Raw genomic sequence first — 137,908 nt, forward strand, 5'->3', positions numbered from 1 at the left:
CAAAGGCTGAGCTAGCTGAATGTGATGCCTACCCCAGGCCCTAAGGCAAAGTCTTTCCATTTCCCCCAAGCCTTTTAGACTTATCAGTTTTAGCAATTATTCATGTTTTATTAGCCCGTGTTTTTAATATGAACGGCTGTTCCCATACGACGGGGTTTCTGAGCTGATTGCTGTCTTTATGCTATATAGGATATTTTGTTGACGGTTGTTGTTTTTCCAGGGGGAAATTTTATTTATTGTGTTTGGCATATTGGATGTTGCATATTTGTTCTTAAACTGTAAATTGCCTAGAGGCGTTTTTGCTGTTGCTTCTCCCCCCCCCCTTTTTTTTTTTTTGCATAAGGCATAAATGAAATAATAACAGTATGTCAAAACTCAAGCAGTAAAGCTGAATCCACATGCACCGAAAATAGATGGTGCAGGTTGTTCTGTGGAATGCATTGTGCCTCTTGGGGGCTGCAGCCCTATACCCACGTATCTGGAAGTAAACTCCATTGAACTCAACGGGACTCATCCTGAGTGGATATGCAGAGCATTGCACTGCAAACCTCCAGTATAAGATCTGTACTGGAGGGTTAGGGAACCTGTGTCACTCCAGATGTTGGACTCCAACTCAACAGGGATGATGGAAGTTGTAGTCCAACAACATCTGTAGGGCCAGAGGCTCCGCACCCCTGCTCAGTGTCCTAAAATTAGATATCTAGAAAAACAGAATTATCTGGGGACAACCAGTCTCCCAGCACCCCACCCAACTGCTGGATCCAGGATTTCATGGGCCCCTGGGCACACAGCACCCTCAGGGGCCAACATAGAACAAGCAGGATTTACAAACTGAGAATTATCTTTGGCTGTTCATATGTGGTGGGAATGTAAAGAATTTTTTTTAAAAAATTGGGAAATGATATATAATGAATTGAAGAAAATGTTTAAAATGACATTTGTAAAAAAAACACAGAAGCATTTTTGTTAGGGATTGTAGGACAAGACCTGCAAAGGAAAATAAGGAACTTGTTTATGTATGCTACAACAGTGGCAAGAGTCTTGATAGCACAAGGATGGAAGAATGAGGAAACCCTGACAAAAGAACAGTGGCAAGAGAAATTGATGAACTATGCAGAACTGGCTAAATTGACATACAAACTGCGAGACAAGGACAACTGTGACTTTAAGGAGGAATGGGAACTTTACACAAATTATTTTAAAACACAACAAAATGAACTTGACTCCTTGGCAGGTTTTGAATAAACATACACAAATTTATTGTTGATAACGTGAAGGAAAGATATGTAAGGATATATACAATTTTATAATATGCAGAGAAAATATGTGCAGCGAAACCAGGGAGAGGAGCTAAGGGAAGTCCATAGTGGGGAGGGGGGGGGAATTATATAGGTGATTACCGTATATGGTTTGATAATTTCTTATGTGGAAATATTTTTTTAAAAAAGAGAATTATCTTTGGCTGCATCTGAGACTCTGTGCAAGGTGGAAACAGCAGCATTCTCACTGCAATGGGCCCTCTGCTGCTCTTGAAGCTCCCATGAATGTCCAGTCATGCCACCCTCTGAAGCTAGCCTTGCAAGTTCCTCTAGCACTTTTCCTAAATAGAACTGTGTTGATGCTGTGAGGATATCCTTGGAATGCAGAACATAATCTCTATTTTAGAAGCTAGTCCCCACCCAGGGCAATAGAACATATTCTCCAGTTAGCTTTCCGTAAGCAGTTCAGTGACTTACACACACACACACACACACACACACACACACACACACAGTGTGTAATATTTAATCTCAAACAACTCTCACAGTGGCTTGAATCAATGGGAACTGTTTCAGCTCTGGACATAGGAACTGGATCTTTTCATATTAGCCAAGGACTGATTTACATTTGACTTCCAGCTTGGCTGGAATAGAGTGTCTCTGAGCATGTGAAAAGCATCTTCCTCTTACCATAGCTGGGGTTAGGGACGGCACTTCCAGATAGGCATGGTTCTCTGCACCACCCATTCAATACGTTAAATATTATGTGCTGCGTCAGAATATTGGGCCACTGGGTTTTCTGTAACGCAGCTGCTGGTGTTTCAGATCTGCTATGCAAACAATAGCGGGGGGATCTGCTGAGAGCACTGTAGAGGTCCTCAATGAGTGGGAGGAAATTGTTGGATTCATTGGGTAGCCATAAGAAATGCAAAACTAGAAAAGAAATGTATTTTTACCCCTTTCTGTTGGTGTATGAACACGTAAGCTTTAGAGTTACAATCTTTAACTGGGTGGAATGAAAATACACCTGATACTCAGCTATGTCAGAAGCAGTTTAGGTCGCCAAAACAAATATTTGCCATTTGCAACTTAATCACATTCCCCCACCCCCACCCCCAGTTTAAATGTTGGCAAGTAGGGTGCTGTAATTATCCAAGAAGCTGCGATCTGTATTCTTGGTTTCCATTTTGCCATGATAAATAGTTCTGTGGTGCTTAAAAGCTCATCCGCTTCTGATCACACACATACACAAATTGTCCCAAGTTGCATGAGTGAAGGCTGGTTTGCACACTGACAGGTTCCAGAGCTGAGATTTGACACAGAAAATAGGTTCAGGTGGCCTCTGACCCTACAAAACCCTTCAGCTAGTGGACAGACACAGAGGCCCTTAAACGCACTTTGAAGCCCTTAGGTTTCAAAATTGGAAACAGGTGGCCTCTAAAACGATGGGCACCTCTCTCTTCTAAGAAATAAAAGAAACAGAAACAACATCTCCCTTTAGTTTTGGAACATAAAGAAATATGTGAAGAGCCTCTGACATATGCAGGCCACATTTAACGTAACTACTGCTAATCTCAGCAGTCTGGAATTCTCCCAGCGGAGGGGAGACAAATTGATGTTTCCTGGCACCCAGGCTGCTGATAACTACAGGTTTTCTGTTTTCTTTTTAATTGCATTACAGTTAGATACACTTCTATGTCTAACCATAAAACTTTTGAGAGTAATATACACTGAGAGGAAACTCCTTCAGCAATAAAACGGCTAGCACATTTGCAAAGCTAAACAGGATCTGGTTATGGTTCCAAACTGGATGGGGGACTGTGTGCTGAGATCCCTGCATTGCAGGAGATAAGACTAGCTGACCTTGGGATCTGTTCCAACTCTACAATTCCAGGGTCCCCCTGCCCACCTGTATTTCACTGATCTGGGCACAAGAGAGCCAGTGGGCAGCCTCTTTCTGAAGCCCAACAATTCCACTGGCTCTTTGTATCAGGAGTGAATGGACTGACTGATTATTTGATTTCTATACTGCTTAATATTTTGAAACTACAGTGGTACCTCGGGTTAAGTACTTAATTCGTTCCAGAGGTCCGTACTTAACCTGAAACTGTTCTTAGCCTGAAGCACCACTTTAGCTAATGGGGCCTCCTGCTGCTGCTGCGCCGCCAGAGCAAGATTTCTGTTCTCAACCTGAAGCAAAGTTCTTAACCTGAAGCACTATTTCTGGGTTAGCGGAGTATATAACCTGAAGCGTATGTAACCTGAGGTACCACTGTATATCTGAATTGGACTCAGTGCTGTGGAAGCTGGGGTGTGTGTGTGTGTGTGTGTGTGTGTGTGTGATAGGAGCCAACTCCTAGGGGCTGAGGACCCTTCGGACCCCCTAATAAAATATTTGAAGCCCCTCCCCCCAAGTTGATGGGCATTGCCATTCAGATGGTGCGCTTGTGCCGTGACCAATTATGCAGGGCGGAGCTTGCATCCCCTCCAACATTCCTCCAATGAGAATCAGGGCGTCCTAAGGAAAAGTGGCACATTCCAGGATCAAATCAGAAAAGTCTGGGACTGTCCCTGGATAAGAGGGACATTTGTAGAGTCTGAGCTTGCCTGCTTCCCCTCTCCCCAAATATTTTATTCAAGATGGCACTCCTGATCAGTGCCGGATTAACATATAAGCTAAACAAGCTATAGCTCAGGACCCCACTCTCTTGGGAGCCCCCAAAAAATTTAAAGGGGGGGAAAAAGTGGATGTACATTTCCAAAATATAAGATAAAAAACATATAAAATAAAACCTACATACAGCAAGAGTGTTTTGTGTCGTGTAGGCTCCTATGATGTAAGCAGGTCTGCTAGCCTGCTCCCTAAAATATCACTGCTTTGCTCATTTCTATATATAGGGGGCCTACATTCTGCATGGACTTTGCATTCTGCGTGGACTTTTCAACAACTACTTTGATAAAATACATATTTTGTTATGTGCAAATGGCTTTAGATACCTATTAGGTCCATAGATTACCATATAGCATATATTCAACCCAAAAATCAGCGACAATTTGTTGTTGACAAAGGACAGCTGGACATAGAAAGGGCCCCACTACCTTCAGTAACTTAGGGCCTCATCAAATCTAAATCTAAATCCTGATGCGTGGTGAGAAACAGAAAAAAAGCTGATGGGGAGGAGGAGGAAATCCAGAACGCAAACTCACGCAGAGACGCGGCGGGAGCTGCTTTGCCGCCGCCGCCGCCTCTATCCGGGCGCTTCCTCCTTAGCGCCCCCTGCCGGCCGCTCCGGGCCGCCGCCGCCGGCAGGAGGCGCTGCGCGGCCGAGGGCGCCAGCAAGGCGGAACCCGCGCCTCTTACGGGCGGCGGCGGCGGCGGCGGCGCTGAGGAAGCGGCAACAAAGGGAGGCTCGCCGTGCGTGCGAAGGGCCGTGCGGGCCTGTGCTTGTGTCTGCCGCGCTTCTCGCTCCGAGCGGGCGGGCAGGCAGACCGGGCCGGGCAGGGCAGGGCCGGAGCTGGCTGCCAGCTGGCAGGCGCCCCGGGCCAGGGAGGCGGCGGCGGCGCTGCTTTCGCTGCAGCTGTTTTTAGTGCCCTGCTGCTAATTCCGCCGCAGGAACAAACTTTTCCTCTCGCCTCGCGCTGCTATTTCGGCGATGGAGGAGTCACAAGGCGCCGGGCGTCCCCTTCTAGAGTTTAATCCCGCTTTACTCCTTCTTTTCCTCCTTCCCTCCTTCCTCAGGCAGGCGGCCGACCCCGCCCTGCGGCTAAATATACCCGCTTCGCTCGCTCTTTCCCTCCGGCCGGCTCCCCGGAGTTGACTTTCCCAGCTGGCCGGGGGCAAAAAGGGAGGGGACGACTTAGCCCGTCTATGGGGCAGCCCCACACAAAGAAAGCCCTCTCTTCCTCTTTGCTCTGTAAGTCTCTTTTTCTCTCTCTCTTCTCCTCTGCACCCTCAGCTCTGTCTTCTTATTTTTTTGGGGAGGGGGGAGTGTTGCATGTGGGGCAGAACATTTTGCATAATAGATCCAGACGTTGCATGCCTCTGATTCTTGGACCCAACACCAAATGGGGTGATCACGAACTCCCCAATTATTATGATTTGGGGGGGGGGACCAAGGAGGATGTAGAACAACAGTCTTGAATACAGGTAGAAGTGGGTGGATAGGGGAGAGTCTTTGTTTTTAAACCCCCCCCCCTTGAAAAAAGGCTTAAACCTAAGGACATTTATAAATCAAATTCTATGATTCTAAATGGTGCTCAGAAGGTCTTTGAAAACAACAACCACTGAATCATAAAATGTGTTGCATCATTATGAAAGCAGAAGAGTGACTTAAACCCCCCCCCCCGCCAGAAACTTATAATTGATAGAAGTTGATATTACAGATTTGGGGTGTGTGCTTTAAACTGTATTGGAAAGAGCAGGTCTTCTCAAAAGGCTCAAGGCCCCAGGATGGAAATTTTTGCCTTTTAAATATTAACTTTTGCCTATCAGGGGCTACAGTTCTCAAAAGTTCTCCCTCCCTCCCTCCTTCCCCGTGGGATACAGTTCAGCTGCATCAAAAACTTTGGTCCATGTGTGGATGTTGGAATCACAAGGGAGCCATTTTAAACCCGGATTGCCGGTCCTTGCGAATATTGCGGTCCTTGCGAATATTGCTTTAACAGCATGCATAGGGAACCAGTTTCAGTGTAAAAAAACAAAACCTGACCGAAACCTCATCTGCAGTAGACTTGTGGAAGATGAAGGTTTTAAAAAAGAGAGGCATGTAAGCATCACTTCTGACAGGGCCTTTTAATGAAAGCCTGAATTCCTAGGTTCCGTATTTTAGCCGAGCCAAAAAAGAAGGCTTGTTTATTTTGAATTCATCTAGATTTATTTCTCACTGTACCATATTAGAGGGACTCCGTGAGTTACAATATATATATATAATCCTGTGCGTCTGATAAAACTGTGTGAGGTATGCAAGGTTGAGTAACTGAAGGCCACCCAGTGAGCTGTGTGAACGGAGTACATATTTGAAACAAACTCTTCCATTGACCTCTGTGACTTACTTCTGAGTAGACCTGCATAGGGAGGTCAGAATGCAATTCTCCCACAGCAGAAGGGGGCACCCCTTATTCCCATCTCCCTTAAGGCAAGAGGGTGTTGTTAGAAACAAACAGGCGTGCATTCATCATCTCTGTTCACTGTGTCTGCCTCAGTCTCCCCACCTGTGCTGGCTTGGACACCCCCAATTTGCTAAGACTCTGGATGTAGTCAAAATTTGCCAGTGTGTGTACTGGTTATATTTCTGAGATGCCTGGAGGTGTTTTCACGTGTAGAGGAAAGCAGATTTGACAGTTTGCCTCTAAACAAGGGAGCTAAACAATTGGGCTGAATATTAATTACTACTGAATTATCAGTGATTTGTTAATTGCCTTCCAAACAACTGCCTGGGGGTGATTTAACACACAAGATTAAAAACAGCAAATACAGTTAAAACAGGACTAAAACCCTAACAAAGTAGATGCATTTTAAATGATATACCTAGGGAACTCTAGTATCATGAGGTTGATTGTAAGCTCCTTGGGACAGAGACCTGTCCTATTGCATGCTATAAACTGCCATGCACTGGTGCTATATAATAATGATGATGATGATGATGTCACAATGAAAAGGGTCTTAATTTATGCTGGGACTGAGCCCCAGAGCATGCTAAATATCCAGAATCTACCCTGTAACATGACAAGTGTGTTTCTGAGCATATCCCACCTGCCTTTCCCTCACTACCGAGTAACCCCGGGCAACCCACACACATGTCGGATTAGGGAACAGGCTCTGTGGGTCAGCGGGGCACGTCTTTTGGACAGGCTTAAAGCCGAGCGGGTCAAAATTTCTGCCTTCGAAATTAACCTCAGCCTAGCAGGGGCTACAATTGCAAAAGCTTTTTGGGTGGGGTGGGGTGAAGTGGGGAGGCTGGCTCCCTCCCCCCCCCCCGACAGTGGGGTGAGGGTTCCACTCCGTTATTTCCACGGGAGTTTAAATGAAAAGGATGCGGTCTGCGCCATGGAGCCTTTTGCTCCAGAGTAATGGAGGGATCCGGTTGCTCGATTTGTCCCTCTAGCAGGAGGGACGGGCCCCACGAGGAAGGAGTGTAAATTAGGAAGACTGGCGTAAGGGAGGCAGGAGGGTGCCGGCCTGTACAGCCGTGTAATACGCCAGTCCGGCCGCAAACTTCCCACCCGATAATTATAGAGGGAATAATGCTGCATTATTTATAACGCCGGCTATTTATAGCCGGGCCCCAGAAAATGTGGCACCAGACCTCTCAGCTGCTGCCTGCTCCCTGGGCTTGTGACCCTCCCCACCCTCCTTGCCTCGCGCCCTCCCTTCACCCAGAGGGAGTCCCAAGGACAGCGCAGGGCAAAGGGTGGCGGGGGGGGGGGAGCCGGGTAGAAATTGCATCTGCAAAGGGGTCTTTTCTGGGAGGTGCAATGGGAGACTGAAAAAGAAAGTAAAAAAAAAAAAAAAAGGAATTGGGAGATCGGGATTTGTGCGGTGGGGGGCAGGGTGGATGCAAGGGCTATTCAGCCCGCCCCCTCACCCCATCTCCAGCCCCCCCTCTGCTGTGGGTCCTTGTATAGCCTCTCCCCCCCCCCCTCATTCCATTCCCCCAAGCTGTCAGTTTTCATGCCTGGGGAGATTGTTCCCATATTTTGGCCTGGTTCCCCAGTAGCCTGGTCGCCAGGGGTCAGCGGCAGGGGTCAAGACCGGAAAATTCCCACATGTCTCTTTAAACAGGTGTCAGGCCTCAAGCTCCTCGGGTTAACCCCTTGTATTCCGGGCCCTAGTGGGATCTGTCCTCCTTCCACTGGTTTTTGAATTTGTCTTCCACACCCACTGAGAAGTACAGTGGTACCTCAGGTTACATACGCTTCAGGTTACATACGCTTCAGGTTACAGACTCCGCTAACCCAGAAATAGTGCTTCAGGTTAAGAACATTGCTTCAGGATAATAACAGAAATCGTGCTTTGGTGGCGTGGCGGCAGCAGGAGGCCCCATTAGCTAAAGTGGTGCTTCAGGTTAAGAAGAGTTTCAGGTTAAGAATGGACCTCTGGAACAAATTAAATACTTAACCCGAGGTACCACGGTACTGGTAGCCGGCACATCTTTTCCTTCATGGCCTTCATTATTTGGTTCTGTTTCTTAATTGCCTTTCACCCTAAATGCCAGTTACATCCAGGAAAGATAATGCAATAGATTGGATCGAAAATGACCCCACCCCAAAATTGGAAATGAAAATTGGATCGAAAATGACCCCACCCCAAAATGCCATGTAGTGCATATCGGCTGGACAATGGGCATTCAATAATAAGAGGCCAGCCCTCATTGACCGCTTAAAGCTTGGCAAGGATGGTGCCCAACACACCTCTGCTGGGAGCCAACACCGAGAAGGTCTGATTTAAAACTGCAAGGCCACTTTACTCTTGGACCCTGAATTATTTACTTTTAAGAGTATGTAGGACTAAAAAGCAACTTGCCCTCCAAAGAGCTCAAAACCACCAACCAAGCCATGTGGTTTAGTGGTTAGAGTGTTGGACTAGGACCTGGGAGACCCGAGTTCGAATCCTGGATGAAGCTCACTGAGCAACCATGAGCCAATCACAGTTTCTCGGCCTAACCTACTTCACAGGGTTGTTGTAAAAAGAGAACCACGTGACCACTCTGAGCTTGGAGGAAAGGCGGGATAAAAATTTGATAAATAAATAAATCTGCATGACTTGCAGAGTACGTCTTCTTCTGAAGGCAGGCAGTCTTTGCCTGTGTCATGGTTTGGGGAACCTGTGGCCCTCCAGGGTTTGGGCTACAAAATTCCCATCCTCCCTAACCATTGGCAATGCTGGCCGCAGCTGGTGGAAGTCCAGAAACATCTGGAGGCTCCCCACTCACCTCTGTCCTTTCCAGATATGGGGCAGGATTACCTGGGCAGTGTCTCATCCAGAAACACAACAAACACCGTTCTCTCTTAATAGGTTACTTTGGGCTCCCCAAAACTTTTCATTATTAAGTTCTCCCCACCCACTGTGGACGCATTAGTGTGGCAATGTTTGCTCCGTATGCACCCACTTGGAAGTTTATTTTCTAACAAAGGAGGGGGACTTGCGGAGTTTTACTGGAAGAAGCGCCTCTGAGCAATATCGTGTCATACGCAGGCTGCCTTCTCCGATGCTTCCGACATAGATCGAGACAGCTTCCTTTCTGCTGGTAATATCCCTCAGTTGCTTTACATTTCATTCCTATTTAAGAATCATGCATTCCTACACAGAGCCTTTCAAAGTGCTGTGAATGCACAGGCTCAGCAATCGTTACAACAGCCTTATAATGTAGACTACTGCTACCGCTCTGGAAATCATAATTGTCCGTATAATAATATGCATGGGAGGCGTTGGGGGGGGGAATATGCATAAGACCAGCTACTGAATTTCTGGTAGACATGAAATTTTAACTTGGAACTTCTGGGCTCACACATTAAACCCTTGTCAAGTGTTTAGAAGTGGCACCGGGCTGCAAACTCACACAACCTTTTGGGACCCCAAAACTCCACCTTCTGAGTCCTCCCTTTCCCCTCTACCGATGTGACATTCTGGTGTTTTCTGTTGTAGTTAATGCAGGAAAAGTTTAAACATTAATTTGATGTCACTGTAAGCGAGGTCTGGATTCGAAACCCCACTCCGCAATGCAGCTCGCTGGGCGACCTTGGGACCATCGCAATCTCTGAACCTAATCAACCTCGCAGGGTTGTTGTCAGGATAAAACGGGGAGTGGGAGGACCCATGTACACTACGCTGAGCTCCCAGGAGGAAGGGCAGATCTCATAATAAACTAGAAACAAAAACCTGTTGCCCTGCAAATTTTCAAACTACAACTAAGATCAGCTTCCGCCTGCATTGCCCAGGGTATTTTGGGAGCTGTAACACAGCAGCAACTACAAAGGCTGTTAAAGGCTACTATCTGTAGTCACTCTGATCCTGATGTAGATACTTCTTCCTCCCTTGTTCCTGAGGTTGATCTTTACTCACCCCTTCTTCCCTGGCAGGGGTGAACAGACGCCATTTTGTGGTTCCCCTCAGGTGCCCAAATGTCATGGGCTGGCCATGGTACAAGCCGTATATTCAAAGCAACCCCAGCCCAAAGAATCCTGGGAACTGTAGTTTGATAAATGTGCTGAGAATGGTAGGTATGTTGGGAGTAAACTACAGTTCCCAGGATTGGCCATAATGTGCTTTAAATGCATGGCATGTACACAGCCAGTCTTTGGTCCGTTAATTTTCGTTTGGGCTTGGAGCAGTGAGGTGTCCTCTTTGGTCCTCGACATCTTTAAGCCAGATTCTCTTGGCAGAGATTCTACCCCCCTCACCAAAAAAACCACACACACACTTTTTGTGCTGGTATCCTAACCCTCTGCTCTGTTTGCACAGCCATCCTCTCGCCAAAGTCGAATGTATTGCAGATGTCGATCTCCAGCGAGCAAACAAAATGGCACTGCAGACTGGAGGCAAGGTACGGTAAGCCTCACAACCCTTCGCTCTCCCTCTCATTCTCATGCCCGCCTACTAGGCTCCACTTCCTCCGACCAACTGGCTATGTACGCACCCTTCATTTAAAGCACACCTCCCCACCCCCCATAGAATCATGGGAACTGTAGTTTTCCCCTCACACAGCAACATTTCCAAGCTGTCTCAGAAACTACAGTTCCCAGGATTCTTTTCTCTATTTTTTCTTTAAATGTATGAGATATACACTGTGTGTGTGTGTGTGTGTTCATGTTCCAGGCCACCTCAGGTGTTTCTAACACCATAATTAATAAAGTTAGGGATAATTTGGGCCTGTTCCCCTGGCCACAAAGTCCTCCCTCGCTTCCACCCATAGTTACGGCACTTCTAATTTTAGTCGTGGCTGTCTCAGAAGAGTCCATTTCTAGGGATTTTCCAGGCCTCACTTTCTCATAGCCCTAAGATGTAGGGGTTGCGGGGGGATACAGATGGAAGGCGCCCCCTTCAGAAAATTCATGTGGGTCAAAAGGGTGTGTTCCCCCAGCCAATTTTGGAGTCTTCCCCCTTAGCGACAAATGACAGAGGCGCATCTCCCCCTAGATAAGAGGGGAGTGGGCCCCATCTTTCCCTCTCTGAGTGTTCAGCTGTTGCATCAGACAGGCAGATATAGATATATAGACACACACACATGCACATGCAAGGCGGGTTCTGCGCTGAGCAAAAGCCACTTGTGTCTAAATGAGGCAATCAAAAACAAACACCTTTATAATTACCCCCTTGGGCAACGGCAGGCAGCCCAGAGACCTGGAGAAGAGAGGGGCGTCCCCACGGGAGATTTCGGTTGTGTGAGGCATTGGTGTCTGCGCACACGCAACATATACACAAGCTTAGTGCACCAAGGAGAGGATTATATTTTGATCTGGGAGAGCAGAGTTCTAATCCCACTTTTGCTACGGCAGTTCACGGGGCAGCCTTGGAGCCAGTCATAATCTCGCAGCGGCACCTCCCCGGCAGATTAGTAGCTCAAGGCTCCGGAGAGCCGAAAGAGAGAAGTATTTCATATACAACGTGCAATTAACTTGTGGAATTCACCGCCACTGGATATATTTATGGCCGCTAGCTAAGAGGGCTTAAAAGAAGAAGCAAGCAGGCATATTTGCGGAGGATAACCAGTCTTCCAGCACCTATTAGCCAGGAGAGCTAGATGGAAACTCCTACATTTCAGGGGGTTGGACTAGATGACCGTTGGAGGTCCCTTGCAACTCTATGATTCTGTGAACCAGAGGGCAATATGCCTGTGTGAATACAAGACGCTGAGGGCAATCAGCTTGGAAGGGATGTTGCCTTTGTGCTCTTCTTGGAAGCTTCCAGCTAGTTCCTGTTAGAAACAAGACACTGGTTTTAATGTTGAGATCCTTTAATTTGAGCATGGAGAACCTATGGCCCTCCAGATGTTGTTGGAATTATGGGAGTTGGAGTCCAGCAGCCAGGAATTATGGGAGGTGGAGTCCAGCAGCACCTGGTGGCCACAGGTTCTCCACCTCTACTTTAACTAGTGATGCCTAGAGTTGAACATTGCCCGTAAGAACAAGCCTAGCTGTACACTATTATCTTGATAGCCCTTAGAGGACATAACTAGCTTAGGTTCATTGATTTCAGTTGTTCTACTCTAAGTAGAACTTAATTGGCTAAGACCCTTATTGTTACATATGAACCATGCCCAGCAACTTAACTATGGTTTGTTTCCCATTAACAAAGAATGATCTGAAGCTATTTGGCTTATGAAACTTGGTTTCCTGGTCTCATGTGTGAACTCAGCACCCTTCCTTGATTTTTTGATTTTTTTTACTGACCCCATCCTGGATGGTCACCAAACTGCAAAGTCTTGAGGCGAGAGCAGCTGGAAAACAAACCGAGCTTTGGGGAAACAAACCATAGCTTGTTTGATTGTCTGAGGGTGGGAATCTGCCAGAAGATAACTTCAAAGGCTCCTTGCAGCATAAAATGTAGTCGGATGACATACACTGGGATAAAACAAATTTGCTCCTGGATAAATGTAGCAGCAGCAATTCTATCCCGTAGATTAGCAAGAAGGCCAGCTTTTCTTTGCTTTCTCCACAAACATCCTAATGCTGCTTTGGGTTATCCACTCTCAAACTATTGACCATGTGCACCCATAAATGCATTTAGATGTACTCAGATTTTTATTTTTTTAAGTTGTCATGGCTTAAAATGGCCGCTAAAACAAACACTGGAGGCTACAACCTGAAACAGTCAGGCAGGTTAGGAACCTGTTAGATTGCAATCTTAAACCCATCACCCAAACCCCTTGTTTAAACAGAAGGAGGCACGCATGCTCAGAGACCTGGGGAGACAGGGCATGCAATTCAGCATCATTCCCTGTGAATTGTGCCCTCGGAGGTAGGATCTTGACAGAATTAGAGCCCAAAAGGGGCTGCTGGAAATTGAGAGGACGTGCTTAGGTAAATCCCAAGTTATGTAGAAGCAAGGGAATCACAAAATGTTGAGTGTCATTTGGAAAGGGAAAACAAAAAAATCGGGCAGGGGGAGTGAACTGCTTGAGCCCTTGACAGCTTCTTGACATAGGACATGGTTGACTGGAACCCTGAAGCATTATCAGGTGTTAGGGTATAATGGAGGAGTAGGGGAACCTTTGCTGTCCCCTCTCCCGATGTTGCTAAACTCCCATCATCCCTGGTCATTGGCTATGCTTGCTGAAGCAGATGGGAGTTGTCGTTCGGCAGCATCTTGAGGGCCAGAAGTGTCCCACACTTGGTGCGCCGCAACATTTTACTGCAGATCTCACTTGTTATATATTCCACTTGATCGTGCATAGATGATACAGGTCTCTCCCGTGCATGCTTTGGGCACAAATGGACGCAAGAACCGACTTGCTGAATCTGAGGAAGCCCCAGTGTGGTGTAGTGGTTAAGAGCGGTAGTCTTGTAATCTGGGGAACCGGGTTCGCGTCTTTGCTCCTCCACATGCAGCTGCTGGGTGACCTTGGGCTAGTCACACTTCTCTGAAGTCTCTCAGCCCCACTCACCTCACAGAGTGTTTGTTGTGGGGGTGGAAGGGAAAGGAGAATGTTAGCCGCTTTGAGACTCCTGAAGGGGAGTGAAAGGCGGGATATCAAATCCAAATCCATCTAGCCCCTCCTCTTTCCAGTAACGATCAGGTATTGATGCCTTTGGAAGCTCACCAGTAGATCACAAAAGCAATGGCTTGTCAATTCTCCTTGGGGTGTGTTGCAACAACAGCAATATAATGTTACCCGATGACAAATAATAAAGACTTGACAGAAAGATGCTGAAACCGTTAGCTAGATCAGCAGCAGAGCTGGAAAAAGTTGCTCCCAGTTTTTTTGGAGCCGATTCTCTGTTTTTAGGAAGGAGCACAAACCTGGGGGGGGGGACCCTCCCCTCTTGGAGCACCTGGGTGAGCACACAGAGCACATTCGCCCAAGCCCTGCTTTTCTGTTGAGACAATGCTGAGGTTTAAAAGATGGCTTTGAAACAGATTATCCAAGTAGTGGATAACAGCTTTCAGAGAATGAGAGAGGGCTGTTGTCAAATAAGATTGCCCTGAATTTTTGGATTAAACTCTATGTGTTAAACCGGCGGCTTTTAAAACTTTCCGCTCTCGAGGAACCCTTTCCGAGTTCACATTCTGCCATGTGCCCTGTGAATGCCTACCGTAGAAGCCCTGCATGGTGCAAGGGATTCTGGGGGCTTGTTCTAAGGCATCTTTGTGCTAGGTAAACTCCTGAGAGCATCCTAGACCTTTTAATATAGGCACAGGGTCCCCCCACAATTGTGTAATATAATAATTTATTATTTATACCCCGCCCATCTGGCTGAGTTTCTCCAGCCACTCTGGGCAGCTCCCAATCGAGTGTTAGAAACAATACAGCATTAAATATTAAAAACTTCCCTAAACAGGGCTGCCTTCAGATGTCTTTTAAAAATAAGATAGCTGCTTATTTCCTTGACATCTGATGGGAGGGCGTTCCACGGAGCGGGTGCCACTACTGAGAAGGCCCTCTGTCTGGTTCCCTGTAACCTCACTTCTCGCAATGAGGGAACCACCAGAAGGCCCTCGGCGCTGGACTTCAGTGTCCAGGCTGAATGATGGGGGTGGAGACGCTCCTTCAGGTATACAGGACGGAGGCTGTTTAGGGCTTTAAAGGTCAGCATCAACACTTTGAATTGTGCTCGGAAACGTACTGGGAGCCAATGCAGATCTCTCAGGACTGGTGTTATCTGGTCCCGGCGGCTACTCCTAGTCACCAGTCTAGCTGCCGCATTCTGGATTAATTGCAGTTTCCGGGTCACCTTCAAAGGTAGCCCCATGTAGAGTGCATTGCAGTAGTTCAAGCGGAAGATAACTAGAGCATGCACCACTCTGGCGAGACAGTCCATGGGCAGGTAGGGTCTCAGCCTGCATACCAGGTGTATGCTGAAGGACTGGTGGGCAAGCAATCTTTCGCTGAAATCTGCCCTCTTTTATTCACCTTCCCACTGGAGAAATCCTGATCAGCTTCAAACAGCCATCCAGGGTCGCCAGATCTAGCTGGCATGGCAAATCTAAACCTCATGTGGTATTGGAATTCACCACCCCAAGACATGGTGGTGATGATGGCCACACATTTCAACCGCTTTAAAAGTGCATCAGGGGTATGGCTAACCTGATCCAAAACACCCACCCACCTCACTCACACACGAAAACAAAGATCACCACAGCCAATCACAAGCAAACAATCACACCCTAAGCCAACCCCAACCTCTCTCACCACCAAAGGAACACAAGTGAACAACACAAGCAACGCTGACACCAAACTCTACATACATTAAACATAATAGAAACACCGCCACCCGACCCCACCCCCATCCATCCTCCCTCTCCCCACCCCCCCTTTCTTTTTTCTTTCTGTTTTCTTCTCCCCCTAATGCCTCAACAAATGAAACGGATTTGTAAAAACGTTACATGGAAGAAGAAGAAGAAGAAAAAACAACAACGAGGCACTACACTTCTGTAAAACAAGAAAATCCTTAATAAAAAAAAAAAAGTGCATCAGGGAGAACTCACGGCAGAGAGCTCTACGTAACTGGCCACTAACCATCACAATGGCAGCATGGAAACTCCAGGGGCAGAAGCGCTATGCCTCAGAATGCAATTTGCAGGGAGGCAACAGCAGAGGGGGCTGCTGTGTTCATTACTTGCTTGTAAGGCTTCCCGGAAGGGACGCGGGTGGCGCTGTGGGTAAAACCTCAGTGCCTAGGACTTGCTAATCGTAAGGTCGGCGGTTCGAATCCCCGCGACGGGGTGAGCTCCCGTCGTTCGGTCCCAGCTCCTGCCAACCTAGCAGTTCGAAAGCACCCCTAAGTGCAAGTAGATAAATAGGGACCGCTTTATAGCGGGAAGGTAAACGGCGTTTCCGTGTGTGGCGCTGGTGCTGGCTCGCCAGCTGCAGCTTCGTCACGCTGGCCACGTGACCCGGAAGTGTCTTCAGACAGCGCTGGCTCCCGGCCTCTTGAGCGAAATGAGCGCGCAACCCTAGAGTCGGTCATGACTGGCCCTAATGGGCAGGGGTACCTTTACCTTTAAGGCTTCCCAGAGGCAGGGGGCTGGCTGCTGAGGGGAGATGAACCTTGGCTCAGATCTGGCAGGCCTCTCCTGGCATTCCCACATTTTAGAATCAGAGAATTGTAGAGTTGGAATGGACCACCAGGGTCCTGTAATCCAGCCCCTCTCTTGCCCAACATAGGGCTTGAACCCATGAACCTGAGATTAAGAGTCTCATGCTCTACCACAGGGGTCGGCAAGGTTTATCTTGCCTGGGCTGGATCGGTCCTGTGGAGATCCCTCTGTGGGCTGGATCGCGCCCGCCCGTGATTTTTGGCATCTGCATCTGCGCAGACACAATTTCCCGCGCTGTGCCAGTTTAGCACAGCGCGAGAGCAGGCAGCTCAGTTTGGGGGTGGTTTGGGGCCAGTCAAACAACCTCCACGGGCCGCTTCTGGCCCATGGGTTTTAGGCTGGTGACCCCTGCTCTACCGACTGAGCTACCCAGCAGCATCCAATCCTTTAGCAACTGTGACTTTAGCAATTCTGTTTTCCCACTTCAGCACCAGTATTTATTTATTTACTTGTGTGTGTTGCACCCTGCTCTTCAACCCCCCCCCAAAAGGGGGGGGGCTTCCCAGAGTGTCTTGAAACCATCAGTCCCTGAACCCAGGCTTCCAAAAGACATGACACAAAAGGAAAAGCTTTTGGGAGGGAGGAGGGGAAAAAGCAAACCCAGGCACTAGTTCTTAGTTGTAAGCTGTTATTTCTTCTGGCAGGGAAAGAAGAAGCAAGCTCCCTGCACTGCTCCTTTTCTGGTCAACAGATGGGGCCAAGCTAGTCTCTTCCTTGCCATGATATTTTCCCCAGCAAGCAGGGGGAGCAGCCAATAGATTGCAATGAAATCCCACCCCTTTCGAGTTTGGTGGGCAGGATCCAAGTTTCAATACATTGTCTGGCAACATGTAGTGTCTGACTGAAAGGAGCTTGACACTGTGTTGCTATCAGATGTTCATCTATTTGTTGAATTTGTGCCCAGCTCTTGCTCCTGCAGAGGGGTGTATTGTCATTCTACAACAGACATGCCGGGTGTGTCCTGTACTCAGTATTGGCTCCAGGATTTTGGAAGAAGTAGGACATGCAGCCCGGTAATTATTTGTGTGCTGTACCCTTGGCCAGTCTTGAGGACCCAGCAAATGCAAATGGATCCCTGTCTCTCTTCCTGGTTCTTCTTCCTAGAATGCCTTGCTCATAAACTCTCTTTTCCTATCCCTTCACACACACACACACACATCACCTTTGCAACATCTGTCTTCCCAGACAGGCCCAAGGATTCTTCTAGGATGGCCCATTAGGACATGTTAATAGATTTGCTCTTCCTTAGGCCAGCCAGGCTGTTTTGCATAAGCCAGGCCAGGGATTCCCTTTCTGGCACAGTCCTGCAGCTTGTATTTTCATCCATATCCCAGTTAATCAAAATACTACTTTGGCCACCTCATGAGAAGAGACGACTCCCTGGAAAAGACCCTGATGTTGGGAAAGATTGAGGGTACAAGAAGGGGGCGACAGAGAATGGGATGGTTGGACAGTGTTCTCAAAGCTACCAGCATGAGTTTGACCAAGCTGCGGGAGGCAGTGGAAGACAGGAGTGCCTGGCGTGCTCTGGTCCATGGGTTCACGAAGAGTCGGACACGACTAAACAACTAAACAACAACTACCATTTATTAATTTCTAGGGATTTTTTGGGGGGGGATCCCCTCAAATCTATAACAATATGGTTCCAAAAAGTGCTTTCCTATCCAGACAGCTTACAGGGCCAGGGACTCACCTATCTGCCAATGGACGGATCTGTCCTGTTCCCAAACAGCATGCACTGGAAAACAGTTCCTTACGGCCAATCCTGTAGCACAGCCTCATTTACGGCTTGTTTTGCAGATGACTTTTTCAAACCACATCCTGATATTTATATAAAAAAGCAAGCCCTTAGAGGTCCATGGCCTGCCCATCAACACAGCCAGATCTTGAGAAAGTTTGTACAGTGGCACCTCAGGTTACAGACGCTTCAGGTTACAGACTCCGCTAACCCAGAAATAGTACCTCAGGTTAAGAACTTTGCTTCAGGATGAGAACAGAAATCGTGCGGCGGCAGCAGGAGGCCCCATGAGCTAAAGTGGTGCTTCAGGTTAAGAACATTTTCAGGTTAAGAACAGACCTCCAGAACGAATTAAGTTCTTAACCCGAGGTACCACTGTACTGTATATGGTGCAAGGAGGTCTGTGTTCGCGACCATTTGCTCCTAATTTATAGCCTTAATAACAGCACAATCCTGTGTGTGTTTACTTAGGAACAAGCCCTACTGTGCCCAATGGGGTTTGCTTCCTGGGCTGCTTAGGACTGCAGCCTGAAACTTTCAAAGACTTGCCTTGCCTTCCTACTCTCAGGGATAGAAGAAGACCTCAATATATTCCTTGCTGATATTCCTATCATCTGGCTTTTTAGAGCTTTTTTGCATAACCTTTCTCTCTGTCCAGTTCGCCTTCCTCCCCACCCCTCTGCAAGCCAACACCCTGTGGGCCCCTCTGAGACTTCGCTGCTTGCGAGGGAAAACCCTCCTCTTTACAATATTGCATGCCATTACTATTTACTCTTGGGAGGGTGGGGCGGTGGCGGGGGGGGGAACCCTTAAGTTAAGATGCCATTAAATTAAAGACCCTTTGGCGATGAGCTTTCAAGAAGGCTTCAGAGGTTTTTCCAGGTGTTGCACGCAACAGGATTAAAATAAATAAATATTGAAATTTTAACTCCGACACCTTAAAGGCCCAAAAGCTTGCTCTTCTCTGTCTTTCTCTCTTTCCCCACCTTCTCTCTCTGTTTTCTTTCTTTTTTTAAAGTGGAACCTGAGAACCTCAGAATGCTGAATTCTGCAACCTTTTTACTGAATAAATGCAGCCTTGCTAAACATCTCTTTGGGGCTGGAAGCAGGGGCATAGCACATCCCTCCGGCCTGCTGCCTCTTCCCATTGTGCCTTGCATCCCCTCTCGCTTGGGCCTGCACATCTTCCCATAGTACTCTTCCCCAGTGTGAATGCCCCTTTCACCACATATATACCGTATTTTTCGCACCATAGGACACACCGGACAATAGGACGCACCTTGTTTTAGAGGGGGGAGAACAAGAAAAAAAAAATTCTCCCCCTCTCTGCCCAGTGCCCCAGTGCAGGAGGCGCTGCGCGGAGAGGGGGAGAATTTCCCCCCTCTTGCTTTCCCACTCTAAAACAAGGTGCCGTTCCTGGAGGAAGCTTCAGGTTCCTTTCGACCTGCTCTTTGGGACTGGCGGGGGAAGCCCACCACCAGCCCCAAAGAGCAGGTCAGGGAGCAGCGGAAAGGTGCAGCGGAGAGGCTGCTGCCATAGCCGCGCGTCACCTCTCCAGCCGGGAAAGGGTCGCGGGGCTATGGCGTCTTCGCTCCATAGGACGCACACACATTTCCCCTTCATACCCCTTCATACGGTAACTCAGGTTCGTGGGCTTCCCTTCTCCTTCTCGCCCTTGGGCCACCCTTTCTCAGCGGCATCAGGCAGCAGCATACTAGATAGACTAGATGGGCACTTCATCCGTCAGGAACAGGCGAAACCGCCTTGTACACTGAATCAGGCCAGTAGTCCACCTTTCTCAGCCTTGCCTACACGGACTAGCAGCAACTCCTCCCAGGATTTGGGGTAAGAGTCTCTCCCAGCCCAAACTGGATATACAGTGGTACCTCGGGTTACATACGCTTCAGGTTACATACGCTTCAGGTTACAGACTCCGCTAACCCAGAAATAGTACCTCGGGTTAAGAACTTTGCTTCAGGATGAGAACAGAGATCGTGCTCTGGCAGCGCGGCGGCAGCAGGAGGCCCCATTAGCTAAAGTGGTGCTTCAGGTTAAGAACAGTTTCAGGTTAAGAACGGACCTCTGGAACGAATTAAGTACTTAACCCGAGGTACCACTGTACTGCGGATTGAAACTGGGACCTCTGCACCTGAGCTACACCCTCCCCCCCACCCCCACAAAAAAGCGAGGCTGACCCAGCAAGACTTTTTTTATGCACTCATATTTTTGTATGCTCTGCAGTCCACGTACCCCTAGATTACATGGAGCAAAAACTGCATTGCACATCCTGTTTTAAACACAGAGCTTTAATATCTACTTTGGGGAAACTTGTGTTTTCTGTAGTGCTTGGTCCCCCCCCCCTTTTTTTGTTATTTTAATACTGTACTGTGTATCCCACCTTCCTTGAGAAACCGGGGTTTATTTGCAGACCAATTGAAGGCAGGCAACAACAGTTGTTCAGAATATTTGCGATACTTGGCTGTCACTCACTGACAGGCCACATGCGTTACATGCAGAAGGTTCCAGGTCCAATCCTGGGCATCTCAAGGCTGAGAGAGGCCCACCTTAAACCCAGAGAGCCTCTGCCAATCAGTGTAGTCCATACTGAACTAGATGGACCGGTGCTGTGGCTCGGTATGTTCCTATCTTCCTAGGAATGCCGCTGTAAGTGTCTTCTTAACCAAGGACATATAGGTTAAGAAGACAACTACGTAGATCCACACCAAACATTTAAAGGACACAGCTTCCCCCCAGAGAATGATGGGAACTGTAGTTTGTTGATGTAATGCAGGGGGGTCAACAAACTTTTTCAGCAGGGTCCACTGTCCCTCAGACTTTGTGGGGGACCAGACTATATTGGGGGGGGGGGGAATGAATGAATTTCTATGCCCCACAAATAACCCAGAGATTGCATTTTAAATAAAAGCACACATTCTACTCATGTAAAAACACCAGGCAGGCCCCACAAATAACCCAGAGATGCATTTAAGACTGGAAAAACGGGAAGTGGAGAAAATCAAAATCGACCCCTACATGGAAATAGGTTCCATTAAACCATGGGTAGACAAACAAAGGCCAGGGGCCCAGATCCGGCCCAATCGCCTTCTAAATCCGGCCCGCAGATGGTCCAGGAATCGGCGTGTTTTTATATGAGTAGAATGTGTCCTTTTATTTAAAATGCATCTCTGGGTTATTTGTGGGGCATAGGCATTCGTTCATTTTTTTTCCAAAATAAAGTCCGGCCCCCCACAAGGTCTGCTGAAAAAGTTTGCTGACCGCTGATGTAATGGGAATCAGAGCTTCGTGTAAATCCCCAGGATTCCAACCCTCCAACATTTCTCCGATGAAAACAGGGCTGTCCTATTCCGTAACAATATTGCCTGCCTGCCTGGGTTGTCCCAGCCACTCTGGGCAGCTTCCAACATATATAGAAACATAATTAAACATTAAATGTTAAAAACAAAACTACCCTATACAGTCAAACCTCGGGTTACAGACGGTTTAGGTTGCATGTTTTTGGGTTGCGCACTGTGCTGAACCTGGAAGTACCGGAACAGGTTACTTCTGGGTTTCGGCGCATGCGCAGAAGACCCAATCGCAACCCGTGCGTGTGCACATGCAGCGCTGCAGGTTGCGAACGTGCCTCCTGCAACCCGAGCGTCCACTGTACAAGGCTGCATTCAGATGTCTTCTAAAGGTTGTGGAATTTCTTATGTCCTTGCCTCAGGATTCACATAACTCCATAGCCTCCAACATTTCTCCAGTGAAAATAGGGATGTCCTAAGGAAAAGCAGGACATTCCGGGATCAAATCAGAAACCGGGATGGCTTCTGTAAATCCGGGACTGTCTCTGGAAAATAGGGAAATTTGGAGGGTTGGGATTCTTTGGGAGAAGCTGTGTACTTTAAATATCCGTTGAATGTGCTTTACACATGGGTTGTGTACAACGTAAATACCAGTGTCCTAATGCAGCTTGGCGCTGTGTCCTAGTGGCCGCCTTGATACCGTTGCTTCTTTGCGCCATGCAAGGAAGTTGGGAGCTAGCAAGCCTATTCCCCCACCGCCCAGATCCCCAGATCTGCACTCTGCAAGTCCTGCAAAATTGGCTTTTGCAGAGAGGCGGAGTCTTCATGGCACTCTCCATGGACATGAACGGAAAGTGGTCTGTGCCTGTAGACCTCAGGGGGGCTTCCTGATCAGCGCTTCCCTCCCTGCAGCCAGGCCCCGGTCGCTTGGTCTCTGCCTCTCCCCACCCTTGCCTGTCTGCTTGGAGGATGGAATCTTCTGAGCTCCCCAACATGCCCAGACAGGGATCCCTCCCCGCTCACATTCTTTCAGATCTGCTGCTGCCTGTTCCCTGTGTGCCCCGTGGCCCAGGAACGAGAGTGAGTTGCCGTTCCCACCCCTGATCCTTCACTTTTGTGCTAGCACCTTCTCAGCTGAACTCCTTCCCCCTGGAGTGTCTGCTGATGCTACCCGTGCTTTGCGGCAATCACCTCGCCCAACCTCACAGTAGCACTGAGCAGCCAGATCATTAATATTCCTGCTTTACAGATGGGGAGATGAGACGGTGACAGACTGTTTGTGAGCCCAGGAATACCCCTGGCTAGGCAGGAATCTGGACAAGGAGCTTCACGTCTCACGAGGCCAGGCTCAAACCTGTTTACACAAAGGCCTTGCTTCTGTTTCAAACTTCTGTCGGCCCCAAACTTTCCTTCGTCAGCAGCGTAGCAACCCCCCCAGCTCCTGAGGCACAGCTTTTTTTAGGAGACCCCCAAAAAAGTTGTTGAGCTTTTTTAGAAAAGTTGAGAAAACGCACTGTAAATTGTAGGTGCTGTTTTCTTTCTCGTTTCACCTTTCCTATCTAAGTATATGCATCTCAAGGACCTCTGGGTTTGCTTCCTTTCCATTTTTTTTGCACGTAGAAACCTGTAGAGCAGTGGTTTTCACTCAGCCTTTGGGAGTCCATGGCTCCCTTGACCAACCACATTCTTTCTGCGGCTCCCCTGTGGGAGACACTTACATAAGACATACGACTTGGGGTCACGACCTTCCTTTGTGCGGGGCTCCAGCTTGGCACAGGAACGTAAGGAGAGAACTGCAGGATCAGGCCAGTGGCCTATCTAGTTCACCATCCTGTTCTCACAGTGGCCAACCAATTGCCTATGAGAAGCCTATGAGGACCTAAGTCAGGGAAGCCCAAACTTTTTCTGCAAAGAGGGCCAGATTTGATGAGGTGAACATGCGTGAGGGCCCACCAAAGTTATTGACCTTTATTTAAGATTGAAGTTGTTGAGCTTAGCCTAGGACTTGCCGATCAGAAGGTCGGCGGTTCGAATCCCCGCGACGGGGTGAGCTCCCATTGCTCGGTCCCTGCTCCTGCCAACCTAGCAGTTGAAAGCACATCAAAGTGCAAGTAGATAAATAGGTACCGCTCTGGCAGGAAGGTAAACGGCGTTTCCGTGCGCTGCTCTGGTTCACCAGAAGCGGCTTAGTCATGCTGCGGTTGAAATCCCTGCAACAGGGTGAGCTCCTGTCTGCTCCTGCCCACCTAGCAGTTCAAAAGCACGTCAAAGTGCAAGTAGATAAATAGGTACCACTCCAGCGGGAAGGGGAACGGCGTTTCCGTGCGCTGCTCTGGTTCGCCAGAAGCGGCTTTGTCACGCTGGCCACATGACCCGGAAGCTGTACGCCGGCTCCCTCAGCCAATAAAGCAAGATGAGCGCCGCAACCCCAGAGTCGGCCACGACTGGACCTAATGGTCAGGGGTCCCTTTACCTTTACCTTATCTCGGAAATAAACTGCCACAGGGACTGGATTAAATCGACCGGCAGGCCGGATTAGGCCACCGGAACGGACTTTGGACATGCATGACCTAAGTGCTCCAGCCGTCTCCCCTGGCATGCTAAGTTACAAACTGCCTTTCTGACTGAGCCAGCCCTGGTTATTCAGTCTCCCCTCTAAGCAACTGGCCAGGTTGGAGACCTGCTTAGCTTTAACAAATATACCTTAATAGCATCATGTGCCATCAGACCATTGTCTGGACCTTCTCCCCCACCCTCCTCCTCCTCTTATCTGCACTGTATCCTTTCCCTGTTCCTCCAGGCTATTCACAGAATGTTTTGAAGTTCTTTCCTCTTCCCCGGATTCACTCTTGCTCTTTGTTTTTGATCCTGTGCAAATTGCTGGCTGGCCTCCCCCCCCCCCTTGTTTTGGCCTATTCCAAAGTCTTAGGAGTCAGTGGCGTAGCGTGGGGGGTGCAGGGGGGCCGGCTGCACCGGGCGCAACATCTGGGGGTTAGGGTTAGGGGGCGCAAATCCATGGGTTAGGGGGCGCAAATCCACGGGTTAGGGGGCGCAAATTACTTGCCTTGCCCCGGGTGCTGACAACCCACGCTACGCCACTGTTAGGAGTTGTTGGATTCTGAGCCCTTTTTCCAGATTCTGTAAGGCAAAGGTGGTGGACTTAATTTTATTTATGTATTTACTAATTACATTTATCACCCACATCCCCCCCCCAAGGGAGCTCATGGTTCCCCCTCTCCCCATTTTATTCTCACAACAACACTGTGAGGTAGGTTAGGCTGAGAGACAATGGCTGGCCCATGGTTGTCCCAGTAATCCACGTTTTGGACCCTGTCTTCCGTAACTCTGGTTCTTGGATGCTGAAAGGCTCTTTTATTAAAAAAACACACTCTGGAACTCAGTATGGTTGTTCCTCATATTAATATTAATTAAATTTGCATACTGCCCTTCAGTAGCAGATCTCAGGGTGGTGCACAACTTAAAAATGCATCATAAAACGAGAAAAAAACACACACACAAACCAACTCCACAAAGCACATTTTAAAGCCCTTTTTTAAAAAACCCCGGTGAGATCACTAAAATTGGGGGAATGGAGTATACCTGAAGGAGCGTCTCCACCCCCATCGTTCTGCCTGGACACTGAGGTCCAGCGCCGAGGGCCTTCTGGCGGTTCCCTCATTGCGAGAAGCAAAGCTACAGGGAACCGGGCAGAGGGCCTTCTCAGTAGTGGTGCCCACCCTGTGGAACGCCCTCCCATTAGATGTCAAAGAGAACAACAACTACCTGACATTCAGAAGACATCTGAAGGCAGCCCTGTTCAGGGAAGTTTTTAATCTGTGATATTTTAGTGTATTTTTGGTTTCTATGGAAGCCGCCCAGAGTGGCTGGGGAAACCCAGCCAGATGGGCGGGGTACAAATAATAATAATAATTAATAATAATAATTATTATTATTATTCCTTACCAATTTATTTATATATTACATTTGTAGCCTGTCTTTCCTCCCAAGGGACCCCAGGGTCTGTCTGTCTGTCTGTCTGTCTGTCTATCTATCTATCTATCTATCTATCTATCACCTTTCTTTCTTTCTTTCTTTCTTTCTTTCTTTCTTTCTTTCTTTCTAAAAGAACTCTAGAGTCCCCCCCCCATAAAAGCCTGTCCCCCCACCCCTGCATGGATGGGGCTCCTCAGTACTCACTGAGTACTGAGCATAGTGTAATTTCACCACAAAATGTCCAGCCCTTCAAAATGTTTTAGGTATTGTAAAATCTCTGAAGTCGGGTGGAGCTCACAAGCAGGACTTCCAGTTGAGTGCCTCGCACGGCTCTTTCTAGACTTTCTCTATGACTAGGCAAAGTAGGGTAAAACCCAGTGTGCCACTCCCCATTCCCTACCCCCCCCCAAAAAAAACAAAGAGCAGGGCCTTCTCAGTGGTAGTGCCAGAATCATGGACTAATTTTGACCAGGTGCAGCCTTTGTATAGGCCTTTCATGGTCTTGGCCTTTCCCCTGTGGTGCTCTCGGGGCAGGACTTTGCCAAAGGACTTCATCCGGAAGAATGAGCTGTAAAAAGCAAGCAAAGCAGCACACAATACTATCTTTAAAACCCACAAAAGACTCTGAGGTCCAGAGCCTAAAATTATCTAACTGCTTCACTTCTCTCCAAATTTCTCCACACATATGTCTCAATGCAGTCCTGCCTATGAACTTTGGTCCTCAGTCTCAGATTCCTTACGTGACTCCCTTTCAGAACACCTGTATGATACCTACTGTCGTTCTTTCCCTTCCATACTCTCTCCTTGCAGCGCAACTTTTTCGAACCCTTGGCTAGCTCCTTAGAGCACAGTCTTATTATCCAATAAGAACGTAAGGATAGCCTGCTGGATTAGGGCAACGGCCCCTCTTGTTCAACATCCTGTTTTAAACTGGCCAACCCTATGTCTGTGGGAAACCCACAAGCAGAAGCCAAGCACAAGTAATAATAATAATAATAATAATAATAATAATAATAATAATTTATTTATACCCCGCCCATCTGGCTGGGTTTCCCCAGCCACTCTGGGCGGCTCACAACAGAATATTAAAAACACAATACAGCATTAAACATTAAAAACTTCCCTGAACAGGGCTGCCTTCAGATGTCTTCTAAAAGCCAGATAGTTGTTTATTTCCCTGACATCTGGTGGGAGGGCGTTCCACAGAGCGGGCGCCACTACCGAGAAGGCCCTCTGCCTGGTTCCCTGTAACCTCACTTCTCGCAGTGAGGGAACCGCCAGAAGGCCCTTGGCGCTGGACCTCAGTGTCCGGGCAGAACGATGAGGGTGGAGACCCTCCTTCAGGCATACAGGGCCAAGGCTGTTTAGGACTTTAAAGGTCAGCACCAACACTTTGAAGTGTGCTCAGAAACATACTCTTCCCTCCTGCAACTGGTATTCAGAAACATTATCGCCCCCAACCAACCATCGCCATCATAGCTAGTAGCCATTATGGCTTTATGCTCCATGAATTGGTCCAGTCCTCTTAAAAGTTACCCAAGTTGGTGGTCATCGCTGTCTCCAGTGGGAGTGAGTTCCCTAGTTTAACGTGTCCATGTCTACTTAAATCCCATTTCATTTAGTGGGGCTTTCTCCCTGGTAAGCAGGTTTAAGATTTCAGCCAGAGCCCTCATGTCTTATTAAACATAAGTAGAGTGGTACCTTGGTTTTTGAACATCTAAGAAGTCGAACGTTTAGGTTTTCAAAACCCAAAAACCAGGAAGTAACTCTTTTGGTTTCTGAATGCTTTTCAGAAGTTGAACGTGCCAAGTAGCTTCCATATTGAGTTTTCCATAAGTAAATGCATCAATTTTTGGACATTTTGGGAGTTGAACGGTCTTCAGAACGGATTACGTTCAAAAACCGAGGTACTACTGTACTGAAGTTTCATTTCTTTTATCCCTTAACTCTCCCTTCCATCTTCTTGTTGCCTTTCGGGACAGTGACCTGTTTTCTTGAGCACTCTAAAGTGCTCTGTACATTGACAGTACTGTAAAAATAAAATCATAGTGTGTGTTTCTAGGTTAAGACTTCTAAAAATGTTTTATTTATTCAGTGTCTAAGAATGGTTAACTCTGATATTATAGTCAAAGAGAGTTTGCTTTAGTTGTGTTTACTATTGTATTAGTTTTTATATAGGTTTTTAATATTTAAGGAGCTTTTAAGGAAAGGCTGTTATGTAATTTTATAAATAAGGTACCCTGTCTTGTACAGCATCTTTTACTTTCCTTTTTTTGGCACTTAAAATGATGAGCCCTGTTGTATCAGACTACTAAATCTACAATCCTATACACACTTAGTGGGAAGCAGGGCTGGACGATATATTGATATATCATTCAAAACTGGTTTGACCTCTATATTGTGAGGTTTCATAATTTTTCACCTGGTAATAGATAATGAATCATGATGTGTGTGTGCACGCTATGGAAAAATCACAAAGTGGGGGAAACCTTGAATTCAGCCAATGCCCCTACATAACTCCATCTTTATTTCAGACATTTTGATATATCATTATATCGCAAAGTTTAGCTGGTGATATATCGTGATGTTGCAAACCAAATATTGCCCGGCCCTAGAGGTGTAAGCCCTGAGATTTATGGATGAAGGGCAGTGTGCAGATTTTATTTTTGTTATTATCATTATTAAATGCAACAGGATTTAATTCTGAGTGAATAGGATTGGGCTGAGCATGCTCTTTACAACACTAGCCCACAAAAAGGGCATGGATGCAATCACCTTCCTCTGCAACCAGTATTGATAAGACACATTTCCTATGAAAGTGGAAATTCATTTTAGGTATCATGGCTGATAGCTGTTGATGGACCTCTCCTCTCTGGATTTGCCTGACCCGCTTTCAAAGTCATTTTAACCAGCAGCCATCACTGCTGAGTCTTGCAGCAGTAATTCCTCAAGTTAACAATTAGACCTACAATATAAAAAAGTGGGGGAAACAAATCCAATAGGTGCACACTGGCTAATTTTCAGCATGCAGTAATTTACATAGGTTCTACCTTGTAAATAAATAAATATAAATAAATATATCGTGTAAATAAATATAAATAAAATAAAATAAAGCCTAGCTTTTTTCGGCAGAAAATTAGGCTTCCAATAGGTCAGGAAAATTCCTTATATGTCCTGGTTTTTGGGTGTAAAAATGGCATCGGGGAATTTTGCTAAATTGGCAAAATGTCAGGGAACACCCAAATGTATGGCAGTGCAATAGGAAAAGCAGCTCAAAAAGCTTTAAAATCACTATTTTCGGGGTAGGTTTTCCCAAAAATCTCAACACTTTGGGTTCTTTGCCAAAAAAAAGCTTTACAATTTTGGTGTGTTTCTTAAAGATAATCTCAGCAATTTTGGTGGTTTCCAAAAAAAAAATCTCAACAATTTTGCGGGTGTCAGGAATTTTACTTTTTGAAATATGGCAACCCTAACAAAATCTTCCTGGCACTCCTGCTACTAAACATTTGTTATTACAGAAAGGGTGGGGGGAGGCTTGTAGATGCGTGCCTCAACTCCCTCCCAGACTCCCACCCACCCATCTTCCAATTGCCTCCCCCCTTAACTTCCCAAGCGCCCAACTTTCTATCCCACTCCGGCCCGCGGCTCCTCTCCGCGCGGCCCCTTTAACTTCCCCCTCTCTCCCCGAGCTCTGTGGGCGGAGCCGAGCCAGGCTGGGGCGGAGGGGCGGGCTCAGCGTGTCCATGGCGACGCGGCGGTGACGTGCGAGAGGGGGGCGTGGGCGTCCCGGCTCCATATGAGGCGGAGGGGGGGAAAGCGAGGGGGGCCAGAGCCCGAGTCCAACCCGGCGGCTGCAGCGCGAGGAGCCATGAAGACCCCGGCGGACGCAGGTGGGGACCGCGGGAAGGTCCCAAGCTTGGGTGGGGAGATGGGGGTCCCCCGGTGGGGGAGGAGTAAAAGGGGGGGGTGTCGTCTAGGGAGGGGGGGGGTCGGCCGCGGCACGTGGGCTTGGAAAGTTGGAAAGATGCGGGGAAGTTTTCCCAGCAAAACGACCCCGGGAGAGTTCGGACTTTGGGGGTCCCGGAGGGGTAAAGGGGTGCTTGTGCGTTATCTGCGCGAGAGAGATTCCTGGGTGAACCGGGAGGGACGGATCCTGCTCCGGGGGAGGGGAAGGAGGAAGGGGAGACGTTTCTATGCAATCCTGCAAGGAGAGGCAGGGATCCACCGGGGAGCGAGGGAGGGAGTCGAGGCAAGATCCGCAGCGGGCTCCGGCTCCGGTGCTTGGAGTGAAGCTGCAATGGAGGTTCCTGCAGGGAAGGGAATGGTGTGCAAGCAAGTTTTTTTTTTTTCCTCCCCTTCCCGCCCCCTCCTCCTCCTCCTCCCCCTCCCGGAGTCCATCTCTGGCAGCTAATGGAGGCTACTTAACTCTTGTTTCCTGTCCATCGAGCCTCTCGGGGGAGATCCTTTCGCAGGGAGGCGGGCGAGGAGCGGGAGGCAGCCCACCCCTCTCTTCTCCGGGCTCCGCCGGAGTTTGCGAGCAGGAGCGGCGCAGGGACCTGTTGCGTTTCCCTGCCCGGCTCCGTTTCGCGCGTGGCGGTGCCCGCTTGGCCTCGGGACGGAGCGCTCTGGCCGGGAGTTTCCGCTGCTGTCCTGGAATGGAGGGGGTGGGGGGCGTGAGCGGAGTTATGGGGGCGACTTTGGGGCGGTGGGGGGGGGTCGGGGGCGCCCTGGGTGCTTCTCTCCCGCCCCCCTCCGACCCGCTTGTTCTGCAGTGGGTGCTCCTGGCAGAGTGAGGGGGCAGGGAAATGAATGGGGGGGGGGTGACTGAGGCTGTGTGGGCCCTGATTTGTGGGGGTGGAATCTGCGTGTGTGGCAATTGTGGAGGCCTCGGGCTATGTGTGTTTCTCTCCCTTTTTTCCGCTCTCTACTTCCCACCCCCAACCGTCCCACTGCCGTGGGGTTGTGGGAGTTTTTGAAACCGGATTAGCTTCGGTTTCGGATAGACTGAATCCCGGTGGGTTTTCTTTGGGGGGCTGTGGGGTGGGGTGGGGAGATGTTGGAGAGACGTTACTCAACGCCACGTTGCCGAAACCGGATTAGACATCCATAGCCGAATTGGGGGGGGGGGCGATGTTTGCGTTCGCTTTGGGGAAAGGGGTCACTTCGGATCTGGGGAAGTGGCCTCCCGTCCCATTGTCACCTTGGAAGCGATTAAAAGTGATAACACGGTAAAAAGACAAACGAGGCATGTGATTTCCTTTTCCCTGGTTACGGTGTGTGTGTTATATTCCCCCGCAAAAAAAATTAAAAAAAATCAAATCTGGAGAATATTGTTGGCAAGTGGAAACGGTTCACGGCGCATCGCGGCGTGTGTGTATGTAAATACGGAGCGAGGGGAGCCCGTGAAACGGAGAAAAAGTTGCAAAGCGTTCCGAACTGGAAATTCTGCGTTCGAAAAAGGAACTTTTGTTTCCGACAAACAACGTGGTGTTAAGGTGGCCTGGCGGGGATGGTCAGTGGCAGCGCGGCGGTGTGGTGGGTGGCCTTGTAAGTTGTGCATTAGTTGGTTTGGGGGTGGGGTGGGGGTCTCATGCCTCCTTTATCACCCTCCCCACCACCTCAAACATAAGCAAGCCAGGTACATGGCGGGCGGGGCCCTCTTTTACACCAGCTGGCAAACGCTACCTTAAATGTAGCTTGTCTTCTTGTAGCGGTTTTGGGGGGGGGAGGTTAATCTCCAACCTCAAATTCTGGACTTTAACCTCTTTATAAGGAAGGGGGTGTCTGTAGAAGAATGCCCTCCCCTCCCCGCTTCTCGAAATAAAAACATAAAAAAACCAAGATTCAAAATCCGGCCTGAGTTCAATTCACTGGATTGGCGAGGGGGGGGGGAGGAATTGCTTGCCCACCTTTAAACGGGGTACACTTGTGTGTGGGAGTGTTGCCGGATCACTTTTACTAAGCTGGGCTCTTGCGGGGGGGGGGGGGTTGCCGTCTTAAAAATGGCCTTGCAGCGGTTTCCGTTTGAGGGCAAGTGGTTGGTGGACTTTGCTCCTTGAAAGGAGTTTGCGCGGGGGGGGGGGAGGCGGATACGAAATAAAGCTGAGGTTGCATTAGGAGGTGGAGAAACAATTTGTTTGAAAGGGGCTTAAAAAAATCTTTTTGCATTGTGTGTGTGTGTGGACAGACACGAGTTCCTTTAAATTTTATTTTTATTTTTATTTGGCAGAGGCTCTGGGGAGGGGTCAGATTCTTTCCTCTGTTCTCTTCTCTCTCACCCCCCCTCTCCTTCCTCTCTCTCACTCTCTGGTTTTGTTCAGAGCTTCCACCCCATCCCCCCCTGGCGCCACCCTCCCCCCTCCCTTCCGAGCCCGATTGTCTGTCTCCTGGAATCTTGTGTGTCTTTTTTTTTTTGAAGTGCTTCTGTTCGGACTTGTCTTTCCCTCACACCTCCTCTTTTGCAGTAATCGAGGCCACTGAAAACTCTTCTCTCCCCCCCCCTTCCCCTTAAACTCTGGGAAAGTTCTTTTCTTTGGGCGTCTGTTTAAAAAAAGAAGAAAAAAAAGAAACCCTAATAATAATTCCTGGGCCTCGCCCAAGCCGCTAGGAAAATAAAATCTTGCAGCGTTAACCCCCATGTTGGAATCTTTTCTCACACACACACAGCGAAGGCAGATCCCAGATCTGAAAGCATTCAGATCCCAGTTGCAAGGCGCTTAGTTTTTCCACCGTCTGAAAAACGCTTAAAAAAAAAAAACACCCCATCAACTTTGTTTTTGGCGCGGGAGTGGGGGGGGGAGGAAAGAGGTGTCTGGCTTCGTCTTTATTGCCACCCCTCGCTGGCATGCTTCATGCAGACGGCCTCTGATGTGGCTTCTACTAGCTGAGCGTGGGCCCCCCTCCCTCCTCCCCCCTCACCCCGCTTGCTTTGCTGAAAGCCAGAGAATGGTAGACTTGTGCATGTGGCTTTAAGAAAGCTGTTAGTATTGGGGAGTGATGTAATATTAAGGGTCCCCCCCCGCTTCTGAAGCCGGGATTGAATTCCAGCCCTTTTAGCTTCTGGCTCCGGGGATTAGTCACAGGGGTGGTGTGGTTTGGAGTGTGTAAAAGGGGGGGGGGTGTGATTTAAAGAGATATCAACTTAATTTCCAGTTTTCTTCTCGTCTCCCTCCCCCCCTCCCACTTTTTCTTCTTCTTTGCTGTCTTCCAGGAAATCCCTGAGCAAATAACCATAGAGCCCCTTCTTCAAAACAGACCATAGTTCCTTGGAGGGGAGGGGAGGGAGGAGGGTCTCTGTGTGGCTAGCCTTGAGTTAGTCAACCAGACAAAAGGAGGTAAAGTGTTTTTAAGATGGAGTCCCCTTTCAGCTGAGCTTTGAAATAAAACACACACACACACACACACACACACAAAAACACGAACTCTGGCAAGCAGGAGCAGTTTCACCCCCCCCCATACACACACTTTCTCTCTCTCTCTTAGGAAGCAGTGGAAAATAGGAAGGGGGGCGTGGAGGGCTTGGCTTGGCCAGAGGAGCCTTAAGCCAAGCCTGGGGTTGCGAACACTGTGTGCATTGTGTGTACGTTTTTCGTGCGCCTTGCTGCTCTCTCGCTGTCAGGGAAAAGACCCCTAATTGCCTTCAGTTCCCCCATCTGGGGCATGTGCATGGGTCAAAGGTGTTCTCCCCCTGCCTGCCTGCCCTCTCTGGGACAGAGCTGTGGCTCCGGACTGCCCTCCTGCCACGCATGGGTTTGTGTGGCATGGCTGGTAGCCCTCACTCCCTGCCTTGGAGCCCTGCAGAGATTGGGAAATGGGGTGGGCTTCATTTGATGAGAGAGATCTCTTGCCAGTGGGGCATCTGGGACCCATAAAAGACTGGGAGAGGTGGCTGGAAAGGGTTCGGCGGTGATGACAAACACTCTCTCGCTCTCTCTCCCTCCTTAGTATGGCTTGGGTGGGTGGCAACAGACCTGCCACGAGCTCTGTGGTAGGGACGGCTGGTGTCTCGTCTTCCCCCACCCAGCCAGCCAGTCCCTTGGCACAGGCCTGCCTCTGGTTCGTGCCAGAGCTGGGGGCACTGCCAGCCAACAGACGGTGGTTTTTGCCGCCAACCTCCCCGTGGGTTGGCAAAGGAGGTGGCTGAGTTGGTGGAGACATGGCGGCAACAGCCATGGGCGCAGGGTGGGTGGCAGCAGAGGACTTGTTGAAACGGTCTTGTGCCTCTTCCACTTTGGAATAATGGCGGGGAGGGGGGAGAAAACCCTCTTGGCTGTGGCGTGTTGTGGTAGGACTTGGAAGGCAAGGATAATAGGGTGGGTGTGATCCTGGGTTCCTCGGTTTGGGTGCAAATGGGACTTTTGTGAATAAAGAAGGAAGTGTGTGTCTGCATAACTACTTCTTTATTTTAGTAGAGGAGATAGCAACCTAAACCCTTTCCCTGGAAGATTAAATCTCTGCAGCCTGATCATTGAGAGGGAGCTTCTGGGTGGGTGTAAAATGATAAGAGGATTGTGTCTTTGAGCAGTGGGGCAATGCAACAAGCACCATCCTCCTTTCTCCCTTCTTCTCTCTCTCTCTCCCTTTTCTCCCGGCCATAGGAACAGGAATGTGCCTGGTGCGTTCCTGGGAGGGTGTTAGTTGGTGAGAATCTAAACAGCAGGACAGGGTCTGCAGGATAGGCAACTGGAGGGGAGGGGGGGGGGGTCGGAAGAGCTTGCCCTTTTAACCGGCTGTCAGCTCTGCCAGGCTCTTCCTCTTCCTCCCCTTCTCCTGCCATAGGATCTTCCAGTTGGCTTGCCCCCATAGCAGGCACCCCACAGAGGAGAGCAAAGTTTTGCAAGAGGCCTTGCCTCTTTAGCTGACAGGACTCTATACCCCCTTCCCTCCAACCGCCCTGATCAAAATGATTGCACCAGCTTGGAGGTCAAGTCCAACTGCAGGATTGCCCTGCAGAGAAGAGAAGAGCGGGGTGGACCAGGAAGCCAAATTTCCTCTCCTCCCCAACCACCACCGCTCACCTGAGGCCTGATGTACACAGGTGAGTTGGTTCCAGCGTGCAATATCATTGGAACACACACCATTCTTTGTGCATCATTTAGCACACCAGCAGGGCCCTGCAGGGGCGTCTGGGATCCCAGCTTACATTGGATGGAGGTTTACAGTCCATTTGGAAGGCCACATGTTCCCTATCCCAGACTTTTTACTTTAGGGGCTGTGCAAATGTTCGCTAGCATCACTGAGGGCCAGCCTGCATCTCGCAGCATCAGGTGCATGAGCTTGCAGTTGGGTACCACTCTACACATACACAATTTTTGTCTTGACAACATGAACACTGCCATTTTTCTATTTCTTTTTTTAAAAGGGTGTGGAGGTATAGCCCTCTCCCACAGATAAGGCCTTCTGCAGACACACAGGCTATCCTGGTACACGAGGTTTCTGCTTCTTTTAATGTGTGGTGTCCATGTCTGGAAAAGCAATCCTATGCAAAGACATTTCGGGGGAAGTTTGCATTGCTGGGAGAAATGCCCTGATTGTCATAATCATGTGAAGGGCCCCCACCCGCCTTAAACTCCACGACAGAGGGGAGGGGGTTGCTCCTCCGGCTCTGTTACACCCCGGGAGGACTCCGCTGGTGGGGGTGGCGGGGGGGGGAGTGTATCTGGTAGCACCAGCCGGAGAACAGTAGCCCATTCAGCACACTGTGTTTAGTTCTCTGCAGGCGGCTGATGTCACGGCCTTCCCCCCCCCTTTTTCCTCCACCGCCTTCCTAATTAGTGAGAACAGGACTGTGTGTGTGTAAGAGAGAGTTGGGGCTGACTCACATGCTGCAGCCGGGGGAGGCGAGGGGAGCAGGGCTGGTTTGTTTCTTCCCCGGCCCCCTCTTTTTCTCTCGCCCCCCCCCCTTCCACCCTCTTCAAACTCACAGGAACTTTCCACTGCTGGTGGAAAACAATTGGGGGGCCTGGATGGGATGCGAAACCAGGAGTCAAGCGGGGCATATAGGGGAACCTAAGATGTACCTGGAAATGGCTTCTCCCCCCCCCCTTCCACCAGCCCCAAACAGGTGCTACTGAGCTTGATGCTTCACAATGCCCTCCTTTTGTGAAGAAGAGGGAGCAACTTGCTCCAAACTTTCTCCTCTCCCCCCCCCAAATGTGGCTGATATTGGGGAGAAGGGACCCCGCTGCTTTTCGAACCAAGAGTCTTGCATGGGCACCTGCTGTATCTGAAGCTGCTTTTGCGCCGGGCATCGGGGTGGGGGGTTGTTGTGCCTCCCCATGCCGCCAGTGCGTAGTTGTGGGGTGCCTGTGGCTGCCTCTCCTTGGGGTGCTGCCCAGTTCACGCTGTGCCTTTTCTCCCTTCCTCCCCGTTTATTTTTAGCCTCTTGTCTCCCTTGCTGTTGCCTGTTGCTTGGAGACTGGTACTTTGTGGGGGGGGGGAGCGGGGTGGTTTCTGTTTGTAAAAGGCCCTTGTGGTGCCAGGGAGCAAGGCAGCGAGGAAGATGCTCAGCTGAAATTGTGGTTCGGGGGGGGGCACTGCACAACTCTGCTTCCCCATCCCTGCCTGGACCGCACTTTAGCCCTGCCCTTTTGCCTGTTGGAGAATTCATGGGTGCTGGGGCTGTTGGGACACACACACAACACGGAATAGCTTTGGAGCGCCCCCCCCCCAAGGCATGCATCTATGGGACCCACCTCTAGCCCTCCCACCCCCCCTCTCCTCTCCGGATGACATCACCACCCTAATGGCTTGGTCTGTGCGCCGAGATGCCCTTGAGCCGGCGCCCGCCCGCGTCCCCAGCCTCCATTACAGGGCCCTGAATTATTGATGGGCTCAGAGCGCCTGGGGTTTGGGAAATGGGAAACCACAGTGCCCCCCTCCTCCCCCCCCCCCGGCAAAGCTCAGACACCCCCCTCCCCCAAGGCATTGGGCATAGGCTCAGCAATTTCAAGCCAAGGAGATCATGATGGGTTTGGTGGGGGGGGCGGAGTTCAACTGCTTTCTCTGTGTGTATTTGGTGTGCCAGCCATGCCCTACTGACCCATACACAAGAGAGTGGCATTGCCCTTGGGCTGAGGCTGCTGGACCCAGGACCTGGGAGACCCGGATTCAAATCCCCCACCCAGTCTGTTCGCTGTAACTCTGCCTGAGCTACTTCACAGGGCTGTTGGGAGGGTTTACATACAACCCTGTGAGCCTTGTTGACGAAAGATGGGATGTAAATAAGTTTTAAACCAAACGGTGGGTTCGTGTGGCACTGGGTTTGTGAGGCGCGCCGAGGCTGGAGCGTGTCCAAACTGGAAGGACCCCCAGGATCCTTTAGGGAGAGCTCCCCCCCCAAAATCGCTTTAACTTGTGGGTGATGGGTGCACCCCTTCTGTTCCTCGGGCCTAGTGGGAGGCCCCATTCCCTGCAGGGCCAGCATGGAAACAGCCCTATTGTTTTCCCTTCCGACTTCCTGTTTATGAGAGAGCAGCTAAAATTTGGTGAGGTGGGTGGGAACAGACGTGTTATCCCCCCCCCCCCATCCCAGGATGTGTCAGAAACAAGTCTGTGGGGTGTTTGGGGACCTTTGCCTGCATCCCACCCTCCTCAAAAAAGTTTTGACCCTTGGTGCTGCCAACACAGGCCTACTACGCACGGGGTAGTCTTAGGCCTTGGGTGTGCTTCTGACGTCCTCTTGTGTTTTCCAGGCGCGCCCCCCCCCCCTTGCAGCAGCAGCCCCACAGCCACCCCCCTCCCCAGGAATGCTCTGGGGCTGGGCTAGGCTGCTGCCTCGTGGCTGGAAAAAAGGGCCCCTTGTCTGGGAGCTGCTGACCTCAGCCACTAACCATCCCCCCCTTGCCCAGTGAGAACATGGCACAAAGAGCCTTCCTTCCCCCCTTTCTCCTCCCCCCCCTTTAAACATGTTGATGCTTCCCTCTCTCTCTGTGCCATAATGGGGCTGATTCTTCCCAGAGTTGCTGAGCTGCACCCCTTAGGTTTCCTCACACCCCCCCCCCTTTGCTCAGTGTGTGTTTTGCTCTCGGGGTGGAGATTGTTGTACAGGTATGGGTCCCCGGGGCAGGACTCTGTAAGTTTGCTGATGGAGGCCGCCAGCTCTGGCTTCTTCACGCCCCCCTCCTCCCTCCCAGGTAGAGGGAGGCTTAACATCAAGAGGCAAGCCTGGGCTGTTCCTCCCTCCCACCCACGCTTGGAGGAGGATCTGGTTGGGACCCAGCCTGGAAGTCGCAAGGCGGCTTGGCCGGCCTCCCAGCCTCCTGGCTGCACAAGAGGAGAGGCGGCTGCCGCCGGTTTCCTGTTTTTCCCCTCCCTGTGTGTGTGCTGGGGGGGGTGGCAGGGAGGGGAGAGAAATCCATGCGCCTTGTAGTTTCATCCTGCGGGGAGATGGGCCGACGGAGTCCTCAACTTCCAGCCCTCCCTTGGCTGTAACCACTGTGCCCTACTGCCAGCACTTAACGATGGGATGCGGGAAGCGGATCAGAGTATGGGAAATGGCAGTACCTTTGTTCCAAGTCTCCCCCTCCTCCTTTTTTTTTAACAGGAAAATTATTTGCTTCTCTCTCTCTCCCCCCCCCCCCCCCCGCAACCTGGCTGCTGCCTCCTCCATCCCGAGCTGGCTAACTCTACTTTTCTCATTGCCAGGGTTCGCCTTCCCAGACTGGGCCTACAAGCCAGAGTCGAGCCCCGGCTCGCGCCAAATCCAGCTGTGGCATTTCATCCTGGAGCTTCTGCGCAAAGAGGAATATCATGATGTCATCGCCTGGCAGGGGGACTACGGCGAGTTTGTCATCAAGGACCCGGACGAGGTGGCTCGCCTCTGGGGGGTGCGGAAGTGCAAGCCCCAGATGAACTACGACAAGCTGAGCCGGGCCCTGAGGTGAGTCTGAGGGGTGGGAGCTGGCAGAAAAGGGAAACCCCCGAGAGTCTGCTTCCCTTGTCCCTGCCCTCCTGGGCTGTTCGAACATGGCTGTGTTTTCCATGCCTGTGCAACTGCTGTGTAAACCCTGGGAACCAATATATGGAGTGGAAACCTGTATCCTGAGACTGCAGCCTTTTTTATTTTCAAAACATTGCATGGTGTTAGTCCTTAACGGCTCCAGAAACAGCTTGGCAGCACCTGGTGAAATCCAGAAACAGGGATGAGTGAACAGAGGGGGAGACTCCAGAGTTCATTGCCTGCCTCCCACTTCGTTTGTGAACACTCTTCTCTGCTTAATCCTTTCCCCCTGTCTGACCACACACACAGATACACTATTTTCTGAATCTTCAGAGCAGAATGAATTGTGGAAGCCGTCAAATGTTGCCTACTTCATTCTGAGTTTATATTTTGCTTTTGTTGGTGCATAATACATAATTTTTAAGAAATCATATAACTGTAGGGTTGGAAAAGGGACCATGAGGGTCATTTAGCCCAACTCCCTGCAGTGCAGGAATCTCTCATTCATCTTGGGGCACAAACGCATGACCCTAGTGCTAATCACGCAAGCTCCCAGTTCTCTGCTTTGTTTTGTTCCGCTCATCTTCGCAAAAGAGGCTCGCCTCAAAATGTGTGGCATGCATGTGAAACCGCACCAGCCCATTGTGACTGGCCATAGTACTGCTTTTGGAACGGTGCCTCACAACGGTCCTGTGAGGTAGGCTTCTCTTCCTCCTCCTTGAGAGACGGGTCATCCCATCACCCCAAATCCACAGGTTCAGGTTTGCACTGGTTCTGTGTATCTAAATGGAAGACCTCTGGCTTTGTAATGCAGCTTTGGGGAACCTTTGGCCCTCCAGATTTTGCTGAGCCCCAATGCTTGTCACCCCCTGGCCGTTGACTGTGCTTGCTATGGCTGATGGGAATTGTAGTTCAGGAACATCTGGCAGGCCAAAGCTTCCCCATGCCCGATAACAGTGATTTCCATATAGTCCTGCCGGGAAGTTCCATCACTTTTGAAAGGGATGGCTGCAGAGCAGAGGGTGCTGGATTCAGTCTGATTCGGAAGCAGGTGGTGAGGAAAGACCTCTGCTGGAGAACAGCTGCCGTTCAGAGCAGGTTGTGCTGGGCAAGATGGCCAAAGTCCAACATGGCACAAGGGCAGCTCTTTGGGTTTCATCAGGCCATTTTGGAGTCTATACAGAGTTTGTAGCCGGAAAGGCACATTCACACCATATACAGTGGTACCTCGGGTTGCATACGTCAGGTTACATAGGCTTCAGGTTACAGACTCTTCTAACCCAGAAATAGTACCTTGGATTAAGAACCTTGCTTCAGGATGAAAACAGAAATTGTGCTCCGGCGGTGCAGCAGCAGTGGGAAGGCCCCATTAGCTAAAGTGGTGCTTCAGGTTAAGAACAGATCTCCAGAACGAATTAAGTACTTAACCCGAGGTACCACTGTATTTAAAACTATGATACCACTTCCTGCAAAGAATTCTGGGAGGTGTAGTTGGTTAAGGATGCTGAGAGTGGCCAGGATACTCTCTGTTCCCCTCCCAGTACTACAATTCCCAGAGTTCCCTGTGAAGAGAGATTGACTGATAAAGCATTCTTGAATTGTAGCAGCGTAGCTGTGTGTGTGTTTGCGCGCATGCACGTGTATGTGGTGGGGGAGGTTGATAAATCACTGTCTCCCCACCTCCGGTACCCACCTATGCAATGGGGAACATAACCTCACAGCAGGAAATAATATGTGCATGCTTGTGGGAGCTGATAACTCCAAAGAAACAAATAGAACAGAGGTTTCACTCTTGAGCTGGCAGCAAGTAAGGGGCTTAAATCTGTTTCCGCCTCCTGTGAGATGGTGAAAATGAATGTTCTCTAGCCATCACCTGGAGGAGATGGGTAACCCAGGCATCCAAGCAAGTGATAAATTTCTTGTTCCACCATGAGGTCTAGAAACTTTTCTGTTGTTAACAGGTTGTGCTTAATAGGTGCCCAGGCTGCAAAAAAACCTCAAATCTGCTCTGAGTGTGGAGGAACCACAGAACCGCCCACCAAGCATTCAGAGTCGGAAGAGTTTCTGTAGTGGGTGTTCAACGGGGCTTGTGAGTCACTGACCTTCCTCTTCTCCTCCTGCGCCTTGTCCTCCTTCAGGTACTACTACAACAAGCGGATCCTACACAAGACCAAGGGCAAACGTTTCACCTACAAGTTCAACTTCAACAAGTTGGTGCTGGTCAACTATCCATTCATTGACATGGGCATGGCAGGTGAGTTGGGGGGGGGCAAAGAAACCAAAAGTTTAAACCAGGTGTGGGGAGCCTTTGGCCTTCCAGATGTTGTTGAGCTACAGCTCCCATCAGCCCCAGCCATCGGGAGTCCATGGGCCAAGGATAATGTTGAGAGTTGTAGTTTGGCACCATCTGGAGGGCCCAAAGGTTCCTTTCACCTGGCTCGAGCGAAGGATTTCATTAGAGGAATGCGCATGTCAACTTGCAGAAGTGGTGAAAGTGATGTGGGGTTGTTGTTTTTTTGCAAAGATGGGGGGTGCCGACTTGGTGTACGAACAAAGCACCCCTCCCCTAAATTGTGGTGGCTACACATAGAAAGGCATAATGTAGAATCAAAATCTGGAATCCAAGTGCCTGCTCTTCCCTGTGCATAGGGCCAGGGTCAAAGTCACCTGTTACAGGGATGCATGCGTTCTGTACATGAGGTTCGGTCCCTGATGTTCATACCCAAAAGGTTTTTGGGGCTGTGCTACAGCTGATAGAAATTGAAGCCCGAAACATCAGTGGATGTGCAGTGAAGAAGCCAGAATGAATTGCGCGACTTTTGGGGGCTGCCACCAAGAAGACCCTCTCCTGGGCCACCACTATCACCCAAACTTCTGAGGGAGGTGGAAGATTGGCTGATCTAAAAGTCCAGGAGGGCATGGAGGGAGGGAGGGAGGTCGTCTTTCAGGTACTGTACTAAGATAGCTCAGTTGGTTAGAGCAGGGTGCTGATGACTCCAAGGTTGCAGGTTCGATCCCTGTATGGGGCAGCTGAATTGCAGGGGGTTCAGATCAGCAGGGTCCTTTCCAATTCTACAATTCTATAAGTCAATCAAGGCTTTATACACGAATGGTGGGCACCTTGAATTAGGCCTGGAAACGGAACAGCTAGCCGATACTGGATATGTACATGCTCGAATTTTATGTTGTCAACTGCCCTGAGATCTATGGAAGAAGGGTGGTATGCAAATTTAATTTAATAATAATAATAGAATTTTGGAGGGATGTGATAGAAGACAGAAGGAAAGTGGGGATAGGACTGGGTCAATTTGGTCTACTTCCTCCTTCCTCCTGTATGTTGGATCTCCCTAATGTCTCTTTGTTTCCGCAGGCGGGGCTGTGCCCCAGAGCGCCCCTCCCGTGCCATCCGGCGGCTCCCACTTCCGCTTCCCCCCCTCAACACCGTCCGACGTGCTGTCTCCCGCTGAAGACCTGCGCTCGCCGGGCGTCTTCTCGGCCGTGGCGCGCCGCCTGGCGCGGGGCTCGGTCAGCGACTGCAGTGACGGCACCTCTGCCAACTCGGAGGTGGAGGAGTCCCTGGCTGAGGAGCAGCGTCGCGGTGGTGGGGAGCCCGGAAGCTTCCGGGGCCCCCCGGTGCCCGGCCACGCCCGCTTGACCCATGACGGCCTCTTCCGGGTCTATCCGCGCCCACGGGTCCCTGAGCCCCTCAGCCCTTTTCCCGTGTCTCCTATGGCCGGGCCTGCGGGCCTCCTGCCCCCTCAGCTGTCCCCGGCTCTCCCCCTCACGCCCACGCACATGAACTACACCCCTTCGCCCACCCTCAGCCCCATGTACCCCGGCGGCTCCCACTTCTCCTTCAACCCAGAGGACATGAAGCGCTATCTCCAGGCCCACACTCAGAGTGTGTACAACTACCACCTCAGCCCCAGGGCCTTCCTCCATTACCCAAACATCGTCATCCCACAGCCCCAGCGCCTCGAGAAACCGCCCCTGCCACCACCACCGCCACCACAGGCCGAAGAGCCGCCTTCCCCTTTCAAGTTCAAGCTGCAGCCGCCGCCGTTGGGGCGCCGCAACCGCGACAAGCAGCAGCCCCCCGGCTTGCCCCCGGGAGAGTCCAGCAGCGGCATGCCATCCTCCTCTTCTTCTTCCTCCTCTGCCTCTACATCTGGGGCGGAGCCGCCTCTGCTGCCCCAGATCAAAGTGGAGCCCATTTCGGAGGGCGAGTCGGAGGAGGACCTGACCGTCGAGGTGACCGACATCAGCGAAGATGACGAGGACGTCTTCAAGGCTCCTCTCGTGCCTCTGGAAAAGCTGGAAGAGGAGGAGGAGACCCCGGCGGCCGCAATGGCGGCCGCGCTCCCCGCCTCCCGCACCGGGGAAAGCAGCAAATGCATCCCTCTCAAGCTGCGCTTCAAGCGCCGCTGGAGCGAGGACCAGAGGCTGGAAGCGGGCGCGGGGGCCGAAGAAACGGATGACAAGAAGGTGAAGGGGGAAGACGACGCCAGCAGCCACGGGGACGGGGTGGGTGGCCGGCGGATCAGCACTGAGCTGCAGCGGGCCACGGCCGAGCTGACCCTGGAGAACCGGGATTCCTAGAGCTGGGATGCGCAGCCCCCCCCCCCCACAGCTCCCTTCCCAGGACAGACGGACAAAATGGGCAGGAGGGGGAAGAAGGGGGGGCTGGTTTTGCTGCCTTAACTCAGAGATTATCTTTTTACCTTTTGTCAGTTTCCCTTCTCTCCACCCCTCCGCCCCCTGTTTATTCCGGAAACTCTGTAAATTTTATTATTGTTTCTTATCTGGAAGCCAGACGAAAAGGAAAAAAAAAGCAGGAAAGAAAAAGAATTAGGGGACGGGGCGGAAAAAAATATTGAACAGTTTTTACGTGTCTATATACATATATAAATATATATATATAAACTCTTTGCGGGGAGGGGGGATTTCTAAAAAATTAATATGCTGGGACGACTTTTAAGGGTTCTCTTTATTCCTGTTCAACCCCCTTTCCCTTAAAATCCTTTAAGGTTATATAGTCCAAGGCCTTTTTAAAAAAAAGAAAACCCCGCAGGAATGAGTAGGGTTTTTTATTTTTTAAAAGAACGAAAGCTCATAATTTTGGTTTTGCCTTCACGGGGTTTTTTAAGGGGTGGTCTTATTAAAAGAACCCACCTCCCCGATATTTTCCTTCTCTTCCTCCCCCCCCCCCCCTTGCGATTGGCAAGTTTAAAGCACAATACACTTTTTAATCCTCCAGGGGATTGAGAAGAGAATTAGCCATATTTTTCATGCATCTCACTCCATTTTAATAGCGCCCAAAAAGTGGGGTGTGGGGTAATTAATATCCCCTTCTAACTCATATTATGTAGAAGCGATGTACCTTTTAAAAAATAAAATGCACCCCCCACAACCATGCTCTTCCCCTGCCCCACCAAAAAAACACAGAAACCAACCTCATTTGCTAGAGGTTCCTAGGGCAGAGAGTCTCGCTCCAGAGCATCATCTTAATCTCTTCCCCCAGCCCATCTCTCCTCTCCTATAAATAGTAAGTTGGTATATTTGTGAAACTTTGGGATCCAGAATAATGACAGAAGAGGGATTTCCACCCACCCACCCAATCCTCCAAAGAAACTCCTTCATAATCCATTGCTTTATGTAACCAAAAATGAACTAGTGGGCTTGGTCACAGTGTGCCCCCCTCTCTGCCTATCCCACTGTGGTCGTGGGTGGGTGGGTGGGTGGGTTTTCAAAGGGGTTTTTAAGTGCCTGTTGCAAGTGCTTTTTCCAAGAGAGTTGGCACTCCTATTTCTCTTTTTTTTCTCCCAACCCTACTTTTCCAATACTATTTGTCCCACGAAACCCCCATTCCTTCCTCTCTCCATGCCTCTTTCCCCACCCCCAAATTAAGGCACTGTTTCGCCACATCACTGAATAAATCCCTCCTCGAGATGGAGGGCCGGAAGCTGCCCCATCTTCCCCTTTCTGTCAAAAAGGGAGATTTGGAGCCAGGGGGTGACTGCAGGATGACAGTGCCTTGCAAAAAAACAAACAAAACAACAACAACAAAGCAGGGATCTTTCCCCCCAAACAAATACTTGTGTACCTCCTAATTGCGCCCCAAACCCAGGCAGGCCTTTGTTTTCGGCTACCCCACATTCAAGCAGGAAAGATACTTTTTCCATGTCCCAGCAGGAGAGAGAAATGTCTGTTGTTTTTTCTGCATCCAGACGAAAAAACAAAACAACCACTCAAAATGGGTTTTGGAAGGGTGCTGTTAGCCTGGAAGGCTAGGTCTTCGATCATAACCTGCTGTTTGTTGGGTGAACATAACGAGGCATCATGCTAAAGGGTTTTTTTTTATACAGCCTTATTCAGATTCTTGTACATATCGAGGAAATGGGGGTGTCTCATTTTAAGAATGTAAAAACAAAAACAAAAAACACACCAATAAAAGGGTTTTGAGATTTCATAACTTTGTGCTCCCTTAGAAAAAGAAAACAGCTTCGTGCATCTTGGAAAGTTTAATGCATTGCTCTTGATTTGAATGAGTTGCTATAACGTTTCCCGAAAAAGTGGTTCTGCATTGACTGCAAGTTCTCTACCAAGAACATCTGAATTCTGCCACATGAAGCTTAATAGTGGAGGCTTATTTCTCCACCTCTAGCTTCTAAGAGTGTGGATTTACAAGCAGAGTGTGGTAGACATATTCGAGATGATAAAAGCTGAGATTCTTGAAAAGGTAAAATTCCAGACTATGCTGCTATAGATGCATATAGGTAAAGGGACCCCTGACCATTAGGTCCAGTCGTGACCGACTCTGGGGTTGCGGCGCTCATCTCGCTTTATTGGACGAGGGAGCCGGCATACAGCTTCCGGGTCATGTGGCCAGCATGACTAAGCCGCTTCTGGCGAACCAGAGCAGCGCACGGAAACGCCAGTTACCTTCCCACTGGAGCGGTACCTATTTATCTGCTTGCACTTTGACGTGCTTTCAAACTGCTAGGTTGGCAGGAGCAGGGACCGAGCAACGGGAGGGATTCGAACCGCCGACCTTCTGATCGACAAGTCCTAGGCTCTGTGGTTTAACCAACAGCGCCACCCGTCCCTTACAGATGCATATGTGACTCCGCTTATAACATGGTAGGGGTGAGGATTCTGTGGTCCTCCAGACATTGTTGGACTCCCAACACCCATCAGCCTGAGCAAGGATGGTCAATATTTGGAAAGCCACAGGTTCTCCAAAGAGGCCTTGCTTCTGATTAAAGATAATGCATAGAATTTCTAGGATGAGATTTCTCCTTCCCTCAAACTCTTCAAGGCTGATGAAAAACTTCTTTTTCACATTTTCCTTTCCTATCTTAACCTGAATATCGAACGTGCTTTGCAAGGAGCCCTGGGCTTGCTTGCTAGCCGCCCCACATTTCCATTCTGCAAGTGGAAACCTGTGGAGAATCATTTTAAAGGATCCCTTCTAGGGTTGTGCCTAGTGTTCCAAGGCCGCAAAATTGCAGATAATCCCGTTGCAAAGAGCTAATCTTGAGGGGTATGTTTTGCGGCTATATATTTCCCACAGAGACACTGCTGATCAACAGGAGCAGCCCTGTTATAGCCTAGTCAATGCTGATTGAATATGCACGCTTGGAAAATGCTCAATGCTGTGACAAGTGGCATGGGGATCATCCTATACTCTAGAGTTATAAACAGGGATGCTGGCAAGGCCAGCAGACCTTACTGTAGCTCTGGATGAATCCAAGTGGTCCCTGGGACAGTCCCCTTGTGACAGTCCTTTGCGGTAGAAGACAGGACAGTACTGTAGTGAGCAAGCTGTCCGTCAAAGAACCATGGGCAGTATCTAAGACACGGATTCCATTAGCACAAGGGACCCAAATTTGCTCCAGAGGATTGAGGGAACCCTAGAACAGTACAAGAGGAAAAGGGAGGAGGTTCTGTTGCACAAGTGTAAATCCTTGCATTAATGGAACGTAGTGCTACATTGGGTGCAATCCTCCTTTGCCATTCTTGATTATTCTCACTGAGGAACCTCTTAATACAGTACCTTATTTTAAAAGCTGCTGAGTCCTGAAGGCAGGCCTGTTGAAGACTGTTCATGGAGCAAGTGGAAGTGAGCTGTGTTCTGACCTGAAGGAAGGAGTGAGGGTGGCCTAGGGCAGGGTTAGGCCGACTTCAGGTATTCTCCCCCCCCCCCCAATTATTATTTGGACATGAAGATACCCCAACCAGAGCCAGATGTAAAATAATGGCGGAGATTGCTCCAGTACACTTCAGATGAAGAGCACAGTGACTCCTAGGCACAGGAATTTGCTTTCGGGATCAGAACTGGTTTCACAATCCTCACGCGAGCCCACTTAACGAGATGTTTTTCCCCTGTGCCTTGCACCTAGAGAACCTTCAGATGTTGTTAATCCGAACTATAGGCTACACCAGCTGAACCTGATGGGAACTGGAGTCTTGACTGCATCTAAAGCTTCACAGGGTGCCCATCTCTGCTGATCAGTTAGCAATGGTTGGATGGATGTGTTTCCTAGTTCCATGTCAGTTCTGCATGTGTTCAATAGGCTTCCTGTTGATGTGGATTTAAAAACAAAGCTCTAGTTGCATTTAAATCGTACGTATTTTTATGTGCAGCTCTGCATCAAAATGCAGAAGCGTGCAGTTGATAACTGCATTCTGAGCCACAAGCGAATCTTGGGACTGCAAATCAAGCTGGCTTGTTTTAAAGCAGACCAGATAGAATTATTAAAACAGCACAGCACGACAAGGCAGTTTCACTGCCCTCTTTGTCCCTCCATTATTCGTTCTCCCACCCACTTGTCAGGGACCACTGGTCATCCCTGACCCACTGGTCTTGCAAGCTAGGGATGGTGGGAGTTCAAAAACAGCTGGAGACCAGAGTTTGGGGAGACCCTGATCTAGGCCATTGGCATTGCCTGCGAATACCAGTTACTTGCAACTGCAAGCAGGGAAGAGTGCTGCTGTTGCACTTGTGAGCTTCCCACAAGCATCTGGTTCACCACCTTGAGAACAGGATTCAGGAGCAGATGGACCACTGGCCTGATCCAGTAGACTCTTCGAGTTCTTAAGCAGTTGCACAGTTCAGGGGCACCAACCACACAGAAGCAGCTGGAGGCAGTACATGCATCTGTTTGGTCACTATGAGATACTGGACTAGATGAGCTACTGGTCTAATGCAAAAAGGCCCTCCTAATGTCCTTAGAGGGACGCAGGTGGTTGCTGTGGGTTAAACCACAGAGCCTAGGGTTTGCCAATCAGAAGGTCAGTGGTTCGAATCCCCACGACGGGGTGAACTCTCGTTGCTCTGTCTCTGCTCCTGCCCACCTAGCAGTTCGAAAGCACGTCAAAGTACAAGTAGATAAATGGGTACCACTCCGGCAGGAAGATAAACGGCGTTTCCGTGCGTTGTTCTGGTTCACCGGAAGCGGCTTAGTCATGCTGACCACTTGACCCGGAAGCTGTACACCGGCTCCCTCTGCCAGTAAAGCGAGATGAGCGCCGCAACCCCAGGGTCGGCCATGACTGGACCTAATGGTCCCTTTACCTTTACTTTAATGTCCTTAAGGGGCCATTTTTATGGATGTGTTTTTTCCCCTCTGCAGATTTTTCATAATTTTGGGGCATCCCAGAAGTATGCACAGTCTGCTGGTAAGTCTCTCGTAGTTTTTGGCTAGATAACCACAAGCAGAGGAAGACTGATCTCTGTTGATGCACAGATGCTTTTCCAAGACTGCTTTGGAAATGCTGCTTTCTTTCCCCATTGCCACAATCTCCATTACTGTGGAAGTTTTGAGAAAGGGCTGCTTCACCTCTATGGTGCAACTTTGTGAAAGTGCGGTATGGACTACAGAATTCATTTTTTGGAAACTCCGCTTGCACGTATGTTGCGTTTTTTGTTTTTTGTTTAAAGGAACAAAGGCGTTGGGGCAAAGCAGTTTCTAGTATGGTACTTGATAGCTGCAAATACACACATTGAAAATGAAGAGTGAAGCTTTCTGGAAATCTCAGAAGCCAGCAGCAATGGGGTAGGGAAGTAAACTAAGATCAGGATGCAATAGGACTTCTTTGCAACCAGAAAACACATGGAAGTAAATTGTGCAAGTTTGTCTAACTTGTGCAAGCGTGAAAATCTGTCATGTCTAGAAGCAGGAGCTTAATTTCTTTTCGGTACGAAATAAACCCAGGCCAGTTGTTGAAGTCCTTTTCTAGAAACTGCCCTCCATGTTTGTGGTTGTTTGGGGCTGTTATCTCTTAAGGTCTGAGGAGATGCTTGTGGAATTAATAGCCTCCTTTTGCCCCTGTTTGCTTTTAGAGGGTGGGGCTTAAAGGATATTAAGACCCCAGAGCAGGCCTGAAAAGGACTGCACTCATTCACCTCTCTTAATACCTACGGAAGCAGCCTCCAGCATCATGCCTGCCAGAAAGACCGGTTTGTGCTGCACAAGACGGGGGGGTGGCAGGGAAGAGAGACGGCGCACATCTCAGGTCCTACCCTGGGGCAAGCCCTGTCTGCAGAACTCGCTTCCTCTTCCACCTAGGCTGCAACCTAGCCAAGCACCCTTGGGTGCAAAAGGAGGTGGAACAGAGTTATGGACCCTCAAACGCAGCACCAAGGTCTCTTAGCATTTTCAGTGTCCGTCCGAGCGTTCATTATTACTTTGCTTAATACTCCCCAAACAGCTTGTAAGTAACAGGAGAAGGATGGAGTGCAAACTAGATTTTGCTCAACTTTTCACATTGGTTTCAATGGGAGTTAAGGAGTGAAGTGAAGTTTCATTGATTTCCATGGGAATGAGCAGCTGACTTAAATTACGATCCGGCAGAATCCAATGTTTGGTTTCATTTTGTTAAGTGGGCCGTATCACTTAAGGCAATAAATTCGTGACGTTTGTGCGGGGTTCTGGGGAGGAAAAAAATGTGTTTGCTCTTAATAGTTACCCAGAGCATTTAAAAATATTAACAGGAGCCCGCACATGTAAAATAACCCATCCCTAAATACTTTTCCAAAAAATAAAGGCCTGCTATTCTGCAGAAGGCAATTGAGGAATGAGCAAGACCAGTGTCTCTGGGGGGGGGGGGGGAGAGAATGCCGCAGTTCAGGGTCAGCAAACCTCTGTATGGTGTTGGGTTTTTTTTGACTACAACTCCCATCATCCCTGATCGTTGGCTGGGGCCATGATGTTCCCCAGGGCTGCTGTAGTTTCATCGCAGAAGAGGCCCTGTTTCTTTCAGCTATCCGTCACAATCTCTGAAACAGCAATATGTGGAGCTGGGCAAGTAGGGTTTCATGGAAGTGCTGTAGCACGGTCTGTACTTTTTAATATTATTGTCAATTTATTACCATGAGACTGGAAATGATGTACGCAAGCAATCCAATTTCTGCAGATTTGCAAAAAAAGAAAAAGAGGCTGTCAAGGATGCTGATGCCTCATCCCGTGTCAGTGAAAATCCTACCAATATTTCTTGCTTGAGATTTTAGTAGGCGTTGTCCTACCCTCCAACATTTCTCCAATGAAAATAGGGACATCCTATTTCATAATAATGATAATTATTTTATTATTTTTACCCTGCCCATCTGACTGGGTTGCCCGAGCCACTCTGAGCGGCTTCCAACATTTCTCTGATGAAAATAGGGACTGTGATAAGGAAAAGCAGGACATTCCAGGCTCAAATCAGAAACCGGGATGGCTTCTATAAATCCAGGACTGTCCCTGGAAAATAGGGACACCTGGAGTGTTTGCATCGTTCTATCTTCAAACGTAATTATCCTGAGGTCTCCTAGATGCTCATTCATGCGCTCTCCTATCCCTATTTGCAGGGACGCGGGTGGCGCTGTGGGTTAAACCAGAGCCTAGGACTTGCCGATCAGAAGGTCGGCGGTTTGAATCCCCGTGACGGGGTGAGCTTCCGTTGTTCAGGTTCCTGCTCCTGCCAACCTAGCAGTTCAAAAGCATGTCAAAGTGCAAGTAGATTAATAGGTACCGCTCTGGCGGGAAGGTAAACGGCGTTTCCGTGCGCTGCTCTGGTTCGCCAGAAGCGGCTTAGTCATGCTGGCCACATGACCCGGAAGCTGTACGCCGGCTCCCTTGGCCAATAAAGCGAGATGAGCGCCGCAACCCCAGAGTCGGTCACGACTGGACCTAATGGTCAGGGGTCCCTTTACCTTTACTATCCCTATTTGTGACCTTCATTCCGTATTACTGGGCAGCGTTTTAGGCTGTTTCCTACACTCGGTTTTAGTATTTCTACACTTGTTTTCTACCTTGCATTGAGTCCCCCTTTCTGGACAAAAAACACCACACATCGTTAATAAGTTCTCCCAATCAGGCACCCACTAATCCCTTCAACTGCCTTGTTTCCCTTTGCTGCCTGCTTCCCAAAATGCCAATGTGACGTGTTTTCCATGAAGCTTTGGGTCTAATTCTATATAAATTTCTGCAATTTTCTGAAACCAAATACATTTCCCCCTCTTACTACCATCTTATTTTTCTCCCCCGGTTGCTTCTCTGGTGTCAGGTTTTTTAGAATGTAAGCTCTGTAGAACAGGGACTTCTTCCCACCCCTTAAAATATAGTCTTAAGAGGCTCGCCCCTCCTCCATTGACTGTGGTTCTATAAATGATACAAACCATGGCTCACGTTCTGACAGTTAGCTGGTCTCAAGGGCAGCCAGCTCCTTCTACGGTTGCAAACGTTGCTCCTCTGAAAGTCCCATTGCACCCTTGTTGAAGCGAGTAATTAGTGGAAGGAAATGTGGGGCAGCTGTGGGTGCCGGAATATCTCGTCCTTCCTGTTCTTGCCATGGCCTGCAGTGCGATGAAATAATCTGCCCACCCAGCAGAAATCAGGGCTCCGTCATTCTGGAGACAGCAGACTTCCTAAGCGAAAAGAGGAAGGTTGTCGGTTGCCTGTTGGCCAAAACCTGCAGGTGCCCCAGAGCAGGACTCTGTGCCATATATGTAGCAAAATGGCTTGTGCCACTTCTGGCATCTTAACACAGGATAACTCATGTCTGAGGTAGGGGAAGCATGGGCCACCCAGATGGCCCATTCATTCATTCAATTTATACACCAATAGAAAGCATGTGAACAAAATAATCTTAATAACAACCCCTCCCCCCCAACAGCACATTCAATAGGCCATACCAGGCTGAAGGCCTGGGTAAAGAGGAGTGTTTTTGCCTGGTGCCTAAAGACATGTAATGATGGCACCAGGCGAGCCTCTCTGAGGAAAGCATTCCACAGACGGGGAGCCACCACAGAAAAGGCCCGTTTTCATGTTGCCACCGTCCGAGCCTCTCTGGGAATGGGGACATAGCGCAGGGTTTGATGACAAGTGCAGGGTCCGGGTTGGTTCGTATGAGGAAAGGCAGTCCTTAAGGTATTGAGGTCCTGAGCTGTGTAAGGCTGCATAGCACTTTGATTTGGGCCCGGAAATGAATTGTTCCGGGGAGCAATCTGGCTGTTGAGTTCTGACTATGCTACCCATCATTCCTAACATTTGACTGTCCTGCCTGGGGCTGATGGGAGTTGGAGTCCAGCAACCTCTGCAGGGCCGCAGGTTTCCCGCCGTAGATTCTGTGCTCACAAGTACTGTAGATGCTCTCCAGGGTTTCATAGAGGGTGTCTCTCCTGGGCCTACCTGGCAACTGAACCTGGGACCTTCTGGTGCAAAGCAGAGTCTCTTGTCCAAAGGGACGGCAGCAAAAGCCGGCAGTGTCTCTCGGAGCGAAACAGGGACATTTCACCGTACCTTAAACGTACCTCATAGCTCTGATGGCTGCCTGCGTACCTGGCTTGCACGGCCCGAAAGGCAAAGAGGGTGTTGTTCAGTTCAAGAAATATGGCTCTGGGGTGGGTGTTTGTACAGGGAACACAATTGTTCTAGAACGGATCATCAAATGAGTGAAAGGAACCTTGCCAGCTATGGCAACAAACACACTATGGTGTAGCCTGAGCATTTGTGCGCGTGCATTTTTGTGCAGCGGTGACAGGTTTGGTACACAACTCCCTCAATTTCTTAAGATCTGGGGAGCGCGGGAGAGAAGGAAGGTGACATGCTAAGGACATTTTTTAACATGCATCTGTCGAAGCAGAGATAGTGGTTTGCCTGGGATGGGCATCAGAAAAGGCCCTGAAAAAAAACACACAGTTGGAACGCACTTTTGGGGCTATCTATGAATCGCCCTTTTCTTCGCGGAGCGCAGGGCTATGTGGCGGTTCCCTGCCCTTCCACTGTATCCTCACTACAACCCTGTGAGTAGGTTAGGCTGAGCAAGAGGGCCCCTGGCCAACGACTACCCCAGTGACTGTTGGTAGAGCATGAGACTCTCAATCCCAAGGTCATGGGTTTGAAACCCACCTTGGGCAAAAAGATTGGCCTCGATGACCCTTGCGGTCCCTTCCGAACCGACAGTTCTGTGACCTTCAAGCCCCACTGTCCTGGTGCGGATCCTAATAATTAAACACATCCCTCGAATCTTATTTCCAGGCAGGTAACATAGCTTTGTGGGGCCTTCCACAAAGGCCTATCATAGGGCGAGAGCTGGGCCAGGAGAAGGCGGCACCCGCCACCTATTGCCAGGAGGGAGGGAGGCTGGGGAGGTCAATCCACCTGCCACCCCTTCTGAGGTCTCGGAAGACGGGGGAAGAGCCGCGGGTGCGGCCTCTTGCTGGCTCTGCTATTTTGGGAAGCAAGGCCTGAACCAAAAGACTTGGTTGTCTCTTAGCAACAGCGATGCCTCCCCTACGGAGCAGCGATGTGAGGGCCCGGCAGCATTAGAGAGGATGCTGGATGCATGCATCACTATAAAACGGCCGGCTGCCCGCACCTGAGCTTCGTCCCGATTTTGCTCCCCCCCCCCCCAGGCATGCAACTCTGTTGACGTGAGCTGGCAGGAGTGTGCTCGAGTGCCGTCATCCCCTAATTGAATTAATCTTGCCTGCTCCCGGTGGGAGGCTCTTTGCTTCTTACCCTTGACTTACTCAATAATTCATTAACCTCTCCATCTCCCCCCTCCCCCCCCCACGCTGAAGCTTTAACCCTTTGGGTCGTGCACATTCCTGAGTAGAGATCTGGGGAGGGCGGGCAGGAATCCCCGCCAGCGTTTACGGGGCCGTGGACTCGTGCCCGTCTACTGCTGGGCCGAGCGACAAAGGTCCTTGCTTTCGGCACACGCCAAAAATATTCTTGCAGTAAGGCATAGGCCGCAATGGGTCAGCCACATTAATCGGGTTTAACGACAGCTTAGCTTCCGAGGGGGCTCTGCCTTCGTCAGTGGCAGGCCACTGAGTAGCTCAGAAGATGATGGAAGTTTCCTTGCCCAGGAAGAGTATGGCTGCTGGAGGTGGACCAAGAAATATCCTCTCCCCACAGTGGCCAACAGGAAGCCCGCAAGCAGCAGCTGAGGTCAACAGCTGATCCCCGGCAGCTGGCATTTGGGTACATGCCGTCCCTGACCCCTGGGCATAGTACACAGCCATTGTGGCTAGCAGCCACTGAACGCCTTGCACTCTATTGATTGATTCCCTCCCATGTTTCTCCGATGAAAATAGGGACGTCCTATTCCGTTATTATAATAATTTTATTATTTGCACCCCGCCCATTTGGCTGGGTTGCCCCAGCCACTCTGGGTGGCTTCCAACATTTAAAAACAACAACAAAAAATTTACTGTAAAAACGTCCCCACACAGCGCTGCCTTCAGATGTCTTCTAAAGGTTGTATGGCTACTTATCTCCTTGGCTCAGGGGTTGCATAACTGCATACCCTCCAACATTTTATCCGATGAAGATAGGGACGTCCTAAGGAAAAGCGGGACATTCCTGGATCAAATTGGAAACTGGGATGGCTTCTGTAAATCTGGGACTGTCCCTGGAAAACAGGGACACTTGGAGGGTTTTTTTTATTTGTCTCCAATGTGTTAACTATGTGTTTTGTGAGGAAGTACTTTATTTTATAGACTGGCGGGTGGCACTGTGGGTTAAACCACAGAGCCTAGGGCTTGCCGATCAGAAGGTCGGCGGTTCGAATCCCCGCAACGGGGTGAGCTCCTGTTGCTCGGTCCCAGCTCCTGGGAATTCAAAAGCACGTCGAAGTACAAGTAGATAAATAGGTACCACTCTGGAGAGAAGGTAAACAGTGTTTCCGTGTGCTGCTCTGGTTCGCCAGAAGCGGCTTAGTCATGCTGGCCACATGACCCAGAAGCTGTACACCGGCTCCCTCGTCCAATAAAGCAAGATGAGCGCCACAACCCCAGAGTCGGTCACGACTGGACCTAATGGTCAGGGGTCCCTTTACCTTTACTTCCTTTTATAACTTCTGATAAACTCCTCCTGGATGTGAAGGTTTTATATAGCTGTTGCAGCCTAATACCTCTCCCATCAAGCTGTCTAAGCCTTTTTTCCAACAGCCATTGCATTTCTTTGGGAACAAGAATCTGATGTAATTGCTTGCAAAGCTGTAGGGCAAGTGTTTATCATGTGCCGATTCTAGAGGCAGAGGCTTTGGGGATGGGCCACAGCTCAGCATCTGCTTTGCATGCCAGTCTCAGGTTCAATCCCTGGCATCTTGAGGGAGGTCTGGGAGCGACTCCCTGCCCCTGGCTGATACCTGGGACATGTACCTGTCATGAACCAACTGGATGCAGGGGTCGGGGGTGGGAGACACCAGCTGAGGAACCCCCAAGGGAAGCTGGCTCAGAGTTTGGGGAGTGGTGGTGGGATGACGATGAGCGGTCAGAGGAAGAAGACTGAGAGGAGGAGGTGTCTGAAGCTGAAGAGGTAACAGGGTTTAGTGAGCAGGGAGAGTATGTGGCAGAGAGAAGTGCAGAATCTGAATCAGAAACTGAAGCAGAAGAGGAGGGAGGTCAAGAGGCAGATATGAGTCAGGCTGGTGAAGAAACCAGGGTGTCTCTCCCTCCTGCTGCAACAAGCTCCCTTCCCTTCTAGTCTCCCAGGACCAGAAGTGGTATGAAGCGAGAGTAGCAAAGGCAGGTGCCCCGGCGTAGTCTCAGATTGCTTGGGAAGGATCAGTGGAGGAGACATAGGCAGCTGTGGGAAGGCAGGGACCTTCAGCCTCCACAACAGCCTCATAGGGGCAAGACCTACAAAGAGTTGCTGTGCTCATTAAGCCTGACACTCCTGAGCAGACCTTGTTTCTTCTAATAGTTGACTTCACTTTATCTGAGTGATTTACTGCTGACCCACCCCTGACAGCTGACTAGTGTAGACAATGATGAACTGGATGGACCAATTGTGTGACTCGATCTAAGGCAGCATCCTATGTTCCTTATGAGGTTGAGAGGCTGGTTAGAAAAGAAAGCTGGCTCCTTTCCTCTGGGTAAAGATACTTAGGATCAGGCTGCTAGTGTGGCAGGCTTTGTAGCACGGAGCAAAATTAATTGGTGTGTAGCTCAAGTGCTCAGTGTTGCCTTGGAGTGAATGAGTGTGTGTCTTTCCACTGGCACTCTCCATGGAGGCTAATATCTGCCCTCAGATCTCCTTTGAGGTCCCTTGGCTTCTGATCTTCCAAGGTACTTCAGGCAAAACGGTGTGTTTGTATGTGAATTCTCCACCGTGGTAGCAGTCCTAGGTTACGATTTGCTCTTCCCAGCCACAACCAACGGGAGGCTGACCACAAGTGCCTGGTCTTACATGAAAAGAAATTTGTTTATTACAGAACAGTGGTTACTCTCCAAAAGGGCTGCCATTTCAATCATGCAAGGACTCTGCTCCTAACCCCAGGTTCATTTGGGGTGGGGAGAGGAGTAGGCTATCGCTTTCCCCTTGGGTGGAGTTAGATGCATTTTACACATGCTCAGAAGCACTCCTCACTTCATTAAGTGGATTGCAATAAATCAATAAAAATTGTCAATAAAACAGGAAGTTGAAAACAGGAATAATGAAAAAAAATAATCAAAATATAATTAAAATCAACATTTACGCTAGAAAGAGATTACAAACACATGTCAGTTTTTTAAACGCCCGGCTAAGCTTGCCTGAAGAAAGCTGTTTTTAGCAGGCACTGAAAAGAGCACATCGAAGGCTCTTGCCAGGTGTCAATCAGCAGGGAATTCCACAAGTGTTGCACGTTCCAGGAACTGGAGGGGAAACCAAGCAAAGGTGGTTTCTGAAGGCTGAGACTTGGCTCAGGTGAAGCTGTACTGCTCCACAGCAAAACTTGTTTTAACAAGCAAAGGATCTCTTGGTCTCATTATGGATTCTCTCTCTCCCACCCCACTCCATAATTATACAAGAAGCTGGATTCACCCGGCGAAGCTGATCAACAATTATAGCTCAGGACTTCTTCGCACAACATGAAATCAGGGTGCAGCATTCCCTGCCACAGGCTTGTAATGGCAGCCACCAACTCCGACAGCTTCAAGAAAGAATGAACTCTCCACCTCCATCAATTTGCCTTATCAGCAGCTGGAAGGCATGATAATTAAGTGAAACCTCCATAGCCAAGAGGCTGTATATCAATAATTAGCTTAGATCTGCAAAACTGGGACCTTTACAGGTGTTGCATAATATCATTATTTGCTTGTAAGAAATCAATCTCTCAGGGAGGCAGCTCCAACACTTGTGGAACTCCCTGCTGATTGACACCTGGCAAGTGGCTTCAATGTGCTCTTTTCAGTGCCTGCTAAAAACAGCTTTCTTCAGGCAAGCCTAGCCGGGCGTTTAAAAACTGACATGTGTTTGTAATCTGTTTCTAGCGTAAATGTTGATTTTAATTATATTTTGGGTTTTTTTTCAGAATTCCTGTTTTCAACTTCCTGTTTTATTGACAATTTTTATTTATTTATTGCAATCCACCTAGAGATTCTATTTACACAATCAAGCAGGATATAATTTTTGATGTAACCACTGCCCCTTGTGCATTTTTCTAATCTATGGGTTCTGCTGAAGAAGATTCCAGCGAAACAGTCAGGTTATCCAGGATCACTGTCCTACGTTGTTATTCACTTAGCATCTATTACTTTGTTTCAACCATAGACTCATTATACTTCTACGGACTTTGAAAGATTGACAGACGTGTGTTCATTTGTTTTCAGATATATCAGAGAATTTACAAGTGTACATATTTTGTTTTTGTTGTACAGTGGTACCTCAGGTTAAGTACTTAATTCATACCGGAGGTCCGTTCTTAACCTGAAATTGTTCTTAATCTGAAGCGCCACTTTAGCTAATGGGGCCTCCCGCTGCCGCCGGGCTGCCGGAGCACGATTTCTGTTCTCCTCCTGAAGCAAAGTTCTTAACCTGAAGCACTATTTCTGGGTTAGCGGAGTCTGTAACCTGAAGCGTATGTAACCTGAAGCGTATGTAACCCGAGGTACCACTGTACTAAATCATGTACATTATGCAATAAGAACTACAGTGCTATCTAGTATACTGGTCTTCGTGTTGCTTGTGTTGTTTGTTGTGTTAAGTTTGCAACACAGGGGTTTATTGTTTATTTTGTCGCCATGCAAAAAGCCAGGCAAGGGCTTCTACTAACATGCACACACAAGCAAGCGAGAGACATCATCCCAGCTCGTCTGCCCTTACCAGTTAGGCAACAGCATTTCAGGAGCAGAACCACTAAGAGGTTGTAGTCTGGGGAAGAGTCCCGGGGTCCAGGCAGCTGAACACAGAATTCCTAAATTAGTACAGGCCTTGGCCTGCTCTATTGCTTTGGCTGACTCTGGTTTGGACACTTAATCCACCCAGGAGATCACTCCTGGTTGTGTGCATTCTTTAAATTCACGATGTCCACCTATAATTACCACAAGGATCGTCGCCCTTGCAGGATGTAGAGGGGGTGGGGGGGCTCTTTGTAGCTGCTCACCTGCAGGGCAGGTTTGGCCTTCTAAAGACACCTAGCAGATTTGTGCACATATATATTTCAAAACTCCCTTTAGGTCAGATCTATACTGCTGGAGTGGAAACAGTCCTCTTCCCTGTAGGAACACAATGCTCCAAGTGCCCCCTTGTGGCGACTGAATTCCATTGCATGGCTTCAACTTGGGCTGTATATGCCTTTAAGGCACATTGAAAGAACAAACACCGCTCTTGCCTCCCTCGAAGAATTCTGGGTACTGTAGTTTGTTAAGGGTTACTGGGCGCTGTAACTCTGAGATGGGTAAACTACAGCGCCCAGAATTCTTTGAGGCAGGGGTGTGTGTTTTAGAGGTGCAATGTACAAGCAGCCCTTCTCTGCTTCATATATCTCTCTCGGCTTGGACTCATGATAGCTGTGGTCAGCAACTGATTTGGTTGGAGGTCGCTGAAGCCACAATCCTTAACCACCCTGATTATGTGCCTTGACTGGCTGCATGATCCTCGGAAATGCCAAGAATTGAATCTGGGACGGTCTGAATGCAAAAGCATTACACTCCACACACACACAAAAAACCTCCTTTCCAAACCCCGAAAAACCCGAGAGCTTCTAAAAGAGCTCACCTGCTGACTAGCAGCCCAATTCTATTCATGGGCATTTAGAAATAAGTCCCATTGGGTTCAATGGGAGGTTATTATCAAGTAACTCTGGACAGGATTTCTGCATCAGGAAATGGGATGGCTCATAATAGTTTGTGTTATTATGCAGTCCATTTTTTATCTCACTCAGGACAGCCTCCAAGCCCATTTTATCCCCACATCAATCCTGTGAGGTGGATTAAGCCTTTTTCAAATACCTGAAGGGCTGTCACATGTGGCAAGCTTGTTTTCTGCTGCTCCAGAGGGTAGGGCCCAAACCAATAGTCGCAGCTGGTTAGAGTGTGGTGCTGATAATGCCAAGGTCGTGGGTTCGATCCCCTTACAGGCCTGTTGCATATCCCTGCAATGCAAGGCTTTTGACTGCATGATCCTCAGAGTCCCTTCCAACTCTACAATTCTATGATTCTGTTAGGGATAACTTTCTGACGGTAAGACAGTGGACTGCACTCCTTCGGAAGATGGCGGACTCTCCTTCACTGGAAGGTTTTTAAACAAAGGTTGGATGGCCATCTGTCAGGGATTATTCAGCTGTGATTCCAGCATTGCAGGGGCTTGGAGTAGATGGCCCTTGCGATTCCTTCCATGATTCTAAGTCGTCTTGTTGCAGCCATTGTTCTCCCTAAACTTCTTTCATTTCTGAGATGGTAATCTGAGCCTTAAGGCTTAATAGCTGCTAGACCTCTTTTGTACATAATACTGCTTACAGGGGTTGCGGTGGAGAAAGAGAGAGCACTGGCATTTCATGGCAAGATTTATCTTGGAACTATGACTCTAGGGTGAATGTTCCTTAAAACAACTCACACTGCAATTCTAGGCATGCCTACTTAGAAGTTCCCCTATTGCAACCTTAAGCTCTCCTTTTATAAAAAGCCTCGAGGCTAGAAAGGTGTGTGGCTATTATGCTGCCATGCCCTGATAGTTAAAACATATCCATCCAGAAACCAATTGCTGGCAAAGAAAGAGCAGCCTCCAGGGCATGGGATAAATATATTTTTTGATCTAACTCTTGTGTTGTTTCAAGGTGCATGCAAGTTTCATCTCTCTCTCTATATATATAAGACTCATAAATCACAGAATCATATCTTCTACATTAAGAGAAGCTGGCAGAGGTGGGAGGGTGGGAAGTAGGGAGGTCCTGGCCCAGAAATGCCATGGGGTGCTTGGCACTGATTCTGAAATCACCTATTCCCATCAGCTCCAGCCAGCATGGCCAGTGGTTAACCCTCAATGAACCACAGAATTGTAGAGTTGGAAGGGACCAGGAGGGTCATCTATTCTAGTCCAACCCCTTGCAATGCTGGAATCTTTTGCCCAATGGGGGGTTTGACCTCAAACCCACAACCCAGAGATTCTCATTCTCTACCAACTGAGCTATCCCAAGTTATAGTCAACCAACATCCTGGAGGGCCACTCATGGGTATACTGGGGATGGGGCAAGGGCAGCTGCCCCCTCCCATATCAATAAAAATACATAGCTAACTGTGGTTCTGTCCCCTCCCCAACAAAAGGCCTGCCCCACTGAAATATACTCAGAGTCGCCAAGTGATTTCTTTATTCAGCTCTTTATTCAGCTCATAGTGGTGAGGAGGAATGAATGAAAGTCCCCTCAAAGTATCTGCTTTATATACATTATTTACACAATGGGCTGCACATGATTGGCTAATTCTGGAATTCTACTGTAAGCCAATCAGGTTGTGGATTCACTTCTATCTGGAGCATGATTGGGTGGTTCCTGCCAACCAATCATACTGCTGCATTGTTCTAGGACCAATCAGACTGCTGCATTCTGAATCCTATTGTTCTAGGACCAATCAGACTGCTGCATTCTGAATCCTATTGTTCTAGGACCAATCAGACTGCTGCCTTTTGGATCCTATTGTTCTAGGACCAATCAGACTGCTGCAGTTTGGATCCTATTCGACTCGGTACATAACACCCACCCCCCAAGAAAAATCCTGGTTATGCCCATGGGGCCCCTGGTCATTATTTATAAATTTGAAACTCCACATGTAAATGTGCATATGCAAAACAAAAAAATTCCTTCCAGTAGCACCTTAAAGACCAACTAAGTCAGTTCTTGGTATGAGCTTTCGTGTGCATGCACACTTCTTCAGATACACTGAAACAGAAGTTTCCAGACCTTTCTATATAGTGAGAAGGTGGGGAGGGGTATTACTCAGAAGGGTGGTAGGAATGGGTGATTGGCAGATAGCTGTGATGAGCCTGTTGACGACTCTTAACGACTGCAATAGGTCTTACAGGAGGAAGCAAGGGGTGAAAAGGTGAAAAATGGCTTTGTCATGTATAATGAGATAAGAATCCTAGGTCTTTGTTCAGGCCAGGTTTTTCCATTGTTTTAAGTTTGGTGATAAGTTGTAATTCAGCAGCTTCTCTTTCCAGTCTATTTCTGAAATTCCTTTGTAGTAAAACAGCTACTTTGAGATCTTGTATAGAATGTCCTGGGAGATTGAAGTGTTCTCCTACTGGTTTCTCTGTCTTGTGATTCCTGATGTCCGATTTATGTCCGTTTATTCTTTGGCGTAAGGTCTGGCCTGTTTGTCCAATATAGAGAGCTGAAGGACACTGTTGGCATTTTATGGCATACACAATGTTAGACGATGAGCAATTAAATAGTCCCGAAATGGTATGTGTGATGTTGTTGGGGCCAGTAATGGTGTTGTCCGGGTGTATGTGGCAGCAAAGTTGGCATCTGGGTTTATTACAGGCTCTGGTGCCAGTGTCTGTGTTAGGTCTGGTTGTAGTATTATTGTGGGTTAGGAGTTGTTTAAGACTGGGTGGCTGTCTGTAGGCAATGAAAGGTCTTCCTCCCAGAGCTTGAGAAAGAGAACTGTCATTGTCCAGGAGAGGTTGTAGATCTCTGATGATGCGTTGTACTGTTTTAACTTGGGAGCTGTATGTGATGACTAGAGGTGTTCTGTTATTTTCTTTTTTGGGTCTGTCTTGCAGCAAGTTCTCTCTGGGTATCAGTCTGGCTCTGTTGATCTGTTGTCTAACTTCATCTGTTGGGTATTTTAGTTCTAAAAAGGTTTGCTGTAGATCCCTTAGGTGAGAGTCTCTGTCAGTAGAATTGGAACAGATGCGGCTGTAACGTAGTGCCTGGCTATATACAATGGACTGTTTGGTATGTTTGGGATGGTAGCTAGAGGCATGTAGATATGTTTGTCGGTCAGTTGGTTTACGGTATAAGGTGGTGTCTATGTGCCCATCCTGTATTTTTATAGTAGTGTCCAGAAAATGTATTTCTTGCATAGATTGATTCATTGTTAGGTTGATTGTGGGGTGAAAATCATTGAATTTCTGGTGGAAGGTGTTCAGGGTCTGTTGACCATGTGTCCAGATGATAAAAATATCGTCAATGTATCGCAGGTATAAGAGAGGTTTGAGTGGGTAAGAGTTTAGGAAACGTTGTTCTAAATCTGCCATGAAGATGTTGGCGTACTGTGGGGCCATGCGGGTGCCCATTGCTGTGCCGCTGATCTGAAGGAACAGGTCATCACCGAATTTGAAGTTGTTGTGGGTAAGGACAAATTGGCAGAGTTTGGTGGCAAAGTCCGCTGTGGTTTTATCTGAAATGGTGTTCCTTATAGCTTGTAAACCATCGTTGTGTGGGATATTGGTATACAGGGATTCCACATCCATAGTAGCTAGTATAGTATTGTTGGGAAGATTATTTAAAGATTGTATTTTCCTCAGAAAATCTGTGGTGTCACGTACATAGCTGGGAGCACTGATGGCATATGGTTTCAGAACAGAGTCCATATAACCGGAGACACCCACTGTAATAGTGCCAATACCTGAAATGATGGGGCGTCCTGGATTTCCTGGTTTGTGTATTTTAGGTAGAAGATAGAAAGTTCCTGGTCGAGGTTCTGTTGGTGTGTTAGTGAGGATCTGTTCTTGGATGTGTGGGGGTAGCTCCTTAACAATCTTGTTCAGTTCTTTTTTGTATTCTTGTGTGGGGTCTGAATCCAATTTTATGTAAAAGGCGGTATTGGAAAGTTGTCTGTGAGCCTCCTGGATGTAGTCAGTTTTGTTCATGATGACGACAGCTCCACCTTTGTCCGCTTCTTTAATTATGATGTCTGGGTTGTTTCTGAGATTATCTATGGCTCTCCTTTCAGCATGGTTTAGATTTTGTTGTAAGCGATGGTGTTTTCTGGTCACATCTGTTTGGATTCTGTGGCGGAAGCAGTCAATGTACAAGTCCAGTGTGGTATTGCGTCCATCAGGAGGGGTCCATGTGGAGTCCCTTTTACATACCTTTTACATATTTATGTACAGCCTTTTACATAAAATTGGATTCAGACCCCACACAAGAATACAAAAAAGAACTGAACAAGATTGTTAAGGAGCTACCCCCACACATCCAAGAACAGATCCTCACTAACACACCAACAGAACCTCGACCAGGAACTTTCTATCTTCTACCTAAAATACACAAACCAGGAAATCCAGGACGCCCCATCATTTCAGGTATTGGCACTATTACAGTGGGTGTCTCCGGTTATATGGACTCTGTTCTGAAACCATATGCCATCAGTGCTCCCAGCTATGTACGTGACACCACAGATTTTCTGAGGAAAATACAATCTTTAAATAATCTTCCCAACAATACTATACTAGCTACTATGGATGTGGAATCCCTGTATACCAATATCCCACACAACGATGGTTTACAAGCTATAAGGAACACCATTTCAGATAAAACCACAGCGGACTTTGCCACCAAACTCTGCCAATTTGTCCTTACCCACAACAACTTCAAATTCGGTGATGACCTGTTCCTTCAGATCAGCGGCACAGCAATGGGCACCCGCATGGCCCCACAGTACGCCAACATCTTCATGGCAGATTTAGAACAACGTTTCCTAAACTCTTACCCACTCAAACCTCTCTTATACCTGCGATACATTGACGATATTTTTATCATCTGGACACATGGTCAACAGACCCTGAACACCTTCCACCAGAAATTCAATGATTTTCACCCCACAATCAACCTAACAATGAATCAATCTATGCAAGAAATACATTTTCTGGACACTACTATAAAAATACAGGATGGGCACATAGACACCACCTTATACCGTAAACCAACTGACCGACAAACATATCTACATGCCTCTAGCTACCATCCCAAACATACCAAACAGTCCATTGTATATAGCCAGGCACTACGTTACAGCCGCATCTGTTCCAATTCTACTGACAGAGACTCTCACCTAAGGGATCTACAGCAAACCTTTTTAGAACTAAAATACCCAACAGATGAAGTTAGACAACAGATCAACAGAGCCAGACTGATACCCAGAGAGAACTTGCTGCAAGACAGACCCAAAAAAGAAAATAACAGAACACCTCTAGTCATCACATACAGCTCCCAAGTTAAAACAGTACAACGCATCATCAGAGATCTACAACCTCTCCTGGACAATGACAGTTCTCTTTCTCAAGCTCTGGGAGGAAGACCTTTCATTGCCTACAGACAGCCACCCAGTCTTAAACAACTCCTAACCCACAATAATACTACAACCAGACCTAACACAGACACTGGCACCAGAGCCTGTAATAAACCCAGATGCCAACTTTGCTGCCACATACACCCGGACAACACCATTACTGGCCCCAACAACATCACACATACCATTTCGGGACTATTTAATTGCTCATCGTCTAACATTGTGTATGCCATAAAATGCCAACAGTGTCCTTCAGCTCTCTATATTGGACAAACAGGCCAGACCTTACGCCAAAGAATAAACGGACATAAATCGGACATCAGGAATCACAAGACAGAGAAACCAGTAGGAGAACACTTCAATCTCCCAGGACATTCTATACAAGATCTCAAAGTAGCTGTTTTACTACAAAGGAATTTCAGAAATAGACTGGAAAGAGAAGCTGCTGAATTACAACTTATCACCAAACTTAAAACAATGGAAAAACCTGGCCTGAACAAAGACCTAGGATTCTTATCTCATTATACATGACAAAGCCATTTTTCACCTTTTCACCCCTTGCTTCCTCCTGTAAGACCTATTGCAGTCGTTAAGAGTCGTCAACAGGCTCATCACAGCTATCTGCCAATCACCCATTCCTACCACCCTTCTGAGTAATACCCCTCCCCACCTTCTCACTATATAGAAAGGTCTGGAAACTTCTGTTTCAGTGTATCTGAAGAAGTGTGCATGCACACGAAAGCTCATACCAAGAACTGACTTAGTTGGTCTTTAAGGTGCTACTGGAAGGAATTTTTTTGTTTTGACTATGGCAGACCAACACGGCTACCTATCTGTAACTGCATATGCAAAGTTTATGAAAAACTGTACAACAGCAGCGCGCAAGTGGTCACTCTATTTGTTCTTGCCTTCATTAGCTTTGCAGGTGTCCAGTGGGAGAAATATAACATAGCCTGCAACCTGTTTAAATAATTATTTAGGGGACAAGGGCTCAACAAGAAAGACCTGGTTATGTTTAGAATGATACCGCACAGAAAAATGCTTCCTGATACCAAGATGAGGGATTCCTTTGGATTGCAGATAGAGAGAATTGATAAGAATAATGATCTGTTGTGAACTTGACGGAAGTGTACAATAGATGAACTTTCCTGTTTTGGCTCATCTTCCTTTTTCTTTTTTTTCTTTCCCATAGTTGCTTATGTTCTGTGTCATGTATTTTGATATTTTTTGTAGTCCCCCCCCCATTTTTATTATTATTACTATTAAGGAATTTTCTTTTGTAATTTCAGTTGTCTATATTTATATGTATTTGTTTAAAGCAAAATAAAAGTATTTAATAATAATAATAATAAAGCCTGCAACCTACACACGGGTTACGTTCCAGGGATTGTGCCTAAAGTCAAAATCATAAAACTGTAGAGGATCCAAGGGTCATCTAGTCCAACCCTCTGCTATGCAGGAATCCTGCCCTGGGTGGGCTCTAACCACCAACCTTCTGGTTCACAGCCGGATGCACTGATGCCTTGCCGAAACCTACTGGGTCCACTGCTCGGTGGGACTGCCAAAGTCATTTTTTCCAGAACCATGCACCCATTCTGCTCCCTTTTATTTCTTTAGACACCTGCAAAAAAAGCTGAATGTGCGTAAGTTAAAGGCATGTTAAGTTATGGGCTTACTTACTGAGCTGTAACTAGCATTTTCCCAGAGTCCCTGTCAGGGTGGAAAAGGCAGTGTATGAATGAATAATATAATTCGTTCCTGTGTTTTCCTCCTTGCAAATAACGGTAGAGAAGAGACCCACTCCATTTGCTCTCTGGAAATGCCGAGAAAACTACATCTCCCACAAACCCCCTACGGGAGACGCGCAGTGCACGCCGGGAGCCACGCCGCTGCCCCAGTGTGGCGCCGCATGACGGGAGCCCTAATGCCAAGGAACCACTACACCAAGCGAGAATGGACCGCCCCACCACATAACGCGCCGGCCTTACAAGTGTGGCGGGCCTGAAGGGCCTCGCGGGCCGTTCCCGAGCCACAGCGGCCTCCCATTGCCAATCGCGGCCCTTCTCGTCGCGGTGCACGATGGGAAGTGTAGTCCGCTAATTGTTGGAAGGACGGGGCGCCCGCGCTGAGCGTATTGGGAAAGCGGCGGCGGGCCGCACCGACGCCGTCTCCCATCGTGCACCGCGTCGCGGCCTGATGAGGCCTCGTTCCGGCTCCATTGGGCTTTGAGGCAATAATGGATATCAGAGCGAGATGGGCGCAAGGTTAAGTCTCTCTTGGTTTTCTGGTGGCCGAGCGGCGTCTGCGACGCTCCCCGCCCTGCGGCTCTGTGTGACCCTCTTGGCTTCCCGTACGGCTTCCTTCCCAGCCTCCCTCTTCGCCTCACAAGAGGGTCGTTTTGCTCGCGTCTCCGGATAGGTCAGCCGTCCTCGCGCGGGGGACGCTGGGAAACGCAGTCCATCCCTTGCCCTCTGCGCTTGGGGAGTCTGGCCGGGCTGTGCGCCGGGTGACTCCATCTCCCGTCCTTCCTCGCGGCGGCCGGCTAGCGGTGCGCTCGGCATCCTGGGACTCGTAGTCCCCTGCCTCTAGCGGGCTGCGGGGCGTTTCGGTGCCTGGGGACTCCATGTCCCAGCATGACCTTCGGCAGGAGGCCGAGCGGCCCGCCTCCGCGGCGCCGCTTGTGGGAAATGGAGTCCTGCCTCCGTTAGCGGGTAGCGAGGCGGATGGTGGCCGGGACTCCATTTCCCATCCGCTCCCGCGACAGGGCCGGGCTGGGCCGGCTCCCGAGCCGCCTCAGACGGAGCCAGCCAGCCAGCGCGGCCCCCCTTCCCTTTTCCCTGGTCCCGGCCTCACCATGAGCAGCGGCAGCGCCGGCTCTTCCCGGCCCCGGACGAGCTCCTTCGCAGACCCGTCAGGCGGGGCTCCCGCCACGGCGCCCGCCGCGCCAGGCCCCACCTCGGGGGCAGCGCCGGGGGGGAAGCCCGGGGGGGCTGCCGGGCCTGGGCCGGGGGGAGGCGGGACCAGCACGGCAGTCGGCTCCTTCCCGGGGCTCAAGCTGGGCCGTAAGTACCGCCTGGGTCGGGGGTGGCGGGCCTGGGGAAGGGGGAGGGGGGGGACAAAGAAGGGGTGGGGGAGGGGAAGGGGTGGCTTGAATGAAATCGACCAGAGGAAGAGGAGAAGGGCTGGGGGCTGGGGGGGGGAGTTGGGAAAGGGCGAAAGAAAAGAGGGGTGCTAGGGAAGTGGGGGGATGGGCGAGAGCTTGGGAGGCGGGGACAAAGGAGGGGGAGATGTGGGGAGAAATGGGACGAGGGGGAGTATCTGAGGGTGCTCAGCCTTTGGGGTGGCTGGCATAGGGTGGTAGGGAGCAGTCTCCGAGAGCCACACCTGCTCTTGAGGGTGGTGCCAGTTTTGGGGGCTCCGGAGGTTTAGGCAAAGGGAAGCGGGGTGGGGGGACGGGGGTCCTACTTGCCTCCCTGGGCTCCTTTGAGAGGAAGGGTGGGATATAAGCCTAACCAATGAATGAATAATCGAGGAGGGGACAGGTTGGAAATGTGCCCCTTAGGTTTGAGGAGGTGTGTGTTTATTTTGGAGGGGTTTGCTACCGGGCACCAGTGCAGGAGAGAGCTGGGTTACTTGGCACCTCAGGGTGGTGGTGCAGAAAAGAAAAGTTGGCCTAGGTCGGTGCAGGGAGACTCTGCAAGGGCTTGAGGTTCTCAGCTGGTGGGACCAGGGCTCTGGGAAAAAGGCTATTTGAGGTCAGCAGCTGGACGAGTGGTCCAGAATTATACTGGTGACGTCAGGATGAAATCATTGAAGCCGGGAGGTTAGTAAGGGTAGCCAGGGGTGTTCATTTCCATGGGGTTGAAGGAGGCAGCCTGTGACGGCTGCTGGAATTGTCTAAGCTTTCCTTGGTGCCAATCTGGTGCTGAGATGAGCTAGTTTGCGTAGGAATGACACAGTGCCCTCCAGGAGGGGGTTGCAATGAAAGATGGGCTGGACCATGAAGGGGAGGGAGAACAACTAGCAGGGTCTGGTTGCCTGGTAACAGGCAGTTCAGAATGGGCGTGGCAGTGGCAGCACAGGTAAGGCAGTGCAGGTGTGTGGTTGAAAGATAGTGAGGGGCGGAGGTGTTGGGTGGAAGGAGGCTGAGACTCGGCTGGACACTGAGAAGGGAAGCAATGTGCAGCATGAAAATTTAGGCTTTTAGGGGGCACAATCATAATCCCATCAATTAGCAATGGCACTTTGAGAAGAGTGGGTGTAGACCAAGACCCTCTAAGCCTCCTAATCTCAAAGGATATTTTATGAGTGTTGCTGTCCACCCCCTTTGGATTACCAGTTGGGAAAAGGACAACCACCCCACCTAAAAATCAGGTTTTGGGTATGCAGTTGCTGGTCCCTATTACCAAGTGCTTTGTAAGGTTTAGCTGTAGCGTAGGGAGTTACGATGTGACATTTTTTTGGTTACTCATTTGGGTTGCCTTAGGAATGTTGTGTGTTCGGCACCAGCTGTTGGGTACAGGTGTGTAGGCCATTGGACTCAGTGATGAAGCAGCTTGGGGGTGCTGAGGGTCACCTAATGGTGTCCTATTTGGAGCATGTTGACATTGTGTTGTGTTGGGGAGGGTGTGGATATGTGTTTGGGGAGCGGAAGTCAAGTGGTGCTTGAGATTTCCGCAGCATCTGGAACTCTCACCCCGTTTCTCAAACATTCCCCTTCTTCCAGGAGATAGCGGCAAGGTGACCACTGTGGTGGCCACGCCAGGTCAGGGCCCCGACCGCCCCCAAGAAGTTTCATATTCTGATATCAAGGTCATCGGCAATGGGTCATTTGGGGTTGTCTACCAGGCCCGACTAGCAGATTCCGGGGAGCTGGTTGCTATCAAGAAGGTGCTGCAAGATAAACGCTTCAAGGTGAGTTGAAAGGGAAAGTCTGTCAATGCGTCTTGCTGATTTCGCCACTTGGGATTCTGTAGCTCACCTCGATCTTCTTGCTTTCAGAACCGAGAGCTGCAGATCATGAGGAAGCTAGATCACTGCAACATCGTTCGCCTGCGGTATTTCTTCTACTCGAGTGGGGAGAAGGTACGGACAGGGGAAGAAATGGAAAATGGTTTGTTCAGAATGTCTGGCAACATTGGTTCCTGTCCATTGGCCACTCTTGCTGGGACTGATGGGAGTTGGGGGCTCCAGCAACATCTAGAGGGCTGCAGATTCCTCACTCCTGAGTTAGGCTGAGAGAGCAGCTGTGCTAAGGCAGCCTTTGCCTAACTGGTTCCCTCCAGATGTTTTGGGCTACAAGTCCCATCAGTCCAAAGGGGAACAAAGACTATGCTAAGGTCATTCATTCAGCTCTATGACCAAATGGGAATTTAAAGCTGGGTGTCCTCAGTCCTAGTCTATTTGCTATGCCCTTCCATTCTGGCTCTTTTATACCAAAGAGTCCACTGGGGAAAGGTTTCCGGCGAATTTGGATGATTTAGCAGTATATAGTTCACATGATTGGCATTATGAAAGCCGCAGTCGGATTGTTGACACTTTGTTCTTACTCTATACAGTGGTACCTCGGGTTACAGACACTTCAGGTTACAGACTCCGCTAACCCAGAAATAGTACCTCGCATTAAGAATTTTGCTTCAGGATGATAACAGAAATTGTGTGGCGGCGGTAGCGGGAGGGACCTCCAGAACGAATTAAGTTCTTAACCCGAGGTACCACTGTACAGGATAGTCTTACTCTACTTTGGTAATCCGAAGTGGCAATAGCTGTTACGTTGTATTCCTTTGTGCTACTTCCTAAATCCTGGCTGTTGGGGTGCAGGCAAAGCTAATAGTGATAACAAAATTGAGGCTTCTCTTAATTGACCTCTTTGTTTCCAGCCCTTTGGTGTTTTTGCCAAGATCTAATGGAGGCGCATCTCATCAGAGCTCAGCTACAGGATGCGTTTTCATTGCTGGAGCTGAACTCAAGAGCACCTGGAAATAGCAGAATGCCTTTGAGCATAAATACGTAGCACTTAACTGTTGAGGAAGCAACAGCTGCCCTCTCTGCACCTGGGACTTGAGTTCTGCCTTCCAGATAAGCGGGAGTATGCAACACATTTCTCTTTTTTAAAATTAAGCCCTCATTTTCCCTGTTGCGCTTCTATATGAGCTATATGTTGCAACCATATGAGCTCTTTATGTAAAAGTCCTTTTATATTATATGAGAGTCTGTATATCTTTTCGAGATGAAAGCTGGGGTTGGGGCAGTCCCAACAGGTGTATCTTCAGGGTTCCATGTTGCCCACGGCCATTTGTAAGGTGGAGTTGGTCTGGAGGTTCCCTCACTTCCCTCTTCTTCACAATCTGTTGCAGAAGGATGAAGTTTATCTTAATTTAGTCCTGGACTTCGTGCCCGAGACGGTCTACCGCGTGGCCCGGCACTTCACCAAAGCCAAACAAACCATCCCTGTCATCTATGTAAAGGTGAGTGTCCCTCCTGCTGTAAAATGGTCTGTCCCCAAGAGGACGGTGGCACCCAGGACCACCTTTGCACATTGCAATGAACCATGCCTTGCTCTCTCTTCCCTCCTTGCCTAGCAAGAATGAGAACAGCAAAACACCATCCCGGATTTAGCATTGCGTCTGAACTAGGGGTTGTTTTGCTCAAACTAAGATCAGGAAGCCCAGGACGAACCTTTGCTTCACGTTCTGGGAGGAGCCTGCTGAATCAGGCCAAAGGCCTACCTTGCTGAGCTCTCCATTCTCACAGGGGCCAACCGGATAGGAAAGCCTGCAAGCAGGACTTCCCACCTGTGATTCCCAGCAGCTGCTATTCAGAGGCGCGATGCCTCTGGCAGCAGAGGTAGAACGTAAAACTTATTCAGCTGCCACATTATAACCCCACCGCATCTGTAAGAACTAGATTGTTCAGTGTGGCAGCACCAACACGTTGGAACTCCTTGCCTATTGATTTCGGGCAGTTGCCTTCATTGTATTCTTTTCAGTGCCTGCTGAAGGCCTCCTTATTTAATAAGCCTGCCCAGATGTTTAGAAAGTTTGCATGAGTTTTAAATTGTTTTAGTCTGTTCTATCGTGGCTTTAACCTTCTGTGTGTTTTAAATTATGGTTATAAATCTTTTAGTGACAATTTTATTGTTTCAATTTTTTTTTGAGGTTTTCTTTCTATAATCAAGTGGTATATAATTTTTATGAACTAAATAAATAAGCAGTCATCGTAGCTTGTCCTCCATGGAGTTGCCTACAGCCCTGTGGTTCTTGGATGAAGGGTGGTGTATAAATTTAATAAATAATAGTAACTATTATTATTATTAATTAAAAACTTACTTAATTGAAAGTTGAGGTTTCCTGGAAGCAGGAGTTGAGTGCCCATAATGTCATATTTTGCGTGCTGTACAACGACAGCCCATGCAGAGTCCTGGGTGTAATGAATGCTTCAGACGTTATGGCTGCGATGCAGACAGACAAGCCCCTGGGCCCATTATGGAGCTGCTGTTCCTGGTTTCAACAAAGACGTACTGGAAAGATGGCAACAGCCAGAAGATGTCTTGTGCCCTCTACATCCTTTGAAGGGGCAAGAGCCCCCCATGCGTTCCCATTTTAATGCGTACAATCGGAAGGCTTTTTCTTGCCTCCTTGGGATTTTGCAATGAGCCTCAGGTATTAATAAAGTCGATTGGGATCTCCCATCATTTTTGAAAGGTTTATTTGAGTAACACGGATCGAGAACGTGCACCTTCATTGAGTTTGGAATCAAACACCCCTATTTTAAAATAAAATATCCCTGTCAGAAAGGGATGATGAAAATATTATTTTAATTTATCACCTGCCTTTCACCCCAAGGTTAGCTTGTAAGGAAAAATAAGTGTTGGGACCTACCCCCTTCTCTGATTTTAAATATTGCATGTTATGTAGCAGGTGTGTGGGACCTTGGGGCCTTCGGATGCTATTGCATTACAATTTCCTTCATCTGTAGCCATTTGCCATGCTTGCGAGGGCTGATAGGAGTTACAGTTCATCAACACTGAACGACCGAAGGTTTCCCCCTACTTCTTATATAGGAAAGGGAAAAACCACTTTGCTAACATCCACTGATCCCAGTTTCCATCAGCCCCAGCCAGGCGGCCAGTGGTTAGGGATGATTGACATTCTAGTTCATTATTTTTAATTTAAGGGAAAGGACTTTGAAGTAGTGCTGTGCTCTTTTTACTATCTGAATTTTAATAGATCTGTTTTCTATTGTTTTAATACTATTATAGTCTTAATCGCTTTTTAACTAGCACCTTTTATACATTCTTCACCTTCTGTGTTTTATCCGTGCTGTTTTAATTTGTGTAAGCTTCCTTGAGTCCTGGTCTGGGGAAAAAGGAGGGATACAAATAAATAGAATAATAGGCCAGAAACATCTGGAGGATTAAAGGCTTCGCAGCCCTTCCCTGAGGCACTCCTTTTGCCCCTTCCCAATCACAGCTATCTTTTCTCCTTCTTTTGCTAACCTTTCTGAGTGAATAGGGTGAGGTTTTCATTTTTCATTTAATACTTTCTTACTTGCCCGTTCCCACAAGGTCCAAGGATGGGTTACAGTGACAGGATATGCAATTTGTAAGAACAAAAACAAAAAAATCACTATAACTATAAAGCATGAAAAATTGTTCCAAATGGAACAGGATAACAGACATTTTTCTCTCTAGCTAATTTTTAGACTCCCATTAACTATTTTGCATTCTAAAATACTATATGTGTACATTCATATAAAGCTGTCTCATACAGAGTGAAGCTACGGGTCCCTGTAGCCCAGTATTATCTTGTCTGCCTGGCAGAAGCTCCCTGGGGTCTTTGAGGACAGAGAAGGGTCTTTTTCTGCTCCTTCTGATGGGATGTGCTGTGAATGGTCCCTTGTCTTTGTGCAGTTTGTCTGCTGGTGGGGTTTCCCTATCAGCGAATAACATCTCTGCTTAAGGATCTGTACTGACCTATAAAATGTATCTTAAACCTCAATAGACTTCTCTTCCTGATCCCACCCCTTTTCTCAGTTAATTTTGAATTTTAATGGCACTTCCAGTCCTTTGAAAGCGTCTCCATAGATGAGGTTTCTGTGGTTCTGTTTTCTTCAATTACTGCTGATTTTGTTTTGTTGGCAGTTTCTGATTTTATTCGGAAGCAGGCCTGAGTTTGATATTCTTTCATCCTAGAAAGGCTGTGTGCAAATAAAATTGTTACCATGCCGCAAGTCACTTTAGCTTTTCTGATTGTAAAGGTAAAGGGACACCTGACCATTAGGTCCAGTCGTGGCCGACTCTGGGGTTGCAGCACTCATCTTGCTTTATTGGCTGAGGGAGCTGGTGTACGGCTTCCGGGTCATGTGGCCAGCATGACTAAGCCGCTTCTGGCGAACCAGGGCAGCACACGGAAACGCCGTTTACATTCCCGCTGGAGCGGTATCTATTTATCTACTTGCACTTTGATGTGCTTTCGAACTGCTAGGTGGGCAGGAGCGGGGACTGAGCAACGGGAGCTCACCCCGTCTCGAGGATTCGAACTGCTGACCTTCTGATCGGCAAGCCCTAGGCTCTATGGTTTAGACCACAGTGCCACCTGCATCCCTTTTTCTGAGTGTAGGGAATCCTAATAGGAATGGCAAGGTTGGGTCAGACCAGTGACACATTTTTTCGCCCAACAGTGGCTAAACCGAGGTTCATGGTTCTGACGTGGCAGTGGTGCCCATTTGTGTTGTTGAATCACAGTAGCTGGGAGTTAGAGGTATATTGTAGTTGAATGTGGAGATATGGGGTTCTATCCGTTTCCCTTGGTTGCAGAAGGCTCTTTAAGCCGCCAGAGGCCCTAGTGAACAGAAAGGTGGAGAGGGACGTGATTTTGTTGATTTCCCCTCATGCTCCTTCCTCAAATCTCCTCCAGTGGGTTGGGGGACCTTTTGAACAGTGTGGAAGATGGCGCTGGAGCTGCAGGAAAAAGGGGAAATTTACATAAATCACCTCTGCCCCCCCCTTTCCCATTCACAGAAGCTTCTGCTGGATCAAAGAGCCTTTCCACAGTTGGATACAACCCAGTGCTAATTAGTTCGTGTGGATGACAGCCACTGATGAGAATCTTATGCATTTGCAGAGTGCCGCCGTTCAGGGCAAATGCAGGGAACAACACGTCCCTGTGCCACAGTCTATTTTGCACTGAGGTTTCTAACCCGCTCTCCCCACCCCAACAATGCAGATGCTCAAAGCGGCTAACAAAATGCAGGCAAAATAAAAATAAAATATCAGGATAACAGCAATCCAAATAGATGCATAACTACAACACACCAGAAACAGAATTTTAAAGAAAATGCCTAGCTTTTGGTGGTTGCTGCCAGAAGACGGCTGTTTGGTAATCAATATGTGAACTTTGGCCTTCTTGAATGGGATACGTGTGTGTGCCTGTTCTCTTTGAGTTTTTCCTCTCGTCTTAGGCTTCTTTCTCTGGCCTGCTTTCTTTCCCCCTGAGACTGCTCCCTCTGTTGGCCTTCCCAGACATCTCTTTTCACCTCTGCTGGACATTGGCCTTTCACACACACACACACACACACACACACACACACACACACACACGGCTTCCTGGGATTCTCTGATTCACCTTCAGTTTAGTATTGGAGCAGCTTAGCAAATGGCAGCAGGAGAGTCTTCCTCTTTCCGAGCCCGCTGAGACATTAAGGAAGCCCCATGGGCTGTGCTGCGACCGCAAATCTTTTAGTTCAAGGATGGAGAACCTGTGGCTGCCTCCAGGTGTTGCTGGACTACAACTCCCATCATCCATGGCCATTGGAGCAGGCCAGCTTGCGCTGATGGGACTTGGAGTCCAGCAACATCTGACGGTGGCCACATCCATAGGGTTCCCATCCCTGGCTCCAGAGTGACATGCTGACGGCCATTGCATCATCCATGGCATTAAACTCCATAGGTTGGTTATATGTTGAGCCTAAAGTGCTTTCCCTTGCTTGCATTTTTAACTTGCTGCATCCCCACCCATGTCTGAGCCAGGGTCTCTGAGTGAAACACCTCTGTACGCATTATATCATTTAAGTTACTCTTTTAACCTAAATGTCTGTCGTCTCCCTCTCTCCCAACCAGGTGTACATGTACCAGCTGTTCCGCAGTCTTGCTTACATCCATTCTCAAGGCGTGTGTCATCGGGACATCAAACCCCAGAACCTACTGGTGGACCCCGACACAGCAGTACTGAAGCTTTGTGACTTTGGCAGGTGAGGGAGGCACGGAAGCGGCTGTTCCCAGCACACACGCCCCTGTAGAATGGACCTTGGCCCTTGTGTGATGGATTTACAAATCACCCTGGTGCTCCAAATACACAAGTAGACTTGTTTCTGTCCGTGACCCATAATTTGCTCAAAATATTCAGCCAGAGGTTTGCATGGTTATTTCATACCCATATGTGCAACTCGACTTCTGCCGCCTCTCATGCCTCCTTTTTCCCTGTTGCATAGCTCCATCATTCTACAGGCCTCAGATAATAATAGTGAGATGTGGGGGATATGGATGATGTTGACACTGAAGATGTTGCCTTTGGGTTGCACTATTTCATGTGCAGCCATAATAATAATAATATATTTATACCCCGCCCATCAGGCTGGGTTTCCCCAGCCAGACTGGGCGGCTTTCAGCAAAAAAAATAAAAATACAATAAAACGTCAGATATTAAAATGAGGCTTCTCCACCAATTAGATCCTTCCTTCCTTCCTTCCTTCCTTCCTTCCTTCCTTCCTTCCTTCCTTCCTTCCCAATGCCTTCCCTTCACATTTTTGACCGAACTTTTCCCTTCAGCAGTTTGACCACCCTGTGACATCTCAGGGTGGAAATGGAGACTTGTAGGCTCCAGTCTTTAATCCACAATGGCTGCAGCTGGCTGACATAGTTAGTTGGGGTTCCGAGTTCAGGGCGCAGGGTGCAGGTTTACATACAATTTTGTGTGTTTTGTGCAGGGTGGATTTGATTTAAATCAAATGGATTTAAATCACGATTTAAATCACTAGTCAGTAAGACTTGATTTAAATCATTTTTTTACAGAAAGACTCATTCTTGCTGGTATAATCTTAATATTTACAACCAGATGAAGGTTTCATTTTTGGAAGAATAATTTTTTCAGAGTAGTTTTTACAGTTATATCAAAAACTGCTGGTTTGGTTATACTATTAGAAATACATACCTAATTATGAAATTATTGTGAGGTTTAATAAGTTAACTGTTTCTGTTTGGACAACTTTTTCTGCTGTACTTTATTGAAAGGAGAAAAATAATCATTTCCTTAATAAAAAATTTAAAACATTATTTAACTAAAACAATAACAGCATTTTTTAAAAAAAAACAAAAACCATTAGACTGAAAAACTTAAATCCTTATTTCCTGATGAATAATCTTTGGATTATAATGCAACTTAAATAGAAAACTATTTTTAAAAAGATTTTTCCTCCAAAAGCATTTTATTTTTTAAAATCCAATTTAAATTTTTAAAAAATTGATTTAAATTTTAAAAAAACCCTGATTATTTTTTTTTAAAAAAAATAATTGATTTTTATCCACCCTGGTTTTGTGGTCATAGGCCATCTTTGTCCTCCCTTCCCTTTCATCTTTCAATGACTGGCAGCTTACCTTGCAGTCGACGAATTTCTTGCTGCTTTCATAACTCACTGAAGCAGCTACTCAGTGTTGTTTTATGCTGGTTGACCTTTTTATGGGTAACATCTTAAACCTGCTTTGGGGCCCTGCTTCTCTCATCCTCATCAGCCCTCTGAGATGGAGAGAGAGAGAGAGGAATAGCCAGCCCAAGGTCACAGTGGCACTTTGAACTTGGGTCTCCCCAGTCCTAGTCCAGCACCTTAATTATTACACTATGCAAGCTGTTCGGTTAATTCGTTTAATTGATGATTTAGTGACTTCAGCAGGTGGTTATTAAAAAGTCCTTAATCAAAGAGTAGACTTACTTGAGCTATATGCTGTATACAGGAGATTCTGGCTAAATATTTGGAAAAAACTTTCTGACAGAGCAGTTCAGTGGCGGAACAGACGCCAAGAAGAGGTTCTAGACTCTCCTTCCTCTGGAGGTTTTTAAGCAGAGGTTGGATGGTCATCTGCCATGGATGCTTTAGCCGAGATTCCTGCATTGCAGGGGTTGGACTAGATAACCCTTGGGTCCCTTCCAGCTGTAAGATTCTATGATCCTCACAACAATCCTGTGAGGTAGGTTAGGCTGAAAGAAAGAGGGAGAAAGTGCAGCTGGTTGAAAGGTCACTCACTGAGATTCAAGGCTGAGGAGGCGTTTGACCCCAGGTCTCTTAGTCTGACACTATACAGTGGTACCTTGGGTTACAGACGCTTCAGGTTACACACTCCGCTAACCCAGAAATAGTACTTCGGGTTAAGAACTTTGCTTCAAGATGAGAACAGAAATCGCGCAGCGGCAGCGGCAGCGGGAGGCCCCCTTAGCACCTGAAGTGGTGCTTCAGGTTAAGAACAGTTTCAGGTTAAGAACGGACCTCCGGAACGAATTAAGTTCTTAACCAGGGGTACCACTGTAACTCAGTTCTCAAAGGATGTGATGTGCCACGCTGGTGTGGCAGGAGAGGATACCAAATGTGGTGGGAAGATTCAAGGATAGTCAAAAGAAACATTCAAACATTTCAGTGTAGTACAGTCATACCTCGGGTTACAGACGCTTCAAGTTGCATTTTTTAAGGTTACGGACCACTGAAACCTGGAAGTACTGGAACGGGTTACTTCCGGGTTTCGGCAGCCGTGCAGCACCACTGTGGGTTGCGAACATGCATCCTGCACGGATCACGTTCGCAACCCGTGCGTCCACTGTATAGTATCTTTCTTTTTTCTTTTTGTAGAATACACATAGATATCTTTTCACAGTGAGAGCAAGAGCATCATGGGATGCTGAGGACAATCCTAGTTGTGTTTTTCAGTATATTTCTTCTCAGTGGCACAAGCAAAGTTTTATTCTGAAAGAGTGGCCCATAGAAAAAAGTTTGTGAACCACCACTCTAACTGCCGCACCACTCCGTCTTTATCACAGCCATCCATACTCTGTTTCCCTTTTCAGTGCAAAGCAGTTGGTGCGAGGAGAACCCAACGTTTCCTACATCTGTTCTCGCTACTATCGTGCTCCCGAGCTCATCTTTGGAGCCACAGACTACACCTCAAACATAGGTGAGTGCCTGACCCCACCCATGTATCTCTGTGGGGTCCAGACGCCTCTGCAGAGTGAATGTCCTCTCATTGTAACAAGTGAGTGGGACCTGGTGGCTGACGGAAGAAAGCTTTCCTGAATTCTGTAATGCCCCGAAGAGGTGGATGCCTGAAACGTCATCCATTGTGAGATGCAGTATGTCCTAGCTGGTATCACCGTATTTTTCACCCTATAGGGCGCACCGGCCCATAGGGCGCACCTAGTTTTTTTTTGGGGGGGGGAGTAAAGAAAAAAAATTATTTCCCCCCCAGGCGCGTGGCTGGGGCGGGGGAAGCCCGAGAACAGGCTGCTATCCGCAAGCCTGGGGAGCCCGGCGGGAATTCCTGCCGGTCTCCCCAGGCTTGCGGATATCTGCCTGAAGCCTGGGGTGTGCTCCTCTGCGCTCCCCGGATTTCGGGCTGCAGGCTGCTGTCCGCAAGCCTTGGGAGCCCGGCGGGAAGTCGCGCCGGGCTCTCAAGGCTTGTGGATAGCGCACCGACCCCTCTCACTCTCCAGGCTTCAGCGAAAGCCTGCATTCGCCCCATAGGACGCACACACATTTCCCCTTCATTTTTGGAGGGGGAAAAGTGCGTCCTATAGGGCGAAAAATACGGTATGTCGTAAAGCAGGGATGGGGAGTATGTGGCTCAGCAGATGTTGTTGGACTCCCCACCCCACCAGTCTCAGAGGTTGTGGTCCAAGAACATCTGGAGGACCAGAAGTTATCCATCCTTGCTATAAGGAAGCTGCCTTCCAGAGTCTGCACCATCTAGCTCATTGCTGCCAACACTGACTGGCAGTGGTTCTCCAGAGTTTCAGACAAAATACTCTTACTAGCTGGATTGGAGATGCTGGAGGATCTGACCTGGGTCCCTTCCACATGCGGAGTTTGTACTCTACTTCTGATCTATGGCAGGAGTCTCCTCTGCCCACCCATTGCTAAAAGGAGAAAGTTGAGGACTTCCACTTCTAGGCATGGGGTGCTGCTTCCCTCCCAGGAGGCCAGCTTTCAATGAAGTCCCCATCTGCTTCCTTCCTAGATATCTGGTCTGCTGGCTGTGTGCTGGCAGAGCTGCTTCTGGGGCAGCCTATATTTCCTGGGGACAGTGGAGTGGACCAGCTGGTGGAGATCATCAAGGTAACGAATTGATCATTTACTCTTTCTTGCTGGGCCACTCCAGCTCAAGTATTAAAATAAACACTCTTGTGGGCTCCCTCAGTGTTTTTCAAATATCCTTCAGGAAACTGCTCTTGCCTGGCGAACCCTGTGCATTGCAAATGAATTCTGGTGTGCCCCTGCTTGGTTCATGTGGGTTGTAGTCACGCACCTCACCTTCATGCACAACCGATGTTACAGAAGACAGGTGATGGTGCACAAAATGTATTGGGGTGGGGGAAGTGATAGTCTCCCCTTGCTGATCTTGTCAATGAGGAACCACTGTGAAAAGAACTTGAAGCCCACCCAGAACACAGTTTGAAGGCCACTGGCGTACTCTTTCCTATGCTATAAAATGGACATACCTGCTTAGAAAGGGTTTGTTACATCAAACAGAGGACTATGGGTCATCCTTCCCTTCATGACAGGAGCAAGCCAGCAGTAAATCACACCGAGCAAGTTGGAGTTAACTCTTTACTAGTGAGAACAGGATCTGCACAGGCGTGTCAGGCCTGATGAGCGCAGCAACTCATCTCTGGCAGGTCTTGCCCCATGAAGCCATTGCTGAGACTGAAGGTCCCTGCCACCCCACAGCTGCCTAAGTTCCCTCCTCACTAGGGTTTTCCCCAAGCAATCTGGGACTGCACCTGCATGAAGCTAACTTCTCCGCCCTCTTCATGCCTCTCCTGGTTCTGGGAGACGAGGGAGGGGAGCTAGTTGCAGCAGGAGGGAGAGACACCTCTGCCTCTTCCCCAGCTGGACTCCTCTCTGCCTCTTGGCCTCCCTCCTCTTCTGCTTCTGCTTCTGCACTTGTCTCTGCCACAGACTCTCCCTTCTCACTAAAGCCTGTTACCTCTTCAGCTTCTGACACCTCCTCTTCCCAGTCTTCTCCCTTTTCTCCCCCTGATCACTCACCACCACCACTCGCCAGTTTCTGAGCCTTCTTCCTTTGGGGTTTCCCCAGCTGGTTCCTCCCACCAACCCTCTGCGTCCAACCAGTCTATGACCTTTCATTTGGACACAATTCCTCCCATCCCATCGAGATGCCAGTAAGACATTGTGGGTAGGGGAGGAGAACCGAGAAGTCATCCCGACATGCTTTGTGACTAAAATACATTTCCCTTCTGTGACTGTTGAGTGTGACATTCGCCCCCTCTTCTTTCTCTCTTCCCCACCCCCCAAAGGTGTTGGGGACACCAACGCGAGAACAGATCCGAGAGATGAATCCCAACTATACGGAGTTCAAGTTCCCCCAGATTAAAGCACACCCCTGGATAAAGGTAAAGATGATGGGGGAATACTGGGGTAGGTGGAGGTTCCTGTTGTCCTCTGCTCAAAGTGCGGGGAGGCTCTTGCACAGGCTTGGGGAATGGCATCTACTATGCTGGACCCCTGTCTCCCCACTCCACACATGGTGGGCCAAGTTGGGCAGGTGGGTGGGGCTGCCCACTTGTCAATCAGCTGCCATCACAACAGCATCAGGTGATTACCACCCCGCTGCACAGAGCACCATTCTCTGCAGACCCCAGCAGCCGGCCGATTGGCAGTGCCTGCCAACCTCCTTTTGGTGCAGCTGTACCTTTACCTGCCCCACGCTCGGCACTGCATAATGCTGGGTGTAGTGCAGGTGGGCCCAGTTAGGCCTGAGGCTTCCCCACGGCTGCTCAAGGGTATCATTGGAGAAGGGACAGTTTGGGGAGTTTTAGCTGCTTGAGGAGACAGGTTTCGCTCTCCGTTACCCTGTACGTTCCAGAGGCTCCTCTTAATTGCTTGTCGCTGATAACTTGAACCCATCCGTTAGGGTCTTACCTTGTGAAGCAGCAGGAGAAAAAAAATCATTCCATCTATGTCAGCGTTTCCGAAACTCGGGTCTCTCACCTGTTTTTGGACTACAGCTCGGGAACTCTAGTCCCAAAACAGCTGGAGACCCAAGTTTGGGGAACACTGCTATGTGACAGCAAATACCGTATTTTTCCATCTATAAGACGCCCCCATGTATTTTGGGGGACTCAGATTTAAGAAAATGGAGGGGAGATGTATCCGTATATAAGACGCCCCCTAATTTTTGACATTATTTTTTAGGGGGAAAACCTACGTCTTATACACGGAAAAATACGGTATTTACATATTTATCCCACCATTCTTTATGAAGAGCTCAGGGTGCCAAAAAAGGTCTTTATCCTTACAGCCAACCTGAGAAGTAGGTTAGAGAGCGAGGGAGAGAACAAGCGCGATCCTGGTGCAAGGTCACCTGATAACCTTCAAGACTGGACAGGAGCTCAAGCTCCGATATCCCTAGACCGGCTACATAACTCTAGTCACTATGTCGTGCTGTCTTTGAGAGCGCACACTACTCTCTTCAAGACTTTTACTGAGGGCTCCGTCAGTTCTCTGCTTAAAAGTCATTGGCCGTGATAAAGGTGGGCATATTGCAGAAAATGCACATGTGAAACTTGTTCCTTTGCATGCAACTCAAGTAGCATTTTTCAAGTGTACGGGGAGTGGAGCTGCATTGCATTGTGGATGACCTCTGGTGCCCCCATGCCAGGTATTCAAGCCCCGCACGCCGCTGGAGGCCATCTCGCTGTGCAGCCGGCTGCTGGAGTACACGCCCGCCACCCGCCTCTCCCCACTGGAGGCTTGCGCCAACAGCTTCTTCGATGAGCTGCGCGAGCCCAATGCTCGGCTGCCCAACGGCCGCGACCTGCCCCCCCTCTTCAACTTCAGCCCTGTGGGTAAGTGGTTGGCATCTTGGAAAGCAGGCAGAGCGGTGGGGCCGAGGGGGGGGGTCAGGCAGGGGGCCTATTGTCAGGGTCCTCGAGGAAGCACAAAACATTTGCTAGAGAAGACTTTGGTGCAGGTTAAATTCCATCTCCAGATGTGGCCTCACTGGGCCAGCAATTGAGTGGATGCTTTTGAATGTTGATTATTCAGTTTACTCTGCTACTCCACAGTGTTTCTTTTGCTGCTTCATTGTCCTCATCATTTTGGGTCCTTGTTATCCCTGCTTATGGGTCAGTAATGTAAAGGTCATCCCCCAAGATGGTTGTTGGCAATGGAGTGCGCCTCCAGGGGTGAAGTCAAACCACGGTGTTAGCAGCACCAATGTGACCAATGGTCAAAGGCCTGGAAACGATGCCTTATGAGGAACGGCTAAGGGAGCTGGGCATGTTTAGCCTGGAGAAGAGGAGGTTAAGGGGTGATATGATAGCCATGTTCAAATATATAAAAGGATGTCACATAGAGGAGGGAGAAAGGTTGTTTTCTGCTGCTCCAGAGAAGCGGACACGGAGCAATGGTTCCAAACTACAAGAAAGAAGATTCCACCTAAACATTAGGAAGAACTTCCTGACAGTAAGAGCTGTTCGACAGTGGAATTTGCTGCCAAGGAGTGTGGTGGAGTCTCCTTCTTTGGAGGTCTTTAAGCAGAGGCTTGACAACCATATGTCAGGAGTGCTCTGATGGTGTTTCCTGCTTGGCAGAGGGTTGGACTCGATGGCCCTTGTGGTCTCTTCCAACTCTATGATTCTATTCTATGATTCTATGACCTCCCTGGGGTGCAGCCCTGAGAAGTGAGCATGGAGGTCTTGGACTGCCCAGACGATAAGACCCCCTTCTCAGCCTCGCTGATGTGTTCCAAAAGAAAGCAGAGCAATGTTTGGCACCAGCTTTGGCTGCAGGAGTTGCTGGAAAGAGTTGTACAAGGTGCTATCCAACAGCCTTAGGGACTCTGCTCCAGATTTGTGCAGTTGTTTTCTTCTTCTTAAGATATCCTGTGAGGCAGCAGAGGTTTACGATCAGAGTTTCCTTCTCCTAGATGGGCTCCCTTCCCAGGTTGACAAGCCCCATCTGCCCCTCACTTCCCTCTGCAGCACATATAGAAACCGCCTTCTTGACTGTTGGACCCACTATTGTTCCACTCTGCTGGAGCCTGTTGCTGCATGCAGGGGAAGTCCCTAACTCACTGAGGGCTTGAGACTCAGTGCCACATTGTAGTCCATGTATTCTGCACAATGGAGGTAGCTGACCTGTCCCTACTCCCCGCGAGACTCCCAGCGTCTCCCCACACCAATATTGAATTAGTGACGTGGTTAATAATTCTGTGGGCCTCAGCGAGCTTTCTCCCATTTTGTATTAACTGTTTGATCAGAACTTTAAGAAGAACCTCTCAAGCTCAACTCTCTTAACAACAGTTCGGAACCTCTGGGAAATATCTGAAACACCCCCACCCTATTTTTTTCCTTGTAATTGTGGACTAGAACTCACTTCATCAGATGCATGAAGAATGATCATCCCTTGACAGATACCTATGTGGCTGATCCAGTTTCTCTTCCTTTGCAGAGCTATCCATCCAGCCAGGGTTGAACACAAACCTCATTCCACCACACATTCGATCCCAGGCCAGCTCGGTGGGAAGTGTGCCTGGCTCCACAACTTCGCACAGTGAGTGCCTTTATCCTCTTGAGATTTAGCGCGAGAACGATTGTGGGCTTGGGTGGGTTGCTCCTTTCAGGGGCGAATGGATGCTCAAGTAAGGCCGCTCTGATGCATTCTGGGAACGGAGTAAGAGGGTTCAGTATTACGCCTGAGGCCTTTCCTTTCTCTCTTTGCAGGTGAGGGGAGAATGGGAACCGACAGGAGCCAGGGGACGCCAGGGGACGGAGCAGGACCCATTGCCAACACATCCTGAGGGGCTGCTGGGCCGGGGGGCAGGTCCCCTCCACTTACCCCCTACCCTCCAGGCCACCCACATGGACTTCTCTGAACTGTGAACGTGGGGGGGTGGGGAAGCAACGGTGTGGCCTGGGGGATCATGTGGAGCTTGCCTCCCGTTGGCCAGTGGGGAGGCCAATCGGAGACGAGAAGGCCACGGGGAGGGGGAGGGGGCGGAATTCCCTGTCTCCCTGAATCACTTCGCGGTTCCCTCCCATGTTGTCCCATGATGCCTCGGCACGGGGAGAGGGCAGAAAAAAATCCCATGGCTTAAGGGCTCCCTTTTTCAAAAGCAGTCAAGGTTGGTGCCTCTGGGGAGGGGGAGAGACCCAAGAGCTGCCACCCCACCCCACCCCCATTTCTCTCCTCCCCTCCCACCTTTCCCAAGGATGGCCCAGTTCGATTTTAACTTGCTCTTGTTTTTAACATCCCCAAGGAATACAAAAAATGTTTTATTTCCAGTCTCATGTCACCCACGCTCTCCGAACTCCAACCCTGTGGCCCCCTCACACCGGCCTGGTCCCTCACTGGGTGTCCCTCTCCCACCCCAGACCTGTCTGCCTCTGAAACACGGATGCTGTATTTTTAAGCGGGTCAGTCTTTCCCCCCCTTTTTGTTTTCTTATTAACCCCAATAAAATTCAACTTGTCACTTTCAGGTGGGGAATTAGGACCGTTCCTCTTCCCTGAAAGGCCTCCCTCCCCTCCTCATTTTGCTGGCTGTGCCTCCACCACAATCTCTTAATGGGAACAAGAAACTCCTATCCCCCTTGCCTTGGACTGTGAGGGGGGCACGGCCAACCTTCCTCTTCCAACCCTCCCATATGTCATGGCACCAGGATTTCTTGTGGGAAATCCTTCCCCCCCCCCTGCCCTCAGTACAGGCTGGCGTTGGGAGCTGTTTCTTCCCCAGGCAGTTGGATAAATTTACAGCAGAGCTTGCTCTGAGTTTCAGCCGTGTCTGCTCCCCAGCACCGCAAATCAATGATGTGGGTGGATGAGGGGGGGATGTTCTCTCAAAGCGGGTGGGAGGGGAGGGAAGGAGAAGACAAGTTTTAATTCCATGCCCTTTCTCTCTCCTGCTGTAAATACATCTCTTCTTTCCCCATCCCTCTCCCTCAGTGGCTTCCTTTCACCATTCTCCCTGTAAATAGATTATAATTTTTTTTTCTTAATGCAACATTGCAATGATTGCCCCAAACCCCATTTCCCTCTCCATCTTCAGATCGCTCTAGGATTGAAGGTCCCCCCCTGGGGAGCCAGGGTGCAGCCTGTGGATAAATTCCCCCCACCTCCCCATGCCCATTCCTCATCACTGCCCCCCCTCCCTTCCAACATTGTGTGTTAGTTTCTTTCTTAGGTTTTTTGGCTGTGTACAGACATCCGGTTCAATAAATTATTGGCATGAACGGAAAGAACAGCATGGAGCTCCTTATTATGGGTTGGGACAGGGGAGGGTATTGGCAGTGTGGATGAGCTGGGAAAGGCAGCAGGCTGAAGCCACTGGCAAGGATGGAGTTTCCTGGTGGTTAAACATTTGGTGCTGCCAAACGGAGGCTTCAAAGCTTACTTTCATACGACCACGGCTTCCTTATGCCCTTAAGGTAGGGACCAAGAATTGTGTGCCATAAGCATGGAGGTAAAACAGGCTTTGGTAACTAAAGCTCCATTGTCAATAAGCGTTGGACATCGCATCATAGAATTGTAGAGTTGGAAGGGACCGCGAGGGTCATTTAGTCAAAACCCCTGCAATGCAGGAACCCACAACCCTGAAATTAAGAGTCTCATGCTCTGCCAGCTGAGCATACAAAGCAATTTCCACACAAGGGAAGACTTGCAAATGCGGCACTGTTTTTGTTCAGTGTTGTGCATATGCTATGGACCCAGGAGTAGGCACTTCACTATCATTGCACATGATGGCCCATGCTTTAAGCATTCCCGCTAGTTAAACTTAAAGCAATTTCTTCACTGACATACGCAAGGAGCATCTGTGTTTCCTCAGAACTCCAAATCCTTTTTATAGCTTGTTTCTCTTGACACTGTTCCCTCAGGGTGAGATCAGAAGCCTCAAGCTTGCATGCTGCACTCCCTTTGCAGAGAACACTGAACGATCAAACAGCAAGATTCTGCAATTACTTGAGTTGTGGCTTCTGCCCAGTCTTTGAGCACCAAAGCCCAGGGAGTAACTCAAGTTCAAAGAACAATGCAGTTTCCTGATTTTGTTGCTGATGTCTCCCATGAGGGAAGTGAGCACAGGAGCTTAGGCCTGCTTGTAACCTTTTCCTGGAGATGACCTTAGCCTTTATGCTACCTTTCTGCATAATTGCACACTTGGAATACTATTTTAAAAAGAAAAAAACTGCTCCAAGGCTACAAGTTGGTTCCACACCCAGCTGCAAGTGGCAGTGCTGGATTTCCTGGATTCTGCATAACTTTTGTGGGGCAAGAGGGAGAAGTAGGAAAAACTGCGTCCCTTCAAAGAAGTATAGATTTGTCTGCAGTAACACCAGTGCCTAGATATTACATTCACATAAAATGTGTACATGCTATAAAGAACTGTGGCCTCACACCAACAAATGAATGTTAAATTGTTAGTGAAGAAAAGGCCTTTATTTAGTCCTCCATCAGTTTCACAAGGTGGTACCTCAATGTAACTAGTTAATTCTCAGTTTTGTTAGCATGAATCTTTGCAACCTGCCACCTGTATGTTCCTGGGCCGATTAAAATGTTAACTATTTAGATTTTGAAAACCTGGCTCTGAGTTTGAAATAACCTTTTAAAATATGACTAATATGAGCTCTATATGTTTTCCTGTCATAACATATCCACATGCCCAAACCAAGTGTCCTGATGCCCAAGGATTACATTTCACATAGGGCTCATCCAGACTACAGCTTTCCCCCAAGGAAATTGACCTTTACCACTGAAACGGAACAAAATTCAATTGGGTTTTCTACTGATTGATAATTGCTCCAATTCAGCACTAATTAGGTTTTCCCAGGTAAAGTGGCAGGGCAAATAGAAGATCGCTCGGACCTGTACCTCAAAAGCATGGGACAAGCCGAAGTGTAGACGATAATGTGTTGGCAAGCATGCATTTTTCATCATCTGTAAACCTAAATGTAAAGAACCCCCCCCCCCGGCTTGCTGTTGGGGATACCGCTAGCCTCTGTGGAGTTGAAAATCTGTGCATGTTTTAAGCTGTATGTTGCTTGTGATATCTAGGGGCCCAGAGGCACAAGAAGGCTACAGTACTGCAACAAGGAAGAGACGAGAACAGATTGCAGGGATAAGGAACCAGTGTCCCTCCAGATGTTGAACTAAAACTCCCATTCCTGAACATTGTCCCTGATCTGAGAGGTCCCAGCACAAAAATTAAGCCAAAAGGCACTGGGTATGTTCCACTCTGCAGTAAATGGGACAGTGGAAGGATGGCTCTATAGTGTGTTCTGTGACCTATAATAATGCAAGCATGAACCAAGACTTGCTTTCTAAAGTAGTCTTATGACTCTCCTCCTTCCCTCCCTTAACTGCAAGTGGCTAAAGACCTTTCAAAGGCTATCCTGCGGCTGCAGCTAATTTTAAGAACTCTCCATCTGAATATTTACCAGCTAAGGTTAAACCTGAACCTCTGTACAGTGTAGATAACACACGGGGCTCTGCACTAGCCAAAGAGCAGCTGTGTAACTTGATTACAGTTACTGCAATTGGACTGGTTTTCCTCTAAAAATACCACAGGTTTGCTGCTATATTTCAGGCATGTTTGCCATTAACTGAAAATAGTGATACACTCAACTTTCGTATCAGAGGTCAGTCTCCTATGCATGTTTGTTCTAGTAAGGTTACAAATACTGGTATTACCATGCATTTCTGGAAGGAAAATGAGTTATCCTTAACTAATCTTACCCTTCCTGTACACAGATAAAAGCTCTGTAAAACATAGCTAAAGGAACCAGTCTGTAGATCTGTTTCTTTCACAGTGGTGATGTAAATGCCTGTTCCTAGAAAGACCCAATATAACCCACTCAGCACAAACAAAGTTTCCTGGCAAATGTTCAGGGCTACAAAAGCAACAGCTTCCTTTCCCCCTATGCTGCTATCTTCTGCCCTGAAAAACATCTTGGAAGAAACTAAAATCCAGAATTCCTACCAGTAGTTGAAGTAAAAAAAGACAAAATTCAAATTGATCGAGATACCCCAAGTGAGCTAAACAAGATATTGGTCCCATTCCCCCACTTTTATTTAAGAAAAAAAATAAAACTGGACCAGACCTTCAGCAAGGGTTACATCTTCAAAACGAAACAGAGACCCTGTATGTCAACCTGTTGCACAGAAGGGATAGTTTTAACAAACATGGCTCATCTGGTGAGAGGAGCTGCATGTGTCAACCCTTCTTTCTGTAAAATTATCAAAGAGGTATTTTCCCACTATCAAAATCAGGCCACAGTACTTCATCATGAAAAGCAAAGGCTTTGCTTTCATTGCTCTCTGATCAACAGGAAATGATGCCATCTATTTCCTGGGAGTGGATGAACACTACTACAGAGTTGAAGTTTACAGACAAGCTAGCAGCAGGCAGGCACATTCCTAGAGTCTCATAATCGGAGACACAACAGGAATAATTTAACAGTACAACAGAACTTTTTGCTTTAATTTACAATAAACATGTAAGTTGTGGCAGAGACAAGCAATCTGACGCCATTCTACAGCACTGCCCGCTGCACACAAAAAAGGCATTGCCTCAAGAAACCTCCAGGTGAGGCTACGAGCCAGGTCCCACCCACCACAAAACTGAACAGATTGCATCAGGGCACTGAGATTGGTCTGCAGGCTCTGCCACCTGTAGACCATGCTAAACTGATGCATGGAGGAAAGGGAGCAGTACTCTCCCTCCTGCTGACCTGCATAGAGCCCTTGAACAAAAGAAGAGACTGTGGCTGCTTAGTCCCTGAACAAAGGCAGCCACCTAAATGTTGCCTTCTAGTGTCGTCTGGTAGATCTCTATAGTTTCTACCAAGGGGAGGTGCTCAGTGCTTTCAATGATAGCAATAGCCTCCCCAAACTCAGTGCACATGATAATCTGGGTGGGCTGGCCAGTAGCCACGAGAGACCCTGTAGACTGGAGCGCCTCCTGACTAGAAGCCAGTTCCGTGTGAGTCTTGCGGTGACTTCGCAGGTTGGAAAGAGTCTTGAAGGTCTTGGGGCAGAGTGGGCAGGGGTGGGGGCGCTCCCCAGTGTGGATGCGCCGGTGCTCAGCAAGGTGCATGGACTGCACAAAAGACTTGCCACAGTCTGGGCAGCGGTAGGGGCGCTCACCGGTGTGAAGGCGCCGGTGCTCCCGCAGGTGGGTAGCCTGCCGGAACGCCTTACCGCACTCGGGGCAGGGGAAAGGGCGTTCTCCTGTGTGGATACGCTGGTGCAGCTGAAGCCCAGAGGCTGCCACGAAAGTCTTGGCACAAACAGAGCACTTGTGGGGGCGCAGGCCAGCGTGGCGCTGTTGGTGCCGGCTCAGCCCGCTGGGGGTGGTGAAGGCTTTCCCACAGAGTGGGCAAGGGTAAGGACGCTGGCCCGAATGTACTAGCTGGTGTAGCGCCAGCTTGGCCAACGAGCCCATGTACTTGCCACAAGACATGCAGAGGAAGGACTGCAGAGTCGCCTGGTCGCGGCGCCTAGCGCAGCGGTGCTCCTGCAACTTGGAAGCCGTAACAAAGAGAGCCCCACAATCCGGGCAACGGTGAGGCTCATGCCCAGAATGGCTGAGCCGGTGCAGTTCCAGGAGGCGACGGCGTGGGAAGGATTTGTCACATTCTAGGCAAGGAAAGGGCAAACACCCCGTATGCACAGTCCGGTGCAGAGCCAATTGATGGGCTCGGGAGAAGGCTACTCCACAGTCTTCACAGGAGTGAGGCCCCTCTCCGTTAGGCGCCATGTGCAAGAGGCGGTGCTGGCGAAGATTAGAGGACTGGGTAAAGCGCTTATTACACACCTGGCACTGGTAGGGGCGCTCTCCAGTGTGCGTCACATGGTGCCGCGCTAAGTTTGCCTGGGAGACAAAGGTCTTGCCACACTCAGAGCACTGAAACGGCCTTTCACCAGTGTGTGTCCGCATGTGGTTCCGCACATGTACCAGCTTCTTGAACTTTTTGCCACAGGTGGGGCATTTGTGCTTGCGCTCCAGAACATGCACCACCCGTTTGTGCCGCACCATCCGGATGTGGGTGGAGAAGGCCTTTCCACACTGAGGGCACAGAAACCCAGCACTGGGCACTTCTACTGATGTCCCTGGCAGGGAGGAGGCAGCGACGGTAGGGGAAGCTGAACCATTTACAGTTGATTCTCTGTCACTGGGTGCTGGTTCAGGAGGCTGGCTGGGTGCCTGATCCCCAGCCCCACGAGTAGGTGGAATGCCGCTCTTGCCAGCATGCGTGCGCCGATGGTAAAGGAACTTGGTCATGTTGCTGAAAGTCTTGCCACAGTGGCAGCGGTGCAGGGGATTGGCTGTATGGCTCTTGCGGTGCATGATCAAAGTCATCTCAGTAGAGAAGCCAAGCCCACAGTCCACGCAGAGGTAGAGTGCCTCACCTTTGTGGATGCGCATGTGCTGCTCAAGGGATGCTGCCTTTTTGAATATCTTGTTGCAGTTGGGACATTCGTATGTGCCATCGACGTGAACTCGCTGGTGAGCCAACAGCCGCTTGGCTGTTGTGAAACCACGCTGGCACTCGCCACAAAGAAACTCTTCACTGCTCCCCATGTGCTCCTGCTGGTGTCTCCGCAGCGCCTCCACTGTCCCAAAGGCCTGCTTACACTCACTGCAACAGAAGGCCTGAGCAGGTGGAGGCACAGCGGGGGGTTCTTCAGGGCATGGCAGCGGGGAAACACGTTGACTGCAAATCTCCTGAGCTGCTGTTTCAGGTGGCTCACTGCTCTCTTTCTCAATCTCAGTAAAGTGTTCACCCTGGTGGTCCAGCAGCTCCTCAGGAGTTGGGAAGAGGCAAGAACACTCTGAGCACTCATAGGGATGCATGAGTGGAGTTGGCTGAGGAGGTGATGGAAGGGATGCCTGAGAGGGTGGTGGGGAGGCTGGCTGGGAAGGTGGTGGAACAGATGATTGGAGAGGAGGCAAGGGAGATGGCTGGGAGGTTGGTGGGGCTGACAGGGGGGCCTCAGGTGAAGCCTCTTGTTTCTGGTGCGTTTGGCGATGTGCTAGCCATAGGCTGGTAGAAGGAAAGAGTTCATTGCACTCATTGCATTGGTAGCGGATCTGTCCACTGGTAGCTGGTGGAGGCTGAGGCCGGGTTGGCACCTCTCTGGGGTGCACTTCTTGGTGGGCTAGCAGTTCGTCAGGTGACCACAGGACACAGCCACACTCCAGGCACTGGTAGCGGTTATCCTGCTGGGGCCCTGTGTCTACAACAGTGGCAGCAGCTTCAGGCTCATAGGGCTCGCCTAGATGGCTCTGATGGTGGATCAGTACCTCCTCCAAAGTATTGTAGAGGAGTCCACACTCCGAGCACATGTACTGATGCTGGAAGAACAAAGAGGGAGGCAGTTCCTCTTCCATGGTAACTGCAAGCTTTCGCCTGCAAGGTGGAGAGAAAAACCAAGGTGAGTTAAAGTACCATGACAGATAAAAGAAAAGAGGAAATCAGTGTTTGAACACTGTGTATGAATGGATAGTTGTTTCGGCCTAAAATAAAAAAATAAAAACAGGAAAGGAATATTAATTTTTGGAAGACACCATCATGTCTTAAGAAAGATAAGGGAATACATAACAGGAAAAGTAGATAAGAGATTAGGAGTGTCTTTGTGTAGTAAATAATAGTGGGCATTTTGATAAGGTGTATTATTTTAATGCCTCTTGCAGGGTTGCTGGGAGGATAAAGGGAGAAAAGTCATGCATAGCTCCATATGAGTTCCTATAATGGAGGTACAACCAGAAGAACAAATGAAGAACAAAAAGAGCAGGGAGACGTCTGCTGCGGCATGCAGAAGTACCTAAACAGCAGAGAAGAGAGATCATACCAGGAATGGGAAAAACTGGTGTCAACCCCAGGCGATCCTGAGAGAGTTTTACACATAACCCTTCAGGAGCTCCTTGTTGCCCTCCTTTCAGTGCCACTGCTATGGCCATTTAAAGGGGTGAAGGGGCGGCCCTGTGGGGTGTTGCTGGTATGCGGGAGGGGCCTCTGGCCCCACAGATCTGTGCCGAATTCACTGCAATGCCGCCAAGAGGGAGAGGGGGCGGGGGGCTCGGGTGGTGGGAGGAACGCCACACTCACCCGGCCCGTGGGCCTGGCCCACTCCTGCCACCGCTGCTTCCTCGCCCGCCCGCCCTCTTGCCGGCTCTCAGTCTCTCTCTCAGTCTCCTCACACAGGCCCTGCTTGGCCTAGGCTGCACCGCGCCCTCTCATTGACTCTCCCGCAAACGCTGGGGAGCCAATCAGCTGCCTCGATACTAAGGGGGCGGTTCGGCTCCAGCGGCTCGGTGACGTCAAGGCCAGCCCGCCCTCAGGTGGGGCCGGCAAGCACAGGCGGGGCGAGAGGCGCCCATTCAGGAGGGAGGCAAGAGGAGCGTATTGGCGGCTCTCTAGGCCCGCCCAGTCACGAGGAGACAGTACTGCGCTTTGCCGCCCCGCCTCCCTCTTCTCCCTACGCATGTTACGTAACTCCTGTCACAGCCGCATCGACCTATCTATCCTCCCGTTCCCTCGCTTACGCAATCAGCGCCGTCTCCTTGACACCGCACGTCCCGTTTACGTAAACATAAGTCTGAGGGAGGGAGAGGCGGCGAGTAGGGGGAGCTGCGCTGCGCTTATAGCGCAAAGCCGCCCTCAATTACTACATCACACCACCCAATCAGCTGGATTAAGTCGTCACGCAAAGAGCGCGGCGTACAGCGACGCCGGCTGCGAGCGAGAGGAATTCATCAGGTCTGCCGTTGCTTTTGCCGCCGCCGTTGAGATTCTTCCCCCTCAAAGGAGGCTCCTCCCCCGCACGTGGGTCACGAGGACACCAGCGGGCTGTCCGCGTGAGCCGGGGAAAGGCGACGCACGCGCCGCCGCCGGCGGTTATTAGGACGAGCGGCAGGGTGTGCGCGTGCGCAGCCTGGGATTCTGCGACGCCAGGTGGGGGAGTGGAAGACGCTTGACAGCTCGGGCGCCTGCGCGACGGGTGAGGTGGGTGAAAGAACCCTCCCTGCGCTTGAGGTTCGGTTGGCGCAGGCGCAGTCGTGTCGAAGCTACCAGAAAGATCGGAACGGCGGCTCCGTCTGGCTGTATCGGCGGAGGAAGACCCGGTGAGGGGGATTTATTCGTGTGTGGGATTTATTTTTATTTTGGGGGCCGGATAGAGAAAAGGGTATGGGGTAGGAATGCTGACAGGGGAAAGGAAACGAGGCGGGTTCTGTGGTGCAGCTTTGAGTGGAAGGTGGGGGGGGGGACGACGACGGCTGAGGGAGCCGTTTTTCCCTGAGGGAAACCGGGAAACGGGGCTTGGGGGGCCGGCAAGAGAATATAGGCGAGAGAGGCAGAGGAGCGTCGAAAAGGGGAACAGCTGTGAGGCGACGAGGGCGGAAAAATACTTGAAGGAGGCGGGGTGTGTGTATGTGAAGAGCCGGGGGGGGGGAAGAGTCTCGTCTGTGTGGTGGGGGGAGGGGAGTCCCAGAAATGCCGTCGCGAAAACATGGAGAGGTAAAAGGACACGTAATTGCGGCGGTGGTGTGAGCAGGAGAGAGAGAAAAACAACAACATCGGTGGGAGGAGGGGAGGAGAAGCCACGCCCAGAGGAGCCGCCCCCCCTCCCGCTCTCAGGGGGACTGTTTATGCAAATAGGGGGCGGAGCCTTGACTGAGTGGGATAGCGGGGGGAGGGGCGTTTGGATGGAGAAGGGGCGGTCACTGCGCACGCCAAGATGGGGCTGAGCCGCAGGCACGGGGCTCGTCCACACACACCTCGGGCTGGTTTGTGCTTGCCCTTGTGACAAGGGGGAGGGGAGACCGCTGCTTCCTGTGGCTGCTGCTGCCGCCGCCGCTGCCATCTTGTGGCGCATTTTGGGCCCTGCATCCTCTGGAGGAGGCAGCCAGGCAGCGGCCTGGAGAGAAGATTTTCTCCCCTGTATCTTTGCTCCTTCCACATTGCATGTTCCCTCTTTTGGCTGGGACGCGTGGCAGAATTAGAAACGTTTTATCTGTGTTGTTCTGTGTGTATTCTGCCTCTTAAGCAGCTTTTTAGAGTGGGGCAAAGTGGTATGCCCTAATCATCCCCATTTCTCCTTTTACAGGCATTTGTGGAGCAGTGTTGGGATCCTTCCTCAAGACCTCTATTTTCCCGGCTCTCTTATAACGTCTTATAATCATACACAGCCTGCCAAAACGTGTCTCTTTCCTGTGGTGTTCAGAGCACAGCACATCTGTTCTGTTAGCTCATAACAGTAAATCCCTCTTGGGGTTAGTGTCTCCATATGGCTGACATGAGAAGGCCAATCTTTGCCCACATATGGGAGGAGGAAGAATGTCTAGAGTACTATGGGATGATTTCCCTGCATCGAATGTTTGAGGTCATTGGTTCCCAGCTTACAGAGAATGACATGGATGCACTCTCTTTCCTTCTGGATGAGACACAGCCTTGGACTCACCCATTGGATCCTGCCCTTTGGGCTGTGGCAGCAGCAGAAGAGAGTGGTTCTGAGACTACCTCACCTGTGCTGGAGAGCTGGAAGAGGAAAAATCAATGGCGATGTAGCTTGGGCAAGACTGATGGTAGTCTTGAAGTTGCTGCTCAGAGGCAACTGCCCAAGAATGGTGTACAGCTGCTCCTGGAGCTAGAGCGGAGGGGCAAATGTGATGAAACCAACTTCGTGCAGCTTCTGCAGCTCCTGAGAGTACTGACAAGGCATGATCTGCTGCCGTATGTCACTCTGAAAAGGCAGCGTACAGGTACTGAGCCAGAAAAGCAGAGAGCAAGTGGGTAGTATCTGTTTTCTGAGCATAGATTGGTTGAAATTAGTGGACCCAAGTCACTCATTTCAGTGAATATACTCTGAGAAAGACTAACATTGTATACAATCCAGTGTCATTAACTTTGACTTCCTGGCTGAATTGAGTGAAATAAAGTTCTTTCTTGAATGGACATAATCCTAGCTTCCAACTCAGCTTTCTGGCCAGAATTTTAGCAATAGAAAGATAGGGGGGTGGATATCTTTAAGGTATTATGTCTGCTATTGCTTAGCTCAGAATATTCTGATTCTAGGCACTTGTGAACTGATTTGACAGGTTTGATGTTGCTTTCTTCTAGAACTGTTGTTCCCAATTGACATAGTGTCTACCTTTTGATTTTTTTTTAAAAAAAACATAGTTTCTCCTGAGAGATACACCTATGGACCATCTGTCCTTTCATCCGACCGGCAGATGGACAACTGTCTCAATTCAGCCTCTGCAGAGCCTCGAAATGATCAGTGGGAGACAGGTGTGTGAATTGTACAGCCTGCGGGGGTGGCGGGGAGGTGTATGGTTTCATCCCTTTTGTGTAGTAAATATACAATGCCATCAGTTTTTACGTAGCTGTTTTATGTCTTGTCTGCTACAATTGTGGATACATTTTTACTAGTTTATAACTTCTCCCCGATGAAAGACAGCAATTTAAATAGTTTGCATTTGATATCAGATTTGGAGGGAGGGGGTTAGGAGCAGTAGCTGTATGGATCTGAGCTTTCTTTGCCAGGCTTTGGTGTAAATAATTGCCTATGCCCGGCTTTTTCTCTCTAGGCTCCAATACGAGCAAAAGGAAGCGAGTAAGCAGAGGCCGGTCAAAGTCTACTTCCCGCAGGCGGCGGGGAGCTAAATCAACTAATGCTCCAATGCAGGAGGTCCAAACTCCCACGAAAGTCACCTGTGGTAGGTGTCAGCCTTGCATGTGCTTTTTTTTCGGGGGGTGCCATTGATTTGAACAAAGTATTTTTATAATGCCATGAAACCATTCTAAAATGCTCATTAGCAGCTTGGTTTCTGTTAAGGGTCTGATCAGTGATTCATTTTCTCTCTGGCTGGAGCCAAATGGGGAAAAGGTTGGGGGGAGGAAAATATATATATGTAGCTGCAGTGCTGTCAGTTTTGTTCTATGTCAGTGAACTTGAGTTTTGGCTTGCACTATTAATTTCTGTACAAATCTGGCAATAGGACTTCATTCCAGTGCAGTTGGGGAATGGGAGCATTGGCCCCCTCTTTGGGGTGAGGGTGGGAAGGTTCTAACCCACTCCTTGTTATGTTGTCTTCAATTCCCAGGGTGATCTGTTCGGTACCTATTTTATTGATAGTGCTCTAGAAGGTCCAGCTCTATTTATTTACTACTTCAATTACATACCCTGCCCTTCAGGCAGAATTTTCTGAGAGCAGCATAAGACAAAAAAGAAAGCTTTATAAATGAGGAAAGGATGCCTTCAGACTACTAATCCCTTGGCACCAGTTGCTGGGAGGGATGTGGAGGCTGTTAATGTCAGTACACCATTACATGTGATATGCTGGTTTTGGAAAGAGACTGGTTTAGCTACTCTGATGTTATTTTTTGTAATAACAAAACACATCATGCCCTATAACATGAGGTAGTTTCATTCATGATAGTTGCCATTTTTCTGCTTCAATCATCTCCAATTAAAAATAAATTTAACTTCCGTTGAAACTATATATTTCCAATTAATTCAGTGAATTCTTCAGAACAATGAGGTTCTGGAGATTTTTGATGTGCGGCACATAATTTTGTATAGAAAAACGTAAAACTATTTTGAGGATTATGAAGCTAGTTATCTTCAGAAAGTACGATTCCTGAGCAAGGGAGTCATGAGTGCCACAGCTCCGGCACTGAATAGTATTAAGAGGTGGTCAAGCTTATGAATGACTTGTCCACATTCTTAAGTTGTTTCCAAAATTGTATGTGCTCACCAGTAACATATAGCTGTAATATTTCCTGGAGAGCCTTGTTGTACATCTTTCTGTTACTCATCTATTGAGTTTGCATGTTTATTTTATAGCACACTATACTACGCACTGGTTCTGTATCTGACTTTCGAAAGGGGTTAATTCTCCTGACTTGGTCTGTAACATCAACCCATCAAACTGGACTTTTCTTAAATCCCAGACTCTCCTCTGAATTCATATTAAAACTCAGTTAAGTGAATTATATCCAAATTTCTGGCTTGATTTTCAGTTCAGTGTTGAATGTCTATTTCTAACGCCAGCATATACTCTTTTCTAACTTAGAGCTTCAGATACATGTTGCTATATGGAGAGATGTTCTGTATAGGGAAACTGTGAAACATCGATTTGACAACACACACACAGTGTTTACAGTTTTCTTACCCAGAAATGCATTGTGTTGCACGTAACATTTGAAGCTGCTCTCACTCAGCAGGTGGGTGCTAGGGGCTGGTGTAGGATCCCTACATAGCTCAATGTGCTATTGTCTTTGTGTCAGTGCAATGCAAATGAAACAAAAGCGAATGCACAAAAACACTTGTCTTACCATCTGACCAATTTACAGGCAATGGGTTCTAACGAAGAAGGTTCAAAAATAATACAATGAGTGTCAAAACTGCAACTTCAAGGTGCAGCTATAAGGCTTCTGCCGGGTAGGTGCAAGGATCAAACTGTAAGCTCCATTCAACACTAGATTGTTGCCTGTATACTTGATGATGTTGCCTTGCTTCACTGGGGCAGAGCTTGACCCTTGTTTTCCAGGCAGCTGCTTCTGAAATAAGCTCTGCATTTTATAACCCTTCTGAATTGCACACCTAAGCTTGGGAGTTTGAAACTGATCTCCTTTTCCAGTTTGCAACCTCCTGAGCTATTTCAGCCTGCAGAAGCTAGAGCTTAGTTACTGAAAAAGAGCATACAAACCCCCAAATGATCTCTTTTTTTGTTGCTGCTTGATTTCTGCCAATTCTTTCTCAATCCACCATTTAAATTCCAGGTTACTAAGCAAAAGTTGATGATAAAGAGACTCTGTCTCTCTTGTGCACTCCTCTCACAGAATGGTCTCGCAAAGGTAAATGAATCCATGCACCCAGATTTCCACCAGTTCTATGTGAAAGCAAATCTGTGTTTAAATGTGTGCTGAGTTACCTATTTCCAGAGGAACCACAGGCAGCCCACCCTGCATGCCAGCCTCTCAAGCAGCCAATTTGTAAAGGCATGTTGGCTATTCTCATGGTCAGTGGGGACGAGGCTGCATTGGCAGCTCCTGGGATTGTAATCGTGTACAGAGCCACTCAAAACTGGCACTGTAGGGGGCATATGCTGCAAACCTCCAGCAGAGTGATATAAACAGGCTGGGGGTATTAAAGCTATGAGGACTGTGCCTCTTGTGGGACAGTCATCAGCTGATGTCTCAAGTGCCAGTCAATTAAAGGTTTTGCTCTACTAGATAGAAAAGCAAATAGCTCCCATATCACGTGATCCCTTAGTTATATTAATAGCTACTGCTGCAGATATCTGACCATTGTGAGCTGCTATGGAATCATCCTGGGCTCCTGTTAATCCTTTTTCCTTAGGGCATAAACATTCCCTTAACTACTTTACCTGTCCTCCAGATGCTTCTATCAGTTTTCTTGGACAGTTTTTCCTCTGGCTGGTCAACATTTATCATTGATGGATGAACTGCTAACAATTAATAGTTCTAAAATCTTCCACACTTTTCACTTCAAAATCCACTTGCATCGCTTGGTTATTTCTCTCATGATAAATCTGTCAGCACAATGAATGTTAACCTGCATTGATACATGTGGCATTTGGTGGCAAGAACATGCACCCTGTGTCCTTGCAGTGAGAATTCCCATGTTGTGTCTGGTATCTGCAGCAGTCGCTCTTTATCAACTTACCTAGAAGTGAGGCCAGGGTTTTCACACCATTTTGTGTTCTTTTGCCATATTGAATCTCAGAATGATTTCTTGATGTTGCCATGTGCTAAAAGTCTTGAACCATGTTTCTCTCGGTCCACAGTTGAAATTCATCCCTGGAAAAGCATAAGTATTGGCCCAGGCAAGCGGGCCAAGTACCAGACACTGGCAAAAATACCCAGACAAACTAAAAAAAGCAAAAACTTAAGTGTGGCCCTCATGATTATTTCAGCTGCCTCTTCACCGCTTCTCCTATGTTAGAAGCGACCTGCATCTGGACCCTGCAGCGCTCTTGTTAAACAAGCTGTGAGGGACACTGCCTTGGACTCTGGGACTTGTTGCCTTCTGCACAATGGAGGCATTTTTGCGCGGTTAACATTGTCTGTAATGGGTTTTGCTGGCCTGTAAATATGTGTGTCAATGGTGGGTGGGGTAATGTAGTATATGGAATTGAATTGAAACTCTATGCTGTTCCCAGTTCTTTTCTGGAAAACTGATAACTTGAGTTTTCTAATTCTAATGCTGAACACGCACTAAAGGGTATGCATGGATGATGAGGTGACAGGCCTCAATCTCTGAAACCATCCTACTTTAGTGGTAATTAACTTGGAGGCTTCTTCACTCTTGTTACTGTGATTCAAACTTGGGAAAAGACATTGGCAGAAGCCTCTACAGTATGTGGCTCAGTGGCGTGTTTTGAAGCTGTCTATACTTCCAAACAGAAACCACAGTGGGATTATTTCACTGGGACTGGGGCCTGAAAGTGGAGGGTTGGGTGGGTACCATGTTGTTTGTGCTGCCTCAGTTGGTTTCATTATTGCCTATATAGGTCAAGTGTCTAATTAGATGCAGCTGCTCAGGGCTTGCATTACTACTGGCTGAGCATGGCCATGGAACAATTAACCACCTTGTACAACTGAGTTGTGCAGAAACCCTCTCCCCACAGTCTTGCAGTTGATGTGCATCCTGCTTGTTTTGAAATAAAAGCTGTGGGTCCCCCCCCCCCATGGTCAATAATTTGAGGCTTTTATCCTGTCCTGGGGGAGGAAGAGCCCTCCAGGCACTTAAGTGAGACATAACTGATGCAAGAGGTGCCAGTATGTTGATGCCAACTCTGACAGCTGCTATCCTTCTTACTTCAGATAACTGTTTATATTGGAAAGTGGGTGGGATGGGTATTTAGATGAAATCGTATGCCAAACCATGGATGCAAAAGTTGTATATCTTAAGCTTAGTACAGTACCAATAAAATGAAACCTCTCAGTTACTCTGCATATAGCATATTGGGTGGGAGCTTGTGGTTGGAATGTGAGAAAGGTTTCCAGTGGGTCCTACAGCCGAGCTCTTAATGTGCTGCCCTATCAAGGCAAAGCAGTTGCTGGTGTACACTGTACAGAGAAATTGTGGACATCTGTTCCTTACTCAAGTTTTACAGTACATTGTTTATTTTGGGGTGGAAATGGCACTGCTCTTAGTATAAGCTCTAGGCTTTCTTACATGGACAATTGTCAAATTCAATTTGTTGCACAGCTCTGCTGTTGCCCATCTGGAAAAAGGGGTTCTAATTGTCATGCTGGTTGAAAACTAGCAACTGGCTACCAAAAAGCTGCCTTGCAGCTAACTCGTATGGGTGGGTGTGGGCTCCAGGCCGTACAAAGTTGCTGGTAAAGGGCTGTGACTGCACTTTGAGTTAATGCTTCTACAGGTGATGACCACAAGACACAGAGAAATTAAAGCTGACGGCCTTGTTGAGCGTATGTAATACACCACCCGCCTCATTTTTTAAAACATATCCTACTCTGTATTTGTTCCATTTCTCCCTCCCTCTTGAACCTTTTAAATTTTTGGCTACAATGCTGATAATACTTTGGGCAACTGAACAAAACACAAACCTGCCCAATGTCCATAGTTACAGCTGAACTTCAGTAATTGCTGGGGGATCTAGAGCATGGTAGTACACGTCTGTTGTAGCAAGTCACTCACGAGATGGCTAGAACTTAATTAGCTAAAATTTCAAGTTTTTCCTGCCAAAGAGTCCAGCTGGCTGTCAGTAGTTAGCTTTAGTTCAGGATCTCCCCAAGTCGTTTCCCTTCCAAGTCAAGAATCGCTCATGGCCCTTAATAAAGCAGTGGTCCAGTTTGATAATGCCGTCCCGTAACAACAAGCTATATTAACTTGAAAAAATTATTTCCAAGATTTTGGATTGAAAATGGCGGGAAGCCTTTTGAAGAATTTGCTGTTGTGGATGACTTTTCAGGATTGGTGCAGATAGCTCAACAGGAATGATTTAGTGGGGGGTGGGGAGTACTAGAGGAATGTTTCTGGGGTGAGAATTGAGATGTTTTTAGTAAGTGATTATTGGAGTTCAGCTGTAACTTTGTGCAAAAGGTAGACTTCAAAAACGAGAGTGAACACCCCTTGCTGGGACTGACCATCTTAAGGAACCTGAACTCTTCAGGAGTCTTAGGTGGCCTGCATCTTCAGCTTGGTTGGTATTGATGTTCAGCACCTGCTCATGGCTGTTGAACAGCCCAACCCTGGAATACTGTTGCATGACCGTGTGTTTGTCTGCGTGCTCTGTTTGCGACCTCCAGCTCTAATGCCACTCTTTTTCTTCCTTTCCCCTCCCTCTCTCTCTCTCTCTCTCTCTCTCTCTCTCTCTCTCTCTGTTCTGTGTGTCTTTCTCAGACATCCGGCTCCGTGTTCGTGCAGAATACTGTGAACATGACCCTGTCTTGCGTCAGAATGTGATGTCAAACAAGCAGAACCATCTGGAGCGGCAGTTTGATGTCTTTGGGCAGTCCAACACCATCCTCAAATCCCGTGACCTGGGCTCAATAATCTGTGACATCAAGTTCTCAGAGCTGTCCTATCTTGATGCCTTCTGGAGCGACTATATGAACGGCTCACTGCTAGAGGCACTGAAAGGGGTTTTCATCACGGACTCTCTCAAAGAGGCCGTGGGCCAGGAGGCTATCCGACTGCTGGTCAATGTGGATGAAGATGATTATGAGGAGGGCCGCCGTCTGTTACTGGAAAGCGTTATTCCCCAGGCCTGGTAACCTTAGCTACCAGGAAATTTAGGTATGTTCCCTCCACTAGTATCTGTCATCTTCACACTCTCTGAAAACTTAGCATTTCCCCCTGCTTGTCAGCTGTCATCTTGCTCCATTGGCTCAACAAGAAGATTAATTTTGCAGCTGGCATTAGGGGCTTTTTGTCTGGGTGCTGGATGACATGAGATGTCCAGTGCTTCAATAAATTTAAGGACGAGACTAGCTCAAGGCAGTTGAACAGTTATATTTCCAAACTACAAAACTAAAATAGAGTTACATCCTGTAATTACTAACAGACGGTAATGCATTTAGCATATTTTCTCCTTCATCTGTAAGTAAGCATGTATGTAGGAAACTTTTTCTTTATACTTCACCATATTGAAGTTTTGGGGAAAGGTCCCTGATTTGCATATAAAATAAAATGTGTGTGTGTGTGTGTGTGTATGTATATACACACACACACACATGTATATATACACACACACACACATATACATATAAATGTAAAAATCAAATAGTTTAGCTTTGCTTTTAACTAATAAGCCAATGTTTCTGTCAGGACAATTTCAGATGTTCTGCAGTTGAACTATTTTCACAAGTGATACTAAATTACACTGCAACAATATGTGTTTGTTCTAATTTTGAGACTTGTTCAGTTTCCCAGAACCTGCTGACTAAGGTCTTCTATTGATTGATTGGTGCAGGATAGGGTGGGAATCCTGGGGCCCTCTAGATGTTGCTGGACTGAACCTCTCATCTTCCTCCCTGACCTTTGGCCATCCTAGCTGGGACTGATGGAAGTTCAACAATATTTGGAGTGCCACAGGCTTGCCACCACTGATGTAAGGGCTAGCTCCATTGCTGCTCTTTTTCAGCAAGACTTGGGTCCTCCATATATATTTTATTTAAACATTTTTGACAGAAATTAAAAATGTGAAAGATGAGATTGGTTTTCTTAAAGCCTTCGAACCAGAAAAAATAACCAAAATAGAAGAGTCTCAGTAGCATAAATCCCACAGGTGTCAGCAAATGAACAGAGTCCCAAAGGATCTCTGGGGGTTGGGTGGGGGACCAGCCCTCCTGGTGCCTGGATGACAACAGATAAATGCGTATGGAGTTGGCATCCATCCTGGTTTTCACTCTTAATCTTTTTCTTCTCCTCACAGGGCACTTCATTTTTACTCCCTGATTACCACATGGCTTACGTGAATTGGATGTAGACTTCAGGAAGGAAATTTCTTTTTAGCCAAGGAACCTTTGTCCCGTCGCGGGGCAGGGCTGGATCTTGACAGCGATGGGACTTCAGGGAGTTAGAATTGTGCCGCAGCTGCTCTTGTATAGGTTGAAGCTTTGAAAGAGCAACTGGGAATGGTCTTAATTGACATTCAGGTGTAAGTAGGGCTTGGCTAGAGGCACCCACTCAGCGTGGATTCCTCATTTTGAAGTGAAAGGGAAAGCTTTGGGAGAGCCATTTAGTCCTGATAATGAAGCAAAAAAGGGGCTTTGAAACCCTTTTGGAATAAGTTGGTATGTGCATCATGCTCACTACCAGTACTTGTGGTTTTGACCTCTTTTGCAGAGGTGGAGAGCATTCACATTTTGCAGAGTTGCAGGTACACCTCTTAAGGCCAGTAGCAGGGCATGCTATGTTGCCTACTTTCCTGGAAAAAGAGAAATAACCTATTTTCCTTCAAATCTGAACCTATGGGTGGGCTTCCATTCTTAAGTATACATCCAAGTCCCATGGCAGGAGAGCCAATGATGATAGAAGTGGAAACCTGAGTCATTTTTTGGAGGAACTTGTCAGTTCTGTGGCTATTTGTACATAATATAAATAATAGGGTTCAAAAAGGGGTGGTGCAGCCTGTTCTGGTTGAATTTCTGAGCTGAGAACACTGCTTGACTGCAGTGGGAGGGCCAGAGGCCAGAAACATGTAATTTAAAAAGTTGTATTTTTTTATATAAAAAATGACTTTTTTTGACAAATGATTCTTAATGTATTGTATTTGCAAATGTCAATAAAGAATAGTATTTGCAACTGCCTGGATTCATATTTCAGTTTTACCAAGATCAGAGGCTGAGACACAAGAGTCCTGGCTTACAGGTGCTGTTGTAGTGATTAAACCTTGTTCCCTGTCCAACAAGGAAAGGCAGTTAGGCTGGTATACCTGCTGCCAAAGGGAGTTCCCGGCCACCCAAGAGTCACTGAGGTGACTAGTTTGGCAAGGGGGCAGGGCCTATACCCTTCCACACAACAGATAAGTCGATCCCAAGAGCAAGGGGAGGATGGGCAAGGACATTTAGAGTGAATTCCTCCCTTCTTTATTAGTGAGAAGTTGTGAGAGATGATGGGAGGGACATACTGTTTAGGAAGCCAAGAGCCCTTGCGTACCCTGGTGGTCTTTGGCCAAGCTGACAAAAATTAGGTGAGTCAGTCTTGCTGAGGACCCGGTCATAGAAGCCGTAGAATCATAAAGTCCATCTAGTTCAACACCCCCCCCCCCCACACAGTGCAGGAATCCTGCCCACAGCCATCCCTGGGTGGGCTTGAACCATCAGCCTTCTGGTTAACTTGTAAGACGCACTGACCCATTGCCACTGCCTGACAATGCAGACTAGAATACAGAGGATCCAGATACCGGCCACAGACTCCTATCTCTGATACATTAAAAATCATCTGTTAATGTAGAATAGGCAAGTACAGTGGTACCTCGGGTTAAGTACGTAATTCATTCTGGAGGTCCGTTCTTAACCTGAATCACCACTTTAGCTAATGGGGCCACCCGCTGCCGCTGCGCCGCCGGAGCAAAATTTCTGTTCTCATCCTGAAGCAAAGTTAACCTGAAGCACTATTTCTGGGTTAGCGGAGACTGTAACTTGAAGCATATGTAACCTGCAGTGTATGTAACCTGAGGTACCACTGTACAGCTGTCGGGCTTGGCTATCCAGATTCCAAGGGGATGGATGCTACCAGGGAAGGCAGAATACAGTGACACTGAAGATTCTCTACTAAATGCCTTGGCATTTAGATATTGGCCATCAGCCAAAGAAATTGAAATGGCAATAGCCATCAGGTTTTTCTGCCTTCTGCTGTTTATGTAATGCTGAAGCCGGCGTTTCAACTGGAACTGGAGTTCTTAGCATGCTTAGCAGCCTCAAAATCAAACCTTCATACTATCCCCTCATGTCACCCTCTTTAGGCCCAGATCCCCCTCTCCCACTTCTTTTTAGTCAACATACTTAATCATGTCAGTGTTGGGTTTGGTATTTCCCTACTCCAAAACCATTCTAGACCTATAAATCGTTACCAAGATCCTGCAGAGGTGTATACAGTATTTGATATGAAGACAGACAACTCCTCCCATCCACCACTTCTGCTTCTGGGAGGAGATCCCACAGCTTATGTCTTGCGCAAACAACTTGGATGTATGCCTGTTGTAATTGCGTCAGAGGCTTCTACTCCTTTCCCTTCCCCCCACCTGATTCCATTAGGCAGGAACAGCTGTGGGCCCTTTCAGCTGCCTAAGGATGCCAGCTGCTGACATTGGTCCTAAGTGTTAGGCAGAACAGAGGCAAGGAATAACACAAGCATCAGCACCTTCAAGGAAAAACAAAATCATAGCATGAGCTTTCACAGAGTAGAGAGCTGAGCTTTCCTCAGATGCATAAAGTGCCTTCAGGATCTGGCTATGACACCACACAGAGTTGCAGAAAGGGCCTGAGCTGGTCTTCCTCCAAGTTGTGGAATCTCTGTATACCAATATCCCACACAATGATGGTTTACAAGCTATAAGGAATACCATTTCAGATAAAACCACAGCGGACTTTGCTACCAAACTCTGCCAATTTGTCCTTACCCACAACAACTTCAAATTCGGTGATGACCTGTTCCTTCAGATCAGCGGCACAGCAATGGGCACCCGCATGGCCCCACAGTATGCCAACATCTTCATGGCGGATTTAGAACAACGTTTCCTAAACTCCTACCCACTCAAACCTCTCTTGTACCTGCGATACATTGATGATATTTTTATCATCTGGACACATGGTCAACAGACCCTGGACACCTTCCACCAGAAATTCAATGATTTTCACCCCACCATCAACCTAACAATGAATCAATCTATGCAAGAAATACATTTTTTGGACACTACTATAAAAATACAGGATGGGCGCATAGACACCACCTTATACCGTAAACCAACTGACCGACAAACATATCTACATGCCTCTAGCTACCATCCCAAACATACCAAACAGTCCATTGTATATAGCCAGGCACTACGTTACAGCCGCATCTGCTCCAATTCTACAGACAGAGACTCTCACCTAAGAGATCTACAGCAAACCTTTTTAGAACTAAAATACCCAGCAGATGAAGTTAGACAACAGATCAACAGAGCCAGACTGATACCCAGAGAGAACTTGCTGCAAGACAGACCCAAAAAAGAAAATAACAGAACACCTCTAGTCATCACATACAGCTCCCAAGTTAAAACAGTACAACGCATCATCAGAGATCTACAACCTCTCCTGGACAATGACAGTTCTCTTTCTCAAGCTCTGGGAGGAAGACCTTTCATTGCCTCCAGACAGCCCCCCAATCTTAAACAACTCCTAACCCACAATAATACTATAACCAGACTTAACACGGACACTGGCACCAGAGCCTGCAATAAACCCAGATGCCAACTTTGCTGCCACATACACCCGGACAACACCATTACTGGCCCCAACAACATCACACATACCATCTCGGGACTATTTAATTGCTCATCGTCTAACATTGTGTATGCCATAAAATGCCAACAGTGTCCTTCAGCTCTCTATATTGGACAAACAGGCCAGACCTTACGCCAAAGAATAAATGGACATAAATCCGACATCAGGAACCACAAGACAGAAAAACCAGTAGGAGAACACTTCAATCTCCCAGGACATTCTATACAAGATCTCAAAGTAGCTGTTCTATTACAAAGGAATTTCAGAAATAGACTGGAAAGAGAAGCTGCTGAATTGCAACTTATCACCAAACTTAAAACTATGGAGAGACCTGGTTTGAATAAAGACATTGGATTCTTATCTCATTATACATGACAAAGCCATTTTTCACCTTCTCACCCCTTGCTTTTTCCTGTTAGACCTATTGCAGTCGTTAAGAGTCGTCAACAGGCTCATCGCAGCTATCTGCCAATCACCCATTCCCACCACCCTTCTGAGTAATACCCCTCCCCACCTTCTCACTATATAGAAAGGTCCGGTGACTTCTGTTTCAGTGTATCTGAAGAAGTGTGCATGCACACGAAAGCTCATACCTAGAACTAACTCAGTTGGTCTTTAAGGTGCTACTGGAAGGAATTTTTTTATTTTGTTTTTTCCTCCAAGTTGGTGAGTCACAGACTTCCCTCTGTAGCAGCGTCAGGGGGACCTGTCGCCCTCTATAGGTTGAGATGCAACTTCCATCAGCCTGGGGGGCCCAAGGGCATGGATGATGGGAGCTGTAATCCAGCCACATCTAGAGGACCATAGGTTCTCAGCCCCTGACCTAGTCCCTGGTCTGAGCAAACATTTGCCGATGGGATAGCTCAGTCAGCAGAGCGTGAGACTTAATCTCAAGAGTCATGAGTTCGAGCCCCACGTTGGGCAAAAGATTATTTGGTTGCAGGGGGTTGGACTAGATCAATGTTTCCCAACCTTTTTCTGACTGTGACCTCCTTCCACCCTTGTTACCTTCCTGTGGACCGCACCCCATCCTACTTGGTTGAATAGTAGCTATTTAAATGTTTTGTTTGTAAATAGAGGGAGATCCATCTTCCATGTATTGTAAAAAGTAAACAACACTTATTTGAGCCCAGTTATTTGACACAGAGGGGGAAACCTACAGATAGCAGTCTAAAAGCATACCCTCCAACATTTCTTTGATGAAAATAGGAACGTCCTATTCTTTAATAATAATTAACTGTTTATACCCTGCCCATCTGACTGGTTTGCCCCAGCCACTCTGGGTGGCTTCCAACATATATAAAATCATAAGAAAACATTAAGCATTAAAAAATATTCCGTATACTGGGCTCCCTTCAGATGGCTCAGGGGTTGGATAACTCTGTACCCTCCAACATTGCTCCAATGAAAACAGGGATGTCAAGGAAAAGCAGGATATTTTGGGATCAAATCAGAAACAGGGACGACCTCAGTAAATCCCGGGCTGCCCCTGGAAAATAGGGACCCTTGAATGGTCTGCAAAAGGCGCACAGGGAGTTCTGTATATATAGGAGAATTTTAAAAAGCAAGTGGTCCTCACTGACCTGGTGCAAAAAGATCTTGTCATCCGAAGAAGCCCTGGCTGCCTAGATAAAACACTATAGCCCCCCAAAAACTTCGACTGTCTTTGGGTCCAGTATTGGACCACTTCGATTGGATACTCCCAGCTGATGTGGACAGACTCCTGGAAAGCCCACCACTTGCCCCCTTGACCCGTGCCCATCCTGGCTGATTAGAGCACGTCCAGACAAGGTGCTGGACCTTAGGTGACATTAATTTGTCCCTTGGCACAGGGACATTCCCTGGGGAGCTGAAGGAGGCAGTGATGCATCTGCTCTTAAAGAATCTAGATCCTTTAGATCTAACCAATTACCACCCGGTTTCAAATCTTCCGTATCTGGGTCAGGTGATGGAGAGAGCGGTTGCTGAACAGCTTGGTGGATTTTTGGATGAAACATCAGCCTTGGATCCATTCCAGTCCAGCTTTCACTCTGGTCATGGGACTGAGATGGCTTTGGTCGCCCTAACAGATGATCTCCGTAGGCAGCTGGATTGAGGTGGATCAGGGCTGCTGATCCTTTAAGACCTGTCAGCAGCCTTCAACATGGTCGATCATGAAAGTTTGGACCACTGCCTTGCTGATGTGGGGATTCAGGGCAGAGTCTTACAATGCCTGCGCTCTTTCCTTTCTGGTCGGGGACAGAGGGTAGCATTAGGGGAGGAGCTATCGTTGCGCTACTCCTTGGTGTGTGGAATGCTGCAGGGTGCAATTCTCTCCCCAATGCTTTTTAACATCTTTATGTGTCCCCTTGCCCAGATTGTCTGGAGCTTTGGTCTGGGCTGCCATCAGTACGCTGATGACACCCAACTCTATCTGTTGATGGATGGCCAACCTGACTCGACCCCAGACACACTGGTCAGATGCTTGGAAGCTGTGGCTGGATGGTTGTGTGTGAGCCTTTGAAGACAGAGGTCCTCTGGCTGGGTCAAGACAATATGGGGCTGGGATGCCAACTCCCATCTCTTGCGGGGGTGCAATTAGTGCCAGCGCCTTCTGTCAAGAGTTTGGGTGTAATCCTCGACGCCTCACTTCCTATGGAGGCGCAGGTTGCAGCTACAACAAAGGCGGCATTTTTCCATCTCCACCATGCTAAGCAGTTGGCCCCTTACCTCTCTCACCCTGATCTCGCCACTGTGATCCATGCAACGGTCACATCCAGGCTTGATTATTGTAACTCGCTCTACGTGGGGCTACCCTTGAGACTGACCCAGAAACTCCAGTGGGTGCAGAATGTCGTGGCGAGACTCCTTACGGGGTCCCTGCTGTGGGATCACATTCACCCAGTGCTATACCAGCCGCACCGGCTCCCGGTGGAGTACAAGATCAGGTTTAAGGTGCTGGTTTTAACCTTTAAAGCCCTATATAGCCCAGGACCCTCATACCTATGGGACCACCTCTCCTGGTATGCCCCACGGAGGATCTTACGGTCTTCAAATAATAACACCTTGGAGATCTTGGGCCTCAGAGAGATTAGGTTGGCCTTGACCAGAGCCAGGGCCTTTTTGGCTGGTGGAACGCTCTGCACAAGAGATCAGGGCCCTGCGGGATTTGACATCTTTCTGCAGGGCCTGCAAGACAGAGTTGTTCCGCCAGGACTTTGGTAAGGGCTCAGCCTGACTCCCCTTTTCTTTTTGTATAAGAACTAGTATGAAAGAGGCCTCCCAGCAGTTGGGCCGATGAGGACTTACTGTTCCCAACCCTAATCCTGCAGAAAGCCATCTAATTAGACTTTAATCTGATTTTGACCTGTTTTTAGGAGGTAATTATTGTTTGATTTTATACTAACATTATATATCTGATGTTAGCTGCCCTGAGCCTGACTTCGGCCAAGGAGGGTGGGATATAAATAAAAGTTTATTATTATTATTACTATTACTATTATTATTATTACCTGGGAGTTAGGCCCACTGAACTCAGCCAGCTTTCTTCTGAGTAGACATTTAGTTATTTACAGCATGTGGCGCTGTGGGTTAAACCACAGAGCCTAGGGCTTGCCAATCAGAAGGTCGGTGGTTCGAATCCCCGCGACGGGGTGAGCTCCCGTTGCTCGGTCCCTGCTCCTGCCAACCTAGCAGTTCGAAAGCATGTCCAAGTGCAAGTAGATAAATAGGTACCGCTCCAGCGGGAAGGTAACCGACGTTTCCATGCGCTGCCCTGGTTCGCCAGAAGCGGTTTAGTCATGCTGGCCACATGACCCGGAAGCTGTACGCCGGCTCCCTCGGCCAGTAAAGCGAGATGAGCGCCGCAACCCCAGAGTCGGCCACGACTGGACCTAATGGTCAGGGGTCCCTTTACCTTTGTATTGCAAGTCAGCAGCACCAAACGACCATGCTCAGCTAGGTGCTGGGGAGCCAGGCCATCGCTGCCAACGGGCCCTGCGCTCCTTGGCAACATCCAAATGCCCCAGTCTGCTAGGTGCCAGATTGGAGTCAGGCCCACGCTGCCACCTGACCCAGCACTGGCGGCAGCTATAAGCAGTGGGCAAAACAGCAGCCTCAGCAATCTTGGAAACAAACCAGAACTGCTCCAAGAAAATGCATGTGGCAAAAAGAAGCACTAGGCTGCCCCCTGGTGGCCTGCCCCCTTACCTGCTTGTGATTGGCCAAACAGATAGCCAGCCATTTATGTAATTTTCACCTGTGCTCCCCTTGGAATATGCTGGGACACCCCCCCCGGGGGGGGGGGGAAGCATATGGCCCCTGGAGGGAAACACTGGACTAAATGACCCTTGCGGTCCCTTCCAACTGTGGTCACTGTTCCATCACCCACCTGCCAAAATCCCCTGTGTGGCTTTGCAAGTTTCCCCATGAAACCCCTGATGTTGGAGATGTAAAGGAGGAACGCAGGGAGCCTTGCAGAGGCAGCTGCTCTCATGCTCCCTTTGGGAGAGTGGAGATTGCCTTAAAGACGTTGCTTTTGAAGCAGCTTCTCCCCTCCTTTATTTATTTATTTTTCCTTTTTTATGGTCTGGAACTTTTATTATTATTATTATTACTACTACTACTACTGATTTTCACATATTACATTACAATACTGATGTACCAAAGCCAACACCATTTCCTCCCCACCCCACCCCATACATTTACATTTATATTTCCTCAATCCATCATATTATTCTTTTCTCTTCCCACCCAATTACCCTTCACCCCAACTCGATTTCCTCCACATTGTACAATTTACAGTAATCTTTGCATTCTACAACCTTCTCAAATCATCTATATATTCTTATTATATTTCCTTACTAATTTTTCTCCCATCCGGTACTTCACGTTTTAATCCAGGCATATTAGCACATCTAATATGCTAATGTTAGCCTATCTTTTTTTGAGCAATATTTTGCCATATATTCATTGAAACATTTCCACTCCTTTTTAAATTTTTGATTCGACTGATTTCTTCTTATAGCAGTTAATTTTGCCAAAATTAAATATTCATTTAGTTTACGAATCCGTTCTCCCCTCCTTTAAAGGCTCTGCCACCTGAATCAGCCTTTGACAACCTGGTGCCCTCCAGACATTTTGGTCTACAACTCCCATCAGCCCCTGGATAATACAAGAAGGTGAGGGAAGTTATCTGCTGGGAGCGCTGGGGGGGGGGCACAAAAGAACACCCCCACAATGCACACAGGCAACCTCATTCTTCCCTGTGTAGCCCTTTCACTGGAAAGCAGGGAAAAGGTGTGGCGTAGTATTGCCTCACAGAGAATCCTGTTCCCTCCCCCCCCCCCGTGCTTGGACACTGTCCCTTACCACTCGGGCCTTGGGACAGTGAGCACATGAGCTAATAATAATAATAATAATAATAATAATAATAATAATAATAATAATTAATTTATACCCTGCCCATCTGGCTGGGCTTCCCCAGCCACTCTGGGCGGCTCCCAATCAAGTGTTAAAAACAATACAGCGTTAAATATTAAAAACTTCCCTAAACAGGGCTACCTTCAGATGTCTTTTAAAGATAGGATAGCTGCTTATTTCCTTCACATCTGAAGGGAGGGTGTTCCACAGGGCGGGTGCCACTACCGAGAAGGCCCTCTGTCTGGTTCCCTGTAACCTCAATTCTCGCAGTGAGGGAGCCGCCAAAAGGCCCTTGGAGCTGGACCTCAGTGTCCGGACTGAACGATGGGGGTGGAGACACTACTTCAGGTATACTGGGCCGAGGCGGTTTAGGGCTTTAAAGGTCAGCACCAACACTTTGAATTGTGCTCGGAAACGTACTGGGAGCCAATGCAGAGCTCTTATGCTCCGTCAAAAACTGAGAAGGACAGAGCTTTCAGATTTTGTCAGGGGATGTGTGCCCATGGGAGAGCAGGCCATTATATCAGACTCTAGCAGCTGAAGTCTCAAGTGTGATTATTTCCCATCACAGCCAACCCGGGTCAGAAGGGTGTTAGAGCTCACGCCACACTCCCATCCCAGAGGGGCTACTGAGATTTTGCCCTCAGGCATCTTTGGACCATACGCTTCCCAGAAGACTTAGAGAAGGTTAGGAGAAAAGAGCAGCAGCCTAGCTCCCAAAAATGCCAGGGCCAATCTGTTTTGGCCAATTTTTTTTCTATTTTATCAGCTCAGGGCGTCCTTAATCGAGATCTCCTGAGCTGAGACAGGGTGGCAAAAGTGGCCTCCTTAATTGGTAAACTGCAGTTTGGCTGAACATGGATGCAGATCAAGCCCTGCAAGCTTGCCTTGTGGAAGGGGATAAATTCTTCAGGGAATCCCTATTAGTGCTTTTCGACAGTAAAGAAAATGCAGCAGGACAAACCATCTCACCTCCACAAAAATACCCTAAGTCCTGCATACCTCCTCCTAGTTTTTCCTGCAGCTGGTGTAGCCTAGTGGCTAAGATGCTAAGCTGTAAATCAGGAAGTGCCCAGTTTGAATCACTAATTAATTCACTAAGTGGCCTTAGGCAAGGGGTTTTCTCGTAGCCTCAGTCCCCTTACTTGGGGCATAATTATAGTGACTACCCGATAGGGCTGTTGTAAACAATTACAGCCAGATGATGCATGTGAAGCTCTCTGTACCCTTGGAAGCAGCGCAGAAATGCCAAGTTTTGCTTAATCCATGCAAATCTTCCACTCTAGACCTTCCTAAGGGGGCTGGCTAAGCCCTCTGTCTTTGGAGACAACAGGCAGTCTAATCTTTTTTTAAAAAAACACAATATTTTCTATACTGCTCTTCATCTGAGGATCACAGGACAGATTACAACATAAATACCCTAAGGCAGAGAACGTCTCCTGCACACACACACACACACACACACACACACACACACACACAGCCTTAGAAACCATCAGTGGTAGGAACCAGAACTTGGGTCATGTGTAGAATAGTCTTCCACAAGCTGGTGCAAACCATCTCAAAAGCGCCTCCACTGAATTCTCGCCCGCATATGTAGCTTGGTTGGTTGAGCATAAGACTCTTAACCTCAGGGTTGTCAGTTTGAGTCCCAAGTTGGGCAAAAGATTCCTGCATTGCAGGAGGTTGGACTCAACAACCGTCCCTTCCAGCTTGACAATTCTATAATTGCTACAGGAAAAAAACACCCCATCAGTGGTAAAGCATTTACTAGACCAGCCTTTCTCAACCTGTGGGTCCCCAGATGTTGTTGAACTACAACTTCCATCACCCCTAGCTAGCAAGGCCAGAGCTCAGGGATGATGGGAGTTGTAGTTCAACAACATCTGGGGACCCACAGGTTGAGAACCACTGTACAGTACTAGACAAAATAAGTTTAATTGCAAGAGTGATCCTGCCTACTTTCTCAGTTTGGAAGAAATATGAGAACTGGAGAGTAGTCTTCAGCTCCGATAACCTTAAATGATGATGATGATGACGACGATGACAACGACATTTCCATGGCAGCCTGGGAGTTCTCCAAGCCCTGAGCTGTCTAAGTCTTGAAAGACCTCTCATCAGAAGCCTACCTTCAAATCCTGGTCTTGCCAGATCATTTTACCTCTGAACGGTGCCAGTTCCATGTTAGGTTCTCCCATTTGCTCTGACCTTGGTACCAGCGCCTTAATGAAGGTGACAACCATTCTAATGATGTTCCCCTGTGAATGGAGAATCCCATCTTTACCCACATCTAGAGCACGTACTTGCTCACTGGAAGGACAGATCCTGAAGCTGAGGCTCCAATACTTTAGTCACCTCATGAGAAGAGAAGACTCCCTGGAAAAGACCCTGATGTTGGGAAAGATGGAGGGCACAAGGAGAAGGGGACGACAGAGGACAAGATGGTTGGACAGTGTTCTTGAAGCTACCAGCATGAGTTTGACCAAACTGCGGGAGGCAGTGGGAGACAGGAGTGCCTGGCGTGCTCTGGTCCATGGGGTCACGAAGAGTCGGACACGACTAAACGACTAAACAACAACAAGAAGAGCACTTACTACTCAGTTCAGTCTCCTGGCAGAATGCCTTCAGCAACCAAACCGCATCCCGTTTTGCCTGAAAACCTTTTTCCCATTTTAACCACCATTTTAAAAGGCATTAAAGCAAGAATCATAAAAACAAAACGACAACTTAACATCTTGAATGTGGCCCAGGAAATTGCCTTTCCCCTGAAATATGGAAGGGGCACAATTTTTCTTCCTACTTCCCCACCCCAAATGGCTTTTGACTGGGTATGCGTGTCTTCTCTTTTCTTCACCATCTTTTGAGAGGGATTCTGCTACAGATCAATCACAGGGCACAAATGATCACCACTGCGAATATCAGCACCCATGGTGAGGATACTGGTGAGCCGAGAAGAGGGATTTAGGCTGGACCATTTCTCATCATGGGGTGACCCCAGTGGTCTACAGTGGTGCCTCGCAAGACGAAATTAATCCGTTCCGCGAGTCTCTTCGTCTTGCGGTTTTTTCACCTTGCAAATCACGGCTATTAGCGGCTTAGCGGCTATTAGTGGCTTAGCGGCTTTAAGAAAAAGGAAAAAAACTCGCAAGAACTCACGAGACGTTTCGTCTTGCGAAGCAAGCCCATAGGGAAATTTGTCTTGCGGAACAACTCAAAAAACGGAAAACTCTTTCGTCTAGCAAGTTTTTCGTTTTGCGGGGCACCACTGTACTGCTATGAGAGAGGGAGGGAAAAACCTCTCCCTATCCAACTTTTTCTGCACCATGAATAATCTTGTTGTTGTTGTTTAGTTGTTTAGTCGTGTCCAACTCTTCATGACCCCCTGGACCAGAGCACACCAGGCACTTCTGTCTTCCACTGCCTCCCGCAGTTTAGTCAAATTCATGCTGGTAGCTTCAACAACACTGTCCAACCATCTTGTCCTCTGTCGTCCCCTTCTCCTTGTGCCCTCCATCTTTCCCAACATCAGGGTCTTTTCCAGGGAGTCTTCTCTTCTCATGAGGTGGCCAAAGTATTGGAGCCTCAGCTTCAGGATCTGTCCTTCAAGTGAGCACTCAGGGCTGATTTCCTTCAGAATGGAGAGGTTTGATCTTCTTGCAGTCCATGGGACTCTCAAGAGTCTCCTCCAGCACCATTATTCAAAAGCATCAATTCTTTGGCGATCAGCCTTCTTTATGGTCCAGCTCTCACTTCCATACATCACTACTGGGAAAACCATAGCTTTAACTATACGGACCTTTGTTGGCAAGGTGATGTCTCTGCTTTTTAATCTTAGGAGCCTCTAATCACACCTTACCTCATTTCTAAACTAAATAGCTTCATACATTGCAGTCTTGTCTTTGCAGTGAAGGAGCTGCAGCCCTCTCAGATCTGCGGACATTCATCAGTGACCTGCTTTACAGGTTTCCCACAGTTTAGTGCTGTGAGAACAGAACGATGGACTGAATCTAGCAAGGCTCCTCTTAAGGATGTGTTTCCTGCAATGCTATAGAGTGGTACCTTGGTACTCAAACGCCTTGGTTCTCAAAACCCGGAAATAAGGGTTCTGGTTTTCGAACTTTTTTGGAAACCGAACGTCCGATGCGGTTGTCAGCTATTAAGGATACTCAACTTTTTATTTTTGTTATAGAAGGTCTCGCTCTTCCCCAGGGTGGCTGGGGAAACCCAGCCAGATGGGCAGGGTATAAATAATAAATTATTATTATTATTATTATTATTATTATTATTAGCTACTTGGGATGTTGAAGCTTTGTATACCAATGTTCCATTGGATAGGTTACGTTCCCTGGTTGAACAAATACTGCATGACAATAATCAAAATGATCCGCCGGTACATGTATTACTCGATCTGTTGGACCTTTTACTTGAAAATAATTTCTTCCACTTTAAAGAACAGTTTTATTTTCAATGCAGGGATATGGCGATGGGCGCCTGTTGTGCACCATCCCTTGCCTGTATCTATATGCATTATTTTGATTTAGAATAAATTTTGAGTGATTCGAATCCATTTAGGAAGCATTTATTGGCTTATTATCGTTACATTGATGATTTAATTTTTGTTTTGGACCAGGATATATTCTTGGCATTTGACATTTGGTTAAATCAATGTGATACAGCTTTAAGATTTACTGGTAAAAAGAGTGAGGTTAGCATTCCCTTTCTAGATGTTGATTATTTTTTGTTACTGAATGTAGTGAACATGTCATTAATTTACGTCCATTTCACAAACCTACTGATAGGAATTCTTTACTTCATTATCATTCTAACCATCCGGTCCAATTAAAAAATAGTCTCCCGTTCAGCCAATTTATTAGACTCAAAAGAAATTCTTCCCTTAATACTGATTTTTTAAAAAAATGTTGCATCCCTTTCCTCTTCATTAAGAGATGGAGGCTATCCGCAGGAAGTAATTCAAACAGCCTTTGAAAGGGCTAAAATAATTTCTAGGCAGGAATTGTTGGTACCGAAACCCAAAAACAATCAGGACAGGATTTTTGGTTCTATAGAGTACAGTTGTTTATCTTCTTCCATTGAAAGAGTGATTAAGAGACACTGGAACATCATTTCCCATATTCCAGGTTGTGAAAATGTGCCCATTTTAGGCAAAAGGTGTACTAGATCGCTGAGGGACATTATTTCCCACACTGATACCATAATGATGACCCACACACTACGCTGAAAGGGCATTATAGATGTGGTCATTGCACATGTTGCAGATTTGCTTTGCCGAAATCATTTACCAACACAATAAATGGGCGAAAGATTGTCTTGCAACAGTTTACAAATTGTTATACAAAAAATTGTGTGTACTGTATCCGTTGTGCTTGTGGGCTTTTATATGTAGGCAGTACTAACCATAAGGGACGCGGGTGGCGCTGTGGGTTAAACCACAGAGCCTAGGACTTGCCGATCAGAAGGTCAGCGCTTCGAATCCCTGCGATGGGGTGAGTTCCCGCTGCTCGGTCCCTGCTCCTGCCAACCTAGCAGTTCGAAAGCACGTCAAAGTGCAAGTAGATAAATAGGTTGCACTCTGACAGGAAGGTAAATGGCGTTTCTGTGCGCTGCTCTGGATCGCCAGAAGCGGCTTAGTCATGCTGGCCACATGACCCAGAAGCTGTACCAGACAGAGGGTCTTCTCGGTAGTGGCGCCCACCTTGTGGAACACCCTCCCTTCAGAAGTGAAAGAAATAAGTAGCTATCCTATCTTTAAAAGACATCTGAAGGCAGCCCTGTTCAGGGAAGCTTTTAACATTTAACACTGTTAAATACTTAAATACTTGTTAAATATATGATTGGGAGCCTCCCGGAGTGGCTGGGGAAACTCAGCCAGATGGGCGGGGTAGAAATAATATATATTATTATTATTATTATTATTATTATTATTATTATTATTATACGGCAGCTCCCTTGGCCAATAAAGCGAGATGAGTGCCGCAACCCCAGAGTCGGCCATGACTGGACCTAATGGTCAGGGGTCCCTTTACCTTTACCTTCAATACTACCCATGCAATCAGGACTAGAATTTCTGAGCATAGGTCCAAAATACGCAATGCTTGCCTTAGTCCAGCATTTCCAGCAGGAGGCTCATACTGAAAATGACCTGAGTTTTTTTCATTCTGTGGACTTTTGAAAAACCAGCTTTTAGACCTGTTGATGTACGAAGAGCCTTGTTACAAAAAGAGTACAAATTAATATTTCAACTAGGAACCTTGTTTCCAAAAGGTTTGAATACTGAATTTGACCTTGGTTGTTATATATAAATCTATTTTTGTGCCTTTGTTTGTTTAGCAATAACAGAGAAGTGTTGCTGTACCTTTAACCATGTATGAATGTGATTATTGATTCAATGCACCTGTAATGTATTTAAATATTTGGGATCACCAGTTTCTACAATTGCTGTGCCTGTGAGTACCTTTTGTCTTGAGCAAACCGTGTTGAGCGATTAGGTAAGATACAACATGAGATGGGTATTGCATGTATTTTGTGGTCTTTCATTTATTGTAACTGGAATGCCATTCTGTATTATTCTGTATTATTTAGCATTATGGACTGATGAAACTTGTTGCGAAACCTGGATAATATCCCGAGAACAGGTCGCATATATTTGGCTTCAATTGATCATTTGGCTTTGCGCTTCCAGCTGATGACTACTTAAAGAACACTTTTTGGCAACCGCTTCTACGTTTATGGCTTTGTGCTTCCAGTGAACAACTATCTGTTCCAGCTGTGTTATGATATACTTATTGCATACATAACCAGTACAGCAACTAGAGAGAAACTGGTACATTCTATGTTCACAAGTATCTCCAGGCTTGGTTATGCACATTCCACTTTAGTTTGCTCATTGTCTAGTTGGTTTATGAGGTTATACTTATTCTAGTAAAATTGTTCTTTATATTCATAAGCCAGTTCTGGTGTTGTTGGTTTGTTGTTTAATTATTGTTTCTAGGGCACCTGTACCAATGTGAAGCTGCGCCTTGGTTTTTGAACATTTCGGAAGTCAAAAGGACTTCCGGAATGGATTGAGTTTGGCGCTTTTGTTTTTGCTATTTATTTTGTGTTTTTGTTTTTGAGGCTTTTTTTGACTGGGTGGAACCCAGTTCAGCTACTGATTGATTGATTGTGTGACTGTGGAAATGGATGAAAGCCCCCCAGCCAAACAATGACTAACATCAGTGCAGGTAAGAATTTGTTATTGCTTTAATTTTATGGATCAATGGTCTCGTTAAATAGTAAAATTCATGTTAAATTTCTGTTTTAGGGATTGTTTTTAAAAGTCTGCAATGGATTAATCCGTTTTGCATTACTTTCTATAGGAAAGCACACCTTGGTTTTGGAATGTTTTGGTTTTGGAATGGACTTCCGGAATGGATTAAGTTTGAAAACCAAGGTACCACTGTATGCCCATCTTGAGATAGGCCTGTAGTAACCATGCACAGTATCCCAAGTTGAGCCATGGCATACCTATATTTTACAAAGGCATCAGCAACTAGCATTTTGGATTTTGCTGAATCTTTTTTTCTTTTTAGTTTTCATTTATACTTTTCAAGTCTATACACTTCATTAGTTTTACAATCAATTTAACATTTCAAAATCTGACTTCCCCCTCTTTCTGTGGTTCCTTAATTTTAATTTTTAATTTTTTAATATATTCTGCATATCCAAATTCATTTCACTTGATCATTTAATTATCTACTGTAGATATATACTCTTAAGAAACTCCAGGTTGTTACAATAATCCTGCTAATGTTTTTATATGTTTAAAATTTATCTGTAAATACTCAATAAACCATTTCCATTCTTTTATAAAAAGTTTGTTATTTTGATTTCTTATTCTTCCCGTAAGTTTCACCATTTCTGCCTATTCCATGAGTTTTTGTATCCATTCTTCCTTTGCAGGGACTTCTGCTTCTTGACACTTTGGGGCAAGTAGCATTCTTGCCGCTGTAGTAGCATACACAAATAAATTTCTATACAATCTAGGTGGTTCTGTTGAGGCATCTAATCATAAGCCTGCATTTTTATCAAAGCTTCTATATGTTTAATCAGGGCTTGCATTTTAAAATAAGCTTAAAGATTTTCAAATGTTTCATGCCAGGCAGAGAAAACCTTGGCCATTCTCCTAAGACAAGGGGGCCCCATTGATTTATAGTAGAAAAACAATTCTCAAAGTCATAAAAAGAGGAAATTAAAGGCTGAGAGCGAGGACACTGATCCTACATGATACAGAAGATAAAAAAGGCTGAGAAAACACCATTAGGAATGGGGAAAATAATACCATTTGCCTCCCAGTAAAATGAGCCATATCTTCTTCCTAAGGTTGAAAGGCCAAGAGCTAATGGGAGAAGCATCTAGCTGGCTGGGAAAGGAGGGGGAAAGGGGGAGGTGTACACTGAAGAGGTTTCTTTTTAAAAGCTGTGTTTTACTGAGTTTCTTCCTTTTTACTTTGAAAAGCTTTATTCTTTTAAGAGGCTACCTATGATAAATGTATGAAATATATTAGCTTAAATATATTGGCTTAAATGTAATTATGCAAAGGATTTAAGAAATGCTAGATTCTTATTTCATAGAGTCATATTGCAATAGGAGACCAGAGGGGCAAATGAGCCTAGCCCCCCTGCCAGACAGAAGACGCCATCCAAGCAGTCTTGATATATAGTTGTCAGGCATTTGTTTAGAAACCTTAAATGAAGGAAATCTTTCAATGTTGATGTGAAACTCAAGATCCTTGACATCTGTTGAACATAAAAATGTAAGATTAACCATTTGTTTTAGAAGGCAATAGGGCAAGGAGGGCAAGAGGTGAGCTGGTAATTAAGATTCCATGTAAGATATATTATTACTTATATGTCATATATATAGCTCTTTGTCTCCCTTATAAGGGCAAGGAAGTGGGTGTATCTTTTGTGGGTGTATCTTTTGTGATTGGTTCTAGCAAACAGCCAATAGGAATTTCAACCAGGCTGATTGGACAGAGGCAGCCACAGGAGGAGCAAAGGGGGCTGGATTAAGGGAATATAAGTGCTGGCCAGAATGGCAGGAGGCCAGGCCAGAGCTTGGTAACCATGTACCACTGTGCCTCTTATTTATTTGTCTGACAAATAAATTACTATTTTAATTTCTCTATTGCTGCGTTGAATATTTCATTCCAGCTAAGCGTTAACCACAAGCAGGGTGCTACATTTTATGGTGCCCTGTGACTCGGATAAGTGGTCTGCTGGAACGCAGCCCCTTCGCCCTACTGGGCAGGGTACAAGAGAGAGGACAACTGCTTACCCAAAGCGCGCACTGGTAAATTTTTCCAGGGGGAACGCAGAAGACTCGTCTGTCTGATACCCTGCTCACTGGCGGCGACGGACCGGGGGAAACAGGGAACCAACCAAGGGTAAGTGCACAAAGGGATTTTTGGCCCTCCAATTAATTAGGAGGAAGAGAAGTCTTGATCAAACTTCTGCGTCTCAGTAAGGGGAAACTGAGTACGCTAGGTGGTTGGGTACATCAGATGGTGATCTGGTGTAGGGAAAGGGAAGGATTGGGAGGTAGAGTGTGGTGAAGTATCCAGCGCATTGTGTGTGTGAGAAAGTACAGAGCAATCTGTAGCTGACCTGAGTGTGGAGTGGGCAGTACTTCGGTTCCTAGTAAGGCCGACTTCACTAGGCAAGGAAACCCACAAAGCGCGTCTGTGAGTGACTGAGTGGATACTTCACAGGGCCATACAATGGGAGTTGGGGGTTCAAAGGGGGAAAATACACCTCTTGAGTGTATGTTAAATAATTTTAAGAAAGCCTTCTCAGGGGCATATGGTGTCAAAATGACGCCAGAGCGCTTGAGAACGTTATGTGAACTAGAATGGCCAAAACAAATTACTGGATGGCCATCTCAGGGAACTTTTGATATAAATTTAGTAAGCAAACTTTGGACTGATATCGCCAAAGAAACTGGAGGGTGCCCAGAACAATTTCCATATATAGATTCCTGGCTGAGCACATTAAATAAAAATCCTCCATGGATAAGGGAATGCAAAGTCAAACGATGCAAATTATTGGCTGTAAAAGCCGAAGCTAGGAAAGGAATCTTGCCAAATAAACTCAAACCCATTTTTGAGGGGCCAGAGGAAGAGGTGCTTCCACCTCCACCCTATGCTCCACATCGAAGGGAGCTTAATCCAAACACTCCACCAGTTGTAACCCCAAGGCAAGAAACTGGAATGAATAATGGGAGTGGAGTCACAGAGCTTGATTCCTTGATAGATTATGATAAATATCTTCAGGAGGCATTGGAGTCCTATAATAAAGCCCAAGCAGAAGTGGTTATTCCACCTGTGACTCCTAATAGACCTCCATCTACAGTCTCCTTTAGTGGAACAACTGATTGCCCACCCCAAACCCCTGTACATCCAAGTCCCAGAGAAATGTTACAGAAGTTACAGGGAGACCTTGCTCGGTCAGCAAGCAATACAGCCAGGCGTATAAAGCTGCTAAAAGAACGCCTTGCGACAGATACCATCCCCTATGATTTGAGGCCCCTAGAGCAAAGTGAAGAGAAAGGTCACGTAGTAGCCCCTCTTAGAAGAGTATTTGATGCACTTGAGGAGCCTGCGCTGGTTAATGGGCAACCCGGACCACGGCCACCTCGAACTTCGACCCTGCAATATATTCCATTCACAACTACAGATCTGATGAATTGGAAAACACACACCCCATCTTTTGCAGAAAAACCTCAGGCTATGATGGACTTGGTGACTTCAATAGTAAATACTCATAGCCCTACTTGGACAGATTGTCGCCAGCTCCTAAATACTCTGTTCACCACTGAGGAAAGGAGAGACATAATTGAAAAGGCACAGATATATTTGCGTGAGCAGGCCAGAGTGGGAAATATTTATAATATTGACCGTCATCTCCAAGATAACTTTCCCTTGGAAGATCCTAATTGGGATCCAAACAATGCAATTCACCTGGCCAGACTCACCACCTACCGCCAGACACTTGTGCAAGGTATCCGCAGGGCATGCCAGAAGCCCACTAATATGTCTAAAGTCTCAGAAGTAGAACAAAAACCAAATGAGAGTCCGGGAGACTTTTTTAGAGAGGCTGCAGGAAGCCTATCGTATATGGACTCCTTTTGACCCTGAAGCCCCTGAAAACAGCAGAATGATTACTGCTACATTTGTGGCCCAGTGCGCTTCTGACATTCGTAAGAAAATTCAGAAATCAGAAGGATGGGAAGGGATGCTGATGAGCCAAATTATGGCCATTGCACGCCGAGTTTATCGGAATAGGGATGAGGCTGAGAAGCAAGAGAAGAAGAAGTGGCAGAAGGAAAAGATGGTAATGCTAGCCACAGTAGTGAAGCAAGACCACCGCCCCTTAAATGGAGGGCGAGGGCGAGGAAGGAATCCACCACTGGGAAGGAATCAATGTGCAAATTGCAAGAAGGAGGGTCACTGGAAGCGGGAGTGTCCTGAACCCTTGAGGTTGGAAGAAGTACGCCCAGGCCCAGGCCCAGGCCCAGGCTCCGGCCCAAGAAACCAGGGACGGGGACGGGGAATGATCCGAGATGGAAGATATCAGAGACCAGGACAGGGACGGAGTAGAGACAATTTCATTGGACTGGCAGAAGAGGATTTTACTCAAGACTAGGAACGACCGGACTCCATAAAGTTAGGCTTCCAGGAGCCCACGGTCACGATTCAATTAGGAAGCCATTTAATAGATTTTATGATTGATACTGGGGCTGAATACTCAGTACTCCCAGAACTATTGCAGAAAAAGGCATCCAAAAGTGTAATCATTAAAAGTGCCACTGGACAGTCAGCCAAGAGGTCTTTCCTCCAACCTTTGGAATGCCAGATTGGGGGACATCGTTTAACCCATCAGTTTTTGTATATACCTGAGTGTCCAATACCTCTCTTAGGCAGAGATATGCTGTCCAAATTGCAGGCCCAAATCACCTTCACTCCTCGAGGTCCAGAAATGAAACTGCCATCAAAAGCAGCAGGAATAATTACCCTCTCAGTACCTAAGGAACAATCATGGCGCCTAATGTCAGCCTTGCAAGTCCAACCCACATTGGATACAGAATTAAACAAGCTCCTCCGAACTCTACAGGTGCCACCAGGAGTATGGGCCGAAAATAGCCCACCAGGAATGGCTAAGAATATAGCTCCAATTGTAGTAACCCTAAAACCTATGGCTACCCCTGTATCTGTAAAGCAATATCCCTTACCCCGGCGAGCAGCAGAGGGCATCCAGAAACATTTGGACCGCCTATTAAAATATGGTCTGCTTAAGCCTTGCCAATCAGAATGGAACACACCCCTTTTGCCTGTTCGAAAACCTGGGACAGATGAATACAGGCCAGTGCAGGACTTGAGGCTCGTAAACCAGGCTATCGAGACCTTGCACCCAAATGTACCAAACCCATATACCTTGCTGAGTTTGATCCCACCAGAAGCAACATTTTTTACTGTATTGGACTTGAAAGATGCATTCTTCTGTTGCCGGCTGGCACCACAGAGCCAACCTATATTTGCCTTCCAGTGGGAAGACCCTTTGACAGGAACAAAAGGCCAGCTAACCTGGACAAGATTGCCCCAAGGATTCAAAAATTCCCCAACTTTATTTGGCACTGCCTTGGCGAGGGATCTAACAAGTTACCCCTCAATACCGGGAGAAAAGGTGGTTCTGCAATATGTGGATGATCTTATACTAGCTGCAAAGGATTTTGATACCTGTAAAGAAGGGACAGAGGAACTGCTCCACTTGCTCTGGGAAGCTGGCTACCGAGTTTCCCAGAAAAAGGCACAGTTATGTTTAGAAAAGGTCAAATATTTGGGCTTTGACATCTCACACCAACAACGAGCATTGAGACCAGAGAGGAAAGAAGCTATTTGCCTTATCAAGGAACCTACCACAAGAAAACAACTTAGGGGATTCCTGGGAACAGCAGGGTTTTGTAGACTATGGATACCTGATTTCAGTAGTCTGGCCAAGCCCTTACATGAAAGCACTCGAGGTGCAGAAAAGGACCCATTCGTATGGGGACCTGAACAGAAACAAGCCTTTTTAGTTATCAAACAGCGACTTATGGAGGCACCACCCCTTGGATTGCCTAATTCGGAAAAACCCTTTCAGCTGTATGTACATGAACAGAATGGGATTGCAGCGGCAGTCCTGACCCAGAGATTAGGAAGTTGGAACCGTCCAGTAGCTTATTTGTCTAAACAATTGGACTCAGTAGCAAAAGGATGGCCTCCATGCCTAAGGGCAGTAGCGGCCACTGCAAGCCTTGTCAAAGAAGCTGATAAATTTACCTTTGGCCAGACGATGTATGTGAATGTACCTCATGCTGTTCTGACACTCATGGAATATAAGGGTAGTTATTGGCTAACGAACCCAAGGATGGCTAGATACCAAGGCCTATTGTGTGAAAATCCCAGGATTCATCTACGGGTAGTGAATATGCTCAATCCAGCGACTTTGCTGCCCCTACCAGAGGTAGATGATGAAGAATCACATGATTGTCTCCAAATAATGGATGAAGTTTATTCCAGTAGACCTGATCTGAAAGATGAGCCATTGAAAAATCCAGATGTTGTATATTATACGGATGGTAGCAGTTACCTGCATGAAGGTGCCAGACGAGCAGGATATGCTGTGGTCACCAATGAGGAAGTTGTGGAAGCTGAGGCTTTGCCTGCTGGCACCTCAGCACAAAAGGCTGAACTTATAGGTTTAACTAGAGCTCTGCAATTGGCAGCCGGATGTAAGGCAAACATCTATACTGATTCAAAATATGCCTTCTTAACCCTGCATGCACATGGAGCTCTATGGAAAGAAAGAGGTCTAATCGGAGCCCACGGGAAGGCTTTGAAATATGGACCTGAAGTAGAAATCCTGTTAGAAGCAGTATGGGCTCCAGAACAGATTGCTGTAATGCACTGCAAAGGTCATGGACGAGGAAGGGATCCAATAACCAGAGGAAATCATGCTGCTGACAAAGCAGCCCGAGAGGCAGCCCAAAAGCCTGTGGGAGGATTTATAGCAGCCCTCATACCAGAGGTAGTTCCAGAAGATGTTAAACCTCACTATACCCCAGAAGAGAGGAAGTGGGCTGAACAGGAAGGAGCAGTTGTGAAGGACGGTTGGATGATCCTGCCGGACAATAGGATTTATGTACCTCATCATCTAGCAGGCACAATTGTAAGAAATTATCATGAATCTACTCACCTTGGCGGTACTGCAACTAGAGAGAGTCTCAGTCGGAAGTTGTATATTATTAATCTATCACAATTAGCAACTTGCATTTCACAGAAATGTGTTCTTTGTGCTAAAAACAATCCCAGGCAGGGACCGGTACAACCTCCTGGAATTCAGCATGTGGGATACGTCCCCATGGAAAGCCTAATTGTGGACTTCACAGAGCTGGTCCCTTCTAAGGGATTCAAGTATCTCCTTGTGTTTGTAGATACTCTTACCGGATGGGTTGAAGCTTTTCCCACCCGAACTGAAAAGGCACGAGAGGTAACTAAAAGACTCCTCACTGAATTGATCCCAAGGTTTGGATTACCTAGATGCATTGGAAGTGATAATGGGCCAGCGTTCATTGATCAAGTAGTACAAGATGTATGTCGAGTCCTACAAGTAAAATGGAGACTGCATACAGCATATAGGCCTCAGAGTTCAGGGAATACTGAAAGAATGAATCGGACTCTGAAAACCCAATTGGCAAAATTAACCCAGGAAACGGGATTGGGATGGGTAGATGTGTTACCCATAACACTGTTTCGTGTTCGGTGTGCACCCACAAAAAGACTTAAGTTGTCACCTTTTGAGCTCCTGTATGGGAGACCGCCCTCCTTTGTTCAGGATATTCCAGCTGACCTTAAACAAATAGGAGATCATGTGACACAGGGACAAGTGCAATCTCTCTCCCGTGTTTTTGTTTCTCTTAACAGGTGGGCCCTCGAGCGCACGCCGTGCAGCATTGCCGAGCCGATTCATCAGTTCCAGGCTGGCGATAGCGTATGGGTGAAAGAGTGGAAACGTGATCCACTTGCACCTAAGTGGCGTGGACCTTACACCGTCTTGCTCTCTACTCCAACAGCGGTGAAGGTAGCTGAGGTGACCCCCTGGATTCATCACTCTCGTTTGAAGAAGTCCGAAGGCAGTTGGACGTGCAAAGGTGACCCCTCTAATCCTTTAAAACTAACTCTCTCCAAAAACCCCTGTATCTAGCCCTACCGGGAACGGGCTAGGTCACGGGCAACATTTGACGACCGGCCTGCTGCAGCCACAACCTGGAAGCTGGCTGACCTGCGCACGCCTGAAGCTTGAGGAGCGTCTGAACCAGCGACTGTGAACGGAAAGATTCTCTAATACAATTGATTGACTGCCCCCCCCTTTGTGGAACAATTATCAGAGATATTACTCATTGGGGATCCTCGGGATATATGTTTTGGTCTTGGTGGTTCCCCATTTCTGTCACTGGGGGAATTATATTGGGGCTAATAATTATTTGCTATCACAATAAGGTAATCTTTTGTGGAAGGAATGCATATACTAGACATCAACATGATTTTATTATTAATCCTGATCCCTTGGGAAGGGGAAGGGTCCTTGAATCTGACCAAATTGGCTAAATATGGATTCAGCCATGACCACAATATGTGGGTAGGTTTAGCTGAAATGGTAGCTAATGTTGCAAATAGGACCAATTGCCTTGTTTGCTCTCTTGGGCCAGATGATTCAGAGGGAGGTATGCCCTTATTACCGATACCATTAGATGCTATTGGTATGGTAAGCGAAATGCCACACCAAACTGAAATACAGAATTTCCCCGGATGGAACTCAACTAAACCATTACGAGTTATACCTGTACAAGGGGAATTCTGTGTACATAAATCATCAGATGCAGCTGATTCTCCCATGATAGGCTCTTCTCATTGTCACTATACTTGGGATTATAAGAAGAATAGTCATACCTGGGCACACGGTACTACCTATCGAACTCGGAATACCTTGCCCTGTGCACCTCCTTTTATTCACGCATGGAAAGTGGTGTGGAACATAACTGTGACAGAAAAAGGCAATCTAACATACTGCACTGTGAACTCTCTACCCCTTTTGGTATTTCGCCTTCTGTATTCCACGTACCAAAAACCTCAGACCCGATGGTTGTGGTGGATATGTGGAGAATGGGCATACAAGAAACTCCCTTCCAAATGGAGTGGGACTTGTTTCTTGGGTTGGGTATTACCACCAATGTGGATTATGCCCACTAGTTCGGCCAGGCGTACACGAAGGAATGCTGATATTTCTCATATAGCAGGAGGAAGTACCCAAAGTTGGAGCGGTACTGATGATTGGCCACCAGAGCGCATTATAGCCTATTATGATCCTGCCTCCTGGAATCCTGGTGAGCTCATACAAGGGGCACGGGATCCTATTTATAATCTAAACAGAATAATTCGATTGCAAGTAGTAGTGGAACTTGTAACCAATGCAACGGCCCAGAGTTTGAGACTTATTGCACAACAGTTGGATGAAAGTAGAGCCGCCATTTTGCAGCTGAAAATGGGAATGGATTATGTACTTGCCAGGCAAGGAGGCCTATGTGGAGTCTTGAACTTGACAGGGAATGCCTGTTGCTTTAACATTTCTGATAATGGTGAGGCAATCCGTGTGTTGGCCACAAAGATGGAGAATATAGCACATGTCCCAGTACAAACATGGGAAGGATGGGATATGGGATGGCTCACCAATTGGTTACCTAATGTCACAGGACTCAAAGGGATACTATTGTCTTGCTTGTTTTTCTTGACAGTAGTAGTATTGGTTTTATGTATGATGCCATGTATCATTTCATGTTTTAGAAGTACAATTAGCAAGATGGTTTCAAATGAAACTCTACCTCATATCATGGCCCTATACAGAGCTTTACCTCAGGAATATGATGAAGGTCAAGCTATCAAGGACACTTGGGATGAAGGTCCTTGAGCTTGAAAGGGGGGAATGAGGCATCTAATCATAAGCCTGCATTTTTATCAAAGCTTCTATATGTTTAATCAGGGCTTGCATTTTAAAATAAGCTTAAAGATTTTCAAATGTTTCATGCCAGGCAGAGAAAACCTTGGCCATTCTCCTAAGACAAGGGGGCCCCATTGATTTATAGTAGAAAAACAATTCTCAAAGTCATAAAAAGAGGAAATTAAAGGCTGAGAGCGAGGACACTGATCCTACATGATACAGAAGATAAAAAAGGCTGAGAAAACACCATTAGGAATGGGGAAAATAATACCATTTGCCTCCCAGTAAAATGAGCCATATCTTCTTCCTAAGGTTGAAAGGCCAAGAGCTAATGGGAGAAGCATCTAGCTGGCTGGGAAAGGAGGGGGAAAGGGGGAGGTGTACACTGAAGAGGTTTCTTTTTAAAAGCTGTGTTTTACTGAGTTTCTTCCTTTTTACTTTGAAAAGCTTTATTCTTTTAAGAGGCTACCTATGATAAATGTATGAAATATATTAGCTTAAATATATTGGCTTAAATGTAATTATGCAAAGGATTTAAGAAATGCTAGATTCTTATTTCATAGAGTCATATTGCAATAGGAGACCAGAGGGGCAAATGAGCCTAGCCCCCCTGCCAGACAGAAGACGCCATCCAAGCAGTCTTGATATATAGTTGTCAGGCATTTGTTTAGAAACCTTAAATGAAGGAAATCTTTCAATGTTGATGTGAAACTCAAGATCCTTGACATCTGTTGAACATAAAAATGTAAGATTAACCATTTGTTTTAGAAGGCAATAGGGCAAGGAGGGCAAGAGGTGAGCTGGTAATTAAGATTCCATGTAAGATATATTATTACTTATATGTCATATATATAGCTCTTTGTCTCCCTTATAAGGGCAAGGAAGTGGGTGTATCTTTTGTGGGTGTATCTTTTGTGATTGGTTCTAGCAAACAGCCAATAGGAATTTCAACCAGGCTGATTGGACAGAGGCAGCCACAGGAGGAGCAAAGGGGGCTGGATTAAGGGAATATAAGTGCTGGCCAGAATGGCAGGAGGCCAGGCCAGAGCTTGGTAACCATGTACCACTGTGCCTCTTATTTATTTGTCTGACAAATAAATTACTATTTTAATTTCTCTATTGCTGCGTTGAATATTTCATTCCAGCTAAGCGTTAACCACAAGCAGGGTGCTACACTGTCCCTATAATTCCCAATTGTTTTGAGAATTTTGCTGAATCTCATCCCCTTCTGTCTTAAACAGTACACCTGCAAACAGAGCTGTCTCCAGAATTTCCTCTCCCCTCCAGATCCATTGTCCACATTGGGCCTTCTCATCTATCCTAAGTGATATTTCTAGGTCTTCTTTAATCCTCTCTATGAAGAGTGGAAACAAACGACTGCATTTTCAGAGTGGCAAGTCCACTGCTAGGCTTGGGGACCTGACACACGCTCAGTCTTGCCATCCTTTGGCACCAGACCAATATGTAAAGTACAGATGTAGCTGATTTGTGTTCAAGTCAAATCAGGCATTCACCTAGCCTGGAACTGTCTACTCTAGCCTTCCCTGATCTGCCACCCCTGGGATGTTTTTGACTGCAGTTCCCATCAGCCCCTGGCAGAATTTGGTGGTGTACTTCTGGCAACAAATTGCGTTGCCTCTGCTTCTAGCACATACGTACGTTTCCGAGCACAATTTGAAGTGTTGGTGCTGACCTTTAAAGCCCTAAACGGCTTCAGTCCTGTATACCTGAAGGAGCGTCTCCACCCACATCATTCTACCCGGACACAGAGATCCAACTCCGAGGGCCTTCTGGCGGTTCCCTCACTGCGAGAAGCCAAGTTACAGGGAACCAGGCAGAGGGCCTTCTCAGTAGTGGCGCCCTCCCTGTGGAACGCCCTCCCACCAGATGTCAAAGAGAACAACAACTACCAGACTTTTAGAAGACATCCGAAGGCACCCCTGTTTAGGGAAGCTTTTAATGTTTGATGTATTACAGTATTTTAATATTTTTTGGGAAGCCACTCAGAGTGGGTGGGGAAGCCCAGTTAGATGGGTGGGGTATAAATAACAAATTGTTGTTGTTGTTGTTGTTGTTGTTGTTGTTGTTGTTGTTATACTGCAACCTGAAATGCTTTTGGTTGAAAATTGAACCTTGGACTTTCATCCACGAACTATGGGAGCAGGATACTATCATCTCTCTTGTGTTTGGGAAGGGTGGGATTCGAACTCACAACTTCAGCAATCTCAGGACTGCTTTCCATGACTTAACGCAAACTTCACGACATCATCTTTGAAACAGGTGTTTGTGAATCAGGGAGCAGCTGCAAATTAACAGCACTCGCTGTTTGTCAAAACTGCCACCGGGTGGCTCCACTAAGCTACATATGTCCTTCCGTGCCACACGGATATTTTGTCTATATTTGTCGGGTTTCTTTTCTCAGGCCCGTAAATGACTGTGATTTCCCCAATGATGAATCAATAATGCACCACTGATCATTAATGAGGAGGGCAGGATCTTGGATTGTTGCAGATTCCCTCCCCGAGCCCATTGCAAACTTGCTCCCAAGTTGCAAAATTAATCTAAGACTTTAAATGGCAGGGCACTGATATCAGAGCATAAGTCTGTGGTTTCTTGAGTGGCCTAGTGGTTAGCGGGGGCTGGGAACAGGGGCTGTGGCCCCAGGTCTGCAACTCAGATCAATTGTGTATAGTGCAGGCTCTCCAAGTGACCCTGTTTTCCAGGGACAGTCCCAGATTTATAGAAACCATCCTGGTTTCTGATTTGATCCTGAAATGTTCCGCTTTTCCCTAGGAAATTCCTGTTTTCATTGGAGTAATGTTGGAGGGCACAGAGTTTTGTGACCCCCTGGCCAAGGAGATAGGTGACTATACACAGAGGCACAGCAAGGTCAGGTGGTACCTGGTGCAATATTTTTTTTGTCACCCCCCCTCACATTGCACTTTTGGGGAACGTTGCCCAGAGTTGTTTAGCTTAAAATACGACCACCGATTGCATAAAATGGGCGGATTTTCATGGCGGCGACCGCACCACTCGTGAAAATCCACCCGCCAGGGGTGAGAGCACCGCCACACCAATAATAATAATAATAATAATAATAATAATAATAATAATAATAATAATAATTTATACCCTGCCCATCTGGCTGAGTTTCCCCAGCCACTCTGGGCAGCTTCCAATTGAGTGTTAAAAACAATACAGCATTCAATATTAAAAACTTCCCTAAACAGGGCTACCTTCAGATGTCTTTTAAAGATAAGATAGCTGCTTATTTCCTTGACATCTGATGGGAGGGCGTTCCACAGGGTGGGCACCACTACTGAGAAGGCCCTCTGTCTGGTTCCCTGTAACCTCACTTCTTGCAATGAGGGAACCACCAGAAGGCCCTCGGCGCTGGACCTCAGTGTCCTGGCTGAATGATGGGGGTGGAGACGCTCCTTCAGGTATACAGGACTGAAGCCATTTAGGGCTTTGAAGGTCAGCACCAACACTTTGAATTGTGCTCGGAAACGTACTAGGAGCCAATGCAGATCTCTAAGGTTATGTGGTCCCGGCGGCCACTCCCAGTCACTAGTCTAGCTGATTTTGTCACCCCCCCCCCAGGCATGACACCCAAGGTGGACTGCACCCCACCACCCTTGCGACGCCCCTGACTATACAACCTTTAGAAGACATCTGAAGGCAGCCCTGTATAGGGAAGTTTTCAAATGTTTTATTATGTTTTTACATACGTTGGAAGTTGCCCAGAGTGGCTGGGGCAATCCAGTTAGATGGGTGGGGTATAAATAATAAAGTTGTTGTTGTTGTCGTTGTGGAATAGGACGTCCCTGTTTCCGTCAGAGAAATGTTGGAGGGTGTGAACATGAGGCAGCTTGCCATGTTGCAACAGATATGTGGGGGGAAGTCTCTATCAACAGAGGCCCTGCAGTCAGCCTGCGGGCCTTTTGTCGTGCAGACCTCGTGCGACTCACAAGCTCAGACGGAAAGGGTCCAAGTGGGTTGGACAGCTTTGCCTGGGAATGAAGCATTGCTTCCCGACCCAATCGCTGCTGCTCATTTGCCAGTCTCTGACCTCTTCCCCTCCATAGCCCACGCTTGTCCCTTCCAATGTTGATTGTGCAAAGCCCTCTGGGCAGTGAGACCACACTCCTTGCAGCACCTGAGCACAAGTGGCAGTATGAAATATTCTTTCTTAGTCCAAAGTCCCGAGCAGATGTTAAAAGCAAGTAAGAAGGAAAATAAATCGGAGGCTCTGGGTGCTTCCAAGAGGAGACCTCCAAACACAAACGGGTCATTTGCATTCTCTTCATATTTCGTACATTTGCTTCCAAACATTCCTCTGTGTGTGATTCATGGACATTCATTGCTATTCTGGGCAAAACTTGGCAGAATGTATCTGGGGGCAGCGGGTTGTTCCTCCCCTCCATCATTCCTTGCCTGCCCTCCACTGACTTCTGCTCTGGTGAAGGACTCAGCTACATTAGTAAAAAAACCCTAATGCACTATAAACATGCAACACCAGGTGGTGCCAGAGAGCAAATAAATATTCTTTGTGATTTTTAAGTAGCATTTTTTTTTATTTTGTTATGACTATTTAATTTCTGACTTATTTATAGTGCCCCCCCCCCGTGTGTAGACCACACCCCAAGAGCTCAGTTATTTTTGTAGCTGTACACGCAGACTTACTTAAAAACAAAAATCTCAGGAAGTGCATGTTACCAGCCTGATGTTGCTCCATTGTGATTTTTAGCTGGGAGCTTCAGCGACGCTGCTCCAAATAAAACACCTCTCATTTTACAGTGCAGTTTCTCACCTTTTGAGGAATAGCACAAGAAGAGCCCGCTGGATCAGGCCAATGGTGTTGTTGTTTTTTAATTGCAAGTCTGAGATCAGGGTTTCAAAAGCAGTTTGGACAAACTCATGGAAGGAAAAGGCTTTATCAATGGCTACCAGCTATGATGTCTATGCTCTATCTCCAGAGTCAGAGGCAGTAATCATTCTGTATGCCAGTTGCTGGAAGCAGGGCTGGATTAAGGTTTGATGAGGCCATAAGCTACTGAAGGTAATGGGGCCCTTTAAATGTCCAGCTGTCCTTTGTCAGCAACAAATTGCCGCTGTTTTTTGTGTTGAATATTTGCTATATGGTAATTTATGGACCTAATCGGTATCTAAAGCCATTTGCACATGCAGAATGTAGGCACCCTATATATGGAAATGAGCAAACCAGTAAACAGGGTCTTAAACAGGGTCAGGTTTAAGGTGCTGGTTTTGACCTTTAAAGCCCTATGCGGCCTAGGACCCTCGTACCTATGGGACCGCCTCTCCTGGTATGCCCTGCAGAGGACTTTAAGGTCCACAAATAACACTTTGGAGGTCCTGAGGCGCAAGGAGGTTAGATTGGTCTCAACTAGGGCCAGGGCCTTTTTAGTACTGGCCCCGACTTGGTGGAACGCTCTGTCACAAGAGACCATGGCCCTGCAGGATTTGACATCTTTCCTCAGGGCCTGCAAGATGGAGCTGTTCCGCCTGGCCTTTGGTTTGGACTCAGTCTGACCCTTATGTTTCCATCCCCTTATGGTTTTGATTTATGGGTTACTACTAAAATGAGGCTGCATTTTAAATTGTATTTTAACCCGTATTTTAATTAACTGTTATTTCTTTTTCTATTACATTTTATTGTAATTTTATTGGTGTTGGCCGCCATGAGCCCGGTTCTGGCCAGGGAGGGCGGGGTATAAATAAAAAAATTATTTATTATTATTATTATTTTAGGGAGTAGGCTAGCAGGCGGGGCCCATTACTTACATCACAGGAGCCTACACAGCACAAAACACTGTTGCTGTATGTCAGTTTTATTTTATTTGTTTTTTATCTTATATTTTGGAAATGTACTTCCAGTTTTTATCCCTTTAATTTTTTTGGGGGGGGGGGCAAGAGAGTGGGGCCCTAAGATATATACATATATATTTAGCTTATATGTAAATCTGGCACTGGCTGGAAGCCACAGTAGGGGTGAGTGTTCATGTGACCAGGTCCTTTTGTGGGTTTCCCACTGTTGGCAAGCTCTTCTTATGTTTTAATTTTTCTTTGTACCTTCTTTTGTGGACCCTTTAGTTGAAAAGTGGAGTAAAAATCTTTGCTGCTCCTGCGTCTATAAAATCTTGGAACGCTAGCAGGATATTATTAGCAACATGCTGTTTTGTGCAGATCCTGAACCCGGGACCAGAGCAGACCTTGCTTGGTTCACAGCAAAGACCTTTAATAAGATCTGTGGCTTCAGCTACAGCCATAGACAGGATTAAAAGGAAGCAAGATGAGGCACAGGTATCAAAATGTGCTCAAGTCTCATCAACTGCAGGTAGGGGTGAGGGTGAAATCCAGCTCGGTTCATATTTCAAAGGTGGACTTCATTTGACTTGCACTTCCTGCAACAATGTGTGAATCAAAACGGAGCCATCCTTCGAAATTTGCACTTCTCCAGGTTTGGTGGTGCAGTTCCCCAGCTGAGTAATATTTGCCAAAAAAAAAAGCATTTACCAGAGCAAAATGCGTATACAAATGCCTGGTGAAAATGCCTTAGAAAAATGCTTGCAAAAATCTAGTCGGCAAAACTGCATACGAAAAAGAAAGGGTATATTAGGATAAATTCACACTAGAATGATGGTGAATTTTCAGGAGGCCTTCAAGCAAAATATTCGCAAACCAATGTGGAAATGTGAAGAAATGAATTTAGGAAAAAGGAGAAACTGAAATTAACATGTTTTCGCCCATTGGACTGCAGGCCTTTCAAAACCTGGGTTGCAACTCTGCTAAGCTCCTGGCATTGCATTCGAAAAAAACCACCAGTCTCACTGGGGCCAAGTCTATTTAGAGCCTCCCACCTTTGCACTAGGTCTTTGCCCTTTCCTGTTCCTACTTCCCTTCCTGTCCTCAGACTTTGGTCAATAAAACCTCTCTTTCCATGTCACTTACAGATTCCAACCTTCTTTGCTCTTTCATGCTTTCTTGAGGTGGTGGACCTTTTCGGGGTGGGATGTTCCAAGTTGTTGTCTTCTCCACACCAGCCTTCACCCGTCTGGGATAGGGATGTACCAGACGTGACAGAGGACAGCAAACCCTCCAAGTGTCCCTGTTTCTCCAGAACAGAAACAATCCCAGTTTCTGATTTGATATTAGAATGACCGGCTTTTCCTTAGGATGTCCCTGTTTTCATTGGAGAAATGTTGGAGGGTATGGAGTTATGCACACACACCCTGGAACCAAGGAGACAAGTAACTATACAACCTTTAGAAGACATCTGACGGCAGCCCTGTAGAGGTTTTTGTTTTTAACAAGTTTAATTTTTTAATGTTTTTTAAATATGTTCAGAGCCCCCTGGAGTGGCTGAGACAACCAAGCCAGCTGAGCAAGGTATAAATAATAAAATCATTGTTATGGAATAGGACACCACTATTTTCAGCGGGTGGCGCTGTGGGTTAAACCACAGAGCCTAGGGCTTGCCAGTCAGAAGGTCGGCGGTTCGAATCCCCGTGACGGGGTGAGCTCCCATTGCTCGGTCCCTGCTCCTGCCAACCTAGCAGTTCGAAAGCACGTCAAAGTGCAAGTAGATAAATAGGTACCGCGGGAAGGTAAACGGCATTTCCGTGTGCTGCTCTGGTTTGCCAGAAGTGGTTTAGTCATGCTGGCCACATGACCCGGAAGCTGTACATTGGCTCCCTCGGCCAATAAAGCGAGATGAGCGCCGCAACCCCAGAGTCAGCCACGACTGGACCTAATGGTCAGGGGTCCCTTTACCTTTACCTATTTTCATTGGAGAAATGTTGTAGAGTATGGGACTGGGCCTCTTGCAACTTTAAAAGCTCCATAAAGGAGAGATTTGCAGCATTTGTAGCTTGTAATGCAAGCTTAGCTTTCTGGAATGTCTTCTTCTGGACTATTGTTAAAGATGCAGGAGTCCCGGTCCTGTTTTGCATCTGAGCCCCAGAATCTGAGCTGTCTTGTGGAAGTTTATGGGTCCCCAACATATCATTTTATCTTGCTATTTGACTGCACCATCTTCAGCCTGGCCCTGCAGAGAGGTGGGACATTTCAGTCACATTTCTTCCACTAATTAAGGCTTACCTTTGCAACATTTTGAGAGGTCTGGAGGGTGGCAACATGAGAACGGGGCC

The 137,908-nt window shown here is 47.7% G+C and overlaps 4 protein-coding genes and 1 long non-coding RNA gene across 11 annotated transcripts; 4 read left to right on the forward strand and 1 right to left on the reverse strand.

Moving 5' to 3' along the window:
• Positions 1-4,831: 4,831 nt before the first annotated feature.
• ERF (ETS2 repressor factor) lies at positions 4,832-44,963 on the forward strand. 3 transcript variants are annotated; one of them, XM_081869119.1, is made up of 5 exons: positions 4,832-5,173; positions 10,720-10,801; positions 38,197-38,431; positions 40,630-40,745; positions 41,862-44,963. In XM_081869119.1, exons 2-5 carry the CDS (start codon positions 10,741-10,743, stop codon positions 43,088-43,090), a joined length of 1,641 nt encoding a protein of 546 aa, XP_081725245.1. In that variant the 5' UTR covers positions 4,832-5,173; positions 10,720-10,740; the 3' UTR covers positions 43,091-44,963. The 3 variants fall into 3 exon arrangements, with proteins under 3 accessions (XP_081725245.1, XP_081725244.1, XP_081725246.1); XM_081869118.1 differs by lacking the exons at positions 4,832-5,173; positions 10,720-10,801 and adding an exon at positions 29,318-29,441; XM_081869120.1 differs by lacking the exons at positions 4,832-5,173; positions 10,720-10,801 and adding an exon at positions 37,784-38,036.
• Positions 44,964-66,640: 21,677 nt separating this feature from the next.
• GSK3A (glycogen synthase kinase 3 alpha) lies at positions 66,641-86,001 on the forward strand. Of its 2 annotated transcripts, none has more exons than XM_081869144.1 (11): positions 66,641-66,745; positions 69,208-69,395; positions 69,483-69,566; positions 70,838-70,948; positions 75,601-75,731; positions 78,590-78,696; positions 79,756-79,853; positions 81,056-81,151; positions 82,420-82,606; positions 84,213-84,314; positions 84,485-86,001. In XM_081869144.1, the coding sequence occupies exons 1-11, from the start codon at positions 66,718-66,720 to the stop codon at positions 84,559-84,561; spliced, it is 1,209 nt and encodes a 402-aa protein (XP_081725270.1). In that variant the 5' UTR covers positions 66,641-66,717; the 3' UTR covers positions 84,562-86,001. The 2 variants fall into 2 exon arrangements, with proteins under 2 accessions (XP_081725270.1, XP_081725269.1); XM_081869143.1 differs by lacking the exon at positions 66,641-66,745 and adding an exon at positions 67,090-67,543.
• Positions 86,002-88,801: 2,800 nt separating this feature from the next.
• On the reverse strand, positions 88,802-93,550 carry LOC309345606 (zinc finger protein 574-like). Of its 4 annotated transcripts, none has more exons than XM_081868796.1 (2): positions 93,303-93,550; positions 88,802-92,166 (listed from the first exon to the last, which is right to left on the reverse strand). In XM_081868796.1, exon 2 carries the CDS (start codon positions 92,145-92,147, stop codon positions 89,550-89,552), a length of 2,598 nt encoding a protein of 865 aa, XP_081724922.1. In that variant the 5' UTR covers positions 92,148-92,166; positions 93,303-93,550; the 3' UTR covers positions 88,802-89,549. The 4 variants fall into 4 exon arrangements, with proteins under 4 accessions (XP_081724922.1, XP_081724921.1, XP_081724920.1 ...); XM_081868795.1 differs by lacking the exon at positions 93,303-93,550 and adding an exon at positions 92,866-93,290; XM_081868794.1 differs by lacking the exon at positions 93,303-93,550 and adding an exon at positions 92,609-92,828.
• A 179-nt stretch (positions 93,551-93,729) lies between these two features.
• On the forward strand, positions 93,730-104,563 carry DEDD2 (death effector domain containing 2). The gene is made up of 6 exons (XM_081869361.1): positions 93,730-93,881; positions 94,865-95,519; positions 95,938-96,048; positions 96,348-96,476; positions 102,158-102,553; positions 103,692-104,563. The coding sequence occupies exons 2-5, from the start codon at positions 95,045-95,047 to the stop codon at positions 102,529-102,531; spliced, it is 1,089 nt and encodes a 362-aa protein (XP_081725487.1). The 5' UTR covers positions 93,730-93,881; positions 94,865-95,044; the 3' UTR covers positions 102,532-102,553; positions 103,692-104,563.
• LOC309346180 lies at positions 96,524-101,390 on the forward strand. The gene is made up of 2 exons (XR_014158419.1): positions 96,524-98,203; positions 98,545-101,390. It is a non-coding gene; the product is annotated as an uncharacterized lncRNA (long non-coding RNA).
• Positions 104,564-137,908: the final 33,345 nt, after the last annotated feature.

This window comes from Podarcis erhardii (genome assembly GCF_964252035.2).
Source record: "Podarcis erhardii genome assembly, chromosome: 7".
Lineage (NCBI taxonomy): Eukaryota > Metazoa > Chordata > Lepidosauria > Squamata > Lacertidae > Podarcis > Podarcis erhardii.

Bases quoted from the DNA above. Each gene is read 5' to 3' on its own strand.
- ERF (XM_081869118.1), top strand. From the start codon at position 29,348: ATGAGGCGGAGGGGGGGAAAGCGAGGGGGGCCAGAGCCCGAGTCCAAC. The intron at 38,432-40,629 runs GTGAGTCTGAGG...GTCCTCCTTCAG, and splicing joins AAGCTGAGCCGGGCCCTGAG to GTACTACTACAACAAGCGGA. The intron at 40,746-41,861 runs GTGAGTTGGGGG...TTGTTTCCGCAG, and splicing joins CATTGACATGGGCATGGCAG to GCGGGGCTGTGCCCCAGAGC.
- GSK3A (XM_081869143.1), top strand. From the start codon at position 67,105: ATGTCCCAGCATGACCTTCGGCAGGAGGCCGAGCGGCCCGCCTCCGCG. The intron at 70,949-75,600 runs GTGAGTGTCCCT...TCTCCCAACCAG, and splicing joins TCCCTGTCATCTATGTAAAG to GTGTACATGTACCAGCTGTT. The intron at 84,315-84,484 runs GTGAGTGCCTTT...CTCTCTTTGCAG, and splicing joins TGGCTCCACAACTTCGCACA to GTGAGGGGAGAATGGGAACC.
- LOC309345606 (XM_081868793.1), bottom strand. From the start codon at position 92,664: ATGTGTAAAACTCTCTCAGGATCGCCTGGGGTTGACACCAGTTTTTCC. The intron at 92,167-92,581 runs GTACTTCTGCAT...TCCACCTTGCAG, and splicing joins CTCTCTTCTCTGCTGTTTAG to GCGAAAGCTTGCAGTTACCA.
- DEDD2 (XM_081869361.1), top strand. From the start codon at position 95,045: ATGGCTGACATGAGAAGGCCAATCTTTGCCCACATATGGGAGGAGGAA. The intron at 95,520-95,937 runs GTACTGAGCCAG...AAAAAAACATAG, and splicing joins TCTGAAAAGGCAGCGTACAG to TTTCTCCTGAGAGATACACC. The intron at 96,049-96,347 runs GTGTGTGAATTG...TTTTCTCTCTAG, and splicing joins AAATGATCAGTGGGAGACAG to GCTCCAATACGAGCAAAAGG.